Source organism: Felis catus, chromosome B2 (assembly GCF_018350175.1).
Source record: "Felis catus isolate Fca126 chromosome B2, F.catus_Fca126_mat1.0, whole genome shotgun sequence".
Taxonomy (NCBI): Eukaryota; Metazoa; Chordata; class Mammalia; order Carnivora; family Felidae; genus Felis; species Felis catus.
This window is the reverse complement of record NC_058372.1, coordinates 1,311,615-1,455,793: the sequence shown is the minus strand read 5'-3', so window position 1 is coordinate 1,455,793 and position 144,179 is coordinate 1,311,615. Positions and strand designations below refer to the sequence as shown.

The following is a 144,179-nucleotide window of genomic DNA, read 5'->3' as shown; positions in this document are numbered from 1 at the left end:
TCACAAAGTTGAAGAAACAGTCCTATAATTTGTATGGACCACAAAAGACTTTGAAGCCAAAACAGTCTTGAACAAGCAAAGTAAAACTGTAGGCATCACAATCCCGGACTTTAAGTTATCTTACAAGCTGTAGTGACCAAGATAGTATGGTACTGGCACAAAAACAGACACATAAATCAATGGAACGAAATAGAACACCTTGTAGAAAACCAAAGCTGGAGACATCACAATCCTGGACTTCAAGCTGTATTACAAAGCTGTAATCATCACGTCAGTATGGTACTGGCACAAAAACAGACACTCAGATCAATGGAACAGAATAGAGAACCCAGAAATTAATCCACAAACATATGGCTAACTAATCTTTGACAAAGCAGGAAAGAATGTCCAATGGAATAAAGACAGTCTCTTTAGCAAGTGGTGCTGGGAAAACTAGGCTGTGACATGCAGAAAAATGAACCTGGACCACTTTCTTACACCGTACACAAAAATAGACTCAATATGGATGAAAGACCTAAACGTAAGACAGGAAGCCATGAAAATCCTCGAGGAGAAAGCAGGCAAAAATCTCTTTGACTTCGGCCCCAGCAACTTGTTACTCAGCACATCTCCATAAGCAAAGGAAACAAGAACAAAAATGAACTATTTGGACCTCATCAAAATAAAAAGCTTCTGCACAGCGAAGGAAACAATCAAAAAAACTAAAAGGCAACTGATGGAATGGAAGAAGATATTTGCAAATGACATATCAGATAAAGGGTTAGTATCAAAAATCTATAAAGAACTTCTCAAACTCAACAGCCAAAGAACAAATAATCCAATGAAGAAATGGGCAAAAGACATGAATAGACACTTCTTCAAGGAAGACATCCAGATGACCAACCGACACATGCAAAAATGCTCAATACCACTCATCCTCAGGGAAATACAAATCAAAACCACAATGAGATACCACCTCACACCTGTCAGAAGGGCTAACATTAACTCAGGCAATGACTGGTGTTGGCGAGGATGAAAAATGAGGATCTCTTTTGCACTGCTGATGGGAATGCAAACTGGTGTAGCCACTCTGGAAAACAGTATGGAGGTTCCTAAAAAAAATTAAAAATAGAACTACCCTATGACCCAGCAATTGCACTACTAGGTGTTTATCCAGGGGATACAGTTGTGCTGTTTCAAAGGGACACATGCACCCCCATGTTTATAGCAGTGCTATCAACAATAGCCAAAGTATGTAAAGAGCCCAAATGTCCATCAATGGATGAATGGATAAAGAAGATGTGGTGTATATATATACAATGGAGTATTACTTGGCAATCAAAAACAACGAAATCTTGTCATTTGCAACAACGTGGATGGAACTAGATGGTATCATGCTAAGCGAAATTCATCAGTCATAGAAAGACAAAAATCATACGATTTCACTCATATGAGGAACTTAAGATACAAAACAGATGAACATAAGGGAAGCAAAAATAATATAAAAACAAGGAGGGGGACAAAACATAAGAGACTCAAATATAGAGAACAGAGGGTTGCTGGAGGGGTTGTAGGATGGGAGATGGGCTAAATGGATAAGGGGCATTAAGGAATCTACTCCTGAAATCACTGTTGCACTATATGCTAACCAACTTGGATAAAAAAAAAAAAAAAACTACCCTATACCCAGCACCTGCAGTACTAGGTATTTACCCAAAGGATACAAAAATACTCATTTGAAGGGATACATGCACCCTAATATTTACAGCAGTATTATGAAAAATAGCCAAATTTTAGAAAAAGTTCTAATGTCCATCAACTGATGGATAAAGAAGGTGTGGTATGTAAATATACAATGGAATATTATTCAGCCATCAAAAGAATGATATCCTGTCAATTGCAATGACATGGATGGAGGAGTGTATTATTCTAAGCAAATTAAATCAGAGAAAGACAAATACCATATGAGTTCACACATGTGTGGAATTTAAGAAGCTTAATAGATTAACATAGGGGAAAAAGAGGCAAACCATAAAATAGACTCTTAACTATAGAGAACAAACTGAGGGATTCTGGAGGGGAGATAGGTGGGGGATGGGTTCATCAGGTGATGAGTATTAATAGGAGGGCACTTGCGATGAGCAACAGAGTATTGTATGTAAGTGATGAATCGCTACATTATACTCATGAAAGTTATATTGCACTGTATGTTAACTAACTAGAATTTCAATAATAGCTTGGAAAAGAAATGACTATCTGCAAAACAAAACAAAAAAAACCACAACCTGTTTGTACAACAGTGTCCCTGTATGTTAAATGATGATGATAATATTCCGCAAAGGGAGGTTTTGAGGGTTAATTTTTGTGAAAACACTAGGAACTGTGCTTGGTTTCCGTTTAATTCCAAAAAATTAAAAACTGTATTCACCTGCCTACAAATTCTTCTTCTATTTTTCCCATATCTCTTCATTTTTCCCACTGGTGATTTTACCACGGTGGTCTAGAACTGAACTGAAAGGCCTAAAATTTTATGTGTTGATACCTTTTTAAATGCACAGACAGGATGTACACAAAAGTGCTCATAAGCACAATGTACATACTGAGCTGATAAACCCAGAGGTAGGAGAGGACAGGGGACTTAATCTCCCCAGATTTCTTGATTACAAAATGCATTCAGCTTGTTTTGACCACGTCATGTTGGAGTAGTGTTTGGAATGAGAAAGCCATCGAATTTTAGAGTTGAAATAGACTCAGAAACCATGATCCAGTCTTCTGTCCTATGAAGGAGGTCTTCCCCCGAATGTTCACATGACTCCTGTTTTCATAGCTTCCTAACTGTCCTCTAAAGAGGGCTTCATACTTTCTCCTTATGTTGAGCTCAGAGATGCCTCTTTAAAACCTAGGTATTGTCTGCCTTTCTTTATTCTGGAAATAACTCAGAATAGGTCAATTTAACACAGCTTCTTAAAAAACAGTTTTATTATAAAGTAAAACATAGATACATAAAAAAAGCAAAAGCTCACTGAATCAAGGTGAATATTCTTATAACTAACATGCAGGTCAAGAAATAGAACCTTGGCAAGCACCCCAGGAGCTTCTCTTTTTGTCTCGTCCCAATCATTACCCTTTCCTGTCCCACAAAATATATGCTATCCTCATGTTTATAGTAATCACCTCTTTGTATTTTAATAGTGTGATTACCCAGTTGTGCATCTCTAGACAATATTGTTTAGTTTGGCCTTTAAAAAATTTTTATATGTCTTTTGGATTTCCCTTAATATTAGAAACTATTATCAAATATACTCTTAGATTTATGTTCCCAGATTAAGTGCTAGATGGTTGTCAGCTGTTGCTCACACTGTATGAAGTCTAATTACCATGCTTTTCTGGTTGCTATCCATTGGACTCACCATGGGCTATCAAATGCCTTCGATTAGTTGAGAATTGAACACAGTACTGCAGATGTGCTATATCATTGAAGAAAGCAGTGAGCATCCATGATGCACACACAGTTTCCAAAATATATATTAAGTAGGTTTAGCAGGTGAAAAGCATTACTGGCTCAGTCTAAGCTTTAGGTCACGTAAGAACCCAGGTATACTTATTGAAAGTGTCAAGCTTGAAATTAAAGTGTATATAATTTAATGTGGTGATTCCAAATACAGGACCTTTGATTTTATGCTTGTAAATATTTTCCATGTTGGTTTAAGCCTTGGGTCTCAACTTTTAGTTATTGCAATTTTAAGTTAAAAGTGAGCATGATATGAAAAACAAGAGAGTACACACAGAAGAAACAGATGTTAAAAGAGAGGCATGCTATATTTTCACTGAAACAGGTTTTCATTTTTCACGGTGTGGACTTCAGTTTCTAATGGCATAGCATGAGCTTACGTTTTACTTTGTTTAGTGAGATTTAAGACAAATTAAGCAAACATATTTAAACGTAATTTGAATGTACACAATAATTGGAGAAACAAATAAAACAAAACACATTGGAACATATTTACGTTTCAGGAGGGAAGAATTCACAGCTGTTCCGTTCTTATGTAGCCCAAAGGTCGCATATGCCAATTATGAGTCTTCATTTTACTTCATTTCAAGAATCCTTCAGGAGGATTCTTGCTTGGCGAGTTACTGAGTCCATGAAATACTGATTAGCTACCACTTTCTTGCAATAACTCTACAATCAATTTCACGTTTAAATGCAACAGTTGAGCTAAGATTCAGTGAAGTCTCTATTTAATGTGGATGTTGGAGAAAAACTAGATGTGGAACTGGTGGAAAAGTTGACGAATTTAGTTTGTTAAATGTGTTTTTCATGGGATATTTGTAGTCTTTTAGTGCGCCCTCCTGTTAGACACATTTATAGTTCAACCTTTGCCCAGTGAAACAAGGAGAGCCTCTGCTGGTCTATGTATGCTCCAAGAAATGTTTATGTAGGAGATGAAGGCTAGTATGTGAACATGGTGTAGACTGTGGGGACTGGTGCCCCACAGAGGTGATTAAGAATCTTGGACTATGGTCAGAGGTTCTCCAAACAACTATTTTAGGAAAGGTTCTCTTAAGACTTTGGCTTTCATCTTGTTGTTTTTTCTTTTTTTTTCTTTTTAGATTTCCTCCATGGAAATTAATTTCCAAGATGAATTTATTTGTGTATTAAATTTACTATTAAATGTTGAAAATATAATGTAAACCATATCTATATAAATTAACACATTTTTTTTGTTCCAAATTTTATTTAAAATTTTGTTATTTAATATACAGTAATGAATTCAGAAGTGGAATTAAGTGATTCATCACTAACATACAACACCCAGTGCTCATAATAGCAAATGCTCTTCTTAATACCCATCACCCATCTAACCCATCCCTCACTCACCTCCCTCCATCAACCCTCAGTTTGTTCTCTATCCTAAAGAGTCTCTTGTGATTAGATTCCCTCTCTTAGTTTTTCCCACTCCTATATGTTCATCTGTTTGTTTCTTAAATTCCACATATGAATGAAATTATATAGTATTTGTCTTTCTCTGACTTATTTCGCTTAGCATAATACTCTCTATCTCCATCCACATTATGCAAATGACAAGATTTCTTCTTTTTGATGGCTGAGCGATATATATATATATGTATATATACACACACACACACATTTTACTTTGTTTAGTGAGATTTAAGACGAAGCAAACATATTTAAACGTAATTTGAATGTATATGATAATGTACACATATATGTATATATACTTATATATGTGTATATATATTACATCACTTTTTCTATATCAATTCCTCAGTCAATGGACGTTTGGTCTCTCTTCATAGTTTGTATATTGTTGATAGTACTGCTATAAACATTGGAGTGCATATACTACTTCAAATCTGTATTTTTATCCTTTGGGTAAATACCTGTATTTTTATCCTTTGGGTAAATATTGCTGGATTGTAGGGTAGTTTTAATTTTAGGTTTTTTTTTTTTTTTGAAAAACCTCCATATTCTTCTTCAGAGTGGCTGCACCAGTTTGCATTTCCACCAACAGTGCAAGAGAATTCTCATTGCCCCACATCCTTTCCAACATCTGTTGTTTCCTGTGTTGTTAATTTTATCCTTTCTGACAGGTGTGAGGTGGTATTTTATCATGGTTTTTATTTGTATTTTGCTGATGATGACTGATGTTGAGCTTCTTTTCATGTGTCTGTTATCCATCGGAGTGCCTTCTTTGGTAAAGTGTCTTTTCATGTCTTCTGCCAATTTCTTAACTGTTTTTTTCATTTTTTGGGTGATTTTTTGAGTTTGATAAATTCTTTATAGATTTTGAATATTAACCCTTTATCTGATATATCATTTGCAAATATCTTCTCCCATTCCATAGACTGCCTTTTAGTTTTGTTGAGTGTTTCCTTCATTGTCCAGATGCTTTTTATCTTGATGAAATCCCAATAGTTCATGTTTCCTTTCATTTCCCTGCCTTTGGCAAAATGTCTAGTAAGAAGTTCTCCTGACCAAGTTCAAGGAGGTTGCCACTTGTGTTCTCCTGTTGGATTTTGATGGTTTCCTGTCTCCCCTTTAGGTCTTTCATCCATTGTGAAGTTATTTTTGTATGTAGTGTAATAAAGACAGCATGTTGCTGTCTAGTTTTCCCAACATGATTTGTTGAAGTGACTTTTTCCATTGGATATTCTTTTCTGCTTTGTCAAAGATTAGTTGGCCATACATCTGTGGGTCCATTTATGGTTTTTATATTCTGTTCCATTTATCTATGTTTCTCTTTTTGTGCCAGTACCATATTGTCTTGATGACTACAGCTTTGTAGTATAGCTTGAAATCCAGAATCATGATGCCTTCAGTTTTGTGTTTCTTTTTCAGAATTGCTTTGGCTATTCAGGATCTTTTCTGGTTGCATACAAATCTTAGGATTTTTTGTTCTTGTTCTGCAAAAAATGCTGGTGGTATTTTGATAGGGATTGCATTAAATGTGGGGATTTCTTTGGGTAGTATTGACATTTTTATCAATGTTTGTTCTTTGCATCCATGAGCATAGAATGCTTTTCTATTTCTGTGTGTACTCTTCCATCTATTTTATAAGTGTTCTATAGTTTTCAGAGTACAGATCTTTTTACCATTTTGGCTACGTTTATTCCTAGGTGTCTTATTGTTTTGTTACAATTGAAAATAGGATCAATTTCTTGATTTCTTTTTCTGATACTTTGTTCTTGATGTATAGAAAGGCAACAAAGGGGTTCCTGGATGGCTCAGTCAAGCGTCTGACTGCAGCTGAGGTCTTGATCTCATGCTTTGTGAGTTAAAGCCCCAAATCTGTGTTGACATCAGAGAGCCCCCTTCAGATCATCTGTCCTCTCTCTCTGCTCCTCCCCTACTTCCTCTTTCTGTCTCTCAAACAAAAAAAGAAATGCAACATATTTCTGCACATTGATTTTATATCGCGTGACTTGCCTGAATTTATTCATTAGTTCTAGCAACTTTTTGGTAGAGTCTTTAGAGTTTTCTATATGGAGTATCATGTCATCTGTAAATAAAGTTTGACTTCTTTGCTGATTTGGGTGATTTTTATTTATTTATTTTTTTCTTATTACTGAGGCTATGAATTCCAATACTATATTATATAATGATAATGAGAGTGGACATCCTTGTCTTGTTCCTGAATGTGGGGGAAATGCTTTCAGTTTTTGCCCATTGAGGATGATATTAGCTGTGGGTCTTTTCTATATGGCCTTTATGATGTTGAGGTATGTTCCATGTCTTTACTTTGTTGAGGATTTTTATCAAAAATCGATACTGTATTTAGTCAAATGCTTTCTACATCTATTGAGAAAATCATATTGTTCTTATCCTTTCTTTTCTTAATATGGTGTATCATGTTGCTTGATTGGCAAATATTGAACCACCCTTGCAGGCCTGGAATAAATCCCACTGTATTGTAGTGAATAATTCTTTTAATGTACTGTTGGATTCATTTTACTACTATTTATTGAGAGTTTTTGCATCCACGTTTATGAGAGATATTGGCCTGTTATTCTCCTTTTTAGTGTGGTCTTTGGTATTAGAATAAAGGTAATGCTGGCCTTGTAGAATGAGTTTGGAGGTTTTCCTTCTATGTATAGTTTATGGAACAGGTTGAGAGGAATAGGTATTAACTCTTTAAATGTCTGCTGGAATTGCCCTGGGAAGCCATATGGCCTAGGAGTCTTGTTTGTTGGGGGGATTTTTGATTACTGATTGAATTTCTTTGCTGGTTATGGGTTTGTTCAAATTTTCTATTTCTTCCTCTTTCAGTTTTAGTAGTTTGTGAGTTTATAGGAATTTGTCCCTTTCTTCCAGATTGCCCAGTTTGTTGGCATATAATTTTTCATAGTATTCTCTTACAATTGTTTGTATTTCTATGGTGTTGTTTGTGATGTCTACCCTTTCACTTGTGATTTTATTTATTTGGGTCTTTTTCCTTTCTTGGTAAGTCTGGCTGGAGGCATATCCATTTTATTAATTCTTTCAAAGAATCAGCTCTTAGTTTCATTGATCTGTTATACTGGTTTTGTTTGCTTGTTTGTTTCTATATCATTTATTTCTGCTCTAATATTTATTATTTCTCTTTGGGCTTTATTTGCTGTTCCCTTTCTAGCTCCTTTAAGTGTAAGGTAAGGTTCTGTATCTGGGACCTTTCTTGCTTCTTGAGATAGGCCTGTATTGCAATATACTTCCCTCTTAGAACTGTTTTTGCTGTATCCCAAAGGTTTTGGACTCATGTTTTCATTTTCATTTAGTTTCATGTAATTTTTTATTTCTGCATCAATTTTCTGGCTAACCCATTCTTTCTTTAGTAGGATGTTCTTTAACCTCCATGTATTTGTGTTCTTTCCAAATTTTTTCTTGTGGTTGAATTCAAGTTTCATGTGTTCTGAAAATATGTATGGTATGATTTCAATTTTTTGTAGTTATTGAGAGCTGATTTTGTGACCTAGTATTTGATATATTAAGGAGAATGTTAAATGTGTACTTGAAAAGAATGTGTTTTCTGCTGCTTTAGTATGGAATGTTCAGAAAATATTTTTTAAGTCCACCTGGTCTGTTGTGTCACTCAAAGCCATTGTTTCCTTGTTGATTTTCTGGTTAGGTCATCTGTCCATTGCTGTAAGTGGGATGTTAAGATCTTTTAATATTATGCATTATTATCAAGGAGTTTCTTTATGTTAGTAATTGGTTTATAGATTTGGGCTGTCCCAAGCATAAATATTTGCAATTGTTAGATCTTCTTAATGCATAGACCCCTTAATTAAGATATAATACCCTTCTTCATCTTTTGCTACAGTCTTTTGTTTAAAATCTAGTTTGTCTGCTACAATTATGGGTACTGTGACTTTCTTTTGGTATTCATTAACATGATAGATAATTCTCCATCCCCTCACTTTCAATCTGCAGGTGCCTTTAGGTAAAAAATGAGTCTCCTGTAGACAGCATATAGATGGGTCTTTTTTTTAAATTAATTCTGATACCTTATGACTTTTGATTGGAACATTTAATCCATTTACATTAAGGGTAATTATTGAAAGATATGAGTTTTGTGTCATTGTGTTACCTGTAAATTTGGTATTTCTAGCTATGTTCTGTGTTCCTTTCTGTCTTTGTTGCTTTTGTCTTATTTTTTTTCCTGCACTCAAGAAGTACCCCCTAATATTTCTTGCAGGACTGGATTAGTGGTCATGAACTCCTTTAGTTTGTGTGTGTGTGTGTGTGTGTGTGTGTGTGTGTGTGTGTATGGAAGACTCTATCTCTCCTTCTCTTCTGAATGACAGCCTTGGTGGATAAAGTATTCTTGGCTGCATATTTCCCCCATTCACCATGTAGAATATATCCTGCTATTTTCCAGTGACCTGCCACATTTCTGTGGACAGACCTGGGGCAACCTGATCTGACTTCCCTTGTAGGTTAAGGACTCTTTCTCCTTGTTGTTTCCAGGGGTCTTTCCTTGTCTGTGTATTTTGTGAATCTGAATATAATATGCTTTGGCAATGGCTAGCTTTTGTTGATTTCTTTCAAATTTTATTTTTTATTATTTTTTATTTTTAAATTTTATTTATTTTTTGGTGTGTTTTATTTATTTATTTATTTGTTTGTTTGTTTGTTTGTTTATTTGTTTATTTATTTGCTCTGTATTTTTTAGTTTTTAAAAAATTTACATCCACATTAGTTAGCATATAGTGAAACAATGATTCCAGGTGTAGATTCCTTAATGCCCCTTACCCATTTAGCCCATCCCCCCCAACCCTCAAGTAACCCTAAGTTTGTTCTCCATATTTATGAGTCCCTTCTGTCTTGTCCCCTCCCTGTTTTTATATTATTTTTGTTTCCCTTCCCTTATGTTCATCTGTTTTGTCTCTTAAAGTCCTCATATGAGTGAAGTCATATGATATTTGTCTTTCTCTGACTGACTAATTTCATTTAGCATAATACCCTCCAGTTCTATCAATGTAGTTGCAAATGGCAAGATTTCATTCTTTTTGATTGCCGAGTAATACTCCATTGTATACATTGTATACATTTTCTTTATCCATTCACCCATCGATGGAAATTTGGGCTCTTTCCATACTTTGGCTATTTTTGATAGTGCTGCTATAAACATGGAGGTGCATGTGTCTCTTCAAAACAGCACACCTGTATCCCTTGGATAAATGCCTAGTAGTGCAATTGCTGGGTCGTAGGGTAGTTCCATTCTTAGTTTCTTGAGGAACCTCCATACTGTTTTAGTTTTTTGAGGAACCTCCATATGTTTTCTCCATACTGTTTTCCAGAGTGGCTGCACCAGCTTGCATTCCCACCAACAATGCAAAAGAGATCCTCTTTCTCCACATCCTAGCCTCAGGCATCTGTTGTTGCCTGAGTTGTTAATGTCAGCCCTTCTGACAGGTGTGAGGTGGTATCTCATTGTGGTTTTGATTTGTATTTCTCTGATGATGAGTGATTTTGAGCATTTTTTCATGTGTTGGTTGGCAATCTGGATGTCTTCCTTGAAGAAGTGTTTATTCATGTCTTTTGCCCATTTCTTCACTGGATTATTTGTTTTTTGGGTGTTGAGTTTGATAAGTTCTTTGTAGATTTTGGATACTAACCCTTTGTCTGATATGTCATCTTTGCAAGTATCTTCTCCCTTTCGGTCAGTTGCCTTTTAGTTTTTCTGATTGTTTCCTTTACTGTGCAGAAGCTTTTTATTTTGATGAGGTCCCAGTAGTTCATTTTGCTTTTGTTTCCTTTGCTTCTGGAGATGTGCTGAGTAACAAGTTGCTGGGGCCGAGGTCAAAGAAATTTTTGCCTGCTTTCTCCTCGAGGATTTTCATGGCTTCCTGTCTTACGTTTAGGTCTTTCATCCATTTTGAGTCTATTTTTGTGTATGGTGTAAGAAAGTGGTCCAGTTTCATTTTTCTGCATGTCGCAGCCCAGTTTTCCCAGCACCACTTGCTGAAGAGACTGTCTTTATTCCATTGGATACTCTTTCCTGCTTTGTCAAAGATTAGTTAGCCATATGTTTGTAGATTAATTTTTGGGTTCTCTATTCTGTTCCATTGATCCGAGTGTCTGTTTTTGTGTCAGTACCATACTGACTTGATGATTACAGCTTTGTAGTATAGCTTGAAGTCTGGGATTGTGATGCCTCCTGCTTCGGTTTTCTTTTTCAAGATTGCTTTGGCTATTTGGGGTATTTTCTGGTTCCATAAAAATTTTAGGATTATTTGTTCTAGCTCTATGAAGAATGCTGGTGTTACTTTGATAGGGATTGCATTGAATATGTAGATTGTTTTGGGTAGTATGGACATTTTAACAATATTTGTTATTCCTACCCAGGAGCACGGAATCTTTTTCCACTGTCTTGTGTCTTCTTCAATTTCTTTCACAAGCTTTCTATAGTTTTCAGTATCTAGGTTATTCACCTCTTTGGTTAGATTTATTCCTAGTTAGTTTATGGTTTTTGGTGCAACTGTAAATGGGATCGATTCCTTGATTTCTCTTTGTGTCGCTTCATTGTTGGTGTATAAGAATGCATCCGATTTCTGTGCATTGAGTTTATATCCTGCAACTTTGCTGAATTCATGAATCAGTTCTTGCAGTTTTTTGGTGGAATCTTTTGGGTTTTCCATATAGAGTATCATGTCATCTGCGAAGAGTGCAAGTTTGACCTCCTGGCCGATTTGGATGCCTTTTATTTCTTTGTGTTGTCTGATTACTGAGGCTAAGACTTCCAATACTATGTTGAATAAGAGTGGTGAGAGTGGACATCCCTGTCTTGTTCCTGACCTTAGGGGGAAAGCTCTCAGTTTTTCCCCATTGAGGATGATATTAGCATTGGGTCATTCATATATGGCATTTATGATCTTGAGGTATGCTTCGTTTATCCTTACTTTCTTGAGCGTTTTTTTTTATCAAGAAAGGATGCTGTATTTTGTCAAATGCTTTCTCTGCATCTATTGAGAGGATCATATGGTTCTTATCTTTTCTTTTATTAATGCGATGTATTCCATTGACTGATTTGCGAATGTTGAACCAGGCATGTAGCCCAGGAATGAATCCCACTTGGTCGTGGCGAATAATTTTTTTAATGTATTGTTGGATCCAGTTGGCTAATATCTTGTTGAGGATTTTTGCATCCATGTTCATCAGGGAAATTGGTCTATAGTTCTCCTTTTTAGTGGGGTCTTTGTCTGGTTTTGGAATCAAGGTAATGCTGGCTTCATAGAAAGAGTTTGGAAGTTTTCCTTCCATTTCCATTTTTTGGAACAGTTTCAAGAGAATAGGTGTTAACTCTTCCTTAAATGTTTGGTAGAATTCCTCTGGAAAGCCATCTGGCCCTGGACTCTTGTTTTTTGGCAGAGTTTTGATTACTAATTCTGGTTCCTTACTGGTTATGGGTCTGTTCAAATTTTCTATATCTTCCTGTTTCAGTTTTGGTAGTATATACATTTCTAGGCATTTTTCCATTTCTTCCTTATTGCCCATTTTGTTGGCATATAATTGCTCATAATATTCTCTTATTATTGTTTTTATTTCTGTTGTGTTGGTTGTGACTTCTTTTTCATTCTTGATTTTATTTATTTGGGTCCTTTCCTTTTTCTTCTTGATCAAACTGGCTAGTGGTTTATCAATTATGTTAATTCTTTCAAAGAACCAGCTTCTGGTTTCATTGATCTATTCTACTGGTTTTTTGGTTTTGATAGCATTATTTTCTGCTCTAATCTTTATTATTTCCTGTCTTCTGCTGATTTGGGGTTTTATTTGCTGTTCTTTTTCCAGCTCCTTAATGCGTAAGGTTAGGTTGTGTATCTGAGATCTTTCTTCCTTCTTTAGGAAGGTCTGGATTGCGATATACTTTCCTCACATGACCGCCTTTGCTACATCCCAGAGGTTTTGGGTTGTAGTGTTATCATTTTCATTGACTTCTACATGCTTTTAAATTTCTTCTTTAACTGCTTGGTTAGCCCATTCATTCTTTAGTAGGAGGTCTTCAGTATCTGAGTATTTGTACCTTCCCAAATTTTTTCTTGTGGTTGATTTCGAGTTTCATAGCGTTATGGTCTGAATATATGCACAGTATGATCTCGATCATTTTGTACTTACGTATGGCTGATTTGTTTCCCAGTATGTGGTCTATTCTGGAGAATGTTCCATATGCACTGGAGAAGAATGTATATTCTGCTGCTTTAGGATGAAATGTTCTGAATATATCTGTTAAGTCCATTTGGTCCAGTGTGTCATTCAAAGCCATTGTTTCCGTGCTTATTTTCTGTTTAGATGATCTGTCCATTGTTGTAAGTGGGGTATTGAAGTCCCCTACTATTATGGTATTGTTATCAATGAGTTTCTTTATGTTTGTGATTAATTGATTTATATATTCGGGCACTCGACATTTGGAGCATAAATGTTTACAATTGTTAGGTCTTCTTGGTCTATAGACATCTTGATTATGATATAATGCCCTTCTGCATCTCTTGATACAGTCTTTATTTTAATGTCTAGATTGTCTGATATAAGTATGGCTACTCCGACTTTCTTTGTTGACCATTAGCATGATAGATGTTTCTCCATCCCCTAATTTTCAATCTGTAGGTGTCTCTAGGTCTAAAGTTGGTCTCTTGTAAACAGCATATAGATGGATCTTGTTTTCTTATACATTCTGTTACCCTATGTCTTTTGATTGGAGCATTGAGTCTATTGACATTTAGAGTGAGTACTGGAAGATATGAATTTATTGCCATTATGTTGCTTGTAGAGTTGGAGTTTCTCGTGGTTTTCTCTGATCCTTTCTAATCTTTCTAATCTAATGTTTCTAATATATATATATATATATATATATATATATATATATATATATATACATATATATATATATATATTTTTTTTTTTTTCATCATTTCTCCTGTCAGAAAGTTCCCCTTAAAATTTCTTGCAGGGGTGGTTTAGAGGTCACAAACTCCTTTAATTTTTGTTTGGGAAACCTTTTATCTCTCCTTCAATTTTGAATGACAGCCTTGCTGGATAAAGAATTCTTGGCTGCATATTTTTCTGATTCAGCACACTGAATATATCGTGTGACTCCTTTCTGGACTGCCAAATTTCTGTGGATAGATCTGCTGCAAACCTGCTCTGTCTTCCCTTGTAGGTTAGGGACTTTTTTTTCCCTTGCTGCTTTCATGATTCTTTCCTTGCCTGAGTATTTTGTGAATTTGACTATGATATGGTTTGTTGATGGTCGGTTTTTGTTGAATCTAATGGGAGTCCTCTGTGCTTCCTGGATTTTGATGTCTGTGTCTCTCCCAAGGTTGGGAAAATTTTCCTCTATGATTTGCTCACATAACACTTCTACCCCTATTTATCTCTTTGCCTCTTCTGGGACCCTTATGATTCTGAGGTTGTTCCTTTTTAATGAGTCACTGATTTCTCTAATTCTTGAATTGTGCCCTTTTCCCTTCATTTCCCTCTTTTTTTCTGCTTCGTTATTCTCTATAAGTTTGTCCTCTATATCGCTGATTCTCTTTTCTTCCTCATCCATCCTTGTCACTGCTGCATCCATCCATGATTGCAGCTGTGTTATAGCAATTTTCATTTCATTCTGGCTATTTTTTACTTCTTTTATCTCCGCAGAAAGGGATTCTAATCTGTTTTAGACTCCAGGTAGTATTCTTATTATCGTGATTCTAAATTCTGGTTCAGACATCTTGCTTGTATCTGTGTTGGTTAAATCACTGGCTGTAGTTTTTTCATGCTCTTTCTTTTGGGGTGAATTCCTTCATTTTGTCATTTTGAAGGGAGAAAAGGAATTAATGAGGTACAAATTTTGAAATAAAAAAATTAATAATAGAAAAATACTGCAATTAAAAATTAAAGACACAGACACACACAATTGCATAGATGATGCTATATCCTAGGTGTGTTTTGGTGTTGGTGTTGAAAGTGTTTTGACAGATTAGAGAAAAAAATGGGGGGGGTAGTAAATCATTTGAGAATTTGAAAAAGTGCATACACTGAAGTAGACTAAAATAAGATGATGATGGTAAAATAGAATTTGAAAAATATACAGAAAATTTAAAATATAGTAGTAAAAAATTAAAAATATATTTAAAAAGAATTAAAAATAAATATGTATTTATTTTCTGTATTTAAGAAAAAAAAGAATGAAAAAGAAAAAAGGAAAAAAAAAGAAACGAAATTCGTTTGAAAAATTTAAAAAGTGTATACATTGTAGTAGACTAAAAATAATATGATGGAAGTAAAATAGAATTTGAAAAACTTTACATAACACCCAAAATATAGTAATAAAAATTAAATGAAAATATTTTTAATAGAAATTGAAAGTAAAAATGAAATTTTTCTGTCTCTGCATTCAACAAAAAGAAAAGAAATAAGAAAGGGAAAAAGAAGAAAAAGAAAGAAAATAAAAGGAAATTGTTTGAGAATTTGAAAATGCGAGTAGCCTATAGTAGACTACAAAAAATGATGGAAGTAAAGTAGAATTTGAAAAAATTTACACAAAATTAAAAAGTATAGTAATAAAAATTAAAGAAATATATATTCAATAAACATTGAAAATAAAAGTGAATTTTTCTCTTTCTGTATTCAAGAAAAATAAAAGAATTGTAAAAGAGAAAAAGAAAAAAAAGAAAGAAAATTGAATAGATGAACCTGCTAACAGATTGAAGTAGGACTGAAATTCCTTTTTTTCCCTAGAAGTCAGTCTATGTAGCTGTTTATAGTCCATAAATTAAGCCAGCGGTGAGACTTGTGTTCTTGAAGAACAAAGTTGGCCCAGTTGGGCAGCGCTCAGTGTAAGAACTCTGCTCTCCACTAGATGGCGCTGCTTGCCTACTGGGGTGGATTGCTGTGGCATTTGTAGGTGCATATGCGCACGCGCGGGAGTGACGAAAATGGCGCCACCCAGCTACCCAGTCTGTTCTCCCGGATCAGTAATCGCGCACCCGTCCTCCATCTTCAGCTCTCGTCCACTCCCTGCTTCTTCAGTCTCTGTGACCAGGCCCCAGGCAGCACCTCTCTCCCAAGTTTTCTCTCAGATGCAGCTGTTTCCCCCGGCCCCTTACTTCCGAAGGACTGGCTTTGACCCATTCTGCCCCTCTGCAGGGGGGTCTCACCGAGCAATAGCTGAATGAGCAATGGCCGAATATTGGCTGCACCCAGGAATGCCTGCTGGACCCTGTTGTTGCTGGTGCCCCGAGACTGCAGCCAGGTGCCAGCCTGTCCCAGAAAATGTTCATGAGACAGTGTAGCAGCAGCATTTCAGGGATTATGGAAAATCACAACATACATCTGGCTCCAGGCTTAACCCTCAATGACCCTTCCCCAGCACCAGTGAATGTGGCTGCCTTCTGGGGTCTGCTGGGACCAGGTGGCTTCAACAGTCTCTACCAAATGTCCTTCCATCAGTGGAACTGCTTTTTCCTGTGTCATCTGAGAACATCCTGGACTCCGCTCTCTTCCTGGGGATTCACCTTTCCTACCAGAGCACTGCCAGTTATCGAGCTGCGGAGTTGCAGCCTTTGCGCTCCCCTTGTTTACAGTCTTAATGGAATTTAAACCCAATTCTCTCTCCTTTCTCCCTTTTTAGTTTAGTCCTTGCGGCTGTTTCCAATTTTCCACTCTCTCCAGCTGCTTTTGGGGAGGGGTACTTTTCCCGTATTCTCCCCCCCTCCCCAGAGTCCGTCCTTTATCTGCCCACTAAAGAAGTTCCCTACCTTTTGGGGCTTCTTGCTCCCCAAGTTCAGCTCTCTGTGCTGCGTACCTGCTGAATTCTGTGCTTCAGGTTGTGCAGATTGTTGTGTTAATCCTCCAGTCAGTTTTCTAGGTGTGTAGGATGGTTCAGTGTTGGTCTGGCTGTATTTTATGGATGTGAGACACACAAAAAGTTTCCATGCTGTTCTGCCATCTTGGCTCCCCCTTATCTATTTTTTATTGTTTTTAATTTTAATTTACATCCAAGTTAGTTAGCATATAGTGCAATAATAATTTCAGGAGTACATTCCTTAATGTTCCTTACCCACTAAGCCCATACCCCCTCCCACAACACCTCCAGTAACCCTCTGTTCTCCATATTTAAGAGTCTTTTATGTTTTGTTTTCTTCCCTGTTGTTTATATTATTTTTGCTTCCCTACACTTATCTTCACCTGTTTTGTATCTTCAATTCCTCATATGAGTGAAGTAATATGATATTTGACTTTCTCTGACTAATTTTGCTTAACATAATACCCTCTAGCTCCATACATGTAGTTGCAAATGGCAAGATTTCATTCTTTTTGATTGCTGAGTAATACTCCATTGTGAATATATACCACATCTTCTTTATCTATTCACCATCGATGGACATTTGGGCTCTTTCCACACTTTGGCTATTGTTGATGGTGGTGCTATAAACATTGGGGTACATGTGTCCCTTTGAAACGGCATACCCGTATGCCTTGGATAAATACCTCATAGTGCAATTTCTGGGTTGTAGGGTATTTCTATTTTTAATGTTTTGAGAAACTTCCATACTGTTTTCTGGAGTGGCTTCACCAGTTTGCATTCCTACTTGCAGTGCAAAAGAGATCCTCTTTCTCCGCATCCTCTCCAACATCTGTTGTTGCCTGAGTTGTTAACGTCAGCCCTTTTGACAGGTGTGAGGTGGTATCTTATTGTGGTTTTTATTTGTCTTTCCCTGATGATGAGTGATGTTGAGCATTTTTTCATGAGTTGGTGGCCATCTGGATGTCTTTATATATATATATTATATTATATATATATTCATATATATTATATATATATGAAATTTATACATATATATGAAATTTATTGTGAAATAAATTTATTTATTGTTAGATAAATTTATTGTCAAATTTGTTTGACAAATTTATTGTCAATAAATTTATTGTCAAATTTGTTTCCATACAACACCCAGTGCTTATCCCAACAGGTGCCCTCCTCAATGCCCATCACCTACTTTCTCCTCCCTCCCATCCCCATCAACCCCCAGTTTATTCTCAGTTTTTAAGAGTCTCTTATGGCTTGGCCCCTCCCTCTCTAACTTTTTTTTTCCTTTCCCTGCCCCATAGTTTTCTGTTAAGTTTCTCAGGATCCACATAAGAGTGAAAACATATGGTATCTCTCTTTCTCTGTATGACTTATTTCACTTAGGATAACACTCTCTAGTTCCATCCACGTTGCTAGCAAAGGCCATAATTCATTCTTTCTCATTGCCAAGTAGTTTCCATTGTATTTATAAACCACAATTTCTTTATCCATTCATCAGTTGATGGACATTTAGGCTCTTTCCATAATTTGGCTATTGTTGAAAGTGCTGCTATAAACATTGGGGTACAAGGGTCCTTATGTATCAGCACTCCTGTATCCCTTGGGTAAATTCCTAGTAGTGCTATTGTTGGGTTGTAGGGTAGTTCTATTTTTAATGTTTTGAGGAACCTCCACACTGTTTTCCAGACCAGCTTCACCAATTTGCACTGCCACCAACAATGCAAAAGAGATCCTCTTTCTCTGTGTCCTTGCCAACATCTGTTGTTGCCTGTGTTGTTAATGTTAGCCCTTCTGACAGGTGTGAGGTGGTATCTTATTGTGGTTTTGATTTGTATTTCCCTGATGATGAGTGATGTTGAGCCTTTTTTCATGTGTTCGGTTGGCCATCTGGATGTCTTCTTTGGAGAAGTGTCTCTTCATATCTTTTGCCTGTTCTTCACTGGATTATTTGTTTTCTTTGGGTGTTGAATTTGATAAGTTCTTATAGATTTTGGACAATAACCCTTTATCTGATATGTCATGTGCAAATATCTTCTCCCATTCCATCGGTTACCTTTTAGTTTTGCTGAATGTGTCCTTCTCTGTGCAGAAGCATTTTATTTTGATTAGGCCCTAATAGTTCATTTTTGCTTTTGTTTCCCTTGCCTCTGGAGAGATATTGAGTAAGAAGTTGGTGCGGCCAAGTTGAAAGTGGTTTTTGCCTGCTTTCTCCTCAAGGATTTTGATGGCTTCCTGTCTTACATTGAGTTCTTTCATCCATTTTGAGTTTATTTTTGTGTATGGTGTAAGAAAGTGGTCCAGGTTCATTTTTCTGTATGTCGCAGCCCAGTTTTCCCAGCACCACTTGCTGAAGAGACTGTCTTTATTCCATTGGATATTCTTTCCTGCTTTGTCAAAGATTAGTTGGCCATACATTTGTGGTCAATTTCTGGTTTCTCTATTCTGTTCCATTGATCTAAGTGTCTGTTCTTGTGCCAGTACCATACTGTCTTGATGATTACAGCTTTGCAATATAGCTTGTTTCCTGGGATTGTGATGCTTCCAGCTTTGGTTTTCTTTTTCAAGATTGCTTTGGCTACTCAGGGTCTTTTCTGATTCCATACAAATTTGAGGATTGTATGTTATAGCTCTGTGAGGAATGCTGATGTTATTGTGATAGGTATTGCATTGAATATGTAGTTTGCTTTGGGTAGTATAGACATTTTAACAATATTTGTTCTTTCTATCCAGGAGCATGGAATCTTTTTCCTTTTTTTGTGTCTTCTTCAATTTCTTTCATAAGCTTTCTATATTTTTCAGTGTATAGAGTTTTCACCTCTTTGGTTAGATTTATTCCTAGGTATTTTATAGTTTTGGTGCAATTGTAAATGTGATCGATTCCTTGATTGGTCTTTCTGTTGCTTCATTATTGACGTATAGGAATGCAACCAATTTCTGCGCACTGACTTTATATCCTGCAACTTAGCTGAATTCATGCATCAGTTATAGCAGTTTTTTTCACGGAATTTTAAAAAGATTTTCCATATAGAGTATCATGTCATCTGCGAAAAGTGAAAATTTGACCTTCTGGCCAATTTAGGTGCCTTTTATTTCCTTGTGTTGTCTGATTGCTGAGACTAAGACTTCCAATACTATGTTGAATAAGAGTGGCGAGAGTGGACATCCCTGTCTTGTTCCTGACCTAAGGGGGAAAGCTCTCAGTTTTTCCCCATTGAGGATGATATTAGTGTTGTGTCACTCATATATGGCTTTTATCATCTCGAGGTATGATCCTTCTATCCCTACTTTCTTGAGAGTTTTTATCAAGAAAGGATGCTGTATTTTGTCAAATGCTTTCTCTGCATCTATTGAGAGGATCATATGGTTCTTGTCCTTCCTTTATTGATGTGATCATTAATGGTTTTGCAGATATTGAACCAGCCCTGCATCCTAGGTATAAGTCCCACTTGGTCATGGTGAATAATTTTTTAATGTATTGTTGGATCCATTTGGCTAATATCTTGTTGAGGATTTTTGCATCAATGTTCATCAGGGAAATTGGTCTATAGTTCTCCTTTTTAGTGGGGTCTCTGTCTGGGTTTGGAATCAAGGTAATGCTGGCTTCGTAGAAAGAGTTTGGAAGTTGTCTTTCCCTTTTTTTTTTTTGGAACTGCTTCAAGAGAATAGGTGTTAACTCTTTAATTGTTTGTTAGAATTCCCCTGGAAAGCCTTCGGGCCCTGGACTCCTGTTTTTTGCCAGATTTTTGATTACTGATTCAATTTCTTTACTGGTTATGGGTCTGTTCATTTTCTATTTCTTTCTTTTTCAGTTTTGGTACTGTATATGTTTCTAGGAATTTGTCCATTTCTTCCAGATTGCCCAACTTATTGGCATATAATTACTCATAATATTCTGTTACGATTGTTTGTATCTCTTTAGTGTTGTTTGTGATCTCCTCTTACATTATTGATTTTACTTATTTGGGTCCTTTCCTTTTTCTTTCTGATCAAACTGGTGAGGGGTTTATCTATTTTCTTAATTCTTTCAAAGAACCAATTCCTGGTTTAATTGATCTGTTCTACTGTTTGTGTTTTTTGTTTTTGTTTTGTTTTCTTCCTTCTTCTTCTTCTTCTTCTTCTTCTTCTTCTTCTTCTTCTTCTTCTTCTTCTTCTTCTTCTTCTTCTTTTTGGTTTTGATGGCATTGATTTCTGCTCTAATCTTTATTATTTCCTGTCTTCTGCTGTTTTTGGGTTTTATTTGCTGGTGTTTTCCAGATATTTAAGGTGTAAGATTTGATTGTGTGTCTGAGAACTTTCTTCCTTCTTTAGGAAGGCCTAGATTGCTATATTCTCTTATGACCTCTTATGACCACATTTGTTATGTCTGAGAGGTTTTTGTCTGTGGTGTTATCATTTCATTGGCTTCCATGTACTTATAAATTCCTCTTGAACTTCTTGGTTAGCCCATTCATTCTTTAGTAGGATGTTCTTTAGTCTTCAGGTATTTGTTATCTTTACAAATTTTTTCTTGTGGTTGATTTTGAGTTTCATAGCGTTGTGTTCTGAAAATATGCACAGTATGATGTCAATATTTTTCTATTTGTAGGACTGATTTGTGTCCCAGTATATGATCTACTCTGGAGAACCTTCCATGTGCACTGGAGTAGAATGTATGTTCTGCTACTTTAGGATGAAATGTCCTGAATATATCTATTAAGTCCATCTAGTCCAGTGTGTCATTCAAAGCCATTGTTTCTGTGTTTATTTTCTGTTTAGATGATCTGTCCATTGTTGTAAGTGGGGTATTGAAGTCCCCTACTATTATGGTATTGTTATCAATGAGTTTCTTTATGTTTGTGATTAATTAATTTATATTTTTGGGCGCTCCATATTTGGAGCATAAATATTTACATTTGTTAGGTCTTCTTGGTTCATAGACCCCTTAACTATGATGTAATGCCCTTCTTCATCTCGTTACTGTATTTATTATAAAGTCTAGTTTGTCTGATATAAATATGGCTACTCCAGCTTTCTTTTGTTGACCATTAGCATGATAGATGGTTCTCCATCCCCTTACTTTCAATTTGAAGCTGTGGTTAGGTCTAAAATGGGTGTCTTGTAAACAGCATATAGATGAATCTTGTTTTCTTATCCATTCTGTTACCCTATGTCTTTTGATTGGAGCATTGAGTCCATTGATGTTTATGGTGAGTACTGAAAGATATGAACTTATTGCCATTATGTTGCTTGTAGAGTTGGAGTTTCTGGTGGTGTTCTCTGGTCCTTTCTGATCTTTGTTGCTTTTTTGTTTCTTTTTTCTTTTGTGTCCTCAGAGAGTCCCTCTTAAAATTTCTTGCAGGGCTGGCTTAGTGGTCACAAACTCTTTTAAGTTTTGTTTGTCTGGGAAACTTTGTCTCTCCTGAGTTCTCTAATTCTTTTTTTTTTATATATGAAATTTATTGACAAATTGGTTTCCATACAACACCCAGTGCTCATCCCAAAACGTGCCCTCCTCAATACCCATCACCCACCCTCTACTCCCTCCCACCCTCCATCAACCCTCAGTTTGTTCTCAGTTTTTAACAGTCTCTTATGCTTTGGCTCTCTCCCACTCTAACCTCTTTTTTTTTTTCCTTCCCCTCCCCCATGGGTTCCTGTTAAGTTTCTCAGGATCCACATAAGAGTGAAACCATATGGTATCTGTCTTTCTCTGTATGGCTTATTTCACTTAGCATCACACTCTCCAATTCCATCCACGTTGCTACAAAAGGCCATATTTCATTTTTTCTCATTGCCACGTAGTATTCCATTGTGTATATAAACCACAATTTCTTTATCCATTCATCAGTTGATGGACATTTAGGCTCTTTCCATAATTTGGCTATTGTTGAGAGTGCTGCTATGAACATTGGGGCACAAGTGGCCCTATGCATCAGTACTTCTGTATCCCTTGGATAAATTCCTAGCAGTGCTATTGCTGGGTCATAGGGTAGGTCTATTTTTAATTTTCTGAGGAACCTCCACACTGCTTTCCAGAGCGGCTGCACCAATTTGCATTCCCACCAACAGTGCAAGAGGGTTCCCGTTTCTCCACATCCTCTCCAGCATCTATAGTCTCCTGATGTGTTCATTTTGGCCACTCTGACTGGCGTGAGGTGATACCTGAGTGTGGTTTTGATTTGTATTTCCCTGATAAGGAGCGACGCTGAACATCTTCTCTTGTGCCTGTTGGCCATCCGGATGTCTTCTTTAGAGAAGTGTCTATTCATGTTTTCTGCCCATTTCTTCACTGGGTTATTTGTTTTTCGGGTGTGGAGTTTGGTGAGCTCTTTATAGATTTTGGATACTAGCCCTTTGTCCGATATGTCATTTGCGAATATCTTTTCCCATTCCATTGGTTGCCTTTTAGTTTTGTTGGTTGTTTCCTTTGCTGTGCAGAAGCTTTTTATCTTCGTAATGTCCCAGTAATTCACTTTTGCTTTTAATTCCCTTGCCTTTGGGGATGTGTCGAGTAAGAGATTGCTACGGCTGAGGTCAGAGAGGTCTTTTCCTGCTTTCTCCTCTAAGGTTTTGATGGTTTCCTGTCTCACATTTAGGTCCTTTATCCATTTTGAGTTTATTTTTGTGAATGGTGTGAGAAAGTGGTCTAGTTTTAACCTTCTGCATGTTGCTGTCCAGTTCTCCCAGCACCATTTGTTAAAGAGGCTGTCTTTTTTCCATTGGATGTTCTTTCCTGCTTTGTCAAACATGAGTTGGCCATACGTTTGTGTGTCTAGTTCTGGGGTTTCTATTCTATTCCATTGGTGTATGTGTCTGTTTTTGTGCCAATACCATGCTGTCTTGATGATGACAGCTTTGTAGTAGAGGCTAAAGTCTGGGATTGTGATGCCTCCTGCTTTGGTCTTCTTCTTCAAAATTCCTTTGGCTATTCAGGGCCTTTTGTGGTTCCATATGAATTTTAGGATTGCTTGTTCTAGTTTCGAGAAGAATGCTGGTGCAATTTTGATTGGGATTGCATTGAATGTGTAGATAGCTTTGGGTAGTATTGACATTTTGACAATATTTATTTTTCCAATCCATGAGCAGGGAATGTCTTTCCATGTCTTGAAATCTTCTTCAATTTCCTTCATAAGCTTTCTATAGTTTTCAGCATACAGATCCTTTACATCTTTGGTTAGATTTATTCCTAGGTATTTTATGCTTCTTGGTGCAATTGTGAATGGGATCAGTTTCTTTATTTGTCTTTCCGTTGCTTCATTGTTAGTGTATAAGAATGCAACTGATTTCTGTACATTGATTTTGTATCCTGCAACTTTGCTGAATTCCTGTATCAGTTCTAGCAGACTTTTGGTGGAGTCTATCGGATTTTCCATGTATAATATCATGTCATCTGCAAAAAGCGAAAGCTTGACTTCATCTTTGCCAATTTGGATGCCTTTGATTTCCTTTTGTTGTCTGATTGCTGATGCTAGAACTTCCAGCACTATGTTAAACAACAGCGGTGAGAGTGGGCATCCCTGTCGTGTTCCTGATCTCAGGGAAAAAGCTCTCAGTTTTTCCCCATTGAGGATGATGTTAGCTGTGGGCCTTTCATAAATGGCTTTTATGATCTTTAAGTATGTTCCTTCTATCCCGACTTTCTCAAGGGTTTTTATTAAGAAAGGGTGCTGGATTTTGTCAAGGGCCTTTTCTGCATCGATAGACAGGATCATATGTTTCTTATCTTTTCTTTCATTAATGTAATGCATCACGTTGATTGATTTGCGAATGTTGAACCAGCCCTGCATCCCAGGAATGAATCCCACTTGACCATGGTGAATAATTCTTTTTATATGTTGTTGAATTCGATTTGCTAGTATCGTATTGAGAATTTTTGTATCCATATTCATCAGGGATATTGGCCTGTAGTTCTCTTTTTTTACTGGGTCTCTGTCTGGTTTAGGAATCAAAGTAATACTGGCTTCATAGAATGAGTCTGGAAGTTTTCCTTACCTTTCTATTTCTTGGAATAGCTTGAGAAGGATAGGTATTATCTCTGCTTTAAACGTCTGGTAGAACTCCCCTGGGAAGCCATCTGGCCCTGGACTCTTATTTGTTGGGAGATTTTTGATAACCGATTCAATTTCTTCGCTGGTTATGGGTCTGTTCAAGCTTTCTATTTCCTCCTGATTGAGTTTTGGAAGAGTGTGGGTGTTCAGGAATTTGTCCATTTCTTCCAGGTTGTCCAATTTGTTGGCATATAATTTTTCATAGTATTCCCTGATAATTGTTTGTATCTCTGAGGGATTGGTTGTAATAATTCCATTTTCATTCATGATTTTATCTATTTGGGTCATCTCCCTTTTCTTTTTGAGAAGCCTGGCTAGAGGTTTGTCAATTTGGTTTATTTTTTCAAAAAACCAACTCTTGGTTTCATTGATCTGCTCTACAGTTTTTTTAGATTCTATATTGTTTATTTCTGCTCTGATCTTTATTATTTCTCTTCTTCTGCTGGGTTTAGGCTGCCTTTGCTGTTCTGCTTCTAGTTCCTTTAGGTGTGCTGTTAGATTTTGTATTTGGGATTTTTCTTGTTTCTTGAGATAGGCCTGGATTGCAATGTATTTTCCTCTCAGGACTGCCTTCGCTGCGTCCCAAAGCGTTTGGATTGTTGTATTTTCATTTTCGTTTGTTTCCATATATTTTTTAATTTCTTCTCTAATTGCCTGGTTGACCCACTCATTCGTTAGTAGGGTGTTCTTTAACCTCCATGCCTTTGGAGGTTTTCCAGACTTTTTCCTGTGGTTGATTTCAAGCTTCATAGCATTGTGGTCTGAAAGTATGCATGGTATAATTTCAATTCTTGTATACTTATGAAGGGCTGTTTTGTGACCCAGTATATGATCTATCTTGGAGAATGTTCCATGTGCACTCGAGAAGAAAGTATATTCTGTTGCTTTGGGATGGAGAGTTCTAAATATATCTGTCAAGTCCATCTGATCCAATGTCTCATTCAGGGCCCTTGTTTCTTTATTGACCGTGTGTCTAGGTGGTCTGTCCATTTTTGTAAGTGGGGTGTTAAAGTCCCCTGCAATTACCACATTCTTATCAATAAGGTTGCTTATGTTTATGAGTAATTGTTTTATATATTTGGGGGCTCCGGTGTTCGGCACATAGACATTTATAATTGTTAGCTCTTCCTGATGGATAGACCCTGTAACTATTATATAATGTCCTTCTTCATCTCTTGTTACAGCCTTTAATTTAAAGTCTAGTTTGTCTGATATAAGTATGGCTACTCCAGCTTTCTTTTGGCTTCCAGTCGCATGATAACTAGTTCTCCATCCCCTCACTCTCAATCTAAAGGTGTCCTCAGGTCTAAAATGAGTCTCTTGTAGACAGAAAATAGATGGGTCTTGTTTTTTTATCCATTCTGATACCCTATGTCTTTTGGTTGGCGCATTTAATCCATTTACATTCAGTGTTATTATAGAAAGATATGGGTTTAGAGTCATTGTGATGTCTGTATGTTTTATGCTTGCAGTGATGTCTCTGGGACTTTGTCTCACAGGGTCCCCCTTAGGATCTCTTGTAGGGCTGGTTTAGTGGTGACAAATTCCTTCAGTTTTTGTTTGTTTGGGAAGACCTTTATCTCTCCTTCTATTCTAAATGACAGACTTGCTGGATAAAGGATTCTCGGCTGCATATTTTTTCTGTCTAGCACCCTGAAAATCTCGTGCCAATTCTTTCTGGCCTGCCAAGTTTCAAAAGAGAGATCAGTCACGAGTCTTATAGGTCTCCCTTTATATGTGAGGGCACGTTTACCCCTTGCTGCTTTCAGAATTTTCTCTTTATCCTTGTATTTTGCCAGTTTCACTATGATATGTCGTGCAGAAGATCGATTCAAGTTACGTCTGAAGGGAGTTCTCTGTGCCTCTTGGATTTCAATGCCTTTTTCCTTCCCCAGTTCAGGGAAGTTCTCAGCTATTATTTCTTCAAGTACCCCTTCAGCACCTTTCCCTCTCTCTTCCTCCTCTGGGATACCAATTATGCGTATATTATTTCTTTTTAGTGTATCACTTAGTTCTCTAATTTTCCCCTCATACTCCTGGATTTTTTTCTCTCTCTTTTTCTCAGCTTCCTCTTTTTCCATAACTTTATCTTCTAGTTCACCTATTCTCTCCTCTGCCTCTTCAAGCCGAGCTGTGGTGGTTTCCATTTCGTTATGCATTTCGTTTAAAGCGTTTTTCAGCTCCTCCTGACTGTTCCTTAGTCCCTTGATCTCTGTAGCAAGAGATTCTCTGCTGTCCTGTATACTGTTTTCAAGCCCAGCGATTAATTTTATGACTATTATTCTAAATTCACTTTCTGTTATATTATTTAAATCCTTTTTGATCAGCTCATTAGCTGTTGTTATTTCCTGGAGATTCTTCTGAGGGGAATTCTTCCGCTTGGTCATTTTGGATAGTCCCTGGCGTGGTGAGGACCTGCAGGGCACTTCCCCTGTGCTGTGGTGTATAACTGGAGTTGGTGGGCGGGGCTGCAGTCAGACCTGATGTCTGCCCCCAGCCCACCACTGGGGCCACAGTCAGACAGGTGTATGCCTTCTCTTCCCCTCTCCTGGGGGCGGGATTCACTGTGGGGTGGTGTGGCCCGTCTGGGCTACTTGCACACTGCCAGGCTTGTGATGCTGGTGATCTGGTGTATTAGCTGGGGTGGGTAGGCAAGGTGCACAGGGGCAGGAGGGGCAGGCTTAGATCGCTTCTCCTTAGGTGATCCACTTCAGGAGGGGCCCTGTGGCAGCGGGAGGGAGTCAGATCCGCTGCCAGAGGTTTGGCTCCGCAGAAGCACAGAGTTGGGTGTTTGCGCGGAGGGAGCAAGTTCCCTGGCAGGAACTGGTTCTCTTTGGGATTTTGGCTGGGGGATGGGCGGGGGAGATGGCGCTGGCGAGCGCCTTTGTTCCCCACCAAACTGAGCTCTGTTGTCAGGGGACTCAGCAGCTCTCCCTCCCTTTGTCCTCCAGCCTTCCCGCTTTCCCAGCAGAGCTGCTAACTTATGTCCTCCCAGATGCTAAGTCGCACTTGCTGTCGTAACACAGTCCTTCAGGCCCCTCCGCTTTTGCAAGCCAGACTCGGGGGCTCTGCTTGGCCGGGGAGCTGCCCCTCTGCCCTGGCTCCCTCCCGCCAGTCCGTGGAGCGCGCACCGCCTCGCCGCCCTTCCTACCCTCTTCCTTGGGCCTCTCGTCTGCACTTGGCTCCGGAGACTCCGTTCTGCTAATCCTCTGGCGGTTTTCTGGGTTATTTAGGCAGGTGTAGGTGGAATCTAAGTGATCAGCAGGACGCGCGGTTAGCCCAGCGTCCTCCTAAGCCGCCATCTTGCCCACCGCCAGCTCCAGTATCTCTCTCTAATTCTTAAATAGTGCTCTTTTGCCTTAGTCTCCCTCTTTTTTTCTGCTTTATAGTTATCCATAATTTTGTTCTGTATATCTCTAATTTGCTTCTCTGCCTCATCCATCCTTGTTGCGGTGGGATCCACATGAGATTGCAGCTCAGTTATAGCATTTTTTTTTTATTTCATTGTGACTAGCTTTTACTTTTTTTTTTTTTTTTTATCTCCAGTGAAAGGGAGTTTAGTTTATTTTCACCCCCGGCTAGTATTCTTATTGTAATTCTAAATTCTGGTTCAGCCATCTTGCTTGTATCTCTGTTGTTTAAGTCCCTGAATTTCATTGCTTCCTCCTCTTTCTTTTGGAGTGAATGCTTTCATTTCATCGTATTAAAGGAAGAAAGGAATTAATAAGGTTAAAAAAAATTAAAATAAAAAAATTAAAAACAACACACACAAAAAATCAAACAAATGATGCTATATCATTGGTGTATTTTGTTCTGGTTGTTGAAAGGAGCTTAATTAGAGAAAAAAGGAAAAATAAAGTAAAACGTTTGAATATTTGAAAAAATGAATACAATGAAAGAAATAAAATGAAGTGACGAAAGTAAAATATAATTTTAAAAATTTATAAAAAGTACAAAATAAATAGAAAAAAATTAAAAATATTTTTAATAAATATTGAAAATAAAATATTTTTTTGTATTCAAGAAAAAGAAAAGAAACAAAAAAGAAAAAAATTTAATAGATGGTCCAGTGAACTGTCCAAAATACGATAGAAATCACATCGGTTTCCCCTAGAAGTCAAACTATGAAGCACTTTATTGTCCATAAACTAATCAGTCGGTAAGACTTCTGTTCCTGAAGAGCGAGGTTGTCCCCGTTGGGCGGGGCTCAGTATAACAGCTCCATTCTCCACTAGATGGTGCTGTGTAGCTTACTGGGTTGGATTGTTGTGGCACTTGTAGGCATGTATGCGCATGCCCAGAACGGGTGAAAATGGTGTCACCCGGCTACCCAGTTTCTAATATCGGAATTCTGTTCTTCTTGATCAGCAATTGCACACCCCTCCTTTGTCTCAACTTCTGTCCACTCCCTGCTTCCACACTGTCTGTGACCAAGCCATCAGCCTGACAGGCGGCACCCCCCTTCTGAGTTTTATCTCAGATGTGGCTGTGTTTCCCAACCCCTCACTTGAGAGGGACTGTGGCTTTGACCCACTCAGATCCTCTGGGGGAGGGTGTCACCAAGGAATGGCTGGGTGCCGGCACGCCCCCAGGAACATTTGCGGGACTGTGCTGCTGCTGATGTCCAGAGACTGCAGCGGGGTACCAGCCCACCCCAGAAAATGTTCACATGATTGTGTAGCAGCAGCATTTCAGAGATTGTGGAAAATCACAACACACATCTGGCACCAGGCTTCACCCTTAACAACGTTGTTTCAGCACCAGTGAATGTGGTTGTTCTCCAGGGTCCACTGGGACCTTTGCCCCTGGGGATGCTGCACAGCCCCTACCAAATGTCCTCCCAGCAAGGGAACCGCTTCTCCCTGTGTGGCCCAAGGACCCCCTGGACCTCACTCTCTGCTCCTGGGGATTCACCCTTACCACCAGAGCACTTCCAGGTATCAATCTGCAGAGTTTCAGACTCTGCACTCCCCCTATTTATAGTCTTAATGGAATTTAAACCCTCTCCTTTCTCCTTTCTCCCTTTTTTGTTCAGTCCCTGTGACTGTTTTCACCTTTCCACTTTCTCCAGTTGCTTTTGGGGGTCGGGGAGCTTTTACCATACTCTCCCCCCATCTCTGTCCTCTCTCCACAAGGAATAACAGCTCCCTGCCCTTCGTGGCTTCTCTCTCCCCCAGTTAAACTCTCTGCATCATGTACCTGCTGAATTATGTGGTTCACGTTGTACAGATTGTTGTATTAACCCTCAAATCAGTTTTCTGGGTATGTAGGCTGGTTTAGTGTTGATCTGGCTGCGTTTCAGGGATGCGAGATGCAAAACAAAAACAAAAACAAAAACAAAAACAAAAACAAAAAAACCTTCCATGCTGTTCCACCATCTTGGCCGCTCTTGTTGAATTTAAAGGGGGTTCTCTGTGCTTTTTGGATTTTGATATCTATATTCTTCCCCATAGTAGGAAAGCTTTTAGCTCTATTTTGCTCAAATAAACCTCATTTTTCTATGTCTTTGTCTTCTGGGACTCCTATGATACAAATATTATTCCATTTTAGTAAGTCACTGAGTTCACTTAGTCTACCTTTGTGATACATTTGCTTTGTCTCTTCAGCTTCATTATTTTTCATAATTTTATCTTCTATATCACTAATTCATTCCTCTGCTACTGTCCATCCTTTCTGTTTGGCATCATTTTGGATTTGAATCTTGACAGCATTTTATATTTTGGGGTGAGTAGATTTTATCTCTGCAGTAAGGGATTCTCTAATGTCTTCTGTACTTTTTTCATGCTAAGCTAGAATCATTACAATTGTTGTTTAAATTTATTTCTACACATCTTCCTTGTATCTGTATTGATTAAATAAATCCTTGGGCTGTGACTTCTTACTGTTCTTTCTTTTGGGGTGAATTCCCCCATCTTGTAAAAAATAATATAAATATATATAATAAACATTTAAAAAATAAGGGAAATTACATTCAGGTGTGTTTTCATCTGCTTTGAGAGAAGCTTGGTAGAAAAAAGATTAAAAATTTAAAAAAATAATAAAGTAAAAAAGTAGCTCTCTGTATTCAAGAGAAAAAGAAAAACTAAAACAGAAACTGAAATCAAATAAAAGAAGAAGAAACAAACAAAAAATAAAAAACCAAAGGGAGCTAGATCCTCTTTCCCCTAGAATTGAAGCTTTGCAGCACTCAGTAGACTTAATGCATGGAAGGGATTTGTGCTGATCTACTGGGGGAGGGGCCAGCTGCTCTGATTCTTAGGTGGACTTTCCCTAGTGGAGATGGGCCTGCAGGTCACAGGGGGTGGGGCTTGGTGAATCTGGTTCCTTCTGCACTTGGGGCACTGTTCAGTTCACTGGGGTCAATCATTTTGGGCTAGGGGTGAAAATGGCTTCGCCTTTCTCTCTAGTCCCTGGAGCTAGAAGTCTGTGCCCTCAGGTGCACATGATTAATCACCTCTCTTGTGTCCCTGGTTTTTGTCAGATCCCCACATTTACCCTTTCTGTCTCCAGATGTTTACTTGCCAGGTAATGCCACCCTCCTAGATTTCATCTCAGTTATGCTTGTGTTCCCAAACTCCAAACATCAGACTCCTGGCTGGGACCCATGCAGATACCCTGGTAGAGGGTTGGCTGTGCTGTCAGTACCGGCTTGTCCCAGCAAGCTGTCACGTGATGGTGTAGCAGAGGCGGTTCCCAGTTTATGGTAAATCACAAAACATAATGGGTGCCAGGGTTTGCTGCCCTCAGACTGTGTCTTTGTTCCTATACTGGTGCCCAGACTGGGCAGCTCTATGGCACCCCCATCCATAAGCAGGTGCAGCTCTATGGCATTACAAAAGCAGGGATTTTGCCTACAGTGAGGCATATCACGTCTACCAAATGCACTCCAAGCAGGGCAATTGCTTCTCCCTGTGCAACCCTGGGGATCCTCAGACCACTGCCCATTCCTGGGCCTTTTCCCTTCTTCCTTGCTGGAGCACCACCAGATGCTGACCTCAGAAACCTCTGACTCTGTGCTCTGATGTTTATGGAAACCTAGAGGTATTGAAGCCCTGTCCTCTAACTCCCATCAAGTTTTCTGTGCAGTCCCCTGCATGTGTTTTCAGTCTTTTTTCTTCACTCTTATCTCACCTCTCCATGATCAAGGATACCTCCCCTCATCAGTGCCCATGGCTCTTTTCTCCCACAAATTAACTCTCCACAGTTCTTACTTTCCATGTGCCATTTTTTTTTCTGTTTGTAGATGGGCAGCTTTGTTCCCAAAGATTTCCAATTGATTTCTTGTGTGTTCAGAATGATTTGGTATTTATCTAGCTGTTCTGGGGAAGAGGCAACCTTAAGGTAGTGCTACTCCTTCTCCACCTTAGCCCACCTCCAAAAATTAACACATTTAATTGAACTTTGTGTTTTTCAGTGGGTAAGACATCAATTAAGGTAGAGAAATAAGGCAACTCTCTAGGTGTGGTGTGTGCAGGAAAGAAAATATTTTCTTTTAAAAAATTATGGAATAGTCATAATTCTGTGGTTCATGAGCCATATCATTGTTCCATTTTTAATGAATTAAAATTAATATTATGAACATATTTAGCCTACAACTCAACTCGAGAACTGGGATTTGCTAATGGCTTAAAACAACCTCTCTGCCTTATGCTCTCTCAAGTTCCTATGTGACCCCCAGAGAAATCAAGATCTGGAATTTTGTGTTCATGACACATTTGTCTTGGAATATAATTTATATATTAACACACTCACATACATACAAAAATGCCTAAATAACATGTATTTTAAAATTTAGTTTATTTGAGGGGCATCCGAGTGGCTCAGTCAGTTAAACACCAGACTTTATTTCAGGTAATGGGTTCGAGCCCTTCATCTGGCTCTGTGCTGACAGCCTAGAGCCTGGAGCCTGCTTTGGATTCTCTGTCTCCCTTTCTTTCTGCTCCTCCCCCACTTGCACACACTCTCTGTCTCTCAAAAATAAATAAACATTAAAAAATTAAAAACTTTTTAGTTTATTTGAACTTCCACAAATGGTGTCATATCTTATATGTGCTTTTGGTACTTTCCTTTTTTCACCTAACTTTTTGTCACTGAGATTATCCAAAATCTTTTGTGTAACTGTGGTTCATTTATTACCATTATTGTATACTATTCTATTGTGTGAATATATTATAATTATTTTGTTTCTTCACTCGCTGACTGCCATTTTTACTGATTACAACTTGCTGTTTATATGAAAACCATTAGGATGAATAATTTTGTTTATGGCTCTTGGGGCATGTATGCAAGAAGGTCTTTTGGATGTATGCATAGGACAAGAATTGCTAGTTATGGAACAAGCAAATTTGACAAGGCATTTTCCCCTAGAGTGTTTCTATCAATTTATCTTACCCTAGCTTTGTATAAATTATTCCATTGATCTACATTTTCTCCAATGCCTGGTCCTGTGGACTTTTAAATCATTGCCAAATGAAAGACTATAAATGCTATTTAGCTGTGGCCTTATTTTCATTTCCCTAATAGCTACTAAGATTGACCACATCTTTATATACTTACTGCTATGTATAATTGTCTTTCTATGAAAAACCCATTTGTAGATTCTGATAAGTGTTCTATGGCACTGCTTCTCTTTTTTTTCTTATTAATTTATAGGAGTACTTATAATTCCTTTTAACTCCCTGTTGTTTGGGCACCCTGCAATTTACTGTTTGTTTCTTGGCGTTTTACTATAAAAAAGTCTTTGCTGATCAGAATTTTTTAAAATTTCTAATTAAAAGATTCTATCACGTTTAGAAAACACATGTTTAAGAAATTCTTCTCTTTTCCAAAGTCAGAGAGATATTAACGTATAATTTTCTATAAAAGCCTTAAAGTCTTAACATAAATACCTCTGGAATTAATTTACGTGTATGGTAGAGCGTGGGTACCCAAATTTGTTTTTTCCATATATGTGACCAAATTCCAGTTTAATTTATTGAAATATTTTTTTCTTTCCCCAGTGATGCCATCATATCTCTTGAATATATCAAAGTCCTGCATATGTGTGTGTGCGCATGAGGGTGCTGGTATGTTTCCAGGCTTGAATTCTGTTCTACTGCTCAGTGAGTATTTTCCTCCATCAGTGCCACCTAGTGTCAGTTATTATATGTTTATTATAAATCTTGATATCTGGTAGGGCAGGAGATTTTACCTGAATATTCTTCTTTGGAAGTGTCTTGCCATTCCTCTTTTTTTTTTAAGTTGAGCTATAATAGATATATTAGTTTCAGGTGCACAACATAATAATTCAATGTTTGTATATCTTGCAAGATGGTGATCGCCACAATAAGTCTAGTTTATATCCATCACCATATATAGTTACAAAATAATTTTTATTTCTTGTGATGAGGACCTTTAAGATCAACTTCTTGAGCAATGTTCAAATATACAGTACAGTATTAACTACTGTATATCACCATGTTGAATCTTAGATCCCAACGAGTTAATTGTTTTATAACAATTTTTGACCCCCTTCACCTACTTCACCCCCCCACTTCTATCAACCATTACTCTGTTCTCTGTGTATATAAGCTTGTTATTTATTTATTTATTTATTTATTTATTTATTTATTTATTTATTTATTTAAGATTTCACACATAGGTGTGGTCATATGGTATTTGTCTTCTATGTCTGACTTATTGAACTTAGCATAACATCCCCAAGATCCACCATGTATTCACAAGTGGTAAAAGTTCATCCTTTCTTATGGCTGAATAATAATCTATGTAACATGTAATACCACATTTTCTTTATCAATGGACACTTACTTCTTGGCCCTATTGGTAAATTATGCTGCAATGAACACGGGGTGCATATATGTTTTCAAATTAGTGTTTTTGCTTTCTTTGGATAAATACCCAGAGGTGGAATTGCTGGATTATGTGGTAGTTCTATTTTTTTGACTTCAATATTTTTTAAATGTTTATTTACTTAGAGAGAGAGAGAAAGAGAAAGAGAAAACAAGACAGGAAGGGGAGAGAGAGAGAGAGAGAAGGGGGGGGGTGGAGAGAGAGAATTCCAAGCGGGTTCTGCAGTAAGCCCAATGTGAGGCTCAATCCCATGACCATGGGATCATGACCTGAGCTGAAATCAAGAGTTGGATGCTTAACTGGCTAAGTCACTCAGGCCTTCCAGTAGTTTTTTAATTTATATTTCAGTAAGTTAACATACATTGCAATATTGGTTTCAGAAGTAGAATTCAGTGATTCACTTACAACACCTAGTGCTCATTATAAAAAGTGCCCTTCTTTATACCCATTACCCATCTCGCCCATGTCCCACCCACCTCCCTCCATCAACCCTCAGTTTGTTCTCTACTTTTAAGAGGTTCTTGTAGTTTGTGTCCCATTATTCTCTTCCCCCCTTATCATGTGTTCATCTGTTTTGTTTTTTTTAATTACATATGAGTGAAATCATATGGTATTTGTGTTTCTCTGAGACTTATTTTGCTTAGCATAATACATTCTAGCTCCATCCACATCATTGCAAATGGCAATAGTTCATTTTCTGATGACTGAGTAATATTCCATTGTATATATATACCTCATCTTCTTTATTCATTCATCAGTCGATGAACATTTGGACTCACTTCATAGTTTCACTATTGTTGATAATGCTGCTATAAACTTTGGGGTGCATGTACCCCTTTAACTCTGTATTTTGTATCCTTTGTGTAAATACCTAATAGTGCAATTACTGGATCATAGGGTAATTCTATTTTTAGTTTTTTGAGAAACCTCTGTACTATTCTCCGTCCAGAGTGGCTGCAGCAGTTTACATGCCGACCAGCAGTGAAAGAGGGCGCCCCTTTCTCTGCATCCTTGCCAACATCGGTTGTTTCCTGTATTGTTAATTTTAGCCATTCTGACAAGTGTGAGGTGATATCTTATCATGATTTTGATTTGTATTTCTCTGATGATGAGTAATGTTGAACATCTTTTCATTTGTCTGTTAGCCATCTATATGTCTTCTTTGGAAAAATATCTACTCTTGTCTCTGCCCATTTCTTTTTTGTAAATGTTTTTATTTATTTTTGAGAGAGCGAGAGCAAGTGTGTGCAAGAAGGAGAGGGGCAGAGAGAGAGGGAGACACAGATTCTGAGGCAGGCTCCAGGCTCTGAGCCATCAGCACAGAGCCCGACATGGGGCTCAAACCTATGAACCGCGAGATCATGACCTGAGCCGAAGTTGGACGCCCAACTAACTGAGCCACCAAGGCACCCCTATGCCCATTTCTTAACTGGATTACTTGTCATTTTCTTTTCTGAATGATAGCCTTTCTGGATAGAGTATTTTTGGCTGCACATTTTCCCCATTAGACACACTGAACATATCAAGCCACTCCATTCTGACCTACCAAGTTTCTGTGGACAGATCTTCAGCCAGCCTCATAGGTCTTCCCTTGTAAGTTAGGGACTTCTTTTGTCTTGCTGAATTTAGGAATTTTACTTTTTTTGTGATATTTTGCAAATTTAACTACATTATAGTTTTGTGTTGGCCTGCTTTTCTTGATTTTGAGGAGAGTTGTCTGTGCCTCTTAGATTTTGATGTCTGTTTCCTTCCTCATATTAGAGAAGTTTTCAGCTATAATTTGCTCAAATAAACCATCTTCCCCTTTTTATATCTCTTCATCCTCTGGGACTCCTATAATGCAAATGTTATTATGATTTAAGGAGTCACTGAGTTCCCTAAGTCTACATTCATGATCCTATGCTTTTCCTCTTCTTTTCAGTTTCGCTGTTTTCCATAATTTTATCTTTTTTACATGAATTCATTCCTCTGTTTCATCGCTTCTTGTGGTCATTACCTGCAGTCAGTTTTGCATCTTGCTTATAGTATATATATATTTTTTATTTGGGCCTGACTAGTTTTTAGTTCTTTTATCTCTCAAGCAAGAGACTCCATATATTCTTCTATACTTTATCCTTATGATTGTTGTTTTAAAATCTGGTTCAGGCATATTACATCTATTTGGGTAGGTCCCTGGCCATGATCTCTTCTTGTTCTTTGTTTAGGGGTGAATTCCTCCATCTTGTCATTTTGTCTGGATCACTTTTTGTGTGTGTGTGCCAAGAAAACCTGTTATATTTCCTGCTCCTGAGAGTAATGGTTATATTAAGAAGGGGCCCTTGCTGTCCAGGTGCTTCAGGACTTGCTTTAGAGTATGCACTCTGGTCTTGTGTTTTGGCTGCTCTTTCCCTCAGGTCAGTCCTCTGCCTGCAGAGTTTTTCCTTGCCTGCAATGGGGAGCATTGGGACCTGGTCCAATGTGTGGCATTTTTACTATATGTGTTTTGCTTTTCTTGTTAAAATAAGACTATCCTATTTCCACCAAAGCTGAAGCTTTGCAGCCCCCTATGATCAGCAGACTTGGTACAAGCAAGGGGCTTTTGCTGGTCTTCTAGGGGAGATGCTAATTCTGTTGGTTCTTAGGCTGACTTGCCCTAGTAAAGATGCACATGCAGGGCACGGGATGAGGGGAGCGCAGCTTTGTGTGTTCCAGCCTCCACTGGGGGAGCTGTGTTGCTCACTGAAGTCTCTCAGTGTTGATGGGTGGAGGGAAAATGGTGTTGCCTGGCTCTCTCATTCTCTCCCCACCCAGGAGGTAGTTTGTGCTAACACTGTTCAGGAAACCCTCACAGAAGAGTGAACAATCTCTCTTCTTGTGTCCCCAGCTTTGGTCAAATTCCTGCCTTCACCTGTGTGTGTCCAAGCTGTCAGCTTACCAGGTGGCACTGTACTCCTCTGTTTTACATCAGGCATTTGGCTGGGTTTCAAGACTCCAAATTTTAGAGAACCTGAGCAGCATAGACTGGCATTTGGGGAGGGTCTCGCCACACAGTGGCTTGTGCCTGCATGTCCCAGAAAAGCAGTCATAGGATCATGCAGGGGCTTAGAGTTTATGGTAAAGTGCAGCAAAAAGCCAGAACCAAGGTTTGCTGTCCTCAGCAGGTGTCTCTGTTCCTATTCTATTGAATAGAACAACACACTGCTAACTGCCAGCTCTTCTGTCCCCTGAAAGGCTATGCCACCTCTCCCAAATGCACTCCAAGAAGGAGGTCTTTGTCTCCCAGTATGACGCAGGGAGACACACTGTACATTCCCACACTGTACATTCCCGGGCCTCTGTCCTGCTTGCCACAGGAGCACTACTAAACCCACCAGGTATGAAACTGGCGACTGTGCAGCCTTCTAAAACTGCAGACTTTGGGCTCCACTGATTATGAAAACTTATGGTAGTCAGCCCCTCTTCTTTTCCCATTTAACAGTTTTGGGGAAGAGTTTTCCTTGTGCCATTCTCTGCATGCTACTTCTCTCTCTCTCCTCTCTCCTCTCTCTGTGATCAGGGCCTGTTCCCCTTTGCCACACCCAATTCTTTTCTCCCCAGAATCACTTCTCCTCATGTCTTACCTTCCATGACATGGCTTATTTTTTAGCACTAGTTCTGCATCTTGTTCTCTCAGCATTCAGATTGATTTATTGGGTATTTGGAATGATTTATCTAGCTGTGTTTGAGGGACGAGTCAAGCATAGGATCCCCCTCCTGCTTTGCCATCTTAACGCCTCCTCCCATTTCCCTTTTTATTTTTTTATTTTTATTTTTTTTAATTTTTTTTCAACGTTTATTTATTTTTGGGACAGAGAGAGACAGAGCATGAACGGGGGAGGGGCAGAGAGAGAGGGAGACACAGAACCGGAAACAGGCTCCAGGCTCTGAGCCATCAGCCCAGAGCCCGACGCGGGGCTCGAACTCACGGACCGCGAGATCATGACCTGGCTGAAGTCGGACGCTTAACCGACTGCGCCACCCAGGCGCCCCCCATTTCCCTTTTTAAATGTGACTACCAGAAAACTTAAATACACATGTGGCTTGCATTTCTTTTTACATGATTATTTCTGTTGGATATTGTGCATATGGAACAATTTGCTTGCTTTTTTCTTTCATGACATTGACTTCTCAAAGAGTCCAGGCAAATTGTTGTATGGAACATCCTACATTCTGAATGATCACTTTTATTTTATTGTTTTACTTATATCATTTTATTATATTCATAGAAATATTATAGAAATATATCGATGAAGCACTGGGATTAGTCCTCTACAAAGGACACATTTGTTCTATAAAGCATGATTTATTTTTCTTTCTTAAAGCTTTTGAGATGTAATGGAGAAAGGTTTCATATATATAATGGAATATTTCTCAGCCATCAAAACAAATGAAGTCTTGCCATTTGCAATGACATGAGCCATCTTGACTGCTCAGTGTGATAAATGTAGTTTTCATCTATCACCAAAAAAAGTTTTTACAATATTTTTGACTATATTCCCTATGCTCTGCTTTTCAGTGCCATGACTTATTTATTTTATAACTGGAAGCTTGTATCTCTTAATCCTCTTCACCCATTTTGCCCATCTTCTTACCTCCCTGCCTCTGTCAACTGTCAGTCTGTTCTGTATTTAGGAGCCTGTTTTTATTTTTTGTTTGTTTATTCATTTGTTTTGTTTTTTAGATTACACATATGGTATTTGTTTTTGGGTGCATGGTTTATTTCACTGATGACAATACCCGCTAGTTCCATCTATGTTGTGAATGAGAAGGTTTCATTTTTTAAATGGCTGAGTAATATTCCATTGTGTATATGTACCATACCTTCTTTTCCATTTATCTATTGCTGGACACTTGGATTGCTTTCATAATTTGGCTATTGTAAGTAAGGCTGGTATAAACATAGGAGTGCATATATATTTTCATATTAGTATTTTTGTTTTCTTTAGATAAATACCCAGAAGTAGATTTACAGGATCATCCATTATATCTATTTTTAACTTTTTGACGAGTCTTTATACTGTTTTCTATAGTAGCTGCACCAGTTTATATTTCCATCAGCAGAACATGAGGATTTACTTTTCTCCACATCCTTAGAAACACTTGTTATTTCTTATCTTGAGACTAGCCATTCTTACAGTTGTGAGGTGATATCTCATTGTGATTTTGATTTTGATTTCCATGATGATGAGTGATATTGGGCATCCTTTTACGTGTCTGTTGGCCATGAGTATCTTCTTTGGAAAAATGTCTACTCAGGTATTCTGCCTATTTTTTAAATGGATGTGTGTGTGTGTGTGTGTGTGTGTGTGTGTGTAGTTGTATAAGTTCTTTTAATATTTTGGTTATTAACTACTTATTGGATATATTATTTGCAAATATCTTCTACCATTAAGTAGGTTGTCTTTTTGTTTTGTTGATGGTTTCCTTCACTGGGAAAAAGCTGTCTAGTCACAATTGTTTATTTTTGTTGCTGTTGCCCTTGACTGAGGAGGTAGATCTAGAAAAATACTGTTAAGGCTGATATCCGAGAGTTAACTGCCTATATTTTCTTTTAGCAGTTTTATGGTTTCAGGTCTTATATTAAGTAATTTAATCTATTTTGTCTTTCTTTTTGTATATGGTATGACAAAATGACTCATTTCATTCTTTTCTACATAGCTATCCAGTTTTCCCTGCACCATGTATTGAAGATTGTCTTTTCCCAATTGTATATTCTTGTCTCCTTTGTAGTAGATTAATTGGCCATGTAATCATGGGTTTATTTCTAGGCTCTCTATCATATTCTATTTATCTGTGTGTCTAGTTTTGTGCCAAGGACCATACTATTTTTATTATTGTAGCTTTGTGGTATAGTTTGAAACCTGGGATTATGATACCTCCAGGTTTGTTTTTCTTTCTCAAGATTATTTGACTATTCATGGTTTCTCATAGTTTCATATAAATTTAAAGATTCTTTGTTCTAGTTTTATGAGATTACATTGATAATTTCATAGATATTACATTAAAAGTGTACATTACTTTAGATTATGGATGTTTGAACAATATTGATTCTTCCAATCCATGTGCATGGGATAACTGCCATTTGTTTGTGTTGCTTTTAATTTATTTCACAAATGTATTACAGTTTTCAGAGTATATGTCTTTCAACTCCTTATTTAAATTTATTTCTAGAAATTTTTTCTTAGGATGTAATTGTAAATGGCATTGTTTTCTTAATCACTCTTTGTGCTAGAGCATTATTAATACATAGAAACAACAAATTGCTGTATATTAATTTTTATCTTGAAATTTTCTGAATTCATTTATTATTTCTTATTTTTATTAAATAATGGCTATGATTTTTGCTTTATTTTGAAAAATTTTTATGTTTCGTTTAGGTTGTTAGCATACATTGTAGTATTAGTTTCAGGTGTACAATACAGTGATTCAACACCCATATAAGATGCTATGCTCATTACAAGAAGTTCACTCCTTAATCTCTATTACCTATTTATTATTTCTAATAGTCTTTTTTAAATTGGGGATTTATGGTTTTCTTTATTAAAACTTTAAATTCCAATATGGTTAACATACAGTGTTACATTAGTTTCAGATGTACAATATAATGATTCAACAATTCCATACATCAGCCAGTGCTCCTCATGGCAAGTACACTCCTTAATCCCTGACACTTATTTTACATATCTCCCCCTACCACATCAGCAGGTCACCATCAGTTTGTTCTTTACAGTTAAGGGCCTATTTCTTGGTTTCTCTCTCTCTTTATCTCTCCTTTTATTCTGCATCTTAGCCTTGCTGGATAGAATATCATTGGCTTTAGATTTTTCCCATTGAGCACTTTGAATATATCATGCCACTCCCTACTGGCTTGCAAAGTTTCTCCTAGAAAATGCTTTGATAGCCTAAAGGATTCCTTTGTATGTAACTATCTTCTTTTATATTGGTGCTTTTAAGTTTTTTCTTTATCACTATATTTTGCCACTTTAATTGTGATATGTCTTGGTATAGATCTACTTTTGATTGTGTTGGGGTTTCTTTGTGCCTCCTGGATCTGGATGTCTGTTTCCTTCCTTAGATTAGGGAAGTTTTCAGCTATTATTTCTTTAAATAAATTTTCTGCTCCCTTTTCTCTCTTTTCTTCTTCAGGGACTCTTATGATATAAATATTATTACATTTGATGGAGTCACTTAGTTACCTATATCTATTCTTATTTTGTACAATTATTTTTCTCTATTTTGTTGAACTTTATTACTTTCCATTACTTTGTCTTCTATGTCATTAATTTGCTCCTCTGCTTCTTCCATCCTGCTGTTCATTTGGTCAAATGTGTTTCTCATTTTCATTTATTGAGCCCTTTATCTCTGCTGTTATTCTTTACCTTGTGTTTGTGACCTCACTCATGTCTTACACTCTTCTCAAGTCCAGTGTGTATCCTTATGATCATTACTCTAAATTCTCTATTAGGTATGTTACTTATATCTGTTTCATTTGACTGTCTGGTCATGGCCTTGTCCTGTCCTTTCATTTAGAACAAATTCCTCTGTATTCTCATTTTGATAAGTCTCTGGGCTTGCTTTTCTGTGCTAGGAAAGTCAGCTATGAGTGCTGTTCTTGAGGGAATGGACTTAGGAAGATGAGGTCCTGTAGTGTCCTGCAGTGTTGTGTCCCTTGTTCCTCAGGGCCGGGCACTTCAGGGAGTCTTTAAAGTGTGCTTTGAGGGGCGCCTGGGTGGCGCAGTCGGTTAAGCGTCCGACTTCAGCCAGGTCACGATCTCGCGGTCCGTGAGTTCGAGCCCTGCGTCAGGCTCTGGGCTGATGGCTCAGAGCCTGGAGCCTGTTTCTGATTCTGTGTCTCCCTCTCTCTCTGCCCCTCCCCCGTTCATGCTCCGTCTCTCTCTGTCCCAAAAATAAATAAACGTTGAAAAAAAAATTAAAAAAAAAATAAATAAAGTGTGCTTTGTCCACCCTCTGATCTGCTTGTGAAATGAAGCCTGTTGCCACTGTTGCTGGAACTGATGCCCTGTAAAACTCTCATGATGGGAGACATGGTGTTGACAGGGGTTTGGGCCAGTCTTCTGGGGGAGGGTGTTTGCCATGCTAGGAGTGAGGCAAATATGCCTGGGAAGGACAGTTCCACCAGAGCATGGGGTTTTGTTGGGATTTCTGTAAGCAAGTTAGGTAGGGACTGAAGGCACAATCCCACAATCCCACAGATGGCCCTGTGCTCATACTGAGGGACATGGGGAGGAAATGGTTCCTGTCAGTTTCCTTGTTCTTTGAGGTGTCTCTCTGTGAATGCTGCCTCTCTCGGGCATGCTCCAAAAGGAGCAAATAATCTCCCCACAGTGTGCCCCAGACTCTCTGCAAGTCTCTGTTTCCAAGATGTATGTCCTCAGGCTGTTTTCCCTGCCTTCTCTCCAAGAGTAGCCCCACTGCCTTTGGAGTCTCCCTGAACCCAACCTGTTGACTTTTACAACTACAGGGTTTAAGCTCCATGGGTTGCAAGACTTACACACCTGGCAATTTTAAAGTTACGCCCTAAAAGGTAATCAAAATTTTAAAATAAAGGTGTAGAGTTTTCACCGTGGAAACCTGGGAACCAGAAGTTTTAAGGATGGGAGAGAAAACATCACTAACCCTTACAATGCATCTAGCCCCACCCAAATACTCCAGGTAGATGGAGTGGCTTACTTGACCTTGTAATCACAAAACAAGGGCATAGTAAATGTGAGGACTCTCACATGTAGAGGATTTCCTATCTCTGAAATGGTCAACTTACAGAGAAGGGAAATATTTTTTTTCTTCAACATATATATCCTCAGAGCTTGAATATATTTGCCAATAAAATAAAGTTTAAAAAATGTGGGAAAAACATGAATACTAAATTTTTGTTTTTTGAAATAAAAGCATCAAGCCCCTTTGAAAAAATTACTATCTACTGTCACAATGATTCAATAAAAGAAGGAACATTATAAAACCAAAGAGCAAGAAGATAGTATGAAATAAAGAATAACACTTTGTAATGATTTCATTTAGGCAAAAATTTCATGTCCTCCATTTCTTTTATCTAAGAACATTGAGAAAACATTACCCCCTCCTTTGACCCATCTATAGGTAGGAAATTAATTAAAACCTATAAAACATTAATTTTTGGTTTAGAGACTCGATGTCTCTCTATTCTCTGTAATAGTGGTTCTCAAACTTTAGCCTGATCACCTCTCATGTTTGTTAAAAAACATCAGTTGCTGGGGCCATCCTGTGTTTTGTTCAGTAGGTCTGAGGTGGGCCTAAGCATGTGTTTTCTGATAAATTGCTAAGTGATGTTGTTGATGCTGGTCCAAGGACCAACACTACCTTATAAGAAAAAGCCACAACTCCTTATCAGGCCATGAAGGGTAAAAGTTAAGTTTCTCTAACAGAGAAACCCCAAAATAAAGTGACTTCATTAATATAAGATAATTAGAAGATTTTCTCTTGTAATAGTCTGGAAGCATTTCTCTACTGATGGGATGGTTCTGTTTCCATCTTATTGCTCCGTTCTCTCTTAGGGTTTTTGGCAAAAATAGAAACCCTCCACATTCACAGTCCAGCCTGCAGGAACAGGAGGAAGGATGAGAGTAAATGGCTTCATATTTGAGAAGATAACCCAGGGGTTGCACCTTTGCTTTCCCAACATTGTGTTGGTGGAGGGCAGGCTCCGAAATGTGATATTTAGGATGGCGGCCCTGTGACCAATTAGAACTTAAGGAAGAAGGTGGAACAGGTATTGGTGGGCAGTTGGTCTACACCACAAAGACCCCACTGGCAGTGTCAGGTGGATGAAAGTGAATGTTATTTCCCATAAAAGTGGCAAGTCTGGGAAGAAAAAAAATCAGTGCCCAGTGTAATCCTACATTAAAATAAATTTCCATGTGAAATATTTTCTTAATATTTTGTACATATGTTTACTACTGTACTTAAACACTTTTCATAATTATATTCTTATTTATCTGTAGTTACAGATTAGTCTTGAAGGTTTTTCAAGTATATAAATTGAATTTTCTTTAAATGTCTGTATCTCTCACTTTCTACTTATTTACAAGGTATGTACCTTGGTACAAGGTAAACACCCAGTAAATGCTCTTTGCATAAATGCATAAATTCATCCTCTGTTGTTAAAAGTCAATATTATTTCTTTATCTCTCTTCCATGTAACTCATGAATTTGATGACCATTTTTCTACCCACAGTATTCTCTTTACTGCACTTTTTACATCTTTGTTTCTTAAAGTATAGATCAGAGGGTTAAGGGTGGGTGTGACGATTGTGTAAAAGAAAGTAAGGAATTTCCCCTCGTCTTGGGATGTGCTGTTCTGTGGCTTCATGTACATATAAATGATTGTTCCATAAAAAAGAGTTACTACTGTGAGGTGGGAACCACATGTATTAAGAACCTTACGCCACCTTGCCACTGACTTGATCCTCATGACAGCTTGAGTGATAACTGCATAGGAGATGAGAATTAGTGACAGAGGTACTAGAAGTAATATCACTCCAAGAGCAAAGACTACAATCTCAATTACTTTTGAGTAGACACAAGCCATCTTGAGCAAGGCTGGCATCTCACAGAAAAAATTATCGACCTCCCTGTGCCCACATCTTGGCAACTTCAAAGTCAAGGAGCAAAGAATGAAGGCACTACCAAGACCACCTAACCAGGCGGTTAGCACCATCTTCTGGCAAAGCTGAGGGTGCATTATTATTGTGTAGTAAAGAGGTTGACAAACAGCAGCATAGCGGTCATAGGCCATCACAGCCAAGAGAAGACATTCTGTGGCTCCCAAGTCAAGGGCAAAGAAGAATTGGAGCACACATCCTCCATAGGTAATAGACTTTGTTGGACCCCATAGATTAACCAACATCTGTGGGATGATGCTAGTTGCATAACAGAGATCCAGAAAAGACAAATTGGATAGGAAGAAATACATGGGAGTATGGAGCTGGCTGTCTAGGTTAGATACAAGAATGATGGTTGTGTTTCCTACCAGAGTCACAATATAGAAGATGAAGACAATCCCAGAGATGATGTGTTCTAATTGGGGCCAATCAGAAAACCCCAGCAGGATGAAATCTGTTATTGAACTTCCGTTGTTTGTGTCCATGGCTCTTTATGAAAGTCTAGGAGACAATACCATGGTAATAAAAAATAGTGTCTGCCTTAGGTAGAAATTAAACTCTCTCAAATTTGCCATGAGTATCCAAATTCACTTGTTGTGTGCTTTCTCCCATGAAGAACACTTCTTTTAACACCTCTGTGTCAGTGCTCAAAGACTCTCTCTGTAATCATAACCAGAGTGGTTCTGAAAATAATATGGTAGGGGTGCCTGGGTGGCTCACTTGGTTAGGTGTCTGACTTCAGGTCATGATCTCACAGCTTGAGAATTCAAGCCCTGCATCAGACTCTGTGATGACAAGTCAGAGCTTGGAGCCTGATTCAGATTCTGTGTCTCCCTCTTTCTGCCCTTCTCCCACTCCTGTGCTATCTCTCTGTGTCTCTCTTTCTCAGAAATAAATGAATATTAAAAATAAAAAAAATATAAAAATAATATGGTAAACCCATTCACACCGAATTGCAAATCATTGGAAAGGCTTAATATGCCATTATACCTATGTTTCCATGTTTTCTGGGTAAGCAATAAATCCATAAATTTAATGATATAATTTAGGAGTGGAACATAGTTTGAGTTGTTCCTTCTTTAAATCATGATGTAAGCATTACTTGATCACGACAAATTTTTCCCTTATCAAAGGAGAGGAGTTTGAGGTAAAACATTAAATGAGCAATTTTATTGTGACAAACTCCACCATTTGGTAGTAGAGTCACTTTCCATAATCACTTGCTTATGTCTGCATTCCAGGCATTATCTTCACCCTCACCACCAATCTCCTCCTAATGTTTCCCTCCTCTTCAACATTTCAGACACTGCTGTTCCTGTATCAATTTTGGACTTTTTCACTATTTAGTCCTTTTCTTTTTTTGTGAATGTGTTTTTGTTGCCAAGAAAAAAAATCCTTCCTTTTAACCATTATTCACATGTACAGTGGCCTTGTATTTCTTAGAATATCTTTCATTACTGCTATTATACCTCTTAAATAGACTTACTGATTTGTTGCAGAGTTAAAAATTGACTAATTCCAGAAACATTTGGTTACTACACACACACATCAACAACCTGTGTTAGCTCCTACTCACCGGGCCATTCAGCAGGATTGGCAGATAGGTAACTTGAACAAAAAGCAGTTCATTAAATAATCAGCAAGTTGTTTTTTCCTATGGAATTTACCAATATTATGAGTTGATCCTCTGGTTGCTTCAGAACTCTATAGGTAAAACTTCACTTCAATTCTGAAAGAATATAGAAAAGGGATAAAGTATACATACATTTCACTCTTTGAAGACTTTATCATATCATTAAATAGCTGGAATGTTCAATGACTGAATTAGCCCACTAATTTATTTTAATTTTTAATTTTTGGTTTATAATTTTTTCTGTAGATAATTTCTGACTGAACTTCAGAACTAATGTTTTTATATTCATAGTGTGTTTGGAACCAAGGAAAAATAATCTTTATTTGCAGATATTAAAACAAAATAAGCCAATTATATACAGCATATCATTGTTACAAGCATTTTAGTTAGAACCTAAAAATGTTATAATCATGATGAAGGAGCTGTTATTACCAAGTGGTAAGAAATAGGAATATATTTTTCTCACTAGGAAATGGAAATTTAATTTAAATAATGAATGTGACATTTGTATATGGTAGGATATCACCTAAGTCGAGCATAAGGCTTAACTGCACAGAATGTAGATTCAGAGCTTAGTGTCAGTCAAATCCTAGCTTTAGTACTTGGAAGTAATGAGTCCTTGGACAGTTAGGTAACGTTTTTTTTTTTTTTTTTAAATTTATTTTTGAGACAGAGAGAGACAGAGAATGAGCAGGGGAGGGGCAGAGAGAGAGGGAGACACAGAATCTGAAGCAGGCTTCAGGCCTGTGCTGTCAGCACAGAATCCTACACAGGGCTCGAACTCACAGACTGAGATCATGACCTGAACTGAAGTCAGACACTTAACCGACTGAGCCACCCAGGCGCCCCAGTTATGTAATGTGTTTGTACACCAGCTTCTCTATATATTCAGCAAAAGTAATGATATTCAACAAAGGGAGGTTATTAGGACTAGTATTTGTGAAAAAACTAGCAACTGTGCTTGGTTCATATTTAATTCTAAAATTTTAACATTGTATTCACCTACTCACAAATTATTATTATTTTATTTTTTCTTTACTCTCTTCATTTTTCCCACTGGTAATTTTACCATGATGGTCTAGACCTAAAATGGAATGCTTAAAATTTTCTGTTTGCATAGTTTTTAAATGCACAGACACACATGTACACAAAAGTACCCACAAACAATGTACATACTAAACTGATAAACTACTAGGTAGAAGAGGACAGGGGACTTAAGCTTCCCAAATGCCTTGATTACAAAATGCAGTCGGCTTTTCTTGACCACATCAGGTTGGGATAGTGTTGGAAATGAGAAGGCCATAGAATCTTAGAGTTGAAATAGAAACCATTATCCAGTCTTTTGTCTTATGAAGGACGTTTTCTACTGAATATTCACACAATTCCTGTTGTCATAGCTTCCTAACTGTCCTTTAACAAGGGCTCATACTTTCTCCTTATGTTGAGCTCAGAGATGCCTCTTTAACACCCAGGTGCTGCCTGTTTTTATTTATTCTGGAAATAATATGGAATAGGTGAATTCAACATGGCTTCTTAAAAAACAGTTTTATTATAAAGTAAAACATAGATACAGAAAAAAGCAAAAACTCACTGAATTAAGGTGAATATTCCTACAACCAATATGCAGGTCAAGAAAGAGAACCTTTCCAAGAACCCCAGGAGCTTTTCTTTGTGTCTTGTCCCAATCATTACCCTTGCCTGTCCCCCCAAATATCCATTATCCTCATGTTTATAGTAATCACCTCCTTGTATTTTAATAGTGTGATTACCCAATCGTGCATCCCTAGACAATATTATTTAGTTTGGCTCATTAGAATTTTTTATATGTTGTTTTTTATATATTTTTTAAATAGATGGTTGTCAGATGTTACACTGTATGAAGTTTAATTACCATGCTTTTCTGGTTGCTATCCATTGGACTCACCATGGTTTATTAAATGCCTTCAATTAGTTAGTTGAGAAGTGAACACAGTATTGCATATGTGCTATATCATTGAAGAAAGCAGTGAGCATCCATGATGCACACACAGTTTCCAAAATATATATTAAGTAGGTTTAGCAGGTGAAAACATTATTGGTTCAGTTTAAGCTTTGGGTCACATAAGGCCCAAGCTCTCCTTATTGAAAGTGTCAAGCCAGAAATTACACCTTATGTAATTTAATGTAGTGAATCAAAATATAGGACTTTTCATTTATGCTTGTAACCATTTTCCATATTGGTTTAATCCATGGTCTCAACTTTTAGCTCTTATTGTAATTTTAATTTAAAAGTCATTGTGATATTAAAAATGAGAGAGCACAAGTAGAAGAAACAGATGTTTAAAAAGAGGAGTGCTATGTTTTTACTGAAATACGTTTTCATTTTCCATGGTATGGATTTCAGTTTCTAATAGCATAGCATGAACTTACATTTAGCTTGTTCTGTAAAAGTTAAGACAAGTGAAGCACACATATTTGAACATAATTTGAAGGCAATGATGTGGAGAGAAAACTAGAAATAAAATTGGAATGTATTTACATTTCAGGAGGGAAGGATTCACAGCTGTCATGTTCTTATGTAGCCCAAAGATACCCTTGTTCCCATAGTGATGAGTCTTCATTTCACAGGTAAACAGAAGGATTCTTGTTTGGAAGTTATTGAGTCCATGATGTATGATGAGCCACCGCTTTCTTGTATTAACTTTACAACCACATTTGAGTTTAAATGCAACAGCTGAGCAAAGATTCAGTGAAGTCTTATTTAATGTGGATGTTGGAGAAAAACTAGATGTGGGACTGATGAAAAAGTTCATGAATCTGGTTTGTTAAATGTTTTTAATAGGATATTTCTAGTCTTTTAGTGAGGACTCCTGTGAGACACGTTTGTATGTGGATCTCTGCCCAGTTAAACAAGGAGCGCCCTTCTCTGGTATATGTGTGCTCTAAGAAGTGTTTATGCAGGACATGAAGGCTAGGATGTGTACATGGTGTAGACCATGGGGACTAGTGCCCACAGAGGTAATTAACAAATCTTGAAATATGGTCAAAGGCTTATCCAAATAACTATTTTAAGAAAGGTTTCCTACAGACATTGGGTTTCATCTTGTATTTATTTTATTCTTTAGATTTCCTCCATGGAGATTAATTTCAGAGATAAATTTATTTATGTATTAAATTCACTATTGAAGATTGTAAATCCTATTGATAATAATTAACACATTTAATTGAACTTTTTTTAGTGGGTAAGACATCAATAAAGTTGAAGGAATATAGGCATTACCTAGGTTTTTTTTTTTTTACATGAAATTTATTGTCAAATTGGTTTCCATACAACACTCAGTGCTCATCCCAACAGGTGCCCTCCTCAGTGCCCATCACCCACTTTCCCTTCCCCCACCCCCCCCAAACCCTCAGTTTATTCTCAGTTGTTGAGTCTCTTATGGTTTGCCTCCTTCCCTGTCTGTAACTACCCACCCTTCTCCTCCCCCCTGGCCTTCTGTTGAGTTTCTCAGGATCCACATATGAGTGAAAACATATGGTAACTGTCTTTCTCTGCCTGACTTATTTCACTTAGCATAACACTCTCCAGTGCCATCCACATTGCTACAAAAGACCATATTTCATTCTTTCTCATTGCCAAGTAGTGTGCCACTGCATATACAAACCACATCTTCTTTATCCATTCGTCAGTTGATGGACATTTAGGCTCTTTCCATAATTTGGCTATTATTGAAAGTGCTGCTATAAACATTGGGGTACAAGTGCCCCTATGCATCAGCACTCCTGTATCCCTTGGGTAAATTCCTAGCAGTGCTATTGCTGAGTCATAGGGTAGATCTATTTCTAATTTTCTGAGGAACCTCTACACTGTTTTCAGAGTGGCTGCACCAGTTTGCATTCCCACCAAGAGTGCAAGAGGGTTCCTATTTCTCCACATCCTCTCCAGCATCTATAGTCTCCTGATTTGTTCATTTTAGCCACTCAGACTGGCATGAGGTGGTATCTCAGTGTGGTTTGATCTCATCCTCCCTGATGAGGAGTGATGTTGAGCGTCTTTTCATGTGCCTTTTGGCCATCTGGGTGTCTTTAGAAAAGTGCCTATTCATGTTTTCTTCCCATTTCTCTACTGGATTATTTGTTTTTCGGGTTTGCAGTTTGGTGAGTTCTTTATATATTTGGATACTAGCCCTTTATCTGATATGTCGTTTGCAAATATATTTTCCCATTCCATGGGTTGCCTTTTAGTTTTGTTGATTGTTTCCTTTGCAGTGCAGAAGCTTTTTCTCTTCATGAGGTCCCAATAGTTCATTTTTGCTTTTAATTTCCTTGCCTTTTGAGATATGTCGTGTAAGAAATTGCTGCGGCTGAGGTCAGAGAGGTTTTTTCCTGCTTTCTCCTATAGGGTTTTAATAGTTTCCTGTCTCACATTCAGGTCCTTCATCCATTTTGAGTTTATTTTTGTGAATGGTATAAGAAAGTGGTCTAGTTTCATTCTTCTGCGTGTTGCTGTCCAATTCTCCCAGCACCATTTGTTAACGGCACTGTCTTTTTTACATTAGATATTCTTTCCTGCTTTGTCAAAGATTAGTTGGCTGTACATTTGCGGGTCCAATTCTGGAGTCTATTCTATTCCATCGATCTATGTGTCTGTTTTTGTGCCAATTCCATACTGTCTTGATGATTACAGCTTTGTAGTAGAGGCTAAAGTGTGGGATTGTGATGCCTCCCGCTTTTTTTTCTTCAATATTGCTTTGGCTATTCGGGATCTTTTGTGGTTCCATACAAATTTTAGGATTGCTTGTTCTAGCTTCGAGAAGAATGCTGGTGCAATTTTGATTGGGATTTCATTGAGTGTGTAGATTGCTTTGGGTAGTATGACATTTTGACAATATTTATTCTTCCAATCTATCAGCACAGAATGTTTTCCCATTTCTGTGTATCTTCTTCAATTTCCTTCATAAGCTTTCTATAGTTTTCAGCATACAGATCTTTTAAAACTTTGGTTAGGTTTATTCCTAGGTATTTTCTGATTCTTGGTGCAGTTGTGAATGGGATCAGTTTCTTTATTTGTCTTTCTGTTGCTTCACTATTAATGTATAAGAATGCAACTGATTTCTTTTTTTGTTATTGTTTAATTTTAATTTTATTTTTACTTTTTAAAAATTTACATCCAATTTAGTTAGCATATAGTTAAACAATGATTTCAGGAGTAGATTCCTTAATGCCCTTTACCCATTTAGCCCATACCCCCTCCCACAACCCCTCCAGCGACCCTCAGTTTGTTCTCCATATTTATGGGTCTCTTCTGTTTTGTCCCCCTCCCTGTTTTTATATTATTTTTGTTTCTCTTCCCTTATGTTCATCTGTTTTTTTGTCTTAGACTCCTCATATGAGTGAAGTCATATGATTTTTGTCTTTCTCTGACTGTCTCATTTCTCTTAGCATAATACCCTCCAGTTCCATCAATGTAGTTGCAAATGGTAAGATTTCATTGTTTTTGATTGCCGAGTAATACTCCATTGTGTATGTGTGTGTACACACACACACACACACACACACACACCACATTTTCTTTATCCATTCACCCATCGATGGACATTTGAGCTCTTTTCATACTTAAGCTATTTTGATAGTACTACTATAAACATGGGGGTGCATGTGTCCCTTCGAAACAGCACACCTGTATCCCTTGGATAAATGCCTAGTAGTGCAATTCCTGGGTAATAGGGTAGTTCTATTTTTAGTTTTTTGAGGAACCTGCATACTCTTTTCCAGAGTGCTGCACCAGGTTGCATTCTCACCAACAATGCAAAAGAGATCCTCTTTCTACGCATCCTCGCCAACATCTGTTGTTGCCTGAGTTGTTAATGTTAACCATTCTGACAGGTGTGAGGTGGTATCTCATTGTTGTTTTGATTTGTATTTCCCTGATGATGAGTGATGTGGAGCATTTTTTCATCTGTCGGTTGGCCATCTGGATGTCTTCTTTGGAGAAGTGTCTATTCATGTCGTTTGGCCATTTCTTCACTGGATTATTTGTTTTTTGGCTGTTGAGTTTGATAAGTTCCTTGTAGATTTTGGATACTAACACTTTATCTGATATGTCATTGGCAAATATCTTCTCCCATTCTGTCGGTTGCCTTTTAGTTTTGCTGATTGTTTCCTTCACTGTGCAGAAGCTTTTTGTTTTGATGAAGTTCAAGTAGTTCATTTTTGCTTTTGTTTCCCTTGCCTCCGGAGACGTGTTGAATAAGCAGTTGTTGGGGCCAAGATCAAAGAGGTTTCTGCCTGATTTCTCCTTGAGGATTTTGATGGCTTCCTATGTTACATTGAGGTCTTTTATCCACTTTGCGTTTATTTTTGTGTATGGTGTAAGAAAGTGGTCCAGGTTCATTCTTCTGCATGTCACAGTCCAGTTTTCCCAGCACCACTTGCTAAAGAGACTGTCTTTATTCCATTGGATACTCTTTCCTGCTTTGTCAAAGATTAGTTGCCATGCGTTTTTAGGTCCATTTCTGGGTTCTTTATTCTGTTCCATTGATTTGAGTGTCTCTTCTTGTGCCAGTATCATACTGTCTTGATGATTACAGCTTTGTAGTATAGCTTGTAGTCTGGTATTGTGATGCCTCCTGCTTTGGTTTTCTTTTTCAAGATTGCTTTGACTATTCGGGGTCTTTTCTGGTGTCATACAAATGTTAGGATTATTTGTTCTAGCTCTGTGAAGAATGCTGGTGTTACTTTGATAGGGATCGCTTTGAATATGTAGATTGCTTTGGGTGGCATCGACATTTTACCAATATTTTTTCTTCCTGCCCAGGAGCATGGAATCTTTTTCCATAGTTTGTGTCTTCTTCAATTTCTTTCATAAGCTTTCTATAGTTTTTAGTGTATAGACGTTTCACCTCTTTGGTTAGATTTATTCCTAGTTATTTTATGGTTTTTGGTGCAACTGTAAATGGGATCGATTCCTTAACTTCTCTTTGTGTCGCTTCATTGTTGGTGTATAAGAATGCAACCGATTTCTGTGCATTGAGTTTATATCCTGCAACTTTGCTGAATTCATGAATCAGTTCTTGCAGTTTTTTGGTGGAATCTTTTGGGTTTTCCATAAAAAGTATCATGTCATCTGCGAAGAGTGTAAGTTTGACCTCCTCCTGGCCGATTTGGATGTCTTTTATTTCTTTGTGTTGTCTGATTACTGAGGCTAAGACTTCCAATACTATGTTGAATAAGAGTGGTGAGAGTGGACATCCCTGTCTTGTTCCTGACCTTGTTCCTGAAAGCTCTCAGTTTTTCCCCATTGAGGATGATATTAGCATTGGGTCATTCATATATGGCTTATATGATCTTGAGGTATGCTCCTTTTACCCTTACTTTCTTGAGCGTTTTTTATCAAAAAAGGATGCTGTATTTTGTCAAATGCTTTCTCTGAATCTATTGAGAAGATCATATGGTTCTTGTCCTTTCTTTTATTGATATGATGAATCACATTGTTTTGCAGATATTGAATTAGCCCTGTATCCCAGGTGTAAATCCCACTTGGTCATGGTAAATAATTTTTTTAATGTATTTTAGGATCCAGTTGGCTAATATCTTGTTGAGGAATTTTGCATCCATGTTCATCAGAGATATTGGTATAGTTCTCCTTTTTATTGGGGTCTGTGTCTGGTTTTGGAATCAAGGTAATGCTGGCTTCAGAGAAAGAGTTCGGAAATTTTTCTTCCATTTCTATTTTTTGGAACACCTTCAAGAGAATAGGAGTTAACCCTTCCTTAAATGTTTGGTAGAATTCCCATGAAAAGCCATCTGTCCCTGGACTCTTATTTTTTGGCAGATTTTTTATTACTAATTCGATTTCCATACTGGTTGTGTGTCTATTCAAATCTTCTATTTCTTCCTGTTTCAGTTTTTGTAGTGTATATGTTTCTAGGAATTTGTCCATTTCTTCCTTATTGCCCATTTTATTGGCATATAATTGCTCATAATATTGTCTTATTTTTGTTTGTATTTCTGTTGTGTTGGTTGTGATCTCTCCTCTTTCATTCTTGATTTTATTTATTTGGGTCCTTTCCTTTCCCTTGTTTGTTTGTTTTTTTTTATCAAACTGGCTAGTGGTTTATCAATTATGTTAATTCTTTCAAAGAACCAGCTTCTGGTTTCACTGATCTGTGTTCTTGGATTTTTGATCTGTAGGTGTCTTTAGGTCTAAAGTGGGTCTCTCGTAAACAGCATATAGATGGGTCTTGTTTTCTTACCCATGCTGTTACCCTATGTCTTTTGATTGGAGCATTGGGTCCATTGACATTTAGAGTGAGTACTGAAAGATATGAATTTATTGCCATTATGACGCTTGTAGAGTTGGAGTTTCTGGTGGTGTTCTCTGGTCCTTTCTAATCTTTTGTTTCTTTTGGTATTTATTTATTTATTTATATATATATTTTTTCATCTTTTCTCCCCTCAGAGAGTCCCCCTTAAAATTTCTTGCAGGGCTTGTTTAGTGGTCACAAACTTCTTTAATTTTTGTTTGTCTGGGAAACTTTTTATCTCTCCTTCTCTTTTGAATGACAGGCTTGCTGGATAAAGAATTCTTGGCTTCATATTTTTCTGATTCAGCACACTGAATATCTCCCACCACTCCTTTCTGGCCTGCCAAGTTTCTGTGGCTAGGTCTGCTACAAACCTGCTCTGTCTTCCCTTGTAGGTTAGGGAATTTTTTTCCCTTGCTGCTTTCATGATTGTCTCCTATCCTGAGTATTTTGTGAATTTGAGTATGATATGCCTTGTTGATGGTCGGTTTTTGTTGAATCTAATGGGAGTCCTCTGTGCTTCCTGGATTTTGATGTCTGTGTCTTTCCCCAGGTTAGGAAAGTTTTCTGCTATGATTTGCTCACATAACCCTTCTACCCCTATTTCTCTCTCTTCCTCCTCTGGGACCCCTGTGATTCTCATGTTGTTCCTTTTTAATGAGTCACTGATTTCTTTAATTCTTAAATCGTGCTCTTTTGCCTTAATCTCCCTCTTTTCTGCTTTGTCATTCTCCATAAGTTTGTCCTCTATATCGCTGATTCTCTGTTTCTCTATATCGCTGACATCCATCCATCCTTGTCGCACTGCATCCATCCATAATTGTGGCTCAGTTATAGCATTTTTCATTTCATTCTGTCTATATTTTACTTCTTTCATCTCTGCAGAAAGGGATTCTAATCTATTTTCGACTCCAGCTAGTATTCTTATTATCATGATTCTAAATTCTGGTTCAGACATCTTGCTTGTATTTGTGTTGGTTAAATCCCTGGCTGTCATTTTTTTGTGCTCTTTCTTTTGGGGTGAATTCCTTCATTTTGTCATTTTGAAGGGACAAAAGGAATTAATTAAGTGAAAAAATTAAAATTAAAAAAATAAAATTTCAATTTACCCTACCCTTTCAATTTACCCTACCCTAGTTTTGTATAAATTATTCCATTGATGTACATTTTCTCTGACACCTGATATTGCACACTTTAAATATTGTTAACTGAAATATCATAAATGCTATCAAGCTGTGACCTTGGTTTTTATTTTCCTAATAACTAATAATTGAATATATCCTCATATACTTTCTGCTATGTGTAATTGTCTTTCTATGAAAAGCTCATTTGTATCTTCTGACAATGAGTCTGTGTCATTGTTTCTGTTTCTCTCATTTTTTAAGGGGTCCTTATAATTGCTTTTAACTCTGTGTTGTTGTTTGTGTTCTCTGCAATATTTTCTCTCATGTTGTTACTTGCCATTTTACTTTAAAATGGGTCTGTTGTTGGCCAGAATTCCTAAATTTAAACATGAAAGAAACTTTTAATTAAATTTTAAGAAATATTTTCCCCAAACTGAGAAAGATTATCCATATATTTTCCCTAAAAAATTTAATGTTGTACCCTAAATACACCTGGAATTAATTAATGTGTGGGGGGGAGGGTGGGCATCCAAATTTGTTTTTCCATCTATGTGACCAAATTTCAGTTTAATTCACTAAAATATTTTTTCTTTTCCATGGATGCCTTTATATTTCTTAATTATATCAAAGTCCTGCGTGTGTGTGTGTGTGTGTGTGTGTACATGTGAAGGTGCTGATATGTTTCTGGGTCTTCAGTTCTCCTCTACTGCTTAGTGAGTCTTTTCCTGCAACAATGCCACCTACTGTCAGTTATTATATGTTTATTATAAATTTTTACATCTGGTATGGCAAAAAATTCCTCCTTGGTTATCTTCTTGTCATTTTTAAGTTAAAGTATAATTGATGTATATTAGTTTCACGTGCATACAAAATTATTTAATATTTGTAAATGTTGGGAGATGATGATCACAACAATAAGTTAGTGAACATCCATCCATCATATCTAGTGAACATCCATCCATCATGTCTAGTGAACATCCATAGTTACAAATTAATTTCTATTTCTTGTGATGAGGATTTTTAAGATCTACTTCTGAGCAACTATCAAATATGCAATATAGTATTGTTAACTACAGTCACAATTCTTTAACTCAGATTGCAATGAGTTAATTGTTATTTAACAGTTTTTAACCCTCTTCACTTATTTCACCCAAACCCATGTTGGAAATCACCACTCTGTTTTCTTTGTCTGTGAGCTTTTTTTTTTTTTTTTAAGATTTCCCACAGTGGTGTGGTCATATGGTATTGGTCCTTCTCTGTCTGACATATTTCACTTAGCATAACACCTTCAGTAACCATCCATGTTGTCACAAGTGGAGAAATTCCATTTTTAAATGGTGGAATAATTACATTTTTACATGTAATACCACATTTTCTTTATGAACACTTATGTCTTGGCTATTTTGGTAAATAATGCTGTAATGAACATGGGGTGCATATATCTCTTCAAATTAGTGTTTTAATTTTTTTTCAGATAAATACCCCAAGTATTTTTCTAAGTAATCTCCATATGGTCTTCCATGGTGCTTCAGCAGTTTTACATTCCTACTAATAGTACACAAGCATTCTGCACAGCTAGGAAGCAGGGTGTTCACTCACATGTTCCCAATTTCCCCAAAGTAGAAGTCACTGACTGAGAAAATCTCTTTTGTTGCTGAGCCCTTCCTGTATGGAATAGGTGTGACCTGAGGAGTAAAAGGAAGCTGTTCCTCAGGGTGTCAATCTTGAATTGGTCTCTGCTTTGATGGTGTGCTGGGACTTCTCTGCTGGACTGCCAGGGTGCACAAAGGCACTGTCATCTGTTGGTTGTGTCTCAGTCAGTGTTCTTTGTGGAAAGATGGTAGAATGTTCCTATTTTGCTATTTTGTTGATGTCCCACTTCTGATTCTAAGAATTTTAAATTTCAACTATATTTTTTCATTTGTGAGTTTCAATGCTCTAGTAAGTGATAACTTGTCTTTAAGAAACATAGTTGAAAGGCCCCTTTCCCATAAGGCCAGTAGAAACCTCTGCACGTGCCATGTCTCCTGACCATAGAGTTCTGAAAGTCTCCAGTTCTAGTGGAAATAGCATCAGACTCATTTAACAAGCAGACCAGAGAACACCTAGTTAAACTTGCCACACTCTGATTAGGGTCCAAACAGTGTATACTGCAGGCAAGGAGTGCCTCTGCAGAGGACTGAGCAGAGAGATAAAGCAGCCAAAACACAGCAGCAGAGTTCACGTAGCACACACCAGAAATGCTCCCTGAAGTGCCAGGTTCAGGACACTATTTAATCTCTTCTTCACAAAGCCATTACTCTCAGGAGTTGGAAAGAGAACAGGCTTTTTAACACACAGAAGTATGCAGAGACCTAAACATATTGCCAATATGGAGGAATTCACCCCCAAGGAAAGAACCAGAAATGTCACAGAGATATGATCAAAACAGATATAAATAATATGCCTGATGGAGAATTTAAAGCAGCAATTATAAGTATATTCTCTAGCTTGAGAAAAGGATGGAATATTTCAGAGAGACTATACCACAGAGATAAAAGAATTAAAAAAAACAATCAAAAGTGAAAAATGGAATAACTGAGTTTCAAAACTTTCTTAGTGTAATAAGCACAAGGAGGGAAGAAGCAGAGGAATGAATAAGTGATATAGAAGATATAATTATGGAAGATAATGAAACTGAAAGGAAGGGAAGTAAAATATTTGATCATGAATGTAGACTTAGGGAACTCAGTGACTCCATAAACCATAATAAAATTCGTATCATAGGAGCCTCAGAAGAAGAAAAGAAAGTACAGGAGCAGAGATAAGTACCTTAATGTGGGGAAGGAAACAGACTGCCAAATTCAGAAGGCACAGAGAAGTCCCATCAAAATCAACAAAAGCAGGCCAACACCAAGATATATTTAAACTTACAAAATATCGCAATGAAGAAAAAAATGCTAAATGCAGCAAGACAAAAGAATTCCATAACTTACAAGGGAAGACCCATGAGGCTGGCTGAAGATCTCTCCACACAAACTTGGCAGATCAGAATGGAGTGGCTTGATATGTTCAGTGTGCCTAAAGGGGAAAATGTGCAGCCATGAATATTCTATCCAGCAAAACTATCATTCAGAACAGAAAATGACAAGTAATCCAGTTAAGAAATGGGCAGAGACTAGAATAGACATCTTTCCAAAGAAGACATCTAGGTGGATAACTGACATAAAAAGATGCTCTACATCACTCATCAGAGAAATACAAATCAAAACCACAATGAGATACCACCTCACAACTGTCAGAAGTGCTGAAATGAACAACATAGGAAACACCAGGTATTGGTGAGAATGCAAAGAAACCCACTTACACTGTTGGTGAGAATGCAAACTGGTGCAGTCCCTCTGGAACCATATAGAAGTTCCTCAAACAGTTAAAAGTAGAACTACCCTACAATACAATGCCTGTACTACAAGGTATTTACACAAGGGAATAAAAAAACCTGATTTGAATGGACACACGAACCCTGATGTTTATAGTAGCATAATTTGCAATAGTCAGACTATGGAATGAGGCCAAATGTCCATCAGCTGACGAATGGGTAAAGAAAATGTGGTATATATATATAATGCAGTATTAGTCATGAAAGAATGAAATATTGCCATTTACAATGATGTGGATGGAACTAGAGTGTATTATACTAGGCAAAATAAGTCAGCCACAAAAAGAGAAATATCGCATGGTTTCATTCATATGTGGAATTTAAGAAACAAAACAGATGTCTCTATGGGAAGGAAAATAAAAGAGAGAAGGAAGGAAACCATAAAAGACTTTCAACAATAGAAAACAAACTGAGGGTTGATGAAGGGAGGTGGGTGGAGGATGGGCTAAATGAGTGATGGGTATGAAGGAGGGCATTTGCTATGATGAGCTTTGGGTGTTATATGCAAGAGATGGATCACTAAATTCTACTACTGAAACTAGTATTACACTATATGTCAACTATCTAGAATTTAAATAAAAATTAGAAAAAGAAAGAATGAAATCTTGCCATTTGCAATGATGTGGATAGAACTAGTGTATTATGCTAAGCAAAATAATTCAGAGAAAGAGAAATACCATATCAGTCATATGTGGAATATAATCAACTTGTTTGATGAAAATGGAGGAAAAAGAGAAAGGGAAATAATAAAAGAGACTCAATGATAGAGAACACACTGAGGGTTGCTTGAGGGGAGCTGGTGGAGGGTGGGGTTAAATGGGTGATTGGCGTTAAAAAGGGCAGATGTGTGATGAGTACTAGATGTTGTATGTAAGTGATGAATCACTAAATCTTACACCTGAAACTACTATTACACTGTATGTTTATTAAGTTTAAATAAAAATTTGAAGAAAGAAACAAACATACAAAAATATAAATCAGGTGATATCATTTTAAACTGTCCACTGACTTCCAGTCACTTTAATGCATTTTTTATCCAATCTGATTTTTTATCTATCCCCATTTTTTATCCATTCAGTGTTTTTTTAACCTATTCTGATACTTTTTAGACAAACTAGATTTTAAAACAAAGACTTTAGCAAGAGATAATGATGGGTATTGTATCATTATTAATGGGTCTATCCATCAAAATCTAACAATTGTAAATATTTGTGCCCCCAAGTTCAAAAACCCAAATATATAAATCAATTAATAACAAAAATAAACTCATTGATAATCATACTATAGTAGTAGGGGAATTTAACAGTCCACTTATATCAACAGACACATGATCTAAGCAGAAAATCACATTGGAAACAATGGCTTTGAATGACACACTGTGCCAGATGGACTTAACAGGTATAATCAGAACATTTCATCCTAAAGTGTCAGAATATACATTCTTCTTGAGTTTAAATGGAGCCTTCTGCAGGATAGATCACATACTGTGTAACAGTTAGGCCTCAGCAAGTATAAAAAGATCAAGATCATACCATGCATATTTTCAGGTCACTTGAAGTCAAATACAAGAAAAAGTTTGGAAAGCCATCAAATATATGGAGATGAAAGAACACCCTTTTAAGAAATGGATGGATTCAACAGGAAATTAAAGGAGAAATAAAAAACACACGGAAGCAAGTGAAAATGAAAATGCAACAGTCCAAGCCCTTTGGGATACAGCAAAGACAGTCCTAAGAGGAAAGTACAATGCAATTCAGAGCTATTTCAAGAAACAAGAATGGTCCCAATTATGCAACTTAAGCTTACACGTAAAAGACCTAGAAAGCAACAGCAAAAGAACCTAAAGCCAGCAGATGAAGGGAAATAATGAAGAAACAAATTAGACCAGAAATAAACAATATAGAAACAGGGAAATGAAAAAAACAAAAACCCCAGAGGAACAGATCAATGAAACTAAGAGCTGGTTCTTTGAAAGAATACACAAAATTGATAACTCCCTAGCCAGACATGTAAAAAATAAAAGAGGGGCGCCTGGGTGGCGCAGTCGGTTAAGCGTCCGACTTCAGCCAGGTCACGGTCTCGCGGTCCGTGAGGTCCGTGAGTTCGAGCCCCGCGTCGGGCTCTGGGCTGATGGCTCAGAGCCTGGAGCCTGTTTCCGATTCTGTGTCTCCCTCTCTCTCTGCCCCTCCCCCGTTCATGCTCTGTCTCTCTCTGTCCCAAAAATAAATAAATGTTGAAAAAAAATATTAAAAAAAAAAAAAAAAAAAAAATAAAAGAGAGAGGACCCAAATAGATAAAATCACAAATGACAGAGGGGTGCTTAAGTGGCTGTCAATTGAGCATCTGACTTCAGCTTGAGTCATCATCTTGCGGTCCGTGAGTTACAACCCTGCGTTGGGCTCTGTGCTGACGTCTCAGAGTCTGGATAATGCTTCAGATTCTGTTTTTCTCTCTCTCTCTTCCCCTCCCCCACTCGCATTCTGTCTGTCTGTCTCTCTCTCTCAAAAATAAATAAACAGTAAACATTTTTAAAAATTAAAAAAAATCTCAAATGAAAGAGGAGAGATCTGACCAACCCCACAGAAATACAAACGATTATAAAAGAATTCACTCATATGTGGAATTTAGGAAACAAAACAAATGAACATATGGGGTGGGGAAAAAAAGTAAAAAGAAAGAAACAAACCATAAGAGACTCTTAACAACAGAAAAGATACCAGGATTCCTAGAGGGTAGGAGGGTGAGGGATGGCCTAGATGGCAATGGGTATTAAGGAGGTCACTTGTTATGATGAACACTGGGTGTTGTATGTAAGTGATGAATTACTGAATTCTATTCCTGAAACCAATATTGCACTGTATGTTAACTAAAATTTAAATTTACAAAATCTAGTTTGTCTAATTATCCAGCCTTCTTTTTATATCCATTACCATGGATATGGTTTCTTTCCCCTCTCTTTCAATCTGGGAGTGTCTTTAGGTTTAAACAGCATTTCAATGGGCCTTGTTTTTTAATCTATTCTGATACCCTATGTCTTTTGATTGGAGCATTTAGTCCGTTCACATGCAGAGTAATTATTGATAGATCAGAATTTTATGCCATTGTATTACCTATAAAGTTGATGTTTCTTGAGATTTTCTATGTTCCTTCCTAGTGTTTATTGCCTTTTGGTCATAACCTCATAGTCAAAGGTTCCCCTTTTATATTTCTTGCATGCTGGTTTAGTGGTCACAAACTGCTTAGTTTTGTTTTGTTTTTCTGGGAAACTCTCTCTCATTCTATTCTCAATGAGTACTGCTGAATAAAGTATTCCTGGCTGCATATTTCCCCCTTTCAGCATGTTGACTATATCATTCCACTTCCATCTGGCCTGTCAGGTTTCTGTGTAGAGGTCTGTAGCTAACCTGATTTGTCTTCCCTTTTAGGTTAATGATTTCTTTTCTCTTACTGCTTCCAGGATTCTTTCCTTTTCTCCGTATTTTGCAAACTTTCCTATGACATGTCTAATTTGCTAAAATAAACCTTCTGCTCCCTTTTTCTTCTCTTCTGAAAATCCTATGATAGAAATGTTATTATGCTTTATTGAGGCAATGATTTCCATAAGTCTACATTTGTGATTTAACATTTTTCTTTCCCTCTTCTTTTCAGCTTCCTAGTTTTCTATAATTTTATCTTCTATATCACTAATTCATTCCTCTGCTTTGTCCATCCTTGTTATTACAATCAGTCGGTTTTCCATATCTTTTATAGCATTTTTTATTTTGGTCTGACTAGTTTTTAGGTCTTTTGTCTCTGTTGTAAGGGATTTTGTAGTATCTTCTATGCTTTACTCACACCTAGATAATATCCTTATGATTGTTGTTTTAAATTCTGGGTCAGACATATTTCTTACATCTGTTTTGATTAGATCTCTGGCCATGATCTCTTTTTATTCTGTCTTTATCTATGAATTCTTTCATCCCATCATTTTGTCTAGATCACTGTGTGTGTGTGTGTGTGTGTGTGTGTGTGTGTGTGTGTATGTGTGTGTGTGAAAACCTGTTATGTTTCCTGCTCCTGAGACTAATGGTTATATTATGAAGAAATCCTTTACTATCCAGGTCCTGGTGCTTCAGGAAGTGTTTCAGAATGCACTCTGCTCTTGTGTTTTGGCTTCTCTTTCCCTTAGGTCAGTTCTGTGCCTGCAGGGTTTCTCCTTGCCTGCAGTGGGGAGTATTTCGCCTGGTCTGGTGTGTGATGTGTTTATTATGTATGCTTTGGTTTGCTTGTTAAAATAAGCTTAATTATATTTCCTCTACATCCATAGCTTTACAGCACCCTAGGGTCAGTAGACTTGGTGAGTGGGAGGGGTTTGTGGTGGTATTCTGGGGGAGGGTCCTACTGTGGTGGTTTGCAGAGCAACTTGCCTTAGTAAAGATGTACCTGCAGGGCATGGGTTAGGGAGGCAATGCTTGTAAGTGTTCCCAGTCTCCATGGGGGATTCTGTGTTACTCACTAAAGTCTGTCCCTGTTGATGGTCCAGGGGGAAAATGACATTGCCCTGCTTCTCATTCCTGGAATGGGGAATTCACACCCAACACTGTTCAAGAAACCTTTACAGAAGAGTAAACAGTCTCCTCTTTTGCATCCCCATCTTGAAAAGTCTATTTTTTCCTGATTAAAAGTCCATTGCGGGGAGGAGCCAAGATGGCAGAACAGCACAGACGTTTTTTGTGTGTCTCACATCCATGATATACAGCCAGATCAACAGTAAACCATCCTAAACACCTAGAAAACTGATTGGAGGATTAACACAACCTGAGCCAAAGAATTCAGCAGGTACACAGTGCAGAGAGGTGAACTTCAGGAGAGAGAAGATGGCGATGGGCAGGGAGCTGCTTTTGCAGGCAGAGAGTGGACAGAGACTGGGGGGAGGGGGAGAATACAGAAAAAAGCACCCCTTCCCAAAAGCAGTTGGAGAGAAAGTGGAAAACTGGAAACAGCCACAGGGACTAAATTAAAAAGGGAGAAAGGAGAAAGGAGAGGGTTTAAATTCCATTAAGACTGTAAAAAAGGGGAGCACAAAGTCTGAAACTCCACAGCTCGATACCTGACAGTGCTCTGGTGGGAAGGGTGAATGCCCAGGAGTAGAGTGGGTCCAGGAGGTTCTCAGGCCACATAGGGAAAAGCAGTTCCTCTGCTGGAAGGACATTTGGTAGAGACTTTTGAGGCCACCTGGTCCCAGCAGACACCAGAAAATGGCCACATTCTCTGGTGCTGGAACAAGGGCGTTAAGGGTGAAGCTGATTGCCAGATGTGTGTTGTGATTTTTCCATAATCCCTGAAAAGCTGCTACTACACTGTCTCGTGAACTTTTTCTGGGGCGGGCTGGCACCTGGCTGCAGTCTTGGGCTCCAGCAGCAGCAGGGTCCAGCAAGTGTTCCTGGGTGGGACGACATTTGGCCATTGCTCAGTGAGACCATCCCGCAGGGGGGAGGAATGGGTCAAATCCACTGTCCTTCGGAAGTAAGGGGCTGGGGAAAACAGCCGCATCTGAGACAAAACTTGGGAGAAAGGTACTACCTGGGGCCTGGTCACGAAGAGTGAAAAAGTGGGGAGTGGATGAAAGCTGAAAACAGAGGACGGGTGTGCGATTGTTGATCCAGGAGAACAGACTGGGTAGCTGGGTGGCACCTTTTTCACCTTTCCTGCTCATGAGCATATGCACCTAAGACCACCACAACAATCCACCCCAGTAGGTTAGCAGCGCCATCTAGTGCAGAGTGGAGCCATTACACTGAGCCCTGTCCAACTGGGCTAACTTCATTCTTCAAGAACACAAGTCTCACCACTGCTTAGTTTATGCACTATAAAGTGCTACATAGACTGACTTCTAGCGGAAAATGAAGCAATTTCAGTTCTACTACTAAATGTTAGCAGGTTCATCTATTAAATTTTCTTTTTTTTCTTTTTCTCTTTACACTTCTTTTCTTTTTATTGAATACAGAAAGAGAAAAAATCATTTTTATTTTCAATTTTTATTACAAATATTTTTCTTTAATTTTTATTATATTTTTTACTTTTGTGTAATTTTTTTCAAATTAGATTTTACTTCCATCATTTTACTTTAGTCTACTTCAGTGTATTCACCTTTTAAAATTTTCAAACAATTTCCTTTTTTTCTTTTTCTTTTTTTCTATTTTTGTTCCTTCTCTTTTTCTTGAATGAAGAAAGAGAAAAACTTTATTTTTACTTTCAATTTCTTTTAAAAATATTTTTATTTAATTTTCTTTACTATATTTTTTATTTTTATGTAATTTTTTTCAAATTCTATTTTACTCCCATCATTTTATTTTAGTCTACTACAGTGTACTCACTTTTAAAATTTTCAAATGATTTCCTTTTTTTAAAATCTTTTCTTCTCTTTTTTGTTTCTTTTCTTTTTCTTGAATACAGAAAATGAAAAAATTCATTTGTTTTTAATTGTTATTAAAAATATTTTTCTTTAGTTTTTTTCTACTATATTCTTTACATTTGTGTATATTTCTTCAAATTCTATTTTACCCCATCATCTCATTTTAGTCTACTTCAGTGTATTCATTTTTTCAAATTCTCCAGTGATTTCCTTTTTTTTCTCCCCCACTTTTGTTTCTCTAGCTGTCAAACCACATTCATCACCCAGACCAACACAACTAGGACCTAGCATCATTTATTTGATTTGTGTGTGTGTGTGTGTGTGTGTTTAATTTTTTTATTTTAATATTTTTTTAATTTTAATTTTTTAAATTTTAATTTTTCTACCTCATTAATTCATTTTCTCCCTTCAAAATGACAAAACAAAGGAATTCACCCCAAAAGAAAGAGTTACAAAGAAACGACAGCCAGGGATTTAACCAACACAAATACAAGCAAGATGTCTGAACAAGAATTTAGAATCACGATAATAAGAATACTAGCTGGAGTCGAAAATAGATTAGAATCCCTTTCTGCAGAGATGAAAGAAGTAAAATATAGACAGAATGAAATGAAAAATGCTATAACTGAGTCACAATTATGGATGGATGCAGCGGCGACAAGGATGGATGGATGTCAGCGATATAGAGAAACAGAGAATCAGTGATATAGAGGACAAACTTATGGAGAATGACAAAGCAGAAAAGAAGAGGGAGATTAAGGCAAAAGAGCACGATTTAAGAATTAAAGAAATCAGTGACTCATTAAAAAGGAACAACATGAGAATCACAGGGGCCCCAGAGGAGGAAGAGAGAGAAATAGGAGTAGAAGGGTTATGTGAGCAAATCATAGCAGAAAACTTTCCTAACCTGGGGAAAGACACAGACATCAAAATCCAGGAAGCACAGAGGACTCCCATTAGATTCAACAAAAACCGACCATCAACAAGGCATATCATACTCAAATTCACAAAATACTCAGGATAGGAGACAATCATGAAAGCAGCAAGGGAAAAAAATTCCCTAACCTACAAGGGAAGACAGAGCAGGTTTGTAGCAGACCTAGCCACAGAAACTTGGCAGGCCGGAAAGGAGTGGTGGGATATATTCAGTGTGCTGAATCAGAAAAATATGCAGCCAGGAATTCTTTATCCAGCAAGCCTGTCATTCAAAAGAGAAGGAGAGATAAAAAGTTTCCCAGACAAACAAAAATTAAAGAAGTTTGTGACCACTAAACAAGCCCTGCAAGAAATTTTAAGGGGGACTCTCTGAGGGGAGAAAAGATGAAAAAAAATATATAAATAAATAAATAAATGCCAAAAGAAACAAAAGATTAGAAAGGACCAGAGAACACCACCAGAAACTCCAACTCTACAAGCATCATAATGGCAATAAATTCATATCTTTCAGTACTCACTCTAAATGTCAATGGACTCAATGCTCCAATCAAAAGACATAGGGTAACAGCATGGGTAAGAAAACAAGACCCATGTATATGCTGTTTACAAGAGACCCACTTTAGACCTAAAAGACACCTACAGATTGAAAATAACGGGATGAAGAACCATCGATCATGCTAATGGTCAACAAAAGAAAGCCAGAGTAGCTATACGCATATCAGACAATCTAGACTTTAAAATAAAGACAGTATCAAGAGATGCAGAAGGGCATTATATCATAATCAAGTGGTCTATAGACCAGGAAGACCTAACAATTGTAAACATTTATGTGCCAAATAGATAAATCAATTAATCACAAACACAAAGAAACTCTTCGATATTAATACCATAATAGTAGGAGACTTCAACACCCCACTCACAGCAATCGACAGATCATCTAACCAAAAAAAAAACAAGGAAACAATGGCTTTGAATGACACATTGGACCAGATGGACTTAACAGATATATTCAGAACATTTCATCCTAAAGCAGCAGAATATACATTCTTCTCCAGTGCACACGGAACATTCTCCAGAAGAGACCACATACTGGGACACAAATCAGCCCTAAGTAAGTACAAAATGATCGAGATCATACTGTGCATATTTTCGGACCACAATGCTATGAAACTCGAAATCAACCCCAAGAAAAATTTTGGAAAGGTAACAAATACTCAGATACTGAAGACATCATACTAAAGAATAAATGGGCTAACCAAGCAGTTAAAGTGGAAATTAAAAAGTATATGGAAGTCATTGAAAATGATAACACCACAACCCAAAACCTTTGGGACGCAGCAAAGTGGGTCATAAGAGAAAAGTACATAGCAATCCAGGCTTCCTAAAGACGGAAGAGAGATCTTAGATACACACCTAACCTTATGCCTTAAGGAGCTGGAAAAGAACAGCAAATAAAACCCAAAACCAGCAGAAGACAGGAAATAATAAAGATTAGAGCAGAAATTAATGCTATCAAAACCAAAAAAAAGTAGAACAGATCAATGAAACCAGAAGTTGGTTCTTTGAAAGCATTAACAAAATTCATAAACCACTAGCCAGTCTGATAAAAAAAGAGGAAAGGACCCAAATAAATAAAATCAAGAGTGAAAGAGGAGAAATCACAACCAACACAACAGAAATAAAAACAATAATAAGAGAATATTATGAGCAACTATATGCCAATAAAATGGCAATAAGGAAGAAATGAACAAATTCCTAGAAATATATACACTACGAAAACTGAAACAGGAAGAAATAGAAAATTTGAACAGACCCATAACCAGTATGGAAATCGAATTAGTAATTAAAAATCTGCCAAAAAACAAGAGTCCAGGTCCAGATGACTTTCCATGGGAATTCTACCAAACATTTAAGGAAGAGTTAACACCTATTCTCTTGAAGGTGTTCCAAAAAATAGAAATGGAAGGAAAACTTCCAAACTCTTTCTCTGAAGCCGGCATTACCTTGATTCCAAAACCAGACACAGACCCCACTAAAAAGGAGGACTATAGACTAATTTCCCTGATGAACATGGATGCAAAATTCCTCAACAAGATATTAGCCAACCGGATCCACCAATACAATAAAAAAATTATTTACCACGACCAAGTGGGATTTTTACCTGGGATATAAGGCTGATTCAGTATCCACAAAACAACTTGATTCATCACATCAATAAAAGAAAGGACAAGAACCATATGATCTTCTCAATAGATGCAGAGAAAGCATTTGACAAAATACAGCATCCTTTCTTGATAAAAACGCTCAAGAAAGTAAGGATAGAAAGAGCTTTCCTCAAGATCATAAAAGCCATATATGAATGACCCAATGCTAATACCATGCTGAATGGGGAAAATCTGAGAGCTTTCCCCCTAAGGTCAGGAATAAGGCAGGGATGTCCACTCTCGCCACTTTTACTCAGCATAGTATTGGAAGTCTTAGCATCTGCAATCAGACAACACAAAGAAATAAATGGCATTCAAATCGGCCAGGAGGAGGTCAAACTTGCACTCTTCACAGATGACATGATACTCTATATGGAAAACCCAAAAGATTACACCAAAAAACTGCTAGAACTGATTCATGTATTCACCATAGTTGCAGGATATAAACTCAATGCACATAAATTGGTTGCATTTCTATACACCAACAATGAAGCGACAGAAAGAGAAATCAAGGAATTGATTCCATTTACAGTTGCACAAAAAACCATAAAATACCTAGGAATAAATCTAACCAAAGAGGTGAAACATCTATATGCTGAAAACTATAGAAAGCTTAAGAAAGGAAGTGAAGAAGACACAAATAAATGGAAACACATTCCATGCTCCTGGGTAGGAAGAATAAATATTGTTAAAATGTCGATTCTACCCTAAGTAATTTGCATATTCAATGGAATCCCTATCAACATAACACCAGCATTCTTCACAGAGCTAGAAACAATAATCTTAAAATTTGTATGGACCCAGAAAAGACCCTGAGTGGCCAAGAAATCTTGAAAAAGAAAACCAAAGCAGGAGGCATCACAATACCAGACTACAAGCTATACTACAAAGCTGTAATCATCAAGACAGTATGGTACAGTACAGGAAGAGACACTCAGATCAATGGAACAGAATAGAGAAACCAGAAATGGACCCATAAACGTATGGCCAACTAATCTTTGACAAAGCAGGAAAGAATATCCAATGGAATAAAGACAGTTTCTTCAGCAAGTTGTGCTGGGAAAACTGGACAGTGGCATGAAGAAGAATGAACCTGGACCACCTTCGTACACCATACACAAAAATGAACTCAAAATGGATGAAAGACCTCAATGTAAGAGAGGAAGCCATAAAAATACTTGAGGAGAAAGCAGGCAAAAACCTCTTGGATCTTTCCCGCAACAGCTTCTTACTCAACATGTCTCTGGAGGCAAGGGAAACAAAAGCAAAAATGAACTACTGGGACCTCATCAAAATAAAAAGTTTCTGCACAGCGAAGGAAACAATCAGCAAAGCTAAAAGGCAACCAACAGAATGCGAGAAGATATTTGCCAATGACATATCAGATAAAGGGTTAGTATCCAAAATCTGTAAAGAACTTCTCAAACACAACACCCAAAAAACAAATAATCCAGTGAAGAAATGGGCAAACGACATGAATAGACACTTCTCCAAAGAAGACATCCAGATGGCCAACCGACAGATGAAAAAATGCTCCACATCACTCATCATCAGGGAAATACAAATCAAAACCACAATGAGATACCACCTTACACCTGTCAGAAGGGCTAACATTAACAACTCAGGCAACAACAGATGTTGGCGAGGATACGGAGAAAGAGGATCTCTTTTGCACTGATGGTGGGAATGCAAGCTAGTACAGCCACTCTGGAAAACAGTATGGAGGTTCCTCAAAAAACTAAAAATAGAACTACCCTATGACCCAGGAATTGCACTACTAGGCATTTATCCACGGGATACAGGTGTGCTGCTTTGAAGGCACATATGCACCCCCATGTTTATAGCAACACTAGCAACAATAGCCAAAATATGGGAAGAGCCCAAATGCCTCTCGTTGGATGAATGGATAAAGAAAACCTGGTATATATATCCAATGGAGAATTACTCGGCAATTGGTAAGAATGAAATCTTGTCATTTGCAACCACATGGATGGAACTGGAGGGTATCATACTAAGCGAAATTAGTCAGAGAAAGACAAAAATCATATGACTTCACTCATATGAGGACTTTAAGAGACAAAGCAGATGAACATAAAGGAAGGGAAACAAAAATAATATAAAACAGGGAGGGGGACAAAACAGAAAAGACTCATAAATATGGAGAACAAACTGAGGGTCGCTGGAGGGATTGTGGGATGGGCTAAATGGGTAACTGGCACTAAGGAATCTACTCCTGAAATCATTGTTTCACTATATGCTAACTAATTTGGATGGAAATTTAAAAAAAATAAAAAAAAACACAAAAGTTCACGGTTTTTTTTTTGTTTTGTTTTCCTTTTTAAATTAAAGCATAATTAACATACAGTGTTCTATTAGTTTCAGGTGTACAATATAATAAATTAACAGTTGTGTACATTTCTTAGTGCTTTTCAACAGAAGTGTATTCTTAATTTCCTGTATCTATTTTATTGATCCCTCCACCCACCTTCTCTCTCCCAACTACCAGTTTGTTCTCTGTATTTAGAAGTCTTTTTTCCTCTTGTTTTCTTTGTTCATTTATTTTGTTTATCAAATTTCACCTATGAGTGAAATCATATGATGTTTGAATTAGTTCACTCAACATTATACTTTCTAGGTTCATCTATGTTGTAAATGGCAAAATACCATTGTTTTTAATGGTGGAGAACCTGAATAGATATTTTTCCAAGATTACATACAGATGGCCAACAGACACATGTCAAGATGTTCAACAACACTGGACAAATTTCCATCAGGGAAATGCAAATTAAAACCACAATAAGATATCACTTTCCGCTGTCAGAATGGCTAAAATAAAAAAGCCAAGAAATAAGTGTTGGTGAGGATGTGGAGCAATAGGAATTGTCATGAACTGCTGGTAGGAATGCAAAGTGCTGCAGCCACTGTCAAAAACATTATGGAGGTTCCTCAAAAGTTAAAAATGGGAATCGTATATGATTCAGTAACTTCACTACTGGGTACACACCCACAGAAAACATAAACACTTTTCTTTTATCAAGTCTAGATAGTTAATATACATTGTTACATTAATTTCATATGTACAGTATTCAACAATTCCATATATCACTCACTGCTCATCACATGTGCAAAAAGAGAGAAGAAAAACATTAATACATGTCCCTATGTTTATTTTAATATTGTTTATAAAAGCAAGATGTGGAAACAGCCCACGTGTCCATCGATAGATGAATGGATAAAGATGTTGCATGTATGTGTGTATATACGTACGTACAAACGCAAAAACACAAACAGTAGAATTTTACTCAGCCGTAAAAAGTGCATTGTTTTACATTTAAAAGACACAGTAGATACAAAAAATATATGAGTGTTTAAGTGTTCAGGTAATGCCTTGTATGGTTGATGCATGTATGAATCTAATATAAATAGAATTCTGCATGTAGGTCAAATTATATGGTATTCGTCTTTGTCTGACTTATTTCATTTAGTATCTTCCTCTCTAGGTCCAATCATGTTGTTGTGAATGGAAAGATTTCAATATAAAAAGCAAAATGAGCAAACAAAACCAGAAAGAGACTTATAAATATTGAGAACAAACTGGTAGTTTGTTGCCAGAGGGGCAGGTAGGGGAATGGGTGAAATAGGAGGAGGGGATTAAGAGGTACAAATTTCCAGTTATAAATACATAGGTCACAGAGATGAAAAATACAGCAGAGGGAATATAGTCAGTAATATTGTAATAACATTGTATGGTGACAGATAGTGACTACATTTATTTGGTAAGCATTTCATAATGTACATGATTGCTGAATCACTAGGTTGTACACCTGAAAACTAATATAATATGGATGTCAACCATACTGAAAATAAAAAGCATTCCAGAATTTTGGTCCCTTCCATCTTTTCTTGTGTTTTCACTGTCTTTTAAGTGAAAACTAAAGAGTTTTTATAAATTAATCCTTGATTCGCTATCTTATTTACCCATAAGGCAGTTGTGATCTGGAAGGGTAGTGAGGTATGGCCAAGGCACTTTTGTTTGATTTATTGATAGTGGTCCCATTGTGTTCTGAGAAATTGTAGACCTGTTGAATTTGCTCATTGTTTTTCCTAGAATGGTGTTGACATCTCTGGGGACCTGGCTAAAGAGAACTGTTTTTGAAGTTAGACATGTAGTTAGGGAGATATTCAAAGTATACATTTCTTCCTAAGTAGGAAGGCAGACCCTTGGGATCTCATTATTGAGCTGGCTTAATACACGGACTGGAAGTGAGGAGCTCATTTTCTCTTGGTCTCCATGGACTCTTTCATACTCAGAAGAGAGACCTGAAGAGATATTTTGTCCCCATGTTCAGTCAGCTGTTGAAGTTTCCAGTATTTCATTTCTGTTCACACAGCGATGTAATCTCTGGGGTTATCTCTTTCAGGGAAGAAAGAAGCAATTAATAAGTATTTATTGTTGAATGCCAAGTGTGTAGGTCACCCCTCCCTGTGTCCTGCTCCTTGTTGACCCTACCCTGAGCAGTGGGGTTGCTGGAGCTCCCCTGAGCTGCTGCCACCTCAGTTCTCAGGTGTTGTCAGTAATCAGCATCATTCACTCCCCCAGAATGGCAGCGGGTGCAGAATTTGGTAGGAACCTCTGTGAGAAATAGGTCCTAAAAGGTGCAATATGTTTTTGCACATTCCAGAGATAATGATCACAATGATCTCTAATGCATAATTATTCTGTGTAACAGGGCTTGAAAAGACAAGCTGCAGAAAAATACATATATTGCCATGTACTTCAAGTTTAAATACCTGTAACATCTTATTTTATATAGTGTAAGGATACATTAATATGTATTAAATATTAAAGAATAAATAAATACATAAATAATAAATAAATAAATAAAGATAAAATGAATTTAATAATAGTGATCATCTCTGAGAAGGGTTACTGTAATTGGGCAGGAGTAAACATGATGTTTCTGCTGTATTGATGATATTGTGCTTTATTTTGTAATTTGAGCAGTGTGGGTAGGTGTGTATTCAAGAAGAATGAAATGGTGGCAAGGCTAAACCTTAGATTCAGTTAACAGTCTACTTTGATGCTGTCTCAATTTTAACCAAGTCTGGATCTTTCAATCCTATGTCCACTTTTAATAGAGAACTTCTCACACCACAGGGAATATCTCTTAAGCCTGTGTGTGTGGCTTGAGGTAGAAGCAGTAAATCTGTAAGACAACACAGGGGTCTGAGCCTGGCACATGCATTTCACTTGTGTCTAAAAGTGGGTTGGAGCACCATCCCCAAATGAGTTACATGTTCTCTTCTGTTCAGGCCTGGTCCTATGGGTGACATTTATATTTAAGTATGAAATGTCCCCTGGAGTGTCCAACTTTATGATTTTGGTAGATCTGATAACACTCATTTCAATGTAGGCAATTGAGTTATCTAGTTACTTTGTGGTGTATAATAATCAGCTTCTTTGAGCAGAGATTAACAGAAAGTTAGAAGCCCCTTTTCACGTAGAGAATTGTTGTCAGCATGCATTCACATCTCCCTACTTGAGCTTGGCAGAGACTCCACACAGCCTTCTTGTTCCACAGATTCTGGTGGGCCTTGTAATTTCTTAGGACACAGTCAGCGTGACCATATAATTTATTAGGTAAAGTAGGCCACTTCTGAGCAGAAAAAGGAACAATATTGAAAATTATGCATAAACTGGGAGAATATGGCCTCCCTAGTCATAGCTGTCACGTGATGGTTCTCCTTGTACCACAGCCTGGACCTATTGTAGAGCCTTCTCTTGCTCCAGTTCCACCCACCCCCACCATCCAATACTGACAGCCTCATGGATTATCTAAAAATATGTTGGAGCTTCATACTCACATTGGGAATATTTGCCTTCCAAATTTGTAAGTCGTCTACCAAATTTGCCTTTTTTTAATGTATGAGTAGTACGAGATAACTCCATACACATACTGATTCACTTTGAATAATAATCAAATCCATGTAACTTTATAATATAGTTGGAAATAAGGGAATGAGATGAGTATAGTTTGTTCTTCTTTCTTAGGATTGCTTTAGCTATTCAGGGTCTTTTGAGTTTTCATACAAATTTTAGAATTGTTTTTTCTGTTTCTATGAAAAATGCCATTGGAATTTAGGGGGTTATTGCATTAAATCTATAGATGGCTTTGGGTATTACGGACATTTTAACTTTATTATTTTCTTGGTCCATGAGCAAGACATGTTTTTCCACTTATTTGTGTCTTTGTCAATTTCTTTCATCAATGTCTTAAGAGTTTTCAGTGTGAAAATGATTTACAGTGGTTAAATTTATTTGCAAGTATCTTATTGCTTTTGATGCTATTGTATATGGGATAATTTTCTTGTTTTTTACTATAATTCACTGTTGGTGCATAGAAATGCAAGTGATAATTGTATGTTGAGATTGTATCCTGCAACTTCACTGAATTTGTTTATTAGTTCCAAACAAAGTTGTGGTGGAATCTTTAGGATTTTCTGTATACATAATGTCATTTGCAAGCAGAGATAATTTTACTTCTTCCTGTCTGATTTGGATGCCTTTTATTTCTTTTCTAGTCTTATTTCTTTGGCTAGGACTTCTAATCATGTTACTGTCTCATTCACATTTTCTGTTTCCACATGATTCAACCTTGGAGATTGTATGTTTCTAGTTTGTCCAGTTTGTTGGTGTATAGTTGTTTGTAATAGTCCCTTATGATTGTTTATATTTTTATGGCATCAGTTGAATTACTCCTTTTCATTTTTAATTTTCTTTATTTGGATCCTCTCTCTCTCTCTCTCTCGGTTAATATAGCTAATGGTTTGTCCATTTTGTCTTTTCAGAGAACCAACTCATAGTTTTGATAATCTTTTATGTTGTTTTCATTTTCTCTATTTCATTTGTTTCTGCTCTAATTTTTATTTCCTTCCTTCTGCTAACTCTGTGCTTAATTTGTTTTTCTTTTTCTAGTTCTTTGAGGTATATATTTAGGTTTTTTATTCAAGATTTTTCTTTTTTTCTTGATCTATACATTTATTGTTATAAACTTCCTAGAACTGCTCTTGTTACATAAGGTTTGGTATGTACAAATCCACTTTTTTGTGTGTTAGGATATATTTTAAATTTCCCTTTGATATCTTCTTCAATCCAATGGATCCATTTGATCCAGCTATGTGTTGTTTAATCTCCATGTAGTTGTGAGTTTTCCAGCTTTATTACTGTTATTGATTTCTATTTTTATATCATTGTGGTCAGTAAATATACTTGATATTATTCCTATTTTCTTGAATTTGTTGAGACTTGTTTTGTGTCCTACTGTATGATCTGTACTAGAAAATATTCCATCTCCACTTGAGAAGAATGTGTGTTTTCTTGTTGCTGAATGGAATGTTCTGTGTATATCAGTTATGTCCGTTTGGTCTAATGTGTTAAAATCTTCTGTTTCTTTATTGATTCTCTGTCTGATGATCTAACCATTGCTGAGCATGGGAAATTAAACTTCACAATATTATTGTATTGTTTTTTAATTTCTTCTCTAAGTTGTCAGCATGAACGTTATATATTTAGGTGCTCTGATGTACACCTATTACAATTTGTATATCTTTCTGATGAATTGATTATTTATCGTTATATAATGACTTTCTTTGTCTTTTTTGACAATTTTTAGCTTAAAGCTTATATTTTTGTGATATCAGTATATACTGCTTTCTTTGGTTATCTTTTGCTTGAAACATCTTTTGCCATCCTCTCACAAATGTATGTGTTCCCTTAAAGTTGTAGTGAGTTTCTTCTGAGCAGCATATTTCTGTATCTCTATCTTGTTTTTTAAATCCATGCAGCTATTCTGTATCTTTTGATTGGAGAATTTAATTCATTTAAATTTAAAGTAACCATTGATCAGTAATATCTTACTAATGCCATCTCATTAACTGTTTTCCAACTGTTTTCTAATTATCTTGTTCCGTTCTTCCTCTTTTGCTGCCTTCTTTTGTGAATTGATGATTTTCTGTAGTGATATGCTTTGAATCCCTCTCTTTATCTATTGGGTTTATTGGAAACCTACTATAGGTTTTTGCTTTGCAGTTACTAGGTAGCTTACATAAATCATTATATATATGTACATAAATATTATATAAATATATATGTGTATATATTATAGAAAACACTCTATGCTGATAACAACATCAATGGCAAAAAACTCTTTACCACTTTTCTTTCCTATTGTGCTATAATGTCAAAAATTATTGCTTTTTGTATTGTTTATTAAAAAGTTATAGTAGCTATAGTTATTTTTAATAGTCTTGTCTTTTAGTCTTTCTACTATAGTTAAGTGGTTAATAACACTCCTCCATATTACATTATTAGAGTATTTTGAATTTTAATTTATATTTACCTTTGCTAGTGTGCTGCATATGTTCACGTGTTTTCATGTTACTAATTAGTGTTGTTTTACTTCAGCTTGAATAACTTTTATCTGGAAGGCAAGTCTAGTGGTGATGATTTCCCTCAGCTTTTGTTTTTCTGGAAGTCTTTAAGTCTTTATTTCTAAAGGATAACTTTGGTGTACAGAGTATTCAGAGTATTCTTTAGCTGTTTTTTTTTTCTTTCATCACTTTGACGATATTATCCTGTTCTCTCCTGGCCTACAGACTTTATGCTGAGAAATCTGCAGATAGCCTAATGCGGGTTCCATTGTAGGTTACCATTTTTTTTCTTGCTTTTTGGATTGTCTGTTTGTCTTTGATTTTGGACAATTTTATTATAATGTGTTTAGGAGAAGATAATTTTTTTAACTTTAAGAAATATTTTAGAGTGAGAACAGGAGGGGCAGAGGGGCAGGAGTAGAGAGGGAGAGAATCTTAAGCAGACTCCATGCCCAGTGAAGAGCCTGAGTTGTGGCTTGATCCCATGAGGCTGGGATCATGATCCAAGCTGAAATCAAGAACAAGGTGCTCAACTGACTGAGTAACCCCAGTGACTAAAGAAGATAATTTTGTATTGAAATTATGGGGTGACCTATTATCCTGATGAATATGCATATTCAAATCTCTCCCCAGGTTTAAGAATTTCTCAGCCATTATTTTTTAAATAAGCGTTCTTCTCCCTTCTCCTTCTCTTATCTTTCTGGAACTGCACTAATTTGTACATTGTTTCATTTGATGGCATCCCATAGATCACTGGCATTCTTCACTCTTTTTCATTATTTTTTCTTTATTCTTTTCTAACTCAGTAATTTCAAACTTCTTATCTTCCAAATCATGGGTTCTTCCTTCTCTTTTATCTATCTGATGTAAATACTCTCTATTGCTATTTCATTTATTGTATTCTTCAGCTCCAGAATTTCTGTTTGGTTCTTTTAATGATACATATGTTTGCTACTCTTATTTTGTTCACATGTTGTTTTCCTGATTTTTGTCTTGTATTTCTGTGTTTTCCTGTAGCACATCAAATTTCCTTAAATTATGAACTCTTTATAGGGTAAGTTGTAGATCTCTATGCCTATGGGTTCCATTACTGGAATATTGCTGTGACTCTTTGGTGATGTCATGTTGGCAGGAGAGTTACTGGCAGAAATGGCAAGCTGTCACCAGGTTTGCTGAACTCAAGAACATATTGTTTGTCTGCAACCTATTGATCAGGAAACCAGGATCAGTGCACAATTGGAAAACACTTCTCTCAACCAGACATTCATGGAATACAATCTATATTTGTCACAGCAAAGAAAATCACCAAAAGAGAATGCTTCACAAGAAGAAGGTATGGGATCTACTCACACAGACTGCTACAGAAGAAAAATGGAAAATAATTTTAGGATGATGACTAAGGGAGGAAGGTTCCAAGATGGCACCCACGTACAGGAGGATGTTGTCACTGAGGAGAGTAAGTGTGCTTGTTAATTAATTACAGGATACATAAAGGAAAAGAAGGTTATAGGCCTGCTCAGGTTGGATTTAGTAGATATTATCTAAACAAAAGAATAATTAGAATTTTGAGTGTATTATTTGGAAATAGTTAAATGCCAAAAGAAACAGCCAAAATATTTCAGAGTGGGTGCTTATTTATGAAAGGTATCAGGGAAAGAGAAGGATGGTACAGGTGACTGTTCTACAGGTGATCAAGTGTAATTATAATATAAAGTTTATTTCATATACATATATAAACTTTACATTATACTTTACATTATTTACATTGTGTAATGTTTATATTTAATATATGCATATATTGCACATATTTAGGTATATATTTTTATATAATGTTTATATATACATTTATATGCAATATAATATTTATGTATAATATGTATTATATAATGCTTATATGTTATTATGTAATGTTTTGTAACATTATATAAATGTCATAGATTTATATAAAACTATATAAAATATTTATACAATTTTTAAAAATTTAAAGCCATGTTAGTTAACTTATAGTATAATAATGGTTTCAGGCATAGAATTTAGTGATTCATACTTACATACAACACCCAGTGTTTACCCAATAAGTGCTCCTCCTTAATGCCGTCACCCAATTAGCCCCTCCAAGCCCTCCAGCAAACCTTAGATCTCTGTATATAAGAGTCTTTTATGCTTTGATGCTCTCTCTGTTTTTCCTCTATTTTTCCTTCCCTTTTATATATTCATCTGTTTTGTTTCTTAAGTTCCACATATGAGTGAAACCTTATATTTTTCTTTCTCTGACTTATTTCGCTTAGCACAATTCATTCTAGCTCCACTTATATTGTTGCAAATGACAATATTTCACTCTTTTGATGGTTGAATAATATTCCATTGTGTGTATATACCTCATATTCTTTATCCATTTGTCAGTTGGTAGATATTTGGGCTCTTTCCACAATTTGGCTATTGTTGATAGCACTGCTATAAACATTGCAGTACATGTGCCCCCTCTAAACAGCATTTTTGTATCCTTTGGATAAGTACATAGTAATGTAATTTTTACTTTTAATTTAAAATAAAATTTTTTTTGACTTTTTGAGGCACCTCCACACTGTTCTCCAGAGTATCTGCACCAGCTTGCATTCCCACCAACAGTGTAAGAGGGTTCCCTTTTGTCCACATCCTCGCCAACATCTGTTGTTGCATGACTTCTTAATTTTAGCCATTCTGACAGGTGTGAGGTGGTATATCTTGTGGTTTTGATCTGTAGTTCCTTGACGGTGAATGATGTTGAGCATGTTTTCATGTATCTGTAAACCATCTGGATGTCTTCTTTGGAAAAGTGTCTGTTCATGTCTTTTACCCATTTCTTGACTGGATTATTATTATTATTGTTATTATTATTATTTTGGGATTTGAGTTTTATAACTTCTTTACAGATATTGGATACTAAACCTTTATCTGATATGTCATTTTCAAATATCTTCTCCCATTCCGTTGATTACCTTTTAGTTTTGTTGATTGTTTCCTTCACTGTGCAGAAGCTTTTTATCTTAATGAAGTCCCAATAGTTTATCTTTGCTTTTGTTTCCATGCCTCTGGAGACATGTCAAGTAAGAAGTTTCTATGACCAAAGTCAAAGAGGTTGTGGCCTGTTTTCTTTAGGATTTTAATGGCTTCCTGTCTTACATTTAGGTCTTTCATCCATTTTGAGTTTATTTTGGTGTAGGCTGTAAGCAAGTAGTCCAGGTTCACTCTTCTGCCTGCCACTGTTCAGTTTTCCCAATGCCATTTGATGAAGAGATTTTTTTCCCCATTGGATAGTTTTTCCTGCTTTGTTGAAGATTAGTTTTCCATCATTGTGGGTCCATTTCTGGGTTATCTATTCTATTCCATTAGTCTACGTGCCTGGTTTTTTTTGTGCCAGTATCACACTGCCTTGATGATTACAGCTTTACAATACAGCTTGAAGTCTGGAATTGTTATGCCTTTAACTCTGGTTTTCTTTTTCAACATTACTTTGGCTACTTGGGTCTTTTCTGGTTCCATACAAATTTTAGATTTGCTTGTTCTAGCTCTGTGTAGGATGCTGGTGGTATTTTGATAAGCATTGCATTGAATGTGTAGATTGCTTTGGGTAGTATTGACATTTTAATAGTATTTATTCTTCCAATACATGAGTATAGACTGTTTTTCCACTTCTTTATGTCTTCTTCAACTTCTTTCATAAACTTTCCATAGTTTTCAGAGTACATATCTTTAACCTCTTTGATAGGTTTAGTACTAGGTATTTTATGGGTTTTAGTGTAATTTTATTTTTATTTTTAAATTGTTTTTGCATGTATTTGTTCATTTCAAGAAAGAGATAGCAAGGGGGGGGCAGAGAATGAGAAGGAGAATCCCAAGCAGACTCTTCATTCTCAGCACAGAGCCTGATGCAGGACTTGAACCCACAAAATGCAAGACCATGACCTAAGCCAAAACCAAGTGTCAGACTCTTAACTGACTGAGCCACCCAGGAGCTCCTGATCTGGTGTAATTTTAAATGGGATCAATTCCTTTATTTCTCTTTCTGCTGCTTATCAAAATGGAACTGATTTGTCTATGTTGATTTTATATCCTGTGACTTTGCTGTATTCATGTATCCATTAGAGCAGGTTTTTGGTAGAGTCTTTCAGGTTTTCTAGGTGAGTATCATGTGATCTGCAAAGAGTGAAAGTTTTACTTCTTCCTTACTGATTTGGATGCCTTTCATTATTACTTTTGTTGTTGTTGTCTGATGGCTGAGGCTAAAATTTCCAGTAGTATGTTGAATAACAGTGGTGAGAGTGGATATCCTTAATGTGTTCCTGACCTGATGGGAAAAGATTTCAGATTTTCCCCATTGAGAATGACATTATCTGTGAGTCTTTTATACATGACCTTTATCATGTTGTGGTATATTCCTTCTATCCCTACTTTCTTGAGGGTTTTTTATCTAGAAAGGACTCTGTATTTTGTCAAATCTTTTTCTGCATCTATTGAGAGGATTGTGTAGTTCTTAACCTTTATTTATTAATGTGATACATCACATTGATTCATTGCAGATATTTAAACATTCCTGCATTCCAGGAATAAATCCCATTGATCATGGTGAATAATTCTTTTAATGTATTGTTGGTAATGATTTGCTAGTATCTTGTTGAGAATTTGTGAATTGATATTCATCAGGGATATTGGTCTGTAATTCTCCTTTTCAGTGGGTTTTTGTCTGGTTTTGGAATCAAAGTAATGCTGACCTTATAGAATGAGTTTGGAAGTTTTCAAATATTAATAAAATTGGTTAAATTCTAAAATGAAATAAGTTTTGAGATTAATATTGTGTACTCCTAATGTAACATACATAACAAAATATATTGCACTTTTCTATCCTTATACAAACAGAATATTACATATTTTCTCCATAAAATCACAGGAGACTCTAATGACTTACATTAATGGAACATGGCTTTGTATAGCAATAGTTTGTGTTTCACATATATTTGCAAAACGTGTTTGGCTGATCTTTAATATTACATCAAAGCCACAATGAGTTCTAACTTTGGGGCCAGCATACTTGGTTTCAAATGCTGCCACCACTGCTCACATGGTGGTAGTGGATGAGTGACTTAAGTTCTCTGTACCCCAATTTCCTCATCTTGAGAAGTTGATAATTAGACTAGCCTTCCTTATAGGGTAGCAGTGAGGATTAAAAGGGTCAATATATGTAAAATGTTTAAAATAGTCTAACTCCTATTAAGTGCACTAGAAGTGTTTGCTATCTTTATTAGGGAGGGCATGTAAGAACCAGTGTAGAATTGGAAGCCAGTGTATAAAGCCAAATGTACACAGACAGAGTTCAAATATGAAAGGCAAGTGAGATAAATTTGGTTCATTGTAGAACTAAAACACTGCTAGAGTTTGGAGGGGATAAGGGAGATGCAAACCTAAGTCTTGTAAATGAATGTATATGACTCCTGCTAGGCTCAGATGAGTTGACATGCAATACAGAAAACAGGCCACAGCATTAGCAGTGTGATTAGTTATCAGGAAATGAAAATTCCTTCCTGACACAGGGATTTTAATGGGAAGCCAAGGAAAGTTGTCAATGGATGATGTTTGAAATAATAAACAAATGGTAGAGATAACTTGTTTGTTCAGTGTAAAAGGTTTGAGAGATTATTTGGATTATTTTTGATTTTTAAAATTTTTATATAAATTCCAGTTAGTTAACATATAGTGTAATACTAGTTTCAAGTGTAGAATGTAATGATTCAACACTTCTGTACAATACCAGGTGCTCATCACAAAAAGTGCCCTCCTTAATCTCCATCAACCATTTAACCCATTCCCCACCCACCTTTCCTCTGATAACCCTCAGTTTGTTATCTATAGTTAAGAGTCTGCTTCTTGGGTTACCTCTCTCTTTTTTCTCTCATTGCTTGTTCATTTTTTTTCTTAAATTTCACATATGTGTGAAATCATATGGTATTTGTGTTTGTATGATTGACTTACTTCGCTCAGTATAATACTCTAGCTCCATCCACATCATTGAAAATGGCAAGCTTTTATTCTTTTTATGGTTGAGTAATATTCCATTTTATCTATATATACCACATTTCCCCCCTCATATATATAGGATTAGGGTAAGTTTTAGGGCTAAGTTTAAGGAAATGTTAGTGTTAACCCCAGAGTTATACTATGTGTCTGGTATCCTGTAGTTCAAAGACATCTCTAGGAGTTAGGTTTAGGTTAGGATTTCAATTAGGGATTAGGAATTATGAGTTTGGGTTAGGGTTAGGTTTAGGGTTTAGTTAAGGTATGTGCCTGGCAACCTGTAGTTTAGAGACCTCTCCAGAGAATGAAATACCAGAGTTCTGTTGGCTTGAGAATAGACATGGCAGTTATCCTCTAAGCTGAGGGAAGGATTGGATTTAGGGCTCTAAATGCTCTTACATAGATTTTCTCAACTTTTGTTGGCATGAACTTGTAATTGAATCTTAAAGACAATCAGGAAGGCATAAATGGTATAGGTTGGCTCTCAAAGAGTAAGTTCCAGGTTAACAAGGAAAAGGTGAGTTTTAATGTATTCCAGCTTTTCTGTTTCATGGCTCCTGAATCTCCCTTACTTCTCGCCAGTTGTCTGGTAAATTTGGGCTTTACCGCCATGGGGAGCAGGGGAAAAATCAGGTGAATCAGCAGAATCCATTCCTTTCATTGACAATACAATTCAAAGCACCTTTTTCTGGTTGGTTGGTGATAACTTCTGTGGCGTCCCAGTAAAAGGGCAACATCATGTTCAAGGCATTTCTGTGAAGAGTCTTATCTTGTGAACATCACACCATTCTGACAGTTACTTGAAGGGTATTAATTGCAATTTTGGAATTTGTCTTCCCCATGGTCTCAGTCAAGGAAATAATGTCACATTATTCATTTTGTTTCCTTAAAGGCCCTATTTGCTCTGGGATAAGGATTTCATACCCTGATACCTTAAATGCCCTAAAGCATTCCTGCATTCTGCTCAAAGCACATCTTCTGGACAAGCCCAGGCTTTCTTTTATGTGATGATAACTACAGTTTGTTTTAGACTTTGCTTTCCATGGTTAGATTTTGAACATTAGCACAGTTGGTATAGGAAGACAGGTCGATGTTCTCAGGTTTCATGACAGCTAGAGAGCTTGTTGGTTTGTAAATGGTAAAGCATAGACCACAAAGAGAACAGTGGGGAGAGTGGACAAATACAGGAAGGTCAGTATGGAAAAGTTGAGAGAGCACTGCATAAGATCTAGGTTTAGTTCAAAGTCACAGACATGAAAGGAATTAGGAGAATGTCTGTTAGTGACACTGGGGTGAGACGAAAGGACTATGCCATCCATTTCCCCATAATGTCTGACTTCGAAGAATATAGAGAGATATTTTATTCCACAATTCTAAAGCTGCCTTTGATAGGTCCCTCTTTTCCACTAAGAAGAAAATCAAGCCATAAATCTCTAAATTTCTCTTTTTTTGAATTATGGATAGTTTGCTCCTTATCTCTTATTCCTCTTCACTTCTAGGAGAATGCTGAACAATGACTGGTATAGCAGTTTAGGAAATGTTACAAAACCGCTGCCTTCTTTTAATTAATGTAGTGAGGAATTCAGGCAGCTTTCTTTGTAATGCAAGACAGTTGTGCCTACCTCAGAGGAAACACCTACAGCATTTGAGTTAAAATATTTTGTGGTGTATTATCTTTCATTTTAGGGAAATAAAAAAGAAATACCTTGGAAAATTTCCCCCATTCCTTGTGAGGTTCATGACAATTACATTATGAATAACATAAAATGGTGTATAGATATACTTGAGAATCGGTCTTAACAATCTTGGGCCACATTCAGTGTTCCTATCTCTCCAGCTGTAACTTCACCAATTAGACATCCCTTGCATTTTTTTCAAGTGCTAGGATTACAATATTTGAGCTAGTAAAAGTCTTCAAAAGACTGCATGCGGGTCTGTTCTGGCTGAATTTGTGATTGCTGTCTTCTGTCAGAGAGTGAGGGGAGACGTGGAGGGGCAAAGCTATCTGGGAACATGTAAATGTGGGTTACTACATCTTTTAGCAGCAATTATAAAGTGTTAGTATTTTCTATGAAAGATTGGTAACACACAAGAGAAAATAAGCAAATGAAAACCAAACTATTAATGCACAGTGGAGTTTCTTAACTTTATTTTTCACAAAATAACAGCCACAAGGTAAACTAATGACTGGATTTTATGCAATATTCACATATCTTTTCCTATTAAAAATCAGTGAGTTTTCTATTCAGAAGCTCAATTTGAAATTATAGAAAACCTAATGTGGAATAATTATAAATTATAACTTTGAGTTCAAATGTCTTAGCTGCTGTTCTAGAGCATGTGAAATTTTTGTGGAAATTGTGTTTCCAGCTGTTGTCCATGCCTCACAGGTTGGGATTCACACACATTCAGTCCCAAGCACAACTGGTTCCTGTCCAGTTTCCTACTCCAAACACCCTCCCTTTTCTTTTGCTTCCTCTGCAATTTTCTTCAATTCTGTAATTTCATTTTGGTCTTTCAAAATTATTTGTAGTCTCATTTATGATCGGAAGCATTCCATCACCAAATCCCCCACGTTATTTCACTTCTCGATTAGGATTAAGACCTTTGGCTTAGCTCATAGTGTGAATGCTCATTTTTGGTGTGTGTGTGTGCACACTGTGCCTTTGTTTATATTTCCAGTTGATGTTATTTCTTTTTTGTCAAAAAATAAGTTGCTAACATACATGAATGAATAGAATATTTTGTTCTTCCTATAATCATAATGCAATTGAAATGTATTTTTTTCACCCAATATTAACATTTTAAAGTTGTTACTGAGTTGTTTTTCATCTCATGGTAAGTTCTCATTTATGTAGGATTATTAAGAGTAGAGATATTCCTTTCTCTGAAACCACAAAATTGGAAGTAGCCTGAAAACACATAAAAGAGGAATAAATTGAAAGTTTTTTGTTAAAAAGGTAATTTTTCATGAAAATTGTCTTCTTGGCTATGGAACATAATCTTCAATCTTTGTTTATCCAATACTACCTTAGGGATTCATAAAATGAACTCATTCACTTGAGAAGTTATTGATAGTGTCCACAACAGGAAGAAACATCTGAATGAACATAAAAACTATAAAAATGTTACTGAAACAAGAGCATTTTGGAAATGGCATACTTTTTCCCCAGTCTACTGGCCAGTGTTTAACAATGAGTAAGCAGCCTTTGAGTTTATGATTCTTTCTTCAGGTACTGGGAAACAGTGAATGATGATGGGAAATCATATAAGTTCTGAAGGCTACTTTACTAGGTTTTTCTCATTGGCCTCATCTGGAAGTAATTCTCTTTGTGCTTATCTTGATGTTCTACCTGACGACATTGATAGGCAACCTCTTTATCATTGTCTTGTCATGCCTGGACGCCCATCTCCACATTTCCATGTACTTCTTCCTCTCAAACCTCTCTTTTCTGGATCTCTGCTACACCACCAACTCCATCCCTCAGTTGCTGGTTACCCTCTGGGGCCCAGAAAATACCATCTCTTATGCTGGTTGCATGACTCAATTTTACTTTGTCCTCGCATTGGGAACCAGAGTGCGTCCTCCTGGTGTTCATGTCCTATGACCGTTATGCAGCTATCTGTAGACACCTGCAATATGCCATGGTCATGAATGCTTGCTTCAGCCACCTGTTGGCTATGGCTTCCTGGGTCAGTGGCTTTATCGCCTCAGCACTTCATTCCTCCTTTACCTTCTGGGTCCCCCTCTGTGGACATCGCCAAGTGGACCATTTCTTCTGTGAAGTTCCAGCACTGCTCTGATTATCGTGTGTTGATGCCCGTGCTAACGAGCTGACCCTCCTGATCATGAGCTCCATTTTCGTCCTGATACCACTCATCCTTATTCTCAGCTCATATGATGCCATTGCCCTGGCTGTGTTTAGAATGCAGTCATCAGTCAGACTTCAGAGAGTCTCTGAGACATGTCGAGCCCATTTTATGGTTGTTTCCCTCTTTTTCATTCCAGTCATGCACATACATCTGCAGCCACCATCAGGAAGTTTTCAAGATTAAGGCAAGTTCATTGGCCTCTTTTATACTGTTGTCACACCTAGCCTCAACCCTCTAATCTACACTCTCAAAAACAAAGATGTAGAAGGGCAGTAAGGAGACTAGTGGGATGGGAGTGGGAGATGTGATAGAACACGATTTTTATCCTGCAACTTTTGTTCAGTCTCGTCCATCTTGGATGGTGGTTTCCCTTTTCTTTGATACTTATTTTAATTTACAACCCAGTAAGCATAGACGAAAGTTCAGTCCTAACTTTGGAAACATTTTATTGACTAATTCTAAAATATTATCTAAAGGTAACTTTTTTGATTTGTAACACTTTAATCTTTAATAATTCCATATTTAGTGCCCATAGAAATTAGGGACTTTTTAAAAAGTTTATTTATTCAATTTGAGAGAGAAAGAAAGAAAGCACAAGTGGGGGAGGGACAGAAGGAGAGAGAGGGAGAGAGTGAATCCCTAGCAGGCTCCACAGAGCACTGAGCCCAATGCAGGCTTGAATTCACCAAATGGAGAGATCATAACCTGAACTGAAATCAAGAGTTGGATGCTTACCTGACTGAGCCACCCAGTCACCCCTAGGGGATGATTTTTAAAAATAATATGTTAAGGGGAGCCTGGGTGGCTCAGGTCAATTAGGCATTGAACTCTTGACTTTGGCTTAGGTCATGATCTCATGGTTCATGAGTTCAAGCCCTACATCTGGCTCTGCACTGCTTGGGATTCTCTCTTCCTGTCCATCCCCCACTGTCTCTCTCTTTTTCAAAATAAATAAATAAAAACTTTAAAAATAAATAAAACATAATAATATGCTAAATTATGGACTAAGCAATAATATCTACAAAAAGATGGAGCACTATGGTAAAGATATACATGTATTGAGTTTTGATCATTGACAGGCATTCAGTTTAGCAAAATGGTGACAAGATGTATGACAATTCTTTCGTTAAAGCATATTTTTTCAAGATACTATATTATAGTGTTTTATTCTATGGGTCTATATGCTTGTTGCATGGAACAATATAAAGATATATCTGTTCAAAATAGTTCATTTGTCCCCCCATCCAATTATTCATCTACTCATTCATTTATTCATTTACTTTAATAGCTAAATATCTTCTAGATTTCAGAGGTTTTGCTAAAATAGATGAATAAAACACTCTTTTTGCCTGAATAGAACTCATTTTCTGGTGGGAGAAATAACAATGTAAGATAAAAAAATAAAGTATCATTATATGACTTAATTTGTCACTGTGCACAGTGCTAATAAGTTAGGGTAGCTTTCAAAAGTTTAAAACAAGGGGTGTCCAACTTCAGCTCAGATCATGAACTTACAGTTGTGGGTTTGAGCACCATGTTGGGCGTTCCACTCTCAGTGCAGAGCCTGCTTTGTATCCTCTGTCTCTCTCTCTCTCTTTCTCTCTCTCTCTCTTTCTCTGCCCCTTTCCTCCCCCTCTCTCTTTGTCAAAAATATTAAAATAAGTAAACAAACAAATAAATAAATGAAATTAATTTTTTTAATGTTTATTAATTTTTGAAAGACAGAGAGAGACAGAGCACAAGCAGGGGTGGGGCGGAGAGAGAAGGGGACACAGAATCTGAAGCAGGCTCCAGGCTCTGAGCTGTCAGCACAGAGCCCGATGTGGGGCTAGAACTCACGAATTGAGAGATCATGACCTGAGCCAAAGTTGGACGCTCAACTGACTGAGCCACCCAGGCACCCCTAAATAAATGAAATTTAAAAGAAAACAAGGAGTTTGGCCATAAATATTGAAAAATAAATACGATTTGTAATTCCTGTAGGAAGATGATACTATTCAGTAAAACCAAAGAAACCAATATGTATTTAATTTGTTTTGATTGGGCTTTACTAATAACATATTGACGGTACGTTAAAACTTTTCTTTTAAACATCATTATTCTTTCTTTTAATGTTAAAAAGAAAATTGACCCGTATCCTTTAATTTATGACTCTTAGTGGTAAATAATAATACTGATGAGTCATGGGTGGGAGAGACTCTCCAGTAATACAGCACAGGTAGACTTCTTTTCTTTTTCTACTTTTAAAAAAACCTTAAAAATGTGTGTGTGTGTGTGTGTGTGTGTGTGTGTGTGTGTATCAGAATCACTGATAGAAGGTAGAATCCCTGAACCCATCCACAACAAGGCTCATGCATGTAATAGAATTTTTATTAAATAATAATTTTAATATTAAGTCATGCGACAGAATCCCTTTGCATATCACACAAACTTTATAAAATATGAAAACATGGACTCCTCCTGCCTCCCTAGAAATATTACCATTTGGAATACCTCATGTAGGGCTCCAGCCTTTCTGTTATTAAAAACAATGTTTTATTTACTTATTTTCAAAGACAGCATGAGAAGGGGAGAGGCAGAGAGAAAGACAGAGAGAGATAGAGAGAATCTCAAGCAGCTCCACAGTGTCAGTGCGGAGCCTGATGTGAATTCATGAAACCACGAGATCATGACCTGAGCCAAAACCAGGAGTTGGACGCTCAACACACTGAACCACACAGCCTCCCCCACTCCAGCCTTTCAGCAGATAAATGGCTGTCTTTTTTCAGGTCTATTGAAGTATAATTTACATACAATAAAATCCATCCATTTAAATGTACAGTTCAATGAGTTTTGACAAATGTATAAATTATGTAAATATCACACAATGAAGACATAGAACGTTTGCATGACTCCCAAAAGAACACTGTGCTCTTTGCAATTAATTCTCTTCATCCATCTACAGCCTTAAGCAGCAGTTTTCTTTCACTATAGTTTTGACTTTTTTTTTTTAGAATGTCATATGAATGTAATGATACAGTGTGTAATCTTTGAGTTTGGCTTCTTTCACTTGGCATAATGTCTTTGAAATTTATGCATGTGTCAGTAGCTCCTTCCTTTTAAGTGATGGCTAGAATTCCATTGTATGAATAATGTACACTATATCCACTATATCTGATAATAGTCTTTGGGAGTATTTACTTTTTGGTTAATATGAGTAATACTATTATGAAAACTAGTAGACAAGTGTTTGTGTGTGTATGTAATTTTCATTTAACTTGGGTAAATGCGTAGTAGTGGAATTGATGGATCATGTCCTTAGTATATGTTCACATTTATTAGAAACTGTCAGAATGTTTTCACAGTGTCTGTACCATGATCACTGCAAAGAGCAGTATACGTGAGTTCCAACTGTCCACATTATCTGTAACACTTGGTATTGTCAACCTTTATTCTGTTAGCTTTTCTAGTAGGTTTATAGTTGTATCTCATTGTGGGTTTTTAAAAATTAAGGTATAATGAACATACAGTATTATATTAGTTTCAGGTGTACAGCATAATAATTCAACAATTCTATACATTATTCAATGCTCATTAAGATAAGTGTAGTCACCATCCATCACCAAACAATGTTATTACAATCTTATTGACCATATTTCTTATGCTGTGCTTTTTATATCCATGGCTTATTTATTTTATAACTGGAAGTTTATACCTCTTAATCTTTTTTTTATCTATTTAATCCATCCCCACCTACCTCCCCCCTGACAACCACTAGTTTGTCCTCTGTATTTGAGTGTGTTCATATGGTTTCTCTCTTTCTTCCTTAGTTTGTTCATTTATTTTGTCTCTTTGTATCTGCATATTAATGAAATTAAATGGTACTTGTCTTTGTCTGACTTATTTCAGTTAGCATAATACTCTCTAGGTCCACCCATGTTCTCATAAATGGCAGTCTCATTCTTTTTTTAATGATAATTGCATTATTTTTTATGGCTGAGCAATTTCCCATTGTGACATATCTATATATCATCTATATATATATAATCTATATCTATCTGTATCATCTGTATCTGTATCTATATCTATCATCTATATCTATCATCTATATAAAGCTAATCTATCTATACCAACCACATATTCTTTATCCATTCATCTATTGATGTATACTTTGGTTGCTTTCTTACTTTGGCTACTATAAATAAAGCTCCAATAAACACAGGGTTGCATATATATCTGTTTGATTTAGTGTTTTCATTTTCTTTGGGTGAATACCCAGTAGTGGAATTACTGGATCATGTGGTAAGTCTTTTTTTAAGGGAACTCTGTAGGGTTTTCTGCAGTGGCTGCACCAGTTTGCATTCTTACCTACAGGGTATGAGGGTTCCTTTTTTATTGCATTTTTATTTGCATTTCCTTGAGGACTGGGGATGTTCACTAACTTTTCATGTACTTGATATATCTTATTTTGTGAAATTTTAGTTAGAATATTTTATCTTTTTTTCATTGGGTCATTCATCTTCCTTATTGAGTTTTTAAGTGATATATTTATATATTATTGACACAAGTCCTTTATCAGATAGATGTTTTGTAAATATATTTTTTTCAGGCTATGGTATGATTTTTGTAATCATGTCTTTCAAAGGTTAAGTTTTTAACCTTAGTGAAATACAATGTGTTATTTCTAAAAAGAAGCCTGTTAGTATTTTGATTTGGATTGCATTGCATTTATAGACCGATTTGGGAAGAATTGACATCTTGGCAATATTGAATCTTCTGATCCATGAACAAGGCTCATATCTCCAATTATTTACACCTTAATTTCTTTTAGAATCATTTGAAATTTGTATTGTACAGATCTTGTACATATCTTGCAAAATTCATCCCATGTTTTTGGATGCCAATGTATCCAAATGTCATTGTGACTGGCATGGAAATAAAATTGAGTATCTCATTTTGTTTAATCATTTTATTTTTATTTTTTTCTTTCAAGATTTTATTTAAATTCAAGTTAGTTGACATAGAGTGTAGTATTGGTTTCAAGGGAAGAATTTAGTAATTAGTTATCTACATATGACACCCAGTGCTTATGACAAGTACCCTCTCTAATGCCCATCTCTCATTTAACCCATTCTCACCCAACTCCCCTCCAGCAACCCTTGGTATTTTTGCTATAGTTAAGAATCCTTTATGGTTTGCCTCCCTCTCTGTTTTTATGTCATATTATTTTTTCTCCTCTCACCATATGATAATCGTTTTGGTTCTTAAATTTCACATATGAGTGAAATCATATGTTATTGGTCTTTCTCTGACTGACTTATTTTGCATAGCATAATACGCAGTGGTGTATTATATCATTGAAAATGGCAAGATTTCATTCTTTTTGATGGCCAACTGATATCCCATTGTATATATATATATACACCACTTCTTTATCCGTTCATCACTCAGTGCACATTTGGGCTCTTTTCAAAATTTGGCTATTGTTGATATAGAACTATATATCAACTGCTATAAATATTTGGGTGCATGTACCACTTCATATTTGTATTTCTGTATCATTTGGATAAATACTTAGTTTTGCAATGCCTGGGTCATAGGGTCGTTCTATCTTTAACTTTTTGAGGAATCTCTATACTGTTTTCCAGAATGGCTGCATCAGTTTGCATTCCCACCAACAGTGTAAGAGCGTTCCCCTTTTCTCCACATCCTTGCCAACATCTGTTGTTTACAAAATTGTTAATTTTAGTCATTCTGAAAGGTGTCAGGTGCTATCTCATTGTGGTTTTTATTTGTACTGCCCTGATGATGAGTGATGAGAATTTTTTCATGTGTCTGTTAGCCATCTGGATGTCTTCTTTGGAAAATTGTCCATTCATGTCTTCTGCCTATTTCTTAGCTAAGTTGTTTGTTTTCTGGGTGTTGAGTTTGAGGTTTTTATATTTGGATACTAGCTCTTCATCCTATATGTCATTTGCAAACATCTTCTCCCATTCCTTTGGTTGCCTTTTAGTGTTGTTGATCGTTTCCTTTACTATGAAGAAGCTTTTTGTCTTGATGAGGTCTCGATAGTTCATTTTCGCTTTTGTTTTTCTTGTCTGTGGCACATGTCTAATAAGAGGTTGCTGTGGCCAAATTCAAAGATGTTACTGCCTGAGTTCTCCTCTTAAATGTTGGTGGTTTCTAGTCTCACATTTAGGCCTTTCCTCCACTTTGAATTTATTTTTTTGTATGGTGAATGAAAGTGGTTCAGGTGCATTCTTCTGCATGTTGCTGTCGAGATTTATCAGCACCATTTGTTGAAGAGACTGTCTTTTTTCCATTGAGTATCATTTCTTGCTTTGTCAAAGATTAGCTGACTTTATAGTTATGGCTCCACTTCTAGGTTCTCTATTCTGTTTGATTGATCTATGTATCTTTTTATTTTGTGTGCCAGTACCATACTGCCTTAATGACTACAGGTTTATAATAGAGCTTGAAGCCTCCTGCTTAACTTTTCTTTCCAACATTACTTTGGCTATATAGGGTCTTTTGTGGTTCCATACACATTTTAAATTAGTTTGTTCTCATTCTGTGAAGAATGTTGGCGTTATTTTGATAAAGATTGCATTGAATGTGTAGATTGCTTTGGGTAATATAGACATTTAACATATCTGTGATCTCTTTGGTTAGGTTTATTCCTAGGGATTTTATGATTTTTGGTGCAATTCTATATGTGATTGATTCCTTGATTTCTCTTTATGCTGCTTCATTACTGGTATACAGAAATGGAACAGATTTCTGTATGTTGATTTTATATCCTGTGATTTTGCTGAATTCATGTATCAGTTCTAGCAATTTTTTGGTAGAGTCTTTCAGGTTTTCCAAGTAGAATATCATGTCATCTGCAAAGAGGAAAGGTTTTACTTCCTCCTCGATTATTTGGATGCCTTTTATGTCTTTGTGTTGTCTGATTGCTGAGGTGAGGACTTCCAGTTCTATGTTGAACAACAGTGGTTAGGGTGGACATCCATGTCATGTTCTTGACCTTAGGAGAAAAGCTTCAGTTTTCCCCCATTGAGGATGATATTAACTGTGGGTGTTTTATACATGGCTTTTATGATGTTGAGGTATGTTCCTTCTATCCCTACTTACTTAGTGTTTTTAACAAGAAAGGATGCTCTACTTTGTCAAATGATTTTTCTGCATCTATTGAGATCATATGAATTTTATCCTTTCTTTTATTAATGTGGTATTTTACATTTATTGATTTGCAGATATTGAACTACCCCTGCACTCCAGGATAAATCCCACTCGATCATGGCGAATAATTCTTTTAATGTACTCTTGGATTTGATTTGCTAGAATCTTGTTTAAAATTTTTGCTTTGATGATCATCAGGGTTATTGGTCTGTGTTTCTGGTTTTTAGTAGGGTCTTTGTCTGTTTTGGGAATCAGGGTAATGCTGGTCTCACAGAATGAGTTTGGAAGTTTTCTTTCCATTTCCTTTTCTTGGTTTTTATTTTGTTTTTTTGTTCGTTTGTGTGTTTGTTTTGGAACAGTTTCAGAAGAATAGGCTTTAACTCTTCCTTAAAGGTTGTTAGAATTCCTCTGGGAAGCCATCTGACCCTGGACTTTTCTTGTTTGAGATTTTTGTTTAGTGATTCAATGTCTTTCATGGTTATCAGTATGTTCAAATTTTCTATTTCTTTCTTTTGGTAGTTTATATGTTTCTAGGAATTTATCTATTTCTTCCATATTGTCCAATTTGCTGGCATATAATTGCTTGCAATATTCTCTTATCATTTGAATTTCTGTGGTGTTGGTTGTGATTTCTCCTCTTTTTTATGTGATTTTATTTTGGCCCCTTCTCTTTTCTTTTTGATAAGTCTAGGGGATTGTCAATTTTCAAAACTGTTTTAACGAAGTAATTCCTTCTTTATTGATATGTTCCACTGTTTTTTAAAATTTATATATCATTTATTTCTGTTCTAATCTCTATTATTTCCCTTTTTGCTTGTTTTGGGCTTTATTTGCTGTTCTTTTTCCTGTCCTTTAGGTGTAATGTTAGGCTGTGTATTTGAGACATTTCCTCCTTCTTTAGGAAGGCCTGGATTGATATATACTTCCCTCTTATGACAGCCTTTGCTGCAGCCCAAAGGTTTTGGACTGTTGTGTTTTCATATTCATTTGATTCCATGTATTTTTTAATTTATTCTTTAATTTCCTGGTTAACCCATTCTTTCTTTAGTAGGATGTTCTTTAAACTCTATGTATTTGTGGTTGACTTCAAATTTCATAGCATTGTTGTATGAAAATATGCATGGTAGGATCTCATCTTTTTGTACTATTTGAGGGATGTTTTGTGACCCACTATGTGATCTATTCTGGAGAATGTTCCATGTGCAATCAACAAGAATATGATTCTGCTGCTTTAGGATAAAATGTTCTGAATATATCTGTTAAGTCCATCAGGTCCAGCGTGTCATTCAGAGCCATTGTCTACTTATTGATTTTCTGCCTCAGTTATCTGTCCATTGCTGTAAGTGTAAATTCCCTACTATTATTGTACTATTATCAATGAATTTATTTAAGTGTGTTATTAATTGATTTATATATTTGCCTGCTCCCAAGTTAGGCACATAAATATTTATAATTGTTAGGTCTTCTTGTTGTATAAATCCCTTACTTATGACAGAGTGCCCTTCTTCATCTCTTAATACAGTCTTTGATTGTCTGATATACATATGGCTACTCCAGCTTTCTTTTGGTGTCCATTAGCATGATACATTGTTATCCACCCCATCACTTTCAATGTGTAGGTGTCTTTGAGTATAAAACAAATCTCTTAGAAACAGCATATGAATCAGTCTTTTAAAAAAAATCCATTCTGATACCCTATGTCTTTTGATTGGAGCATGTAGCCCATTTACATTTAGTGTAATTATAGATAGATATGAATTTAGTGCCATTGTATTACCAGTAAAGTAGCTGTTCCTGTAGATTGTCTATTCCCTTCTATATTGTTGATCTACATCTCTGTTTCATGCTCCAAGTTTCCCCTTAAATAATTCTTGCAGATATGGTTCAGGGTTCATGAACTCCTTTAAGTTTTTCTTGTCTTGGAAACTCTCTCTCTCCTTCTCTTCTGAATGACAGCTTTCATAGATAAAGAATTCTTGGCAGCATATTTTTTCCTGTTTGGTATGTTCAATATACCATGCTACTCACTTCTGGTCTGCCAAGTTTCTGTGGACAGGTCTGCCACTAACCATATGTCTCTACCCTAGTAGGTTAAGGACCTTTTGTCCCTAGCTGCTTCAAGAATTCTCTCTTTATCTTTACATTAAAAAATTTCACTATGAAATATATTGATCTTGATTTTGACCTATTTTTGTTGATTTTGAGGGGTGTTCTCTGTGCCTCTTGGACTTGAATGTTTGTTTCTGTCCCCAGATTAGGAATGTTTTCAGCTATAATTTGTTAAAATAAACCTTCTGCCCCTTTTTCCTGCTCTTCTTCTTCTGGGACTCCTAGGATATGGGTATTATTGTATTTTATGGAATCACGGAGTTTTCTAAGTCTATATTTGTGTTTAATAGTTCTTTTTCTGTCTTCTTTCAGCTATAGTATTTTCCATAACTTTATCTTCTATGTCACCTATTTGTTCCCATACTTCTTCCATTCTCATTGTGATTACATCCCATCAGTTTTGCATCTCCATTATAACTTTTTTGGGGGCCTATTTTTCAGGTCTTTTATCTCTGCAGCAATGGTTTCTCTGGTGTCTTCTATGCCTTTTGCAATCCCAGCTAGTGTTCTTATTACTATTGTTCTATAGTCTTGTTCAGATATATTGCGTATATCTGTTTTGAGCAAATCCCTGGCTGTGGTTTCTTCTTGACCTCTTTTTTGGGGAGAATTCCCCTGTCTTGTCATTTTGTCTAGATTTCTGTCTTTTGCATGTTATGAAAGATTGTTATGTTTCCTGCACCTGAGAGTAATGCTGTATTAAGAAGGGGTCATACAGTGTTCAGAGCCTGGCACTTCAGGAAGTGTTTCTGATGTATGTTGTGTGCACTCTTCTATTGTGATTGGCTGCTTTTTCCCCCAGGTCAGAGGGGAACCCCTGCAGAGGCAGGTTTCCTCCTTGCTTGAAGTGGGGAGTGTTTGGGCCTTTAACTAGATATTCTTTGCTTTGTTTGTTAAAATACGCCTGATTAACAAAAGGACTTATCAAAAAAAGGAAAAAGAACAAAAAACAAACACACAGATAAAAAAACTAAACTTGATTCTCAAGAAAAAGAAAGAGTAAAAGAGGAAAGAGAAAGAAAGAAAGAAAGAAAGAAAGAAAGAAAGAAAGAAAGAAAGAAAGAAAGAAGCTGATTCTTTCTACCAGAACTGAATCTGATGCTTTGGAGCACTCCATGATCTGTAGACTTGGTGCATGTGGACCGGGGGGCTTGTGTTGGTCCTCTGAGGTAGATGACCACTGTGGTGGGTCACAGTCAGGCCTTCCCTAGTAGAAATGCCTATACAGGGCACAGGGGGTGGGGTTTGGTATAATTGGCTCCAGCCTCTAATGAGGGTGCTGTGTTGCTCATTGAAGTCTGGCTGTTGTGTTGTGTAAGAGGAAGATGGTGTCACACCACTCTCTTATCCCTGGGAGGGGACATTGCACCCACTGCTGTTCAGGGAATCCTCACAGACAGGTGAATAATCTCCCCCCTCTGTCTCGGGCTTCCATCAGATCTCTGCTTCAACCTTTCTCTGCCTGCAATATCAACATGCCCAGCACGATAGGTGTCCTATGTTTTATTGCTGGGATTCAAAACCCCAAATTTTAAAGGACCCAGCAAGTCACAGGTCTGCTCCTTTACTTCAGAGAATAGGCTCGCATTGCTGTGTCTGGTGCTTTCCTGTTCCTGAAAAGCAATCACAGGGCTGTACAGGGGCCAGGATTTTATGGTGAAGCACAGAGAAAGGTTGTGACCAGGTTATATGCTTTCTGCATGTGCTTCTGTCTCCTGCCGTTGAACAACTGCTCAAAGGCGCCATCGAGGTTTTTTTGTCCTTGGGGAGGCAGTATAACCTCTTCCAAATGCATAGCAGGAAGCAGAACCATTCTTTTCTAGTACAACCCAGGGGATCCCCACACCGTGCTGTCCACTCTCCACCTCCAGGCCTCCATCCTCCTTCTCCCCAGGAGCACAGCTGCTCACCCGGATTAACTCTGAAGAATGGTGCAGACTTCTAAAACCTCCCAAATTCAGCTCCACTGTTTGAAAAAACTTGCCATAGTCTGTTCCTCTCAATCCCCCAGCCAGTGGTTTCAGGGGAGTACTTTTCTTGCATGAACCTGATGTGCTGCTCTCTCTTCCCCTCTCTCCTCCTCTATGAAAAAAGGGTTTCCTTCCTTCCATGGCACCACGGCTTTTTTCTCCCCCAACTCTACACTCTGCACTTGTACCTGCCTCCTTTTCTCTCTCTAGTTATGCAGATTGTTCTCTTAATCCTCTGATCAATTTCCTAGTATTCAAAATGATTTGATGTTGACCTATCTGTGTTGGAGAGATGAGGCAAGCCTAGGGTCCCCCTACTGCTCCACCATTTTAACTCCTACTCTAGAATTGAGTTTTTTTTTTTTTTTAATTTGACATTGTATCCTGTGACTGTGATAAATGCGTATTTTATTTTTGGTAGCTTTTACATAGATCACTGAGTATTTTCTAAGTATATAATCATGTCATCCACAAATAAAGGCTTTTATTTCTATCTCTTCAATCGCTATGCCTTTTATTTCTTTACCTTTCCCTGTTTCACCTGCTATGATGTCTGGGTTACTAACAAGTAGAAGAACTGGGAGCAGAAATTCTTGCCTTGTTTGCAATCTTAAGGGGAAAGTATTCAGTCTTTTACCAATAATGATGTTATTAGCTGTATTTTATTGATGCCCTCTATCAGGTTGAGAAAGTTTCTTTCTATTCTTGGTTTATTGAGAGTGTTTATCATGAAACTGTGTGACACTTTGTCCACTGATTTTTCTGCATTTCCTGAAGTAATCTTGTGTTTTTTTCTTCTTTATTCTATTAAATGGCAAATTTCACAATTGATTTTCATACATTAAGCTAATTTGCCTCCTGGGAAAAAATCCAAGTTGATCATGGCTCACTGTCCTTTTAGTATTATGCTGGGCTTCATTAGCTAATCTTTGGGTAAGATTTTTTTTTTTTTGGTCTAAAATAATGAGTGATGTTAAGCAGTATTTTTCTTTTCTTGTGATGTCTTGGAATGGTTTGTATACCATTTTAAGTCTGGCTTCATTACATGACTTGGCAAGAATTCTCTATTTTCTGAAAGAGTTTATTTTGCATTGTTATTATGTCTTCTTCCATGTTTAATAGAATTCACAAGTGTAGACATACAGACCTATAGTTCTCTTTGTGGGAGCATTTTAAATTAAAACTTAAACTATTTTCACTAGTATCAAAGTATTAAGATTTTAAATATCTTTTTGAATCTATTTTGGTTATTAATTTATTTCAAAGGATCTATGAATTTCACCTTAGATGTCAGATTAATTGCTCATAATATTCCCTTATTATCCTTTTAATCTCTATAAGATCTGTACTAATCCCTTTCATTTCTGATCCCGTAGTTTGTATCTCCTCCACTTTGTTCTTTTTTTTTTCTTTTTAATTTTTTTTTCAACGTTTATTTATTTTTGGGACAGAGAGAGACAGAGCATGAACGGGGGAGGGGCAGAGAGAGAGGGAGACACAGAATCGGAAACAGGCTCCAGGCTCTGAGCCATCAGCCCAGAGCCTGACTCGGGGCTCGAACTCACGGACCGCGAGATCGTGACCTGGCTGAAGTTGGACGCTTAACCGACTGCGCCACCCAGGCGCCCCTCCTCCACTTTGTTCTTAATCAGTCTAGCTAGAGATTGTCTGCATTGATCTTTTTCAAAGTATCAATTGTGGTATCATATGTTATTTTTAATAGTTTTGTTTTGTATTTCACAAATGTGTTTTTATATTTATTATTTCATTTATTTTATTTTTTATTTAATCTTATCTTCCTTCTTTAGCCTTTTAAGGTAGAAGTTTAGATCACTGGTATCAGACATTTCCCTTTTAAACAACATAAGCATTTAAAACTATCAATTTTTCTCTAATCACTGATTTAGCTGCATCCCACACATTTCAGTAGTTTTCACTTTCATTTTTATTTTGCTTCAAATACTAAGTAATTTCCTTTGTGATTTCTTCTTTGGCTAAAGGCAGGAGCATATTGGGTGCTGTCATGAAAGACTGAGTAGGAAAACACATATGGGAAAATAGGGTTCAAGCTGAGGTAGTAACTTTATATAAATCTAGAAATACTTGATTATTGTACATTATGTCTATCTTCTCGATAGCTTTTCTATCCCTCACTCAAGCTTAAAGAATTTGTCTTGACAGCAGAGTCAAAACAGAAAAATCCAGTATTTACAGTAAAGGCAAGTTTTTATCCGTGCAGGTCATTGCAATGTCCAGAAGTAGAGTCCCTTACTGAACGGTGGATAATTTAGAGTCCCTGGGAGTAGGTGAGGGACAATCAACTCAGGAATACTATACTAATGCATAAGCATGCCATCACCTGCCCTATTTATTTGGTCACTCCCAGAACTATCTTCATTCTAAATCAGTTGATATATATGGTGCATAGATTAAAAATTGTTTCTCAAAATGGACACCTACCCCTTCTCAATCTTTATCTTCATGGACACTTTTACATCCTTGTTTCTCAATGTATTGATGAGGGTATTGATACTGAGGGTGATGTTTACATAGAAGACAATAAGGAGTCTTCCTGGTCTTGGCAATGGAAGTCTGTTTGTTGAAGAGAGATCTGTGTCTATCATCTGCTCCATTGCTATCTTCTATCTATCAATAATTATCTATCATTATCTATCAGTCATGTATCATCTATCTATCTATCATCTATCAATCACTATCTATATATTTATCATCTATATACCATTATCATCTATAAATCATCTATCTATTGTCTACTACTTATCTATCATCTATCAATAATCTATCATCTTGTGGTAGAATGGGAGAGACACAGTAGGAAAATATAAACACTGAAGGTTTTATTTCCTCTAGTAGCTGCTATAATGAAAGGTCAAGTGACAACATGCAATGTACCTATAGGAGATGAGAGTTAGAAAGAGGGACACAAGGATAATAAGGGTTGTGAAGACAAAAGCCCTAAGGGCCATTGCATTCTTACAGTAGGACAGAATCTGAGTCCAGGGCATCAATATGAGATCATGGCCAAACATATGGGCAGTGATGCCAAGTAGTGCAGGGTTCTGTAGCCTGCAGCATATTTGTCTTGATAGCCAGGGGGATGCATCTCACCCTTCCAATATGAGAAAAATATAGTATTGGATGTCAACTCCAGGCAGATGTATCTTATCTGCACCCCAGATGAGATTATACAACATTGGATGGGTGGAGCCTATGATGAAGCTCACATCTGGTAATGAAAATGTGACTCCCTGAAACCACATTGGTATAAGGAACAGGAAATCTAGAGGTGAAAGCAGAGAATATTCATGCTTCTCAGGAGACAACAGGTAAAAGTAGGAAAATCCTACTTTTAGGATTAGCCAGAGAAACTTATGAGGATATAGCTTTCTAAAGATCTGGTATTGCTCCTTTTCATTTCTTGTAGCCTTTCCCTCTTGGAGGAAGATGAGTGTCTGTGATAAAGACAAAATCGATGAGTCCAAAATGGAATGAGCCTGTAGGAGAAGTGGATATTTGGCTAGAAGTGTCAGCAAAGGTACATGAAGCAAATTCAGATCTGATATACATAAATTTTTTGGGGGGTGATTATTATGGGCCATCACCATGAATGACTACTACTGTCCTCTATCTTCCTTTCATTTTGTCAGATGCACAAAACTCATTTTCAAATCCTGAATATGTACAAGGGAAAGAAAACTCAATATTCTTCAACTTTTCTTTTTGTAACTGGGGGAGATTCAGATCTTTCATTTTCCCATCATGTAACCCAAAAAGATTCCTCTCTCTACAAGCCACTGGCATTTTTACCTTTATCTCTGTACCAGGGGAATGAAGATCACATTAAGAATCAATTTGTTTGGGGTGCCTGGGTGGCTCAGTTGGTTAAGCGTCTGACTTTGGCTCAGGTACTGATCTCATGGTTTTTGGGTTCGAGCCCTGCATTGGGCTCTGTGCTGAGGGCTCAGAGCCTGGAGCCTGCTTTGGATTCTGTGTCTCCTTCTTTCTCTGCCCCTCCCCCAACTTGTGCTCTGTCTTTCAAAAAAAAAAAAGAATCAATTTGTTTGTTTGTATGTATGCATACTTACATACATTTATGTATATACATACATAAATTCAACTTAGTTAACATACAGTGTAGTATTGGTTTCAGGAGTAGAACCCAGTGATTCATCTCTTTTATATAACCCCCATTGCTCATCCCAACAACTGCCCTCCTAATACCCATCACCCATTTAGCCCACTCCCTTACCCACCTCCCTTCCAGCAACCCTCAGTTTGTTCTTTGTATTTAAGAGTCTTTTATGGTTTGTCTCCATCTCTGTATTTTTAAACATTAATTTCATTATAGTTAACATATAATATTATATTAATTTCAAGTATATAATATAGTGATTCAATAATCCCATATATTAATCAGCGCATATCAAGATAAGCGTACTCTTAATCCCCTTCATATATTTTGCACATTCCCCCATTTACCTCCCCTCTGGTAACCATCAGTTCTCTATAGTTAAGAATCTGTTTTTTTGATTTGTCTCTTTCTTTTTGTTCATTTCTTTTGTTTCTTAAAGTCCAGATATGAGTGAAATCATATGGTATTTTTCTATATGACTGGCTTATTTCGCTTAGCATTATACTCTCTTGCTCCATCCATGTCATTGCAAATGGCAAGATTTCATCATTTTTTTTTTTAATTTTTTTTTCAACGTTTATTTATTTTGGGGACAGAGAGAGACAGAGCATGAACGGGGAAGGGGCAGAGAGAGAGGGAGACACAGAATCGGAAACAGGCTCCAGGCTCTGAGCCATCAGCCCAGAGCCTGACGCGGGGCTCGAACTCACTGACCGCAAGATCGTGACCTGGCTGAAGTCGGACGCTTAACCGACTGCGCCACCCAGGCGCCCCTTGATTTCATCATTTTTAATGGCTGAATAATCATCATAACTTCTTTATCCATCCATCTATTAATGGAAACTTCGACTGTTTCAATAATTTGGCTATTGTAAATAATGCTGCAATAAACATGGGGTGTCTATATCCTTTTGAATTAGTATTTTTTTTTTTTATCTTTGGGTAAATACTCAGTAGTGCCATTACTGGAACATAAGGTAGTTAAATATATTTTTTTTAATTTTTTGAGTAACCTCCATACTGTTTTCCATAGTGGCTGACCCAGTTTGCATTCCCACCAACAATACTTTTTTATCCACATCCTCTCCAACATTTGTTGTCTCCTGTGTTCATTTTAGCCATTCTGAAAGGTGTGAGGTGATATCTGAATGTAGTTCTGATTTCATTTTCCTGATGATGAGTGATGTTGAGCATCTCTTCATGTGTCTGTCAGCCATCTGTATGTCTTATTTGGAGAAATGTCTGTTCATGTCTTCTGGTCATTTCCTAATTAGATTATTTGTTTTTTTGGGTATTGAGTTGTATAAGTTCTTTATATATTTTAGATAATAACTCTATCACATATGTCATTTACAAATATCTTCTCCCATTCCGTAGGTTGCCTTTTAGTTTTGTTGATTGTTTAATTCACTGTGGAGAAGATTTTTATTTTGATGTAGTCCCAAAAGGTTAATTTTGCTTTTATTTCTCTTACTTCAGGAGGCATGTCTAGAAAAATATGGTTACCGCTGATGTCAGAGAAATTACTTTCTGTGCTCTCTTCTAGGATTTTTATGGTTTCATGTCTCACATTTAGGTCTTTCATTCATTTGGAGTTTATTTTTGTGTATGGTGAGACAAAGTGGTCCAGTGTCATTCTTTTTAATGCAGCCGCCCAGTTTTGCCAACACCATTTGTTGAAAAGACTGTCTTTTTCCTACTGGATATTCATTCCTGCTTTGTCAAAGATTAGTTGACCATGCAGTTGTGGGCTTATTTCTGGGATTTCTATTCTGTTCCATTGATCTATGTGTCTATTTTTGTACCAGTACTATACTGTTTTGATCACTACAGCTTTGTAACATAACTTGAAGCCTGGAATTGTGATATTTCAAGCTTTGCTTTTCTGTTTCAAGATTTCTTTGGCTAATTTGGGATATTTTGTCATGCCTTATAAATTTTAGGATTGCTCCAATTCTGTGAAAAATGCTGTTGGTATTTTGATAGGGATTCCATTAAATGTGTAGATTGCTTAGGGGGTATAGATATTGCTAAAATATTTTTTTTCCAATCCATGAACATGGGATGTCTTTCCATTTCTTTGTGTCATCTTCAGTTCCTTACATCATTTTATAGTTTTCAGACTACAGATCTTTCACCTCTTTGGTTAGGTTTATTCCTAGGTGTTTTTTTATTTTTGGTGAACTATAAGTGGGGTTGGTTTCTTAATTTCTCTTTCTGCTGTATTATATTTTCTATATATAGGACCTTACCATATGAAAATTAAGAAGGTTTTACTACTTCCTCACCAATTTGGATGCCTTTTTCTTTCTTTTTGTTGTTTGATTGCTGTGGCTCACACTTTCAGTACTATATTGAATAAAAGTGGTGAGAGTGGACATCTTTGTTTTCTTCCTGACCTTAGGAGAAAGCGCTCCTATTTTCCCCATTGAGTATGATGTTAGCTGCAGGTTTTTCATATTGGCCATTCTTATGTTGAGATATGTTCCCTTTAGAACTACTTTGTTGAGAGTTTTCATCATGAACAGCTGTTGTTCTTTGTCAAATGCTTTATCTATTGAAATCATCATATGTTTTCTATTCTTTCTCTAATTGATGTGAAATATCACGTTGATTGATTTGCAAATATTGAACCACTCTTGCATCCCTGGAATAAATCCCACTTGATTGTGGTGAATGATTTTGAAAATGTACTCTTGGATTTGGTTTGCTAATATTTTATTGAGGATTTTTAAGTCTATGTTCATAAAAGATATTGGTCTGTAGTTCTCTTTTTTTGGTAGTTTCATTATCTGGGTTTGATATCAGGGTAATGCTGGACTCAGAATGAATTTGGAAGCCTTCCTTCATCTTCTATTTTTGGTAATATTTTGAGAAGAATAGGTATTAAATCTTCTTAAATGTTGGGTAAAATTCAACTGTAAATTATTTCTGGTCCTGGACTCCTGTCTTACAAGTAGTGTTTTAATTACTGATTCAATTAAAAATTTTTTTTAATTTTTATTTTTGATCGAGAACAAGTGGGGCAGGGGCAGAGAGAGAGGGAGTTAGAGAACCCAAATGCTGACAGTGTAGAGCCTGACATGTGACTTAAGCCCATGAACCATGAGATCACGACCTGAGCCAAAGTCAGACACTCAACTGACTGAACCATGTAGGCACTTCAATTACTGATTCAATTTTTTTGCTGATAATCAGTCTGTTTAATTTTTCTATTTCTTCCTGTTTCTGTCTCTCTCCCCTCTCTTTGCCACTGGCATCCTTCCCTTCTGCAGACAATCCTGCGGGTCCTTTTACCTCCCAACTGCATCTCCACCCTCTCTACCATCTTTGATTCAGTCTCTCCTACATTTTAATTGTTGAGTTTCTTTGCCAGTCTTTGGGGCATTTTCTGCATTTTTTACACTGATGTAAGTCTTTCGTAGTTATATCTGTGGAATGAGGTAAACTTAGGGTCCTCTTCCTCTGCCATCTTCCCAGAAGTCTAATGATCAATTTAAAGAATTAGTTAATTCTTGTTAACTTGACCTTATAGGATGTAGACCATATGTGAAGCTAGTATTCTTATAAATGACCAGGTAAAACCTTAGAAGGCAGGTGATGGGATAATTTTTGATAGAGCCTTCTAATTACATCTGAACTTTTTCACTTGATGTTAAAATTTATCTTGGTGAGATGAGAGCAGACAGATCTGGCATCCCAGTGGCTCTAAGCCTTGTTCTCTCCCAGCCTTAGTGGTGTTGTCACACCTTAATTGCTGGTATGTGTTCTCACCATTGGTATTTGTTGGTTTTCCTGACACCTCACAAAGATAAGGGGAAGAAAGTCATATCGACAATAAACACCAGTGCCTGGAGCTTGGTGCAGGTGACGCTTCATCCCTGATGTTTCACAGTTTATGATCTGTGGTAATTCACATTCTTCTCACATGAAACACTCCATTTACCAGAACCTTACAGAGATGAATTAATATCATAACCCTTTAGCCTCTTTTATGTGACTTGTGCCCTGTGGTCTATGATGATTTCTTTTTTTAATTTTAATTTTAGTTAGTTAATATACGTGGTGATATTGGTTTCAGTTCTACATTGGCATAGAATTCAGTGATTCATGACTTATATACAACACCCAGTGCTCATCATAACAACTGGCATCCTTAATACCCATCCAGCCCAACCACCTACCTCCATCAACCCTCAGTTCTCTATTTTTAAGAGTCTCTTGTGGATTATTTTCCTCTCTTCTTCCCCCCTTCCCATATGTTCATGTATTCCCCCTTAAATTACACATATAAGTGGCATCATATGGTATTTGTCTTTCTCTGATTGACTTACTTTGGTTACCATAATACATTCTATTTCCATCCACACTGTTGCAAATGGCAAGATTCCATTATTTTTGATGGATGAGTAATATTCCATTACACACACACACAACACCTTCTTTATCCATTCATTAGTAGATGGACATTTGGGCTCTTTCCATAATTTGGCTGTTGTTGAGAATGCTCTTATAAACACTAGGGTGCTGTACCCCTTCAAATCTGTATTAACCGAAGGATTTTGGTTAAGTATCTAATAGTGCAATTGCAGGGTTATAGGGTAGAATGCACCAGTTTGAATTCCCACTAGCAGTGAAAGAGGGCTCACCTTTCTCCACATTTTACCAACACCTATTATTTCATATGTCATTAATTTTGACCATTATGACAGGTGTTAGGTGGTATCCTGTTGTTTTTTTCATTTGTATTTCCCTGATGATTGATATTGAGCATCTTTTCATGTGTCTGTTAGCCATTTGGCTGTCTTCTTTGGAAAAGTGTCTGTCATGTCTTTTGCCCAATCGTTAACTGGATTGCTTGTTTTTTGGGTGTTGAGTTTGATAAGTTCTTTATGCATTTTGGATGTTAACCTTTTATCTGATATGTCATTTGCAAATACCTTCTATTCCATAGACTACCTTTTAGTTTTGTTAATTGTTTCCTTCACTGTGCAGAAAATTTATTCTTGATGCTGACCCAATAATTCATCTTTGCTTTGGCTTGTCTTGTGTTCATCAATGTATCTAGTGAGAAGTGGCTATAGCCAAGTCAAAGAGGTTTCTACCTGTGTTCTGCTGTAGGATTTTGAAGATTTTCTGTCTCACGTTTAGGTTTTTCATCCATTTTTGAATTTGTTTTTGTGCATGGTGTAAGTTTCATTCTTCTGCATGTTGCTATCCAGTATTCCCAGCATCATTTGTTGAAGAGACTGTCTTTTTCCATTGGATATTATTTCCTGCTTTGTTGAAGATTAGTTGACCATAGAGTTGTGGGTCCATTTCTGGGTTTTCTCTCTGTTCCGTTGATCTACATGTCTGCTTTTGTACCAGTACCATACTTTCTTAATTATTACAGCTTTGTGATATAGCTTCAAATCCAGAATTGTGATGCCTCTAGTTTCATTTTTCTTTTAAAGCCTTTCTTTGGCTATTCAGGGTCTTTTGTGGTTCCCTACAAATTTTAGGATTCTTGCTCTGTGTGAAAGGCTGGTGGTATTTTGATAGGGGTTGCATTATATGTATAGAATCATTTGGGTTGTATACACATTTAACAATGTTTGTCCTTCAATCCATGACCATATAATGCTTTTCAATTTCCTGTGTTTTCTTCATTTTCTTTCATAAGTGTTCTACAGTTTTCAGAGTACAGATATTTTACCTGTTTAGTTTATTCCTAGGTATCTCACTGTTTTTGGTGCAATTGTAAGTGAGATGGAATCCTTGATTTCCTTTTAAGCTACATTGTTATTGTTTTATAGAAACATCCTACAACTTTGCTGAATTCATGTATTAGTTCTAGCAATTTTTTTGTGGAGTCTTTTTAGGGTTTTCTACACAGAGTATCATGTCCTCTGCGAATAGTGAAACTTAGAATCCTCCTTGCGAATTTGGATGTTCTTTATTTCTTTTCCTGTCTGATTATTTGAGGCTAAGTCTTCCAGTACTATGTTAAATAGTAATGGTGAGAGTGGGCATCATTGTCTTGTTTCTGGCCATAGGGGAAAGGCTCTAAGTTTTTTCCCATTGAGAATGATATTAACTGTGGGTTTTTCGTATAAGGACTTTATGATGTTGAGGTATGTTCCATATATCCCTACTTTGTTGAGGTTTTTTTTAAAAACCAAGAATGGATGCTGTATCTTGTCAAATGATTTTTCTGCATCTATTTGCAGGATCATGTGGCTCTTATTCTTTCTTCTCTTAATGTGGTGTATCATGTTGGTTGTTTTGCCAATATTGAACCAGTTTATATTTCTGCAGTGTTGGTTGTGATCTCTTCTCTTTCATTCTTGATTTTATTTATTTGGGTCCTTTCCTTTTTCTTTTTGATCAAACCAGTGAGAGGTTTATCAATTTTGTTAATTCTTCCAAAGAAGCAGCTTCTGGTTTCATTGATCTCTTCTACTGTTTTTGTTTGTGTGTTTTTTTGTTTTGTTTTGGTTTTGATAGCATTGGTTTCTTCTCTAATCTTTATTATTTCCTGTCTTCTTCTCATTTTGGGTTTTATTTGCTCCTCTTTTTCCAACTCTTTGACATGTAAGGTTAGATTGTGTGTCTGAAACCTTTCTTCCTTCTTTAGGAAGGCCTGGATTGCTATATACTTCCTTCTTATGACCACCTTTGCTGTGTCCCAGAGGTTTTGGGCTGTGGCGTTATCATTTTCATTGGCTTCCATGTACTTATTAATTTCCTCTTTAACTTCTGAGCCCATTCATTCTTTTGTAGAATGTTCTTTAGTCTCCAAATATTGGTTATCTTCCAAATTCTTTCTTTTCAGATTTCAAGTTTCATAGCATTGTGGTCTAAAAATACACATGGTGTCATTTAGATATTTTTGTACTTGCTGAAGGCAGATTTGTGTTCCAGTATGTGATCTATTCTGGAGACTATTCCATGTGCACTGGAGAAAAATGTGTATTCTGCTTTAGGATAAAATGTTCTGAATATATCTGTGAAGTCCATCAGGTCCAGTGTGTCATTCAAAGCCATTGTTTCCTTGTTGATTTTCTGTTTAGATGATCTGTCCATTGTTGTAAGTGGGGTGTTGAATCCCCCTACTATTATGATAATATTATGAATGAGTTTCTTTATGTTTGTGATTAACTGATTTATATATGTGGATGTCCCATGTTTGGAGCATAAATGTTTACAGTTATTATGTCTTCTTGGTGCATAAACCCCTTAATTTTGATATAATGCCCTTCTTCATCTCTTGTTACAGTCTTTATTTCAATGTCTAGATTGTCTGATATAAGTGTAGCTACTCCGGCTTCCTTTGGGGACCATTGGCATGATAGATGGTTTTCCATTTCTGTGTTTTCAATCTGAAGATGTCTTTGGTCAAAAATGGATCTCTTGTAAACAACATGTAGATGGATCTTGTTTTATTATCCACTCTGTTACCCTATGTCTTTTGGTTGAAGCATTTAGAACAATGACATTTAGAGTGAGTACTGAAAGATATGAATTTATTGCCATTATGTTGTCTGTAGAGTTGGAGTTTCTGTTAGTGTTCTCTTGTCCTTTCTAGTCTTTGTCACTTATGGTCTTTCTTTTTTCAAGTTTTCTCCTCTCAGAGACTCCTCCTAAAATTTCTTTCAGGGCTGGTTTAGTGGTCATGAACTACTTTAATTTTTGTTTGTCTGCAAAACATTTTAGCTCTCCTTCTATTTTGAATGACAGCCTTGATGGATAAAGAATTCTTGGCTGGCTGCATATTTTCCTGATTCAGTACATTTGATATATATACTGCCACTCCTTTCTGACCTGCCAAGTTTCTGTGGATAGGTCTGCTGTGAACCTGATCTGTCTTCCCTTGTAGGTCAAGGACTTTTTTTTTGCTTGCTGCTTTCATGATTCTTTCCCTGTCTGTGTACTTTGTGAATTTGACTTTGATATTCCTAACAAGGTTTTTGATCAGTTTTTGTTGAATCTAATGGGAGTTCTTTGCTTCCTGGATTTTTATGTCTGTATCTTTCCCCCGTATAAGAAAGTTTTCCACTATGATTTTGTCACATAAATTTTCTACACCTTTTTTTCTCTCTCTTCATCTTCTAGGACCCCTATGATCTTGATATTATTCCTTCTTAATGAGTCACTGAGTCCTCTAATTTTTATTTCGTGCTTTTTTGCATTAGTCTCCCTCTTTTTCTCTGCTTCATTATTCTCCATAAGTTTGTCCTGTATATCGCTGATTCAGTACTGTGCCTCATGCATCCCTGTCCCTGTATCAGCCATTTGAGACTGCAGCTCAGTTATAACATTTTTTATTTCATCCCAACTAGGTTTAACTTCTTTTATATTTGCAGGAAAGGATTCTAATTTATTTTCAACCCCAGCTAGTATTCTTATTATTGTCATTCTCAATTCTGGTTCAGACATCCTGCTTGTATCTGTGTTGATTAAGTCCCTGGGTGTAATTTTTTCCTGTTCTTTCTTTTGGGGTGAATTCCTTAGTTTTGTAATTTTGAAGGATGAAAAGGAATTAGTAATAAAAAATTAAAATTAAAAATTGAAAACAACACACACAAAAAAATCAAATAAAGCCTGATAAATCCTAGGTGTGTTTTGGTCTGGTTGTTGAAAGAAGTTTGATAGATTAGAGGAAAAAGTGAAGATAAGAAAAGAAAATAAGGAAAAAAGAAAAAAAGAAAAAAAAGGAAAATATTTGAACATTTGAAAAAATGAATACAATAGAACAGAATAAAAGAAGATGATAAAGGTAAAATGGCATTTAAAAATTTATAAAAAAAGTAAAAAATATAGGAGAAAAATATTAAAGAAAAATCTTTTTAATAAAAATGGAAAATGAAAATAAATTTTTTCTTTCTGTATTCAAGAGTAAGAAAAGAAAAAGAAAGTAAAAATTGAATAAAATTACCAGTGAATAGAGTGAAATACCATTCAAATTACATCTGATTTCTTGTAAAAGCCAAACTATGAAGCACTTTATAGTCCATAAACTAAGCAGGTGGAGAGTCTTGTGTTCCTCAATAGGGCTGTTGGCCCAATTGTGCAGGATTTAGTGTAAAGGCTCTGTTCTCCACTAGATGGCACTGCTTAGCTTACTGGGGTAGATTGTTATGTTACCTGTATGCATGTATGCGCATGCTCCTGAGGGGTGAAAATGGCATCACCCAGCTACCCAGTCTGTAGTATTGGAACTCTGTGCTCTCCATGGGCAGCAATCAAGCACCCCTCCTTTATCTCCAGCTTCCATCCGCTCCCGGCTTCTACAATGTCTGTGACCAAGCCATCAGGTTGCCAGGCCACACCTCCCTCCTGAATTTTACCTTCAGATGTTGCTGTGTTTCCCAACCCCTCACTTCTGAGGAACTGCAGCTTGGATCCCCTCAGACCCTCTGGGGGAGGGGCTCACTGAGCAATGCCTGGGTGCTGGCCCACCCTCAGGAATGTTTGTGAGACCGTGCTGCTGCCAATGCCCAGAGACTGCGGCTGGGTGCCAGCCTGCCCCAGAAAATGTTCGCAGGATCATGTAGTAGCAGTGCTTCAGAGATTATGGAAAATCACAACACACATCTGGCACCTGACATCCCCCTTAAGGATCTTGTTCCAGCACCAGCTAATGTGATTGTTCTCTGGGATCCACTGGCACTGGGTGGCTGCACAGTCTCTACCTAATGTCCCCCCAGCAGGGGAACCACCTCTACATGTGTGGTCCAAAGACCCCCAGGCTGCACTCTGTTCCTGGGGATTCACCCTTTCCACCAGAGCACCACCAGGTATGGAGCTGCAGAGTTTCAGACTCTGCTCCACTGTTTATAGAGTCTTAATGGAATTTAAACCCTCTGCTTTCTCCTTTCTCCCTTTTTTGTTCAGTCCCTGCAGCTGTTTCCACTTTCCCACTTTCTCTCCAGCCGCTTTTGGTGGGGGGTGGGTGGGTTGATGCTTTCCCATACTCTCCCCCCATCTCCATCCTCTCTGTGCAAGCAAAAACAGCTCCCTGCCCTCTGTGGCTTTTCTCTCCCCAATTCACCTCTCTGCACCATGTACCTGCTGAGTTCTGTGGTTCAGGTAGTGCAGAGTGTTGTGTTAATGCTCTCATCAGTTTTCTAGGTGTGCAAGATGGTTCAGTGTTGATCTGGCTGCATTTCAGAGATGAGAGATGGAAAAAACAAAAACAAAAACAAAAACTTCCATGCTGTTCTGCCATCTTGGCTCCTGTGTTTATTTATTTTTGAGAGAGAGAGAGAGAGAGAGAGAGAGAGAGAGAGAGAGAGAGAGAGACAGTGAGAGGGGGCGGGGAAGAATGAGAGAGAGAGATACGGAACCTGAAGGGGGTCCAGGCTCTGAGCCTTATGTGCAGCTCGAACCCATAAATTGTAAGATCATGACCTGAGCCGGTCAGACACTTAACCGACTGAGTCACCCATGCACCCCTCTCCCTCTATTCTGAATGACAGCCTTGCTGGATAAAGAATTCTTGGCTAAATATTTTTACCATTCAACACATTGAATATTTACTGCCACTCCCTCCAGCCTGACAAGTTTCATGGACAGGTATGCTGTTAACGTTGTGTGCCTACACTTGTAGGTTAGGGACCTTTTGTGCTTAGCTGCTCTCAGAATTCTCTATGCTTGTATTTTGCAAGCTTTACTATGATGTGTCATGGTGTTGACCTGTTTTTGTTGATTTTGAAGGGACTTCTCTGTGCCTTTTGGGAGTTGAGTGCCTGTTTCCTTACTCAGGTCCACGAGTTCTCAGCTAAAATTTGTTCCATAAACCTTATGCCCCCTTTTCACATGATTCTTCTTCTGGGACTCCTCTGATACAGAAATTCTTTCCCTTGATGCATTCCCTGAGTTCCCTAAGTCTCCCTTCATGATCTATCAGTTTACTTTACCTCTCCTTCTCAGCATCCTTATTTTCCATAATTTTGTCTTCTATAACTTATTCTCTCCTCTGCTTCTTCAGTCTTCAGTGTGACTATATCTAGTTGGTTTTAAATATCAGTTATACCATTTTTTATTTCAGCCTGACTAGGTTTAAGTCTTTTATCTATGTAGAAAAGGTTTCTCTGATGTCTCCTATGCTTGTTTCAAGCCTCACTAGTGTTCTTATGACTACTGTTCTAAATTGTTGTTCAGATATATTGCTTATATCTGTTTTGAGAAAGTCCCCAGCTGTGTTTTCTTCTTGACTTTTCTTTTAGGGGCAATTCCTCTGTGTTGACATTTTGGCTAGGTTTCTATCTTTCACTTGTTTTGAAAGTTTGTTATGTTTTCTGCACCTGAGAGTAATGCTATATTAAAAAGGGTTAGGGTTAGGGTTATATATATCCTGTTCAGGACCCGGAAGTGTAGGAAGTGTTTCTGGTGTATGCTGTGTGCACTCTTCTCTTGTGTTTTGGCTGCTCTTTCTCACTGGTCATTCCTCTGAAGAGGTCCTTCTTGATGGCAATGGGGAGTGTTTGGACCATTAACTAAGTGTGCTTTGATAGTTGGTTAAAATAACCCTGAAAAAGGATTTTAAAAACCTAATGCAGAAGAGAGGGAGGGAGGGAGGGAGGGAGGGAGAGAGAGAGAGAGAGAGAGAGAGAGGAAAAGGAATAAAAAACCCAGACAATCAAAAAACTGTAAGCCTGATTCTCAAGAAAAAGAAAGAAAATAAAGGAAAAAATAATAAAAAGAAAAGGAAAAAAATAAGTCTCTCCAGAAAAAAAAGAGAAAAGGAAAGGAAAAACAAACAAACAAAAACATTGAAACAAACAAACTATGAGCCTGATTTCAAAAGAAAAAAAAAGAAAGAAAAAAAATGGAAGCCTGGTCCTATTTCTGTCATAATTGCAGGTGACGTTTTGATGCACTCTATTTCTTGTGCATATGCAGTGTTGTCTTTGCTGGTCTGGAAGAGAGGCCTGCTACACTGGTTCAGAGTCGTTCTTGTCCCAGTACAGAAGTGTTTATCAAGTGGCGGGGTGGGGTTAGGTGTAAGAGGGTCCTGCTTCCACTGCGGGCCACTGTGCTGTTGTAGGAAGTCTCACATGTTAGTGTTGAGGGGGATGGTGTCTTCCACCTATTTCTCATCCCTGGACAGGGGATCTCACACCCCCCACTGTTCAGGAAGCCCTCACAGAATAGCAAGGGTAGTCAGCTTGCCCTGTGCCATGACTCTCCTGTATTTTTTTCTTTGGTACATGGCTGGGATTCAAAACTCAAAACCTTAAAAGACCAGGCACGACGTGAAACCACTCCCCTCCTCCTGGGTAGAGCCTCTCCATGTTATGTTTGATGTCCTTTGTCCCAGAAAAACAGTCCCACTGCTGCGTGGTCCATGCACCTGGCAACTACCATGCTGCCTCCCTCCGACTGTGGAGATCCTTCTTCCACTCTGCAGATTGATTTCCTGGGTGTTCCTAGTGATCTGACCTCAATACATTTGTTTTTGAGGAATAATGAAAGTCAAGTCCCCCTACTTCTCTGCCATCTGAACTCCTCCTAACCATATGATTTTATAACTAAAATGTTTTGCATTGGTTTCTTACCTTTGAGTCTGAGTATGGAGTCAGAGTCCATATTTCTGCCAGAAGTTACTCTGAAATCCACACACTTCCAGTATCCTTCATCTCTGAAGTGTGTTGGAGGAAAAACAAAAGTTGACATCTGTTCCTTTAGAAAGACTTTGCTGTAATTAGATCATTTAATGCCATCCATATTGTCCCAACAAGTTCATAATATTGCATATAAAATCGTTAACATCGGATAGCACCCAATAGATTGGCAAAGGCAAAAAAATTATCGTACAAATCTGGAGACTGAGCATGAAGAATATTGGAGCTTGGTATAATCTTCTACAGCCCAGGTGGTTAGACATTCCTCAGATTTTGGTGACTGAGCTAATTCTGCTAGTACTGTATCACTGGTTAAATTGTCCCCCAATAAAGTAGGAAACACCCTATAAATATAGAAGTATTTAATAACATCAACATTTAAATGTAAATATTTATTTGAATAATATTTCATATATATTAAGGTGAACTGAAATTATACACACCAAGCTCATGATAGTGGTTATCTTTGGGTTAGGTGTCCAGTCAGAAAAAGGTAGTTAAAGTGTACATAGACTATTTGTGATATTTTATGTGTAAAAATGTTAGAAATAAATATGATAAAAGTAATAGTTGATGATTGTGAGTTGTAAGAATGTCAGTGTTTTATTTTTAGTGTTTTTAATATATAAAATAAAGAATAACAAAGAAATAATGTATAATTGTTAAAATATCAGTTTAAATTAAAATTCACTATAATGGTAGTAGGAGCAAACATGTATTGGCAAATTATATATTAAGCCCTGTGGACAATGTTTATATGTTTTTGTTATTGAGTTCTTATGATAATCAAGACCTCTGAAACACAAAGATTATTTTCTGGTGCTCTTTTAAAATAGAGAAGGAAATATCTGATTGGTCTCTAAAAACTGCTATTTTTTTTCAGAGAGAGAGAGAGAGAGACAGTTTGAGAGGGGATGGGGAAGAGAGAGATGGAGACACAGAATCCGAAGCAGGCTCCAGGCTCTGAGCTGTCAGCACAGAGCCCGACCTGGAGCTTGAACCCACAAACTGTGAAATCATAATCTGAGCTGAAGTCAGATGCTTAACCAACTGAACCACCCGGATGCCCTTAAAATTGCTATTTTTTTAAAAAAATTTTTTTCAATGTTTATTTATTTTTGGGACAGACAGAGCATGAACGGGGGAGGGGCAGAGAGAGAGGGAGACACAGAATCGGAAACAGGCTCCAGGCTCTGAGCCATCAGCCCAGAGCCTGAGGCGGGGCTCGAACTCACGGACCGCGAGATCGTGACCTGGCTGAAGTCGGACGCTTAACTGACTGCGCCACCCAGGAGCCCCTAAAATTGCTATTTTTTAAATGTAATCTTATGATATGATTTTCATACCAAGATTTTCTTTGGTACAAATGGAATATATTAGGGAGAAACAATGTAAAATGCAAAAGTGTTCATTAATTTATAAACTCATCATATAATGTTTGTATAGTCTTTATGTATTACATTTAAAAATGTTTCATACTTCCTTTCCTTCCCCAAATTGGAATACCTCTAACAAGTTATCCCTCATATTTGGCCCTTAGTATGATGTGGAATTGAGGAAGAAATTTCAGGTAATTCAGGGAAACCCATTCCTTTCCCTATCAACACACCTTAAAGCATGTTTGTCAGTGATGTTTGGTCCGTAGATTCATTGTTAGATTAGTACAACAGTGTGGCATAATGTGGAAGATATCCCTCAGAAACTGTTCTGACCAGAACAACTCTTGGAAGGGCATTAATTGCCTCTCTGGGATTTACCCTCCCAATGGCTCTTGTCAAGAGGATTATTTTATTTCCATAAAGGCTCCAGTTATTGTAGTAAAAGGGTCCATCCCCTGATACACTGTATGCTCTAATGAGGTCCTCCTTTCAACTAAAGCCAAATCTTTTGGGCAAACACGGACTCTCTTTTGTAGCAGTGATAATCATAGTAATTTCCAGACTCTGTTGTCCTAAGATGATATAGAGGATTAGAATGTATGGTATGGGCATCCATCTATGTTGGCAATTTCAAGAGATGAAAACCAGAGGTCAGATAGGTCCACCAGGAAAGAGGGTGTAGATCATGAAGATAGATGAAGTGAATGTGGAGAGACTCAGGATGGACAAGTACTAATTAAGCACTAGGTAAGAGCATAAAAAAACTAAAATAAGAAAAAAAGTAAGGTGGCCAGTGATTTGCAGAAGCAAAACGACTCATGTCTTTTCCTCCATAGTGCCATTTTTCAAAAAAAAAAAAAAAAAGAATGGAGATATTTCATTCTACAGCCTACCAAAGCAACTAGTGATAAAGTCTTTACTTCTGTCCCTTCCAGTAGGAAGAAAATTAAACCATAGAGTTCCTACCTTTTCTCTAGTCATGTCTGGTATCCTTTCTTCCCTCATCTCCTTCCCCTTTCTAAGTTTTGTAGAATGCTAAGGACGAGCCTTGCAACAGACAGACACCTCACTGCTGCACTTTCAGCTAATGCACCAAGTTGTTCAGGTAACTGTGTAAAGAAGGAGAAATTTATATCTGCATTAGAAGGAGCAATGGTATTTAGATCATATATCTTATGATGTATTATCTCCCATTCTAGGGAAGATAAAATTAGATTAAAAAAGAATCTAGATTAAAAAAGAATCTCAGGATTTTTCCTTCATCCCTCAAATGGCAGTGACTCTTATGTGAAGTGATCTTTGTGATTTACTGTCTGTTACTGTTGTTTGTTTCAGCCAAAGCAGATGTCTTCACCCAGTGGGCTGAAGCCACTCCTCTTTGGTGAGGTCTGACCCTCGCCATGGAGAGGGAGCCCCCCTTCCAAGTGTCTTTTCTTGGATACTGTCCCTTGGTCCAAGTTACCCTTTACAGCTCTCTACATCTTTATAGTTACTCTCTCCCATGGTTTAGTAATTCTTTGAACTAAACTTCTGTTTACTTACAATGAATTTATTTTTAAGCAATGCACTTGTGTGATTATCGTGGATGGTTTCTGAGCTGCAGAAAGTGGCTTAGCTTCATGTAACAACTAGTTAATGATTAAGAGTGATGAGGTTGAGTCAATCCTACAGGCTTGGGGCAAACTGTTTCTAACTTTCCTGCTGAAACTCAATCAAGTAGCCACTGTAACATCTTTTTCAAGAGTTGTGTTTGTAGAAGGTGAGAAAGATGAGAGGCAACCACAGGTGTCTCTGCTGCGGTTTCCTTCTGTGGTTTCCTTCCTTCACTGTAGTTTCTTAGGAACTGTGAGGGAGACCTGGCTGTGGAAGGTGGGGACAGATGCAACACAGCTGAATGAGACAGAGCCCTGTCACACTAACTGTAGGACAGTAGTAGCATCAATCTCTCCCATGACAGATTCAAAACCCACAAGAGATAAAGAATCACCTAAGAGGTATAACTATTTATTAAAATTCTTAAAATTTTTTTTAACAAAAAAGAAATGAAAGACTCACTAGGCACAGTATATTAAATGATAAATAGCCATTCAGGAGTTTCAATAAATATTCGGCATTCTTCTTGAAGTTGGAGAATAAAAATATATGTGGAAATTATAAATTATGCTCAGAATTCAAATATTATCTCAGTTATCATCCTGGAGAGAATGAAATCATGTGAACACCTTTATCAGGCCTGTGATAGACACAGATTCAGCTTTACACCCTATGATCAGGTTACTTTCTATTTCTCCCCATACTCACACTCTTCCTCCTTTGGTCTCTCAACGAATTAGTATCTTCCTTTTCCTAAAATTTCTTTTCAAACTCAGTCCTTTCACACATCCTCTGGGAGGCATTCTATCACTTTCTTCCCAGCCCATGTCACAGATATGTTCATCAAAACTAAGATTTCTGGGGCACCTGGGTGGCTCAGTTGGTTAAGCATCCGAGTTAGGCTCAGGTCATGATCTTGTGGTTTGTGAGTTTGAACCCCACATCAGGCTGTGTGCTGACAGCCCAGAGCCTGGAACCTGCTTTAGATTCTGTGTCTCCCTCTCTCTCTCTTCCCCACCCCTGCTTGTGATCTCTTTCTGTCTCTCAAAATATGAATAAACATTAAAAAATTAAAAAAACACTAAGGTTTCCAGCAGTGTTCATACCATGAGTATCTGTAAGTTGCTGTGTGTCCATCTTTCTTTTTTGTATTTCAATTTATATCCTAGTTTTCAGTTTAGAAACATGCTCTGAGTGCAACTAAACCATCAGAAGAGAACGGTCTTCCTACAAGAATATTTAACTAAAGCTCCAGATTTTTATCCTGTGTACAGTAGCCCCTTATCTGAGGTAACACTTTCTGTAGTTTCAGTGACCGTGTGATCAACCATGGCTTACAGAAGCATATGATCCTCCTGAGGCTTCATCAGAAGGTCAGTGGCAGTCCAACATTAGGTCCCATGCCTGGGTCATTCTTGTCACTTCATCTGATCAGGTGGGTATTTCGTTATCTTACAGAATCACAAGGAGAAGAAGAGTGAGTACAATCAGATATTTGGGAGAGATACCACAGTCCTATAACTCACTATAATATATTGTTATAATTGTTCTATTTATTACTGTTGTTAATTTCTTACTGTGCCTAAATTCATAAGTTAAACTTTATAATAGGCATGTGTTTATAAGAAAACTATAGTATATATAGGGTTCAGTACTAACCTTGGTTTCAGGCATCCACTGGTGGTCTTGGAACCCAGTGAATAAGGCAGGGCTGCAGAAAACATTTTGAAATCAGTAATAAATTTGATATTGTTCATCATGACTTTTTGCCCAAGAGATATTATTGAGGTTACAATTATTCTGGTTTTTAAATAATCTAATTAATGGAAAAAAGCCTGAATATGTTGAAAAGAAAACTCAAGCTATTAATCAAGAAGAGATGATTTGTTCCATGGAAATTTTCTTCAGTAGTTATGTGAGGAAGTTTCCAATTACTGTTTACCCAGATATCACCCTGGGATAAATGAGAATTTGATAGTTAAGAAGCTATGTTTCTTTAACATGGCAAATAGTTGGATAAAATATAAAGTGGAAAATGTTTTATTTCATATTTGTGAAATTTTTTATTCTGGTGGAAATTCAAATTTACAGACAAGTTGCAAAAGTGATACAAAGAACCACCACTAACCCTTTACAGATCCAGCAGTAGTTTATATTGTTCCTAGAAAGAGGTTTTCTATCCCTCTACAGATGGACCTTCCTAGCTACCTAACTACCTACCTGTCTATCATCATCTCTTTTTCTGGCCACTGGAGACTAAGTAAGAGACATCATGTCCCTTTATCCTTTAGCTTGATGTTTATTTCCTAAGAACAGGGACTTTATTTTACATAACACAGCAGGGTTGACAAAACAGAAAATGTAATATGAATACAATATTATTATCTAATTTGTAGTGGATAATCATATTTTTCCAATACTCTCAAATATGCTATTAGTAGCTATGTTTTCTCAGTCCAGCCTCCCACTTAGATAACGTGTCTCTTTGGTCTCTTTTAGTCTGGACCAGTTCCTCAACCTTTATTTGTCTTCATTTAACAGAATATTTTTGAAGAGTACAGGACAGCTATTTTGTCCAGCTTGTCTCAATTTGAGTTTCTCTCATGTGTCTTCATTGCTGGAATCAGGCTGTGCTGTTTTGGCAGGAATGTCACTGAGTGACATGTCCTTCTCAGAGTATCATGTCAGTAGGTGCACAATGTTGGTTTGTCTCAACACTGGTGTTGTTAATATTGACTAATCTTGTTTATGGCAATGTCCATCCACCACATTTTTCTCTTGTGAAGTTTACTCTTCTTCATTTTGTAATTAATAGGTAATTAGTGGGGAGGTATTTTAGAGCATGTAAATATCCTGGTTCTCATCATATTTCATTCACTAGTTTTTAGCATATATTTACCTTTTTAAACTCTACCATTCTTTCTATACATATTATTAGAACCCTACTGACAGGAATAACTTTTACTTTTCCACTAATAATTTATATATATAAAATTTACATTTATATGTATATATTTACATCACTATGAACTTGTGGATTTTTACTTATCTCAGTTCATTAGTATAGTTTCTTTTAATGCCCAACTGTCACAGAGTTGAACAGTGGTAGTCCTTTTAAACTGGCTTCTGTTTCTTTTTCATGTGTCCCTGTGATTCTTGGAGCATTTTCTTACAATTTTGGGAAGTATGTGATTCTTTCCTTAGGTAACAAAAAATGAATGATGAAGGGGAGAAATGAAAGTTATGAAGGCTACCTTATTCTACTGGGTTTTTCACATTGGCCTCATCTGGAAGTAATTCTCTTTGTGCTTATCTTGATGTTCTACCTGACAACATTGATAGGCAACCTCTTTATCATTGTCTTGTCATACCTGGACGCCCATCTCCACACTCCCATGTACTTCTTCCTCTCAAACCTCTCTTTTCTGGATCTCTGCTACACCACCAGCTCCATCCCTCAGTTGCTGGTCAATCTCTGGGGCCCAGAAAAGACCATCTCTTATGCCGGTTGCATGACTCAACTTTACTTTGCCCTTGCACTGGGAACCACAGAGTGTGTCCTCCTGGTGGTCATGTCCTATGACCGTTATGCAGCTGTCTGTAGACCCCTGCATTACACTGTGATCATGAACCCTCGTTTCTGCCACCTGTTGGCTGTGGCTTCCTGGGTCAGTGGCTTTACCAACTCAGCACTTCATTCCTCCTTTACCTTCTGGGTCCCCCTCTGTGGACATCGCCAAGTGGACCATTTCTTCTGTGAAGTTCCAACACTGCTGCGATTATCGTGTGTTGATACCCATGCTAATGAGCTGACCCTTCTGGCCACAAGCTCCATTTTTGTTCTGATACCACTCATCCTGATCCTCAGCTCATATGGTGCCATTGCTCGGGCTGTGCTGAGGATGCAGTCATCAACCGGACTTCAGAGAGTCTTTGGAACGTGTGGATCCCATCTTATGGTTGTGTCCCTCTTTTTCATTCCAATCATGTGCATATATCTGCAGCCACCATCAGGAAGTTCTCAGGATCATGGCAAGTTCATTGCCCTCTTTTATACTGTTGTCACACCTAGCCTCAACCCTCTAATCTACACTCTCAGAAACAAAGATGTAAGAGGGGCAGTAAGGAGACTAGTGGGATGGTAGAGACCACTGCATTCATGACCCTCATAGAACAGCAAGGTGCCTCCTCAACAAGGACTAGTCTGCATCCATCTATCATCTACTCTCCCGTTTACTCACTCTGTCAGCACCAGTGGAGTGTGTGTCTCTCAGGACCACAGAGCTCTGACTCACAGATATGAATTAAACAGTCTGGCTAAATACCAATCACTCTCTCATGGAAAAAACAGCCAAGTAAAACCAAGATCAAACATATTTTTCAGTGACACAATAAATAAAACAAAGGTATCTCATTCTTAACTGAAAATTAAGAAATGAAATTCCTATATAAAAGTGATATACTTTTTTTTTTCTAACCTGGACTATTGTCTTTTAATTTCTTGCTTCAAAGGCAGCATTTGCCATAAAATTTGTTTCTATTTTTGGTTTAACTAAAGACATACTGAAATACCTTAAATATTTTCTACAGTACTGTTATTCTTTTTTGAATTAATATAGAGAAGAATATTGGTCTGTATTCTTTAATACCCTATAGCAACAGTAAGAAAATAAGTTTTATGAATTATAGCAAGAAAGTCTCTGAAGTAATGAAGTCAACATAAGCATACTGTGTTTCTTTCTCGAGGCAGTGGGAAGTGTATAGGAGGTGGAAATCACTTAAAGAGCTGTGGGATATAGCCTGTAAGGTAAGGGTCATTATAGGCCAGGGATCATCAGGAGAGGTGCTTGGGGCACATGGTTAGCCTGAGGAGCAATAAGAAATATCTGAGGCAGACAGACTTCTAGGCTCTGGAAATGACTGCATGAATCCAATGGGTATTTGAAAGAATTATCTGAAAATATAGTAGAAAAATTTTGTGAGAAAAGATTATGGAACACTGAGTAACATATCTATAAACATATAGATAATATAACAACTCCAAATATTGCAAAACTATGAAGTAATTGGAGCTATCACACATTGTTTATGGAATATAAAATCATTCAATCATTTTGGAAAAAAAAGCTTATGGAAAATGTTTGTTTTCTTTTTAAGCTTGATCTAATTTGAATGTTTGAGATTAGAAAGTACATAATGAAAATCAACTTACATATTTTCCATACAAAGAAATGTATTTTTTATAAATGTAGTAGTTTTGTTACCTATATTGTTGCCAACCATCTTCTTATGAAATTAGTGTGCTGTGTACATAACACTAAACTGGCAGCTGTATTATTCAGCTAGAGCAGATGAAGGGCAATTCACTGTAAAGTAAAATATTGAAATCTGAGTTTTGTATGGTAAACCAAATCTTATTTGTAGTTTTTGAGGCCTTTAGTTTAGATGTGATGATTCAAACCCTATTTCCTAAATTATTAAGATGAAAAATACATCCCCAAACTTTCCCTCCATTTCCTGTGTGGCTGAAACTACACCGATTATGTCGACTTTCTCTTCGCCTTTGTATATCTGTGATACTTCCTTTATGACCAACTAGGTATAAAGAACAATACAGTGTATATTCAGTTGTCCTTACCTACTGTCCAAGAAATGAAGAACCAAGAATCATTCATACAAATGAACTTTTAGTGAGTAACTGGGACCATATAGAGTGAACAAGAAACATAGCTTGTTTCTTCAAATCATCTTGCATTATGGAAATCTTACTATTTAGGATGCCTCATGTAGTACTGTATTCTCTCACTGTCTAACTTAAAAACATTTTTTTAATGTTTATTTTTGAGGGAGAGAGAGTGAGAGAGAGGGAGTGAGAGAGAGAGAATGAGCAGGGGAAGGGCAGAGAGAGAGGGAGACACAGAATCCGAAGCAGTTTCCAGGTTTTATGCTGTTATCTCAGAGCGCAACATAGGGCTGGAACTCGTGAACAGCAAGTTCATGACCTGAGCCGAAGTTACACACTTAACTGAGTGGGCCACCCCTCTCACTATCTAACTTAAAAAAAAGTTTAAATTTCCCATTCTCCTTTTTTCTTGTTCTGCTTTAGAACATATATTCTTCTACATGTGTTGGCTTGTTTTCAGAATGCTATATGTGATGTTGATTCCTAGCCACATTAATGTGATACTGTATTTAATTTATAATCTAAAACAAAGATCAGTTACCAAAATTATGCCAACAATTAGCATAGACATTTTGTTTTGTACCTTTCAAACCACTTACATGAGCCTAATGCAGTTGGATCACAGGCAGGGTGAGGGTGGTAGGTATAAGCTTTTTCTCTCTGTACATGAAGAAACTACAGGGAAGAAAATATATGACTTGACTAAGCTTAACTTGCATCTGACAAGTGAAGAATAATGACAATAGGTTTTTAGCCCAGGAGGTGCCTTTTAGGGTCACCACCATCCAAGATAGGCTAGAAGCCCTGGGATCGTCCTATTGCCAACTCTAAACTTCAAAGTAACTTTTGGAAAATTGGCATTTACCCAGCACACATGGATTTGGGCCACAGGTAACCTTCCTGAAGAACCAGCGATGGATCTGGCCTTCTACCGGCTGCCATTGGTGGCCAAATCCACTGACGTGCCAGCTGCTGTTTGGTCCCAGGAAATCTCTCCCCCTCAGCCAGACAGGTGTCTCCCAGTCTTTTCCTGCTTCATCTTATACTTGCTCCTGTGAAGAATACACCCTGTACACACGCCTAATTTGTCTCTGTTGTGCCTCAGCAGTACAGGATTACTGGCACAGGCATGCCATCCAGGTCATCACAGAAACTAGCTCTGGCTTATAGCAGGTGCATTCATTCTCAGTTCTTCTGTTGGCTTCGGGGTCATGTCTGCTGTATGTTTGACAAATATGGTTATGTCATGACAACATCAAGTGATTTCAAAAGTAATACAAATTCCAAATTCACATTCATCCTGTTCTTATTATAATTTTACAACCACAACAAGAACAACTTACATAAAAGATATATGTACACTTACCGTAGAACAACTTACATAAAAGATAGCATGTACACTTACCGTAGACCTTCACTGGATTCCACAAATGTTAACAATTTACCCTGGGTGCGTTATAATTTTCTGTCTATAGTAATGTAATGTTAATATGCACTTTAAATATTTCTCTGCATCATATGGAGAATAATACACATACTTACCCCTAAGTGCTCATGGGAGTATTTCCTGAAGAAAAGATCTAACCCAGGATTACAAGTTGGATTTAGGTACTACATCTCTTATTGTGCTATAATCTGGAAACATTTTTTAGTCTTTCTTTGTCTTTAATGGGCCTAACATTTTTGAAGAATATAGACCATTTAGTATAATTATCTTTCAGTTTAAGTTTTATTTATGCATGATTACATTCAATTTATTCATTTATTGGCATGAATACCATAGAAGTGATATTGTGATATTACTGATATTGGTGCCTGCCAGGATTTATTTTAAAGTTTTTATTTAAATTCCAGTAGGTTAATATACAGTGTAATATTAGTTTCAGGTGTACAATACAATGAGTCAAAACTTCCATACAACACCCAATGGTCATCACAACAAGTGCCCTCCTTATCCCCATCACTTATTTAACCCATCCCCCTGCCCATCTCCCCTCTGGTAACCATCTGTTTGTTCTCTATTGTTAGGAGGCTGTATTTTATTTTTTGGGGTTTTTTTTGTGGGGGTTGTTTCCCTCTTTCTCTCTCTCTCTTTTTTCCTTTGCTCATTTGGCTTTGTTTCTTAAATTCCATGTACGAGTGAAATCATATGTTATTTGTCTTTCTCTGACTATCTTATTTCGTTTAGCATAACACTATCTAGCTCCATGTATGTCATTGCAAATGACAAGATTTCATTGTGTTTGATGGCTAAATAATATTTCATTATTTATAGCATATGTATAATGTATATATATGTTATATGTACATGGAATATTCCATTATATAGTGTGTGTATACATATAGTCATACATGACTGTATATATATATATATGTGTATATATATATATATATATATATATATATATATATATATATATATACATACACACACACACACTACCTTTTTTCTTTTTTCTTTTCATTTTTTTTAAATTTTAATTTTTTTTCTTAAAATTTACATCCAAATTAGTTAGCATATAGTACACTACCTCTTTTTTATCCATTCATGTATTGATAGACACTTGGGCTGTCTGTTACAAGGTTATTATGTTTCTTTTGGTAATTTATAAATGTCTTGTGAGGAGATACATTAAAATTAGGTAGAATTCTATTTTCACCTAATTTTACCTACCAGTTTTATAATCAACCATCCCTTATTAATTCCACCCAGAAAAAATTGTTACCACAGTGGTCGCCAAAGTTGGTTTTCAGAGTTTCATCATTCAGTGTATATATATTTGGTGGTGTGATAGGCTGAATAATGTCTCCTTATTCTCTTTTGACAAGGTGTCCACATCCTAATCTCTAGGATATTTGATTATATATTACTTACATGGCAAAAGTAAGTACTTTTACAGATGCAAATAAATGAAAGATCTTCAGATGGGAAGATTATCCTGCATTGCCTAGGTGGGCGAATCTAATCACAAGGTTCCTTATAAGAGGGAGTCAGGAGGTCAGAGATGAGAGGACATATTTATTACACTGCTGGCTTTAAATGGTGGAAAGAGCCAACAACTGAGGTGTGTAGGTGGCCTCTAGAAGCTGGAGAAGGCAAAGACAGGACTGAAGTGAATAATATCAGAAATGAAAGAAAAATAAGATATGGAGGTTCCTCAGCTAATTAAAAATAGCACCTCTATATGATCCAATTCAGGGCAAATATCCAAAGAAAGTAAATCAGTATCTTGAGGAGATAATCAGCACTCCTATGTTCATGGCAGCTTTGTTCATTGTAGGTAAAACATGGAAATAACATGTGTCTATCAATACATGAATGGATAGAAAGATGCAATATATATATAATATATATAACCATATATATTTTATATGTGTATATTTATATATTATATACACAAAAATTATAAATAACTATACTTAAATTACATATACAACTTATATATAATCACATATATTACATATGTAAATATATGTGTATACATTACATACATTATATGAAATGGAATATTCAGGTACAAAAAGAAAGAAATTCTGTCATTTGTGACAACATGGAAAAGCCTAGAGGACATTATGCTAAGTATTATTAAACAGAGAAAAACAAATACTGTATGATGCCACTCATATGTGGAATCTAAAAATCACAGTAGAATTTGTATAAACAGACAGTAGTATGGTGGTTATCAGGGCCTAGGGCTGGATGGCAGGAACGGGGAGATGCTGGTCAAAGCTTACAAGAGTTCAGCTATACAACGAATAACCTCTTGGTATCAAATGTACTGCGAGGTGGCTAGAGCTAATAACATGTTGCATGCTTGAAATTTGCCAAGACAGTAAACCTTAAGCATTCTCACCACAGGCACCCCCCAACACACACACTCACACACACAAGGTAAGTAAACGATGTACACATATGTCAAATCATCCCATTGCACACTTTAAATATATACAATTTTGTTAATTACATATTTACATCTCAAGCTGAAAAACATGTTTTTTTTCTTTTCAAAATTTTATTTAAATTCTAGTTAGTTAACATGCGGTAGAATGTTGGTTTCAGGAGTAGAATTCAGGGATTCATCAATTTCATACAACACCCAGTGCTCATCCCAACAGGTGCCCTCCTGATACCCATCACCCACCTAGCCCTTTCCCCCATCCCACCTCCCTCCATCAACCCTCAGTTGAATCTCTGTATTTAAGAGTCTGTCATGGTTTGTTTTCCTCTCTCCTCTCCTCTCCACCCCCTTCCCATGTGTTCATATGTTTTGTTTCTTAATTCCACATATGAGTGAAATCATATCATGTGTTAAAAAAGATGAATTCTCTATTTTAACTTTCAGGTTAATAGTATAAAAACATAATCTGATCATTTAAGGAGGTCATATAAAATAATAGCCATTAGGAGAATAGAAAATAATATACAATAATTTATATTTGATATTCATTGTTAATGCAAAACCAAAGGGGTAGGATAGAAGGTATGTATTTTATACAGGTATGGCCATTTTGGAGTAGGATCATACAAAAATAATAGTTTATAAAGTACTATTTTTAATAACTGAACAGTCGACTTAATCTAAGTCATGGAATCAAAATGTAAGTTGGGCAAAGAATTTCCCAAAAACTGTCATTAGCATGTTCAGTTTTTAGATCTGTTTACCAGATATTATAATAATAATAGTTCAGTAGTAACTACATGTTAAGAAGTTAGATATCCATCTAATATGTTCAAAGGAGTGTCTCTGACATTAGGACATATGACAACCCTTTATCAAATATCTTAAAAGGAATGCATCTCATACACAAAAATAAACTCAAAATAGATGAAAGATCTCAACGTAAGACAGGAAGCCATCAAAATCCTCGAGGAGAAAGCAGGCAAAAACCTCTTTGATCTTGCCCGCAGCAAATTCTTACTGAACATGTCTCCAGAGCAAGGGAAACCAAAGCAAAAATGAACTACTGGGACCTCATCAAAATAAAAAGCTCCTGCACAGCAAAGGAAACAATCAGCAAAACTAAGAGGCAACCGACAGAATGGGAAAAGATATTTGCAAATGACATATCAGAGAAAGGGTTAGTATCCAAAATCTATAAAGACCTTATCAAACTCAATACCCAAAGAACAAAGAATCCAATGAAGAAATGGGCAAAAACATGAATAGACGCTTCTCCAAGGAAGACATCCAGATGACCAACTGACACATAAAAAAACGCTCAACATCACTCATCATCAGGGAAATACAAATCAAAACCACAAGGAGATGCCACCTCACACCTGTCAGAAGGGCTAACATTAACAACTCAGGCAGCAACAGATGCCTGAAGCGAGCATGCGGAGAAAGAGAATCTCTTTTGCATTGTTGGTAGCAATGCAAGCTTGTGCAGCCACTCTGGAAAACAGTATGGAGGTTCCTCAAAAAACTAAAAATTGAACTACCCTACGACCCAGCAATTGCACTACTAGGCATTTATCCATGGGATATAGGTGTGCTGTTTCAAAGGGACACATGCACCCCCATGTTTATAGCAGCACTATCAACAATAGCCAAAGTATGGAAAGAGCTCAAATGTCCCTCGATGGATGAATGGACAAAGAAAATGTGGTGTATATATACAATGGAGTATTATTCAGCAATCAAAAAGAATGAAATCTTGCCATTTGCAACTATGTGCATGGAACTGGAGGGTATTAGGCTAAGCGAAATTAGTCAGAGAAAGACAAAAATCATATGACTTAATTTATATGAGGACTTTAAGAGACAAATCAGATGAACATAAGGGAAGGGAAACAAAAAAAATATAAAAACAGGGAGGGGGACAAAATGGAAGAGACTCATAAATATGGAGAACAAACTGAGGGTTACTGGATGGGTTGTGGGAAGGGGGATGGGCTAAATGGGTAAGGGGCATTAAGGAGTTTGCTCCTGAAATCATTGTTTCACTCTATGCTAACTAATTTGGATGTAAAATTTAAAAGATAAATAAAATAAAATAAAGGAATGCATCTCAGTTTTCTCCTACAGCTGTATAAAATCTATTTCAAATGAGATGTTTAGGAAGTACTTTGTATACTGTCAATTATTTAAGAACTTAATGACTTTTTTGGATATGTGTCTCAAATAGAAAAGCAAAGCACCTGGCCACTCCACAACATTCACTGATTTTATTTTATTTTTTAATTTATTGTTTTTATTTTATTTTATTTTTAAAAAAAAGTTTTTTTTCAACGTTTATTTATTTTTGGGACAGAGAGAGACAGAGCATGAACGGGGGAGGGGCAGAGAGAGAGGGAGACACAGAATCGGAAACAGGCTCCAGGCTCTGAGCCATCAGCCCAGAGCCGGACGCGGGGCTCGAACTCACGGACCGCGAGATCGTGACCTGGCTGAAGTCGGACGCTTAACCGACTGCGCCACCCAGGCGCCCCAATTGTTTTTATTTTTTATTGAGTTATTATTGACAGCTAAGTTGTGGAAGTATAAGATGTACATTTTTTTCATTTGATGTATTTATACATGACCATATGATTACCATTATAATGTTAGCTAGCATCTTTATAATGTCACATAATTATAATTTCTTTTTTGTGGTGAGAACAATTAATATCTAGTCTCTTGGAAGTTTTGAAGTTTATCATATAGTATTGTTGACTAAAGTTTCTATGCTGTGAATTAGATAATTTCTAGGCTGTCTAGGACTTCCATATCTAGTAGTTGCAAGTTTAAAACCTTAAACAGCATCTTCCCAGTTCTCCCACCCCTTAGCCCCTGAAAACCAGCATTCTACTCTTATGAATTTGAGTTTCAAGATTAAGCATATAAGTATTTGTCTTTCTATGCCTGACATTTCACTTAGAATAATCCCCTCGAGGTGTATCCATGTTGTTGCAAATGACACAATTTCTTTCTTTTTCATAGATTCTTTCTTTCTTTCTTTGTTTCTTTTCTTTTCTTTTCTTTTCTTTTCTTTTCTTTTCTTTTCTTTTCTTTTCTTTTCTTTTCTTTTTTCCTTTTTCTTTCTTTTTTCCTTTTTTCTTTCCTTCTTTCTTTCATCTGCCATATATTTATTGTCTGTATTGAATATATATTGATATACACATATATACATATGCACACACATATATGTGTGTATACATATAAATATATACATCACATTTTTAACCATTCATCTGTTGACAGACACTTAGGTTGTTTTGATATCTTGGATATTGTGAATAATGCCACAAAAAACATGAAAATGCAGATACCCCTTTGAGATCCTGTTTTCATGTCCTTTAGGATATGTAATCAGAAGTGATATTTCTGGATAAAATAGTATTTTTATTTTTAATTTTTTGAGGAACCTCCTAACTCTATGTTTTCCATAGTATATGAACCAATTTACATTCCCATCCAGAGCACACAAGGGCTCCCTTTTCTCCACATGTCACCAGCAGTTATTATCTCTTGTGTCCTTGATGATAACCATCCCAACAGGTGTGTGGTGATGTCTCATTTTGGTTTTGGTACACATTTCCCTGATGATGAGTGATGTTGAGGATCAACATCATGAATAAATCCTCTTGAATGTGGTGAATAATTCTTTTAATATACAGTTGGATTTGATTTGTTGGTATCTTGTTGAGAAATTTGCATCCATGTTCATCAGGGATATTGGCCAGTAATTCTCATTTTTAGTGGGGTCTTTGTCTGGTTTGAGAATCAATGTCATGCTGGCCTCATAGAATGAGTTTTCCTTCCATTTATATCTTTTGGATCAATTTCAGAAGAATATGTATGATTTCTTATTTAACTGTCTGGTAGAATTCCCCTGGGAAGCCATCCTGCCCTGAACTGTTGTTTGTTAGGGTATTTTTTATTACTGATTTGATTTCATTACTGGTTATGGGTCTGTTCAAATTTTCTATTTCTTCCTGTTTCAGTTTTGGTAGTTTATATGTTTCTGGAGTTTATCCATTTCTTCCAGGATGCCCCATTTATTGACATATACTTGCTCATAATATTCTCTTTTAATAATCTGTATATCTGTTGTATTGGTTGTGATCTTTCCTCTCTCATTCATGATTTTATTTATGTGCATCCTTTCACTTTTACTTTTAATTGGTCTTGCAGGGACTTATCAATAAAAGATTAGATTGTAAATAAATGATATAAAAATTAAAAAGAAAGCAATAGAACAGATCCACAAAATGGTTACAGGATGGAGTTCATTATTAATAGAACTTCTTTGTTCTCTCACTGACTCAGAAGACACACACTTATGACCTTTAAAAGGAACATTAAGAAATTCATCTGTATGATTTGTCCTTATTTTATTTATTTTAAGATTTAACGATAAATTTCTTAATTAAAAAATGCAACACTGCACACCTGTTTGTTAAACAAGAGTCACAGTGTATTTTTCAAGAACAATCGTGTCTTCATAATGGAGGTTGATACACTTAGGAGACTCGTGGTTGTACTAAAGGATCAGGTGCCCCACGTGGAATGCACAGTGTAGCCATGCTGCCAACTGAGACATGGTCTAATGTGGCAGAGAACAATGAACTGCGTCTCAGGTGATGCTGTAACAGAAAGTCCACTGATGAGTGGTTGCCATGGAATTTTATGATCATTCGTTTGAACGAATGAGTTTATATTTTTGTTTATATTATTACATATTTTATTACTTAATACAGTCAGTATTTTGGTATGTACCAACCAGAGTGGAACTATTTTTAATGCATTTTCACAAACCATGCACTTAATGGTGCAAATAGCCAAGTATCATTGTTGCCTAACATCGTTATATTGAGTTATCAGAAACATGACGTGTTCTGCAAGAAGATCTCACATGAGATTTGGGGAAATAGGAGACAAGAATGAGTTACTAGAGAAAACCCTATAAACCTCTGTAACTGTTAAATAATTTCAGCTGTCACTTGGATGCAAAAATGCCCCTGACTAGGTTGCCTAATGCCCCCTTCACATCCTTATTCCTCAAGGTGTAGATAAAAGGGTTCAGCGCAGGGGTCACTACTCCATAGAAGAGTGCCATGAATTTGGGCTGGTCTCTTGAGATGGAGGAGGGGGGCTGAAGGTACATGCTAATGCCTGGACCATAAAACAAGAAAACTACAATGAGATGGGAAGAACATGTCCCAAAGGCCTTTTTCCTTCCCTCAGAAGACTTAATTTTAAATACAGCATGTCCAATGCAAGCATAGGAAGCAAGAATTAAGCCTAGCGGGACAGCTAACATAAAAATACACACCACAGAGAGTGTGAGCTCATTAGCAGCCTTTTCTCCACAGGCAGCCTTTATCAGAACAGGAATCTCACACAGCAAGTGGTCCAATTTATTGAGTCCACACAGTGGTAACTGCAAGGTAGCAGTGGCCTCTGAGACAGCATACGTGATTCCAGTCAACCACACAGTGGATGCCAGCAGGATACAGATGCGTGGGTTCATGATGAGGGTGTAGTGTAGAGGCTTGCAGATAGCCAGGTAGCGATCAAAAGACATAAGAGCCAGAAGCAGACATTCTGTGGCCCCCATTATGTGGAAGAAATAAAGCTGAGCTGCACACCCCACATAGCTGATCGTCTTCTTGGTGCTTCCCAGGTTAAACAGCATCTGAGGGACGATGCTTGTGGTGTAGCACATGTCCAGGAAGGAGAGGTTGGTGAGGAAGAAATACATGGGGCTGTGCAGACGGGCATCTAACCTGGACACCAGAATGATGGCCGTGTTTCCTACCATGGCCATGGGGTATGTTATAAGAAGAATAGCAAATAGAGGAAGCTCCAGCCAAGGACGATCTGCAAAGCCTAGTAGAACAAACTCTTTAGGATGGCTGTTATTCATTGTGCCGCCATCTTCACCTTATTTCACCTACAGCAGGGAAGTGGCAGAAAAGGTTGGAAGCGTTACGAGAACTGCATCCACCATCCACTCACAGAAGATGGGTCACAGTCACTTGTGGGGGAAACAATAAACAGGATCTGGCACCAGTGACTTACTTTCCCTCACTACAGAATAGAGGTGATGTCTTTAGACAAGTAACCTGACCATTCTGAAACTGAATGTAGAACAAGGATGACAATAACTATCCCCTTGTGTTACAGGGAGAGTTAAAAGCAAAGTGGGAGCATCTTGTATTTGGGAAACTCCAAATCAGGTTTTTCAAACTTGGCTTGCTTACATAAAAATCATCGGAGGGGGTTGTTAAATGTAGTTCATTGGTTTCTGTCTGTGGGTGTCTGATAGAGTGGATGTGGCACGGACCCAGGAGACACTGATGCAAGGGATTACTGAAATATGAACTGTGAGGATCTTGAGGTCGTTGACGCACAAGAAGAATAAATGCAGAGATCTAATACTCACCATGACAGTCTTGTTCACACTCAACCAGTGTTGAATAGTTATATCATCCCTATGGGGAGTAGGAAGGTAGGTTTTAAACAAGTCTATCTTAGTATTTTGGAAATAAGTAATAAGAAATGTCAGCTTCCTGAAGTATGCACTGAGAGAGATGAGCTATGGCATCTGTTTCCCATGCTAAAGAATTAATTTTCAGATGTATATTTTCTTGCATAAGTACTTCATTCAAACTGAGCACTTGCTTTTTAAATTAAATTTTAGTTTATTTGTCTAGTAGTTATTTTCTTTATCAAGTGGGCTTATCATTCTGTTTTTATACTAATCCGGATGGTTATTAGTGATCCACTTGATTGCATGTAGCTACCAATACAACCCTTAACTTAGAGAACTGGTTTCAAGAGAAAAGTCTATATTCCAATTCAGTCAGGACCAGAGGCTTGCACATATCCACAAATTATGTTATATATTACTTTCCTTTTTAAGATAAGAGGCACATTGTAACAGCAAAATTAAGTGGCTGAATAAAGCAGTATTTTGGAAAGATTAACTAGGTAATGAATTTATTTAAGTATACTATTCTTTAGTTGTTAACTGTTCCACGTATCTAGAATCTTCTGTAGGATAAGATAGATCATGATTATGGTTATGAGGTATTCCACTGACAAATTCTAGGTTACCTCACCAGTGAGTTAGTGGTTTAAGGGTAACATCACCATCTATGGTTACAAAGTACAGTTTTCATATTCTGTATTTCATTAAATCCTCTAAGCCATCCTGTGAGGTGTCACACAAAACTCACAGTTTGAGAGTTTGTTTGGAGGTGCTAGCAGGGAGCACAGATACTCATATACCCTTGACAGAAGAATGGTCCTCCTCTATGCGGGGAAGGCCATCCTTTTTGACCAAGCGCACAGCTCCAGGAGGCATGCACATGGAGTGGCATGGGAGGTGGGGGGACACCTGTCCACCCAGCAAGATCAGCCGTATCACCCCTGGCGATAGATGGGGTGACAGATGTTGCAGCCAGGACTCCCTGCACGTGTTGTGAGGAGCATGGAGTGTTGTATAGAAGTGATGAATCACTATAATGCACACATGAAACAAATATTACACCCTGTGTTAGCTATACTGGAATTTAAATAAAAACTTAAAAAACAAATCATGGCTAAGATGTGAATGTTGTCCTTTGATTACAAACTATCCCTAGGTCAGAAGTGCACAGATAACAAAATAATTCAAACTAATCCTTAGTAAGATCTGTTTACTGAAAACTTCAGTAAGCATTTTGCATCCATGAAATCATTTAGTACTCCTTCCCAGACCTTATGAGAAAGGAAATTTTAGTATCCAGATTTTAGAATGGTGTTAATCATTCATTTAGGATACCGTTAATCATTCAATGAAAGATTGTTGCGAATAACTAGGGAGGTTCTAAAGATCAAAAATCAATCAATTCCTTAAATGATGTAGTGTGATAATGAAACTATGATTTCAGAGATTCAAGATTCCAAAGAAAGCATTGGTAGTCTAGAGATGTTTCCTGAAAGGTGTTTCTCCTACACCTTATTTGACCTTGACATTTTTCAAGATATGGCATGAGTGCATTGTGTTAGGAACACATGTTAGCCAAAGTTGTTTTTCAGGTGAAAATCCTATGTTTTAGATGGGATACGATATAAAAGCATGGTATGAATTAATTTGGTTGTTAAAATAAATATTTTAAAATTGTGATCCACCCACATTCTTAAATAATTGCACATTAAGATCCTTATGGTGTTCTCATGGCCCACCTTTTAGATGTTTCTGTCATGGAATACTGTTCAATTTTTTAAGGAGTAATTTCAGGCTTGAGCCTCTGTGAATTCTACCATAGTTAATTCTATCTAACCTTAAGGAATCAAGTATGCTTACAACAATTTTATTAAATTCATATTATTTGGAATTTTGTTCACTTTACTCATCACAGAGGCTAGTTTTGTTTGTGATGGTGACCAGCCCACGGCCTCCTTTATTTCTTTAGATAATTGCCTAGGGATACCTCGTCAGTGTCCTAATCGCTGAAATTCACTCTTGATTGAACTTTACAATTTTACTTTGATTTATAATCTTCTCCATGTCATTCTCATGGTACTTAATTATTGTTAGTTCTTGGATCCATGACTTTTGGATCTTCTAACTTCCATTGATTTTTAATCACTGTTTTACTGCATAGAGGTCTATTTATCCATGGATGCTTAAAGTCACATTAAGAAAGTGCCAGACTTCATTCCTTTTGACATCTCCTTTGCATATTCAATCACATTTTAATCCATTTTTGTTTTATTCATACATCATCTTCATCACACATTGTTGGTGTGAGACCCTGAGAAGGACTGACTACGAAGAGAAATCTACTTGCATTCTAGAGCCATGAAATGAGGTATTTCCAAAGTCTAGAAAACGTTTCCTGAATGAAATGCTTTCTCTTTACTTATGTATATTAGGTATTGTGATGTACATACATTTCCATCATCCCTAAAAATGGCAATTTAAAACAAGGTTTTTTTTTTTTTTTTTTTACTCACCTTATTTTGGTAAATATCACTTGATAAAAAGGAATTTTGGAAGAATACATGAATCTCAAACTTTCAGAGAAGGACAGAGAAACAGATGAATATATAAGAATTGGCTTCAGAAATATTTGTTTTTCATTTGCAACAATGCTGCTGAAGAGAAAACACTTGGGTTAGGAAGACAGTAGTACATAATATGGAGAATGCATTCTGGGTGTGCTATTTATGATATGTGCTCCAGACTCTTGGGCATTGTTTTCAAACAGGCCATTTGTGTTTATCCTTAATGAGCCAACAGAGACAGTTCCTTGGGAGGGGTCGCCATGGAAATGCTTCTTATTATGGTTAATTACTTACTGAACTGAGGGTGGTAGCAAGTCCTGTCTGTTATTAGGTTTGTTTTAAAATAAACTAATTTAATTTCCCAACATAAACACTAATTTTAAATAGGATACAATTGGAATAAAGCAAGTTTGAAGAAATGATTCTGGGGGATTTAAATGTCAGTTTCTTTAGCATCTATGTTCATTTATAGAATATCCTTCATAGATTTTTTTAATATACAAGAATTTGTCCACATTTTTATTTAAATTCCAGTTAGTTAACATATAGGGTAATGTTGGTTTCAGGTACGGAATGTTGTGATTCATCACTGACATACAATACCCAATGCTCATCACTACAAGTGCCTTCTTTAATACCCATCACCTAATCCACCCATTCCCTCACTGACCTCCCTTCTAATAACCACCTATTTCTTCTCTATACATAAGAATCTTGGTCGTAGGTTCTCTCTCTACCCCCATGTTCATTTGTTTTGTTTCTTATTTGAAAATATGACAAATCATATGGTATTTTTCTTTCCCTGACTGCCTTATTTAGCTTAGCGTAATACATTCTAGCTCTATCCACATCATTGAAAATGGCAAGATTTCATTCTTTTATTTTTTCAATTTTATTTTTTATTTTTTTTAAAATTTACATCCAAATTAGTTAGTATATAGTGAAACAATGATTTCAGGAATAGGTTCTTTAATGCCCCTTACCCATTTAGCCCATCCCCCTTCCCACAACCCCTCCAGTAACCCTCAGTTTGTTCTCCATATTTATGAGTCTCTTCCATTTTGTCCCCCTCCCTGTTTTTATATTTTTTTTGTTTCCCTTCCCTTATGTTCCTCTGTTTTGTCTCTCAAAGTCCTCATATGAGTGAAGTCATATGATTTTTGTCTTTCTCTGACTAATTTCACTTAACATAATACCCTCCAGTTCCATGCATCTAGTTGCAAATGGCAAGATTTCATTCTTTTTGATTGCCGAGTAATACTCCATTGCATATATATACCACATTTTCTTTATCCATTCATCCATCAAGGGCCGTTTGGGCTCTTTCCATCCTTTGGCTATTGTTGATAGTGCTGCTATAAATATGGGGGTGCATGTGTCCCTTAGAAACAGCACACCTGTATATCGTGGATAAATGCCTAGTAGTGCAATTGCTGGCTCATAGGGTAGTTCAATTTTTAGTTTTTTGAGGAACCTCCATACTGTTTTCCAGAGTGGCTGAACCAGCTTGCATTCCCACCAACAATGCAAAAGAGATACTTTTTCTCTGCATTCTCCTCGCCAACATGTGTTGTTGCCTGAGTTGTTAATGTTAGCCCTTCTGACAGGTGTAAGGTGGTATCTCCTTGTGGTTTTGATTTGCATTTCCCTGAGGATGAGTGAAGTTAAGCAGTTTTTTCATGTGGCAGTTGGCCATCTGGATGTCTTCCTTGGAGAAGTGTCTATTTATGTCTTTTGCTCATTTCTTCACTGGATTATTTTTTCTTGGGTGTTGAGTTTGAGAAATTCTTTATGGATTTTGGATACTAACCCTTTATCTGATGTGTCGTTTCCAAATATCTTCTCCCATTTTGTCGGTTGCCTCTTAGTTTTGCTGGTTGTTTCCTTTGCTGTGCAGAAGCTTTTTATTTTGATGAGGTCCCAGTAGTTCATTTTTCCTTTGGTTTCCATTGCCTCCAGAGATGTGTTGAGTGAGAAGTTGCTGCAGGTAAGATCAAAGAGGTTTTTGCCTGCTTTCTCCTCGAGGATTTTGATGGCTTCCTGTCTTACATTTAAGTCTTTCATCCATTTTGAGTTCAATTTTGTGTATGGTGTAAGAAAGTGGCCCAGGTTCATTCTTTTGCATGTCGCAGTCCAGTTTTCCCAGCACCACTTGTGACGAGACTCTCTTTATTCCATTGGATATTCTTTCCTGATTTGTCAAAGATTAGTTGGCCATGCGTTTGTGGGTCCATTTCTGAGTTCTCTATTCTGTTCCATTGATCTGAATCTGAGTGTCTGTTCTTGTGCCAGTACCGTACTGCCTTGATGAGTACAGGTTTGTAGTACAGCTTGAAGTCTGGGATTGTGATGCCTCCTGCTTCGGTTTTCTTTTTCAAGATTGCTTTGGCTATTTGGGGTATTTTCTGTTTCCATACAAATTTTAGGATTATTTGTTCTAGCTATGTGAAGAATGCTGGTGTTACTTTGATAGGGATTGTGTTGAATATGTAGGTTGCTTTGGGTGGTATCGACATGTTAACAATATTTGTTCTTCCTATCCAGGAGCATGGAATCTTTTTCCATTTTTTTGTGTCTTCTTCAATTTCTTTCATCAGCTTTCTATAGTTTTCAGTGTATAGATTTTTAACCTCTTTGGTTAGATTTATTCCTAGGTATTTTATGTTTTTTGGTGCAACTGTAAATGGGATCGATTCCTTGATTTCTCTTTCTGTTGCTTCATTGTTGGTGTATAGGAATGCAACTGATTTCTGTGCATTGATTTTATATCCTACAACTTTGCTGAATTCATGAATCAATTCTAACAGTTTTTTTGGTGGAATCTTTTGGGTTTTCCATATAGAGTATCATGTCATCTGTGAAGAGTTAAAGTTTGACCTCTTCCTGGCCAATTTGGATGCCTTTTATTTCTTTGTGTTCTCTGATTGCAGAGGCTAAGACTTACAATACTATGTTGAATAACAGTGATGACAGTGGACATCCCTGTCTTGTTCCTGACCTTAGGGGAGAGCTCTCAGTTTTTCCCCATTTGGATGATATTAGCGTTGGGTCCTTCATATATAGCTTTTATGATCTTGAGGTATGTTCCTTCTATCCCTACTTTCTTGAGGGTTTTTATTAAGAAAGGATGCTGTATTTTGTCAAATTCTTTCTCTGCATCTATTGAGAGGATCGTATGGTTCTTGTCCTTTCTTTTATTGATGTGATGAATCACGTTAATTTTTTTTGCCGATATTGAACCATCCCTGTATCCCAGGTATAAATCCCTCTTGGTTGGGGTGAATAATTTGTTTCAATGTATTGTTGGAGCCGGTTGGCTAATATCTTGTTGAGGTTTTTGCACCCATGTTCATCAGGGAAATTGGTCTATAGTTCTCCTTTTTGTGGGGTCTCTGTCTGTTTTTGGAATCATGGTAATGCTGGCTTCATAGAAAGAGTTTGGATGTTTTCCATCCATTTCTATTTTTTGGAACAGTTTCAAGAGAATAGGTGTTAACTCTTCCTTAAATGTTTGGTAGAATTCCTGTGGAAAGCCATCTGGCCCTGGGCTCTTGTTTTTTGGCAGATTTTTGATTATTAATTCGATTTCCCTCCTGGCTATGGGTCTGTTCAAATTTTCTATTTCTTCCCGTTTCAGTTTTGGTAGTGTATATGTTTCTAGGAATTTGTCCATTTCTTCCAGATTACCTATTTTATTGGCATAAAATTGCTCATAATATTCTCTTATTATTTTAATTCTGTTGTGTTGGTTGTGATCTATCCTCTTTAATTCTTGATTTTATTTATTTGGGTCCTTTTTCTTCTTGGTCAAACTGGTTAGTGGTTTATCAATTTTGTTAATTCTTTCAAAGAACCAGATTCTGGTTTCATTGATCTGTTCTACTTTTTTTTGTTTTGTTTTGTTTTGTTTTGATACTATTAATTTTTGCTGAAATCTTTATTATTTCCTGTCTTCTGCTGATTTGGGTTTTATTTGCTGTTCTCTTTCCAGTTCTTTATGGTGTAAGGTTAGGTTGTGTATCTGAGATCTTTCTTCCTTCTTTAGGAAGGACAGGATTGCTATACACTTTCCTCTTATGACCACCTTTGCTGCGTCCCAGAGGTTTTGGGTTGTGATGTTATCATTTTCATTGGCTTCAATATACTTTTAAATTTCCTCTAACTTCTTGGTTGGCCTATTCATTCTCTAGTAGGATGTTCTTCAGTCTCTAAGTATTTGTTACCTTTTCAAATTTTTTCTTGTGGTTGATTTTGCATTTGATAGTGTTGTGGTGTGAAAATATGTACAGTATGATCTTGATCCTTTTGTCCTTACTTAGGGCTGATTTGTGTCCCAGTATATGGTCTATTCTGGAGAACATTCCATGTGCCCTAGAGAAGAATGTATATTCTATTCCTTTAGGATGAAATGTTCTGAATACATCTGTTAAGTCTATTTGGCCCAGTGTGTCATTCAAAGCCATTGCTTCCTTGTCGAGTTTTTGATTAGATGATCTGTCTGTTGCTGTGAGTGGGGTGTTGAAGTCTCCTACTAATGCGGTATTAGTATTAATGAGTTTCTTTATGTTTGTGATTAATTGATTTATATATTTGGCACATACATATTTACAGTTGTTCGTCTTCTTGGTGCATGGTCCACCTAAGTATGATATAAAGCCCTTCTTCATCTCTTGTTACAGTCTTTATTTTAAAGTCTAGATTGTCTGATATAAGTATGGCTACTCTGGCTTGCTTTTGTTGACCATTAGCATGATAGATGGTTCTCCATCTCCTGGTTTTCAATGTGAAGGTGTCTTTAGGTCTAAAGTGGGTCTCTTGTAAACAGCGTATAGATAGATTTTGTGGTCTTATCCATTCTGTTACCCTATGTCTTTTGATTGGAGCATTGAGTCCATTGACGTTTATGGTGAATACTGAAATATATGAATTTATTGCCATTATAATATTTGTAGAGTTGGAGTTTCTGGTGGTGTTCTCTGGTCCTTTCTAATCTTTTTTTGCTTTTGGTATGTATGTATGTATGTATGTATGTATGTATTCATTCATCTTTTCTCCCCTCAGAGAGTCCCCCTTAAAATTTCTTGTATGGGTGGTTTAGTGGTCACAAACTCCTTTAATATTTATTTGTCTGGGAAACTTTTTATCTCTCCTTCTATTTTGAATGGCAGCCTTGCTGGATAAAGAATTCTTGGCTTCATATTTTTCTGATTCAGCACATTGAATATATCCTGCCACTCCTTTCTGGCCTGCCAAGTTTCTGTGGATGGGTCTGCTGTGAACCTCATCTGTTTTCCCTTGTGGTTAAGGACTTTTTTTCCCTTGCTGCTTTCATGATTCTCTCCTTGCCTCAGTATTTGTGAATTTGACTATGATATCCCTTGTTAATGATTGGTTTTTGTTGAATCTAATTGGAGTCTTCTGTGCTTCCTGGATTTGATTTCTGTGTTTTTCCCCAGGTTCGGAAAGTTTTCTGCTATAATATGCTCACAAAACCCTTTTATCCCTATTTCTCTCTCTTCCTCTCTGGGACCTCTATGATTCTGATGTTGTTCTTTTTTAATGAGTCACTGATTTCTCTAATTCTTAAATCGTGCTCTTTTGCCTTAATCTTCCTCTTTTTTCTGTTTCATTATTCTCCATAAGTTTGTCCTCTATATCACTGATTCTCTCTTCTGCCTTGTCCATCTTTGCCACTGTGGCATCAATCTGTGATTGCAGCTCACTTATAGCATTTTTTATTTCATCCTGACTAGTTTTTACTTCTTTTATCTCTGCAGAAAGGGATTCTAATCTATTTTTGACTCCAGCTAGTATTCTCATTATCGTGATTCTAAATTCTGGTTTAGACATCTTGCTTGTAACTGTGTTGGTTAAGTTCTTGGCTGTAATTTCTTCCTGCTCTTTCTTTTGAGGTGAATTCCTTCCTTTTGTAATTTTGAAGGGAGAAAAGGAATTAATGAGGTAGTAAAAAGTAAAATTAAAAAAATTAAAATAAAAAATACCAAAATTATAAAATTAAACACACACACACACACACACAATTGAATAAATGATGGTAGATCCTAGGTGTGTTTTGGTCTGGGTATTGAACGTGGCTTGATAGATTAGAGAAACAAGGGGAAAGAAGAAAAAACAAGGAAATCATTTGAAAATTTGAAAAAATGAAAACACTGATGTAGACTAAAATGAAATGATGGAAGTAAACTACAACTTGAAAAAATTACACCAAAGTAAAAATTATAGTAGAAAAACATTAAAGAAAAATATTTTTAATAAAAATTAAAAATAAGAATGAAAATTTCTCTTTCTGTATTCAAGAAAAAGAAACGAAAAAGAGAAAAAGGAAAAAGAAAAAAAGGAAATTGTTTGAAAATTTGAAAAAATGGATACACTGATGTAGACTAAAATAATATCATGGAAGTAAAATAAAATATGAAAAAAATTATACACAATTTAAAAAATATAGTAAAAAATTAAAGAAAAATATTTTTAATGAGTTGAAAATAAAAATGAATTTTTTCTCTCTCTATTCAAGAAAAAGAAATAAAAAAGAGAACAAAAAGAGAAAAAGACAGAAAGAAAATTGAATAGATGGACCTGCTAATAGACTGAAATATGACTAAATTACATCATTTTCCCTTAGAAGTCAGACTATGAAGTGCTTTATAGTCCATAAACTAAGCAGGCCGTGAGACTTCTGTTCTTGAAGTGTGAGGTTGGCCCAGGTGGGCACGGCTTAGTGTAATGGCCCCATTCTCCACTTGATGGCATTGCTAGCTCACTGGTGTAGATTGTTGTGGTGCTTGTAGGTGCATATGCACATGCATGGAAGTGGTGAAAATGGCATCACCCAGCCACCCAGTCTCTAGTA

The 144,179-nt window shown here is 36.9% G+C and overlaps 3 protein-coding genes and 1 pseudogene across 3 annotated transcripts; 2 read left to right on the top strand and 2 right to left on the bottom strand.

Annotated features, from left to right (window-relative positions):
• Window positions 1–44,861: 44,861 nt before the first annotated feature.
• On the bottom strand, window positions 44,862–45,806 carry LOC101086806 (olfactory receptor 2W1-like). The gene has a single exon (XM_003985652.4). The coding sequence runs from the start codon at window positions 45,804–45,806 to the stop codon at window positions 44,862–44,864; it is 945 nt and encodes a 314-aa protein (XP_003985701.4).
• Window positions 45,807–78,756: 32,950 nt separating this feature from the next.
• On the top strand, window positions 78,757–126,246 carry LOC101086059 (olfactory receptor 2J3). The gene is given in 4 exon segments (XM_045057032.1): window positions 78,757–79,201; window positions 102,352–102,462; window positions 119,949–121,873; window positions 121,875–126,246. Coding segments are annotated over 2 exon segments (930 nt in total). The 5' UTR covers window positions 78,757–79,201; window positions 102,352–102,462; window positions 119,949–121,856; the 3' UTR covers window positions 122,788–126,246.
• LOC123385265 lies at window positions 85,418–88,262 on the top strand (annotated as a pseudogene).
• Window positions 126,247–133,247: 7,001 nt separating the features above from the next.
• Window positions 133,248–134,199, bottom strand: LOC101097892 (olfactory receptor 2B11-like). Its single transcript, XM_003985621.4, has one exon. The coding sequence runs from the start codon at window positions 134,175–134,177 to the stop codon at window positions 133,248–133,250; it is 930 nt and encodes a 309-aa protein (XP_003985670.2). The 5' UTR covers window positions 134,178–134,199.
• Window positions 134,200–144,179: the final 9,980 nt, after the last annotated feature.

What these genes read in the sequence shown, in the direction of transcription:
- LOC101086806 (XM_003985652.4), bottom strand. Translation starts at nt 45,806, where the DNA reads ATGGACACAAACAACGGAAGTTCAATAACAGATTTCATCCTGCTGGGG.
- LOC101097892 (XM_003985621.4), bottom strand. Translation starts at nt 134,177, where the DNA reads ATGAATAACAGCCATCCTAAAGAGTTTGTTCTACTAGGCTTTGCAGAT.